Genomic DNA, 144,179 nt, shown 5'->3' with positions numbered 1-144,179 from the left:
CAACAGCCATTATGGAAAAGAATACATAGATTCCTCAAAAAAATGAAAAATAAAACTACCATTTGACCCAACAATCCCACTACTGGGTATATATCCAAAGGAAATTAAATTAGTAAATTAAAAAGATATCTGCAATACCACGTTCATTACATATTATTCACAATAGCCAATATATGTGAACAACCTATGTGCTCATCAGCAGATGAATGAATAAAGAAAATATGATATATAAACAGTCATATGCTGCATTTCAGTGAATGATGGACCACTTATACATTGGTGGTTCCATAAGATTATAATGGAGCTCAAAAGTTTCTATCACTTGGACACACTGTAATTTTGGCTCAAACTGTACAAAAGCACTTCATGTAACCAAAACGTTTGTACCCCCGTAATATTCTGAAATAAAAAAAAATTTCTATCACCTAGTGATGTTGTAGCACATGTTTGTGGTGATGCTGATGTAAACAAACCTACTTTACTTCCAGTCATATAAAAGTATAGCACATAAAATTATGTACAGTACATAATCTCCATCATAATAATAAATGACTGTTACTGGTTGATGTATTTACTACAATTTTTTTTTTTTTTGAGACAGAGTCTCGCTTTGTTGCCCAGGCTAGAGTGAGTGCCATGGTGTCAGCCTAGCTCACAGCAACCTCAAACTCCTGGGCTCAAGCAATCCTCCTGCCTCAGCCTCCCGAGTAGCTGGGACTACAGGCATGCGCCACCATGCCCGGCTAATTTTTTCTATATATATTAGTTGGCCAATTAATTTGTTTCTATTTATAGTAGAGACGGGGTCTCGCTCTTGCTCAGGGTGGTTTCGAACTCCTGACCTTGAGCAATCCGCCCGCCTCGGCCTCCCAGAGTGCTAGGATTACAGGCGTGAGCCACCGCGCCCGGCCTTACAATTTTTATTATTATTTTAGAGTGTACTCCTTTTACTTATTAAAAAAGTTAACTACTAAACAACCTCAGGCATCCCCTTCAGGAGGTATTCCAGAAGAAAGCATTGTGATCATAGAAGATTACAGCTTCGTGAGCATTATTGCCCCTGAAGATCTTCCAGTAGGACAAGATGTGGAGGTGGAAGACAGTGATATTGATAATTCTAAGTCTGTGTAGGCCTAGACTAATGTGTGTGTTTGTCTTATTTTTAACTAAAAAGGTTTAGAAATTAAAAAAATCTAAAATTTTCAAAATAGAAAAAAGCTTATAGAATAAGGATATGAAGAAAGAAAATATTTTTGTATAGCTGTACAATGTGTTTGTGTTTTAAGCTAAGTGTTATTACAAAAGAGTCCAAAAGGTTTTTAAAATTTTAAATCTATAAAGTAAAACTTTCAGTAATCTAAGTTTAATTTGTTACTGAAGAAAGAAAATTTTTTTAATTTAGTGTAGCCTGAGTATACAGTGTTTATAACATCTATGGTAATGTACAGTAATGTCCTAAACCTTCACATTCACCCACCACTCACTGACTCACTCAGAGCAACTTCTAGTCCTGCAAGGTCCACTCATGCTAAGTGCCTGATACAGGTGTACCATTTTTTATAATTATTTATACTGTATATTTACTGTACCTTTTCTATATTTAAATACACAAATACTTAACATTGTTTTAGAGTTGCCTACAGTATTCGAGTACAGTAACATGCTGTACAGGTTGGCAGCCTAGGATCAAAGCTAGAACATATAGCCTAGGTGTATAGTAGGCTATATTATCTAGGTTTGTGTAACTATACTTTATGACATTCATATAATAACAAAATTGCCTAATGATGCATTTCTCAGAATGTATCCCTGCCATTACTGCACATGACTATACCTACAATGGAATGTTATTCAACCGTAAAACTAAGAAAATCTTGGCCAGGCGCGGTGGCTCACGCCTGTAACCCTAGCACTCTGGGAGGCCAAGGCAGGTGAATCACTCAAGGTCAGGAGTTCCAAACCAGCCTGAGCAAGAGCGAGACCCCGTCTCCACCAAAAATAGAAAGAAAGTAAGTGGACAACTAAAAATATATAGAAAAAATTAGCCGGGCATGGTGGCACGTGCCTGTAGTCCCAGCTACTCGGGAGGCTGAGGCAGAAGGATCACTTGAGCCCAGGAGTTTGAGGTTGCTGTGAGCTAGGCTGACGCCATGGCATTCTAGCCCAGGCAACACAGTGAGACTCTGTCTCAAAAAAAAAAAAAAAAGAAAGAAAAAAGAAAAGAAAGAAAAAAAGAAAAAAATGAAATGAAATGAAAAGAAGAGAAGAGAAAAGAAAAGAAAATCCTGCCATTTGTGACAAAATGGATGAAACTGGAGGGCATTATGTTAAGTGAAATAAGCCAGACAGATAATGACAAATACTGTATGGTATCACTTATATGTGCAATCCTAAAAAAAAAAAAAAAAAAAAAAAAAAAAAAAAAAAAAAAAAAACAGATAAACTCATAGAAACAGAGATAAAGAAATCCTGAGGATCTAATATACAGCTTGGTGACTATAGTTAATAATACTGTATCATACTCTTGAAATTTGCTGAGAGTAGATGTTAAGTTTTCTCACCAAAAAAGGTAACTGTGTGAGGTGATTTATGTGTTAATTAACTTGATTGTGGCAATGTTTTGCAATATATACATATATCAAATTATTGTATCATACACTATATATACAATTTTATTTGTCAATTGTAACTCAATAAGGCTGAAAAAATTGCAAAACTAAAAAATTAGGATCACATACAGTAAGATTTTCTTTCATGAACTGCCGTTAAAGAGTATGGGGTGAAATCAGGTAAGACACCACAACCTAAGGCTTTGGAGAGGGGATATTTGGTACTTATTGTTAATGAGTACAAAGTTTCTGTTTGATATGATGACAAGTTTCTGGAAATGAGTAGTGGTGACAACACTGTGAATGATTTTAATGTTATTAAACTGTACACTTAAAATAGTTAAAATGGTAGGTTTTATATATGTATATTTTATCACAAAAAAGACCCACTCCTCCCAAAAAGTGAAAGGATAGGTAAAGATATTCCATGCAAATAGTAACAAAATGCAAATAGTAGCAAAAACAGAGGTGAAATGCCTAAAATAATATCAGACAGAATGGACTTCAAGTCAAAAATTGTAACAAGCAACGAAGGAGGACATTATATATTAATTGAAGGAATAGATAGTTCTACAATAATAGTTAAAACTTCAATACCCCACTTTCAATAATGAATAAAACATCTAGAAAGAACAGCAAGAAAATAGAAGACTTGAGCAACACTATAAACCAACCAGACCAAACAGATATATACAGAATGCTCTACCTCAAGTGCACATGTAGCATTCTCCAGGATAGACAAATGTTGGCCACAAAACAGGTCTTAATAAATCTCCAAATATTGAAATCATACAAAGTTCTTTTATCCAACACTTTGAAATACAAATCAATAGCAGAAGGCAAACTGGAAAAACTCACAAATATGTGGGAATTAAACAACACACTCTTAAATAATCAAAGGGTAAAAGAAGAAATCACAAGGTAAATTAGAAAACATCTTGAAACAAAAGAAAATGAAAATACAACCCACCAAAAATTATGGGATGCTGCAAAAGCAGGACTAAGAGAGAATCTTATAGTGGTGAATGATTACATTAAAAGGGAAGAAAGAAATATCTCAAATAAACAACCTGACTTGGCTGGGCACAGTGGCTCACACCTGTAATCCTAGCACTCTGAGAGGCCTAGACGGGTGTATTGCTCGAGGTCAGGAGTTCGAAACCAGCCTGAGCGAGACCCCGTCTCTACTAAAAATAGAAAGAAATTAATTTACCAACTAAAATATATATATACAAAAAATTAGCCAGGCATGGTGGTGCACACCTGTAGTCCCACCTACTCGGGAGGCTGAGGCAGGAGGATTGCTTGAGCCTAGGAGTTTGAGGTTGCTATGAGCTAGGCTGACACCACGGCACTCACTCTAGCCTGGGCAACAAAGTGAGACACTGCCCCGCCCAAAAAAAAAAACAAAAACAAAAACAAAAAAACCTGACTTTACAACTCAAGGAACTAGAAAAAGAAAAACAAAACAAGTGCTAAGTCAGCAGAAGGAAGAAAATAATAAATATTAGAAAAGAGATAAATAAAATACAGAACAGAAAAATGATAGAAAAAAATCAACAAAACTAAGGGTTGTTTTTTTCTTAAATATCAATAAACTAGACAAACCCTTACCTAGATTAACTAAGTAAAAAGAGAGAAAATTCAAATAACTAAAATCAGAATTGTTAACATGTCTATACTACCCAAAGTGATCTACAGATTCAATGCAATCTCTATTAAAATACCAACATCATTTTTCACAGATATAGCAAAAATAATTCTATGCTTCATATGGAACCAGAGAAGACTCAGTATAGCAAAAGCAATCTTAAGCAAAAAGAACAAATTGGGAGGCATCAATTTACCAGACTTCAAACTATACTACAAGGCTATAGTAACTAAAAGAGCATGGTACTAGAACAGTCATTTTGAAAAACTGTCTGACAGTTCTACAAAAAGTTAAACATAAAGGTACTGTATCATGCAGCAATTTTATTCTTAGGTATTCAAAAGTATTCAAAATATATGTCCAGAAAAAACTTGAATATTTATAGCAGCACTATTTACTAATGTTCACCAACTGATTAATGGATAAACAAAATGTGTTACATTCATACAAGAGAATATTTTTCAGCCATAAAATGGAATGGGGTACTGATACTACAAATGAATGAACCATGAAAGCATTTTGTTATATGAAAGAAACCAGACACAAAAGGCCACACATTGTGTGATTACATTTATATGAAATACCCAGAATAGGAAAACTACTAGAGATAGAAAGCACATTAGTGGTTTCCAGGGCCAGAGGGGAGGAGAACTTGGGAGTAACTCCTTAATGGGTACAGTGCTACCTTTGGGTGTGATGAAGAATTTCTGGAACATGTTAATGATGAGGGTTGCACAACATTATGAATGTACTTAATGCTACTGAATTGCACAATCTTAACTGGATAAAATGGTAACTTATGTTATGTATTGCCTCAATTAAAACAAAGAAATTAGAGAAAGGAATCAGAGGATTTCATGAAAAATTGATGAGGGATCTGGAATATAAGACAATGAAAATATCCTGAATTCTCAGACAGCCAATGGTGCCTCTCAGTGTCTCTGAATGGGAAGAGTATGATATGCACTGTTTTGTGCGTAAACAAATACCAACATGGTCAACAATTTGATGCTGGATCTGGTGTGCTGGGCATCAAGGGCTTCACCTGGGGCAAAGTGTACTGGGAAGTGAAAATTGATAGAATTTGGTGGAGAGCAGATTAAAAATAAGAAGCAATAAAATACAGGGGTGGAGCCAGAGGTGTGTTTGGCAGTAGCTATCTTGGTGAATTCACAGGCATCACAGATTTGGTATAGTTCCCCTGGATGTAGAAATGACAATGAAGAGTTTTAGGAGGAATGGTTTCAGGAAAATGGAACATGGCCAAAATTCTGCCTGGTAAGAGTTGCCAAGAGAGCCAGTGATGAGAAAAAAATTCTGAACTTCACCCCTGAGGAGAGATCCTGGTCCCTGCAGCTGTCTTCAGTTGGGGTCTATATAGGTATTAACACTGAGCTTTCAAGATCCTGTCCTACTGTCCAAGGCAAATTGGAGTTGCTTTGGATTATGATGGAGGGAAGGTAACCTTTACCAATACTATAACTCAAGAATTTATCTATGCATTTATGAATTCTCAGCTTCCTTCACAGAGAAATTTTTTCCTTTCCTGTGGCTTAATTGCATGAGATCCAGACTTACACTGAGTCCCTAAGAAGAGATCTCATGAACACAGCCCTAGATTTTCTCATTTATCCCTTATTCCTCTATATCATTCCCAACTTTCTATCTCAGCTAGACTGTCCTGCTAGGTTTCTAAATCCTCTTAGCTGATTGGAGCAGTATGGTGGAGTCAGAAGTCTCTGGTCCTCTCTGTTTTATCTCTAAAATGGGAATGATACTACTTGATCTGCTTCATCTACAATGGAAGAATTGAAATGTCTGTATTTATTAAAATGTATGCTATTGGGGATAAAAAGAAGGAGAAATTAACAATCTGAACCTAAATTCCTGTGGAAGTTCAAGGATCTAGACTAGCGACCAAAAAAAAAAAAAAAAAAAAAAAAACTTGAGAAAAAGGAACAAAGGTGGAAAACTCAAAATTCCTACTATCAAAACTTACTACAAAGTTACAGTCAACAATACAATGTGGTATTACCCTAAGTATAGATATACAGCTAAATAGAATTGAGAGTCCAGAAGTAACTCTCACATTTATGGTCAGTTGGTTTCCAACAAGACCATTCTGTTGGGAAAGGATAAATCTTTTCAATAAGTGTTGCTGGGACAATTGGATATCCATGTGCAAAAGAATGAAGTTGGACCTCACACTATATACCAAAAATAACTCAAAATGGATCAAAGAACTAAATGTAAGAGCTAAAACTATATGATGTTTAGAAAAAACGTAGGCTTAAATATTCATGATCTTGGATTTTGCAATGGAGTCTTAGATATGACACCAAAAGTATAAGCAACATAATAAAAAAATAGGTAAATTGCACTTCATCAAAATTTCAAAGATTTGTGTTTCAAAGAACACCATTAACAAAGTGAAAAGACAAACTATAGAAATATATTTGAAATATTTGCAAATCATATATCTGTTGGGAGACTTATATCTAGAATATATAAAAGATTCTTACAACTTGATAAAAAGACAAATAACCCAATGAAAAATGGGCAAAGAATCTAAAACATTTCTCAAAAAAAAAAAAATTGCCAATAAGTATATGAAAAGCTATTTAACATCATTATCTATAATGGAAATGCAAGTCAAAACCACAAGATGATCCCACTTTATACCCACTAGGATGGCCATAATCAAAAATGCAGTCAGTAACATGTATCTGTAAGGATTATGAGTAATTAGAATCCCCATACAACATTGATAGGTATGTAAAATAGTGCAGCCACTTTGGAAAAAATCTGACTATTCCAAAAAAAAAATTAAACATAAAGTTACTATAAGACCCAGCAACTCCAAACCTAACTTCAAAAGCTTGGATATATGCCCAAGTGAAATATAAATATTTTTTTCACACAAAAATTGAATACAAATGTTCATAGCAGCACTATTTATAATAGCCATAGAGTGAAAATAATGTGTTATGTCCATACCATGGAATAGTATTCAAGAATTAATAGAAGTGTAGTACTGATACAAGCTACAACATGACTGAGCCTTGAAAACATTATGCTAAGTGGAAAAATAAAACTAGTCACAAAAGACCACATACTATATGACTCCACATATAGAAATGTCCAGAATAGGCAAATCTATACAAGCAAAATGTAAATTCGTGATTGCCTCACGCTGGCAGTGTTTGGGGTTAACAGAGAGTGACTGGTAATGGGTACAGCATTTTCTTTTTGGACCTATGATAATGTTCTAAAATCAATTGTGGTAATCATAGTAGTACAATCCTGTAAATATAGTAAAAGTCACTTAAATGTACATTTGAAATAAGTGAATTGTATAGTATATGAATCCTCAATAGAGCTGTTATACAATAAATTGAAGGAAAAATAAGACATTCTCGGTTAAACAAAAACTAAGAAAATTCATTTCCAGTAAACCTGCTCCACAAGAAATACAAAAGGGAGTCCTTCGGGCTGAAATCAAAGGACACTAGACATTAACTGGAATCCATATGAAGATATGAAAAATGCAGGTAAAGGTAAATGCATAGGTACATATAAAGGAGAGTATAAATGTATTTGTTTGTTAGTATTCTTTCTCCTATCTGATCTAAAAGACAATGTGTAAAGCAACAATTAGAAATTAGAAATCAATAACAAGAACATCTGTAAAATTCACAAATATGTGAAAATTTAAAAACACACTCCTAAATAACCAATGAGTCAAACAAAAAATAATCACAGGGAAAATTATAAAATAAATGCTTTGAAATGGATGAAAACAATGGATAAAGGTATAATTTGTATGACTATACCTGGCTAACTAATATGCATTTGTTAGTTAAACTTTTTTATTTTGAGATAATCATACATTCACATGAAGCTGTAAGAAACAATACAGATGAAAGACTGTTGAAGGACTTTCAACTCTTAAAGGACATTTGGGATGATTGCAATTTTTGACTATTACAAATAAAGCTACCATAAACATTTTTTGTACAGGTCTTGGTGTGAACATTAGTTTTAGTTTCTCTGGGATAAATGCCCAGAGAGCAAAGGGAGGAGGAAGAAATAGAGTATGCAGGAGCAAAGATTTGTATACTATTATTAAAAAATTGGATACCAAAAATTAAGTTGGCATTAATCTGAACTAGATTGTTATAAATTAGAAAGTTCATTATAATCCTCAGGGAAACCACTAGGAAAATAACTCAAAAATATAATAAATGACAAAATAATTGATTACAACACTGGAAGACATTTATTTAACACAAAAGGGGCAGTAATATAAGAATAAAAGAACAGGCCGGGTGCGGTGGCTCATGCCTGTAATCCTAGCACTCTGGGAGGCCAAGGCAGGCGGATCACTTGAGGTCAGGAGTTCGAAACCAGCCTGAGCAAGAGCGAGACCCCATCTCTACTATAAATAGAAAGAAATTAATTGGCCAACTAATATATATAGAAAAAATTAGCCAGGCATGGTGGCACGTGCCTGTAGTCCCAGCTACATGGGAGGCTGAGGCAGTAGGATCACTTGAGCCCAGGAGATTGAGGTTGCTGTGAGCTAGGCTGATGCTACGGCACTCACTCTAGCCTGGGCAACAAAGTGAGACTCTGTCTCAAAAAAATAAATTAAATAAATAAATAAATAAAAAGAATAAAAATATAAAGAGAGAACAAATAGCAGGTACAAATCTTACCTTATCAGTTATTACATTAAGTGTACCTGGATTAAATGCTCCAATTAAAAGACATAATAGAATTTTTAAATGATCCAATTATATTATTTCTACAAGACAAACATATTATATTCAAAGACACAAATAGATTAAAAGTAAAGGGTGGGAAAACTGGATAGCCACCTGTAGAAGGCTAAAACAGGACCCACACCTTTCACCTCTCACAAAAACCAACTCACGCTGGATAACAGACTTAAACCTAAGATATGAAACTATTAGAACTCTAGAGGAAAAAGTTGGAAACAGTCTCCTAGACATTGGCCTGGGCAAAGAGTTTATGAAGAAGTCCCCAAAGGCAATCACAGCAGCAACAAAAATAAATAAATGGGACATGATCAAACTACAAAGCTTCTGCACAGCCAAAGAAATAGTCATTAAAGTAAACAGACAACCTACAGAATGGGAGAAAATTTTTGCATCCTATGCATCTGATAAGGGACTGATAACTAGAATATACTTAGAACTCACGAAAATTAGGAAGAAAAAATCAAATATCCCCATTAAAAAGTGGGCAAAGGACTTGAACAGAAATTTTTCTAAAGAAGACAGAAGAATGGCCAACAAACATATGAAGAAATGCTCAACATCTCTAATCATCAGGGAAATGCAAATCAAAACCACAATGAGATATCACTTAACCCCAGTGAGAATGGCCTTTATCAAAAAATCTCCAAACAATAAATGCTGGCGTGGTTGCGGAGAGGAACACTCCTACACTGCTGGCGGGACTGCAAACTAGTTCAACCTCTGTGGAAAGCAATATGGAGATACCTTAAAGTGATACAAGTGAATCTACTATTTGATCCAGCAATCCCATTGCTGGGCATCTACCCAAATGATCCAGTGACACTCTACAAAAAAGACACCTGCACTCGAATGTTTATAGCAGCACAATTCATAATTGCAAGGCTGTGGAAACAGCCCAAGTGCCCATCAATTCAAGAATGGATTAATAAAATGTGGTATATGTATACCATGGAGTACTATTCAGCTCTAAGAAACAATGGTGATATAGCACATCTTATATTTTCCTGGTTAGAGCTGGAACCCATACTACTAAGTGAAGTATCCCAAGAATGGAAAAACAAGCACCAGATATATTCTCCAGCAAACTGGTATTAACTGAGTAGCACCTAAGTGGACACATAGGTGCTACAGTAATAGGGTATTGGGCAGGTGGGAGGGGGGAGGGGTGCGGGTATATACATACATAATGAGTGAGATGTGCACCATCTGGGGGATGGTCATGATGGAGACTCAGACTTTTGGGGGGATGGGGGGAAATGGGCATTTATTGAAACCTTAAAATCTGTACCCCCATAATATGCCAAAAGAAAAAAAAAAAAAGTAAAGGGTGGAAAACAACATGCCAGAAGTAGCCAGAAAAGAGCTGGAGTGGCTGTATTAATATCAGATAAAATAGACTTAGGAGAAAAATGATTATTAGAGACAAAAAAGAGTATCTTATGATGATTGAAGGCTCAATCCATCAAGAATATATAATAATTAGAAATACATATGCACTTATGGCCAGGTACAGTGGCTCATGCCTGTAATCCTAGCTCTCTGGGAGGCTGAGGCGGGTGGATTGTTTGAGCTCAGGAGTTTGAAACCAACCTGAGCAAGAGCGAGACCCCGTCTCTACTATAAATAGAAATAAATTAATTGGCCAACTAATATATATAGAAAAAATTAGTCGAGCATGGTGGTGCATGCCTGTAGTCCCAGCTACTCGGGAGGCTGAGGCAGGAGGATTGCTTGAGCCCAGGAGTTTGAGGTTGCTGTGAGCTAGGTTGATGCCACAGCACTCAAGCCCAGGCAACAGAGTGAGACTCTCTCTCAAAAAAAAAAAAAGAAAAAAAAGAAAAGAAAAGAAAAAAAGAAATATATATGCACTAAAAAACAGAGCCCCAAAATACATACAGCAAAAACTGTCAGCATATAACTAAGAAATAGACAATTCAACAATAATAGTTGGAGACTTCAATGCTCCATTGTTTAATGGGTACAGGGTTTGCTTTGAGAATGATGAAATATTTTGGAATTAGATAGAGGTAATTGTAAATGTACTAAACGCCACTGAATTGCACACTTTAAAATGGTTAATTTTATGTTATATGAATTTTATCTCAATTTAAAAAAATGAACTTCAGCGAAAGTCTCACAGGTTATATAAATATCAACCCAAAATAGGTTGCAAATTTAAATATAAAACTAAAAAAAAATAGAAGAAAATTTGCAGGATCTAGGACTAGGCAGAGAATTCTTAGACTTAACATCACAAGTATGATCTATAAAGAAAAAGTCAATAAATGGGACCTTATCAAATTTAAAAACTTTTACTCCATGAAAGTCTCTATTATTAAGAGGATGAAAAACAAGCTACCGAGTGGGAGAAATTATTTGCAAACCACATAGTAGGCAAAGGACTAGTATCTAGAATATATAAAGAACTCTCAAGACTCCAGAGTAAAATAAATAAATAAATAATTCAAAATAAGGCAAAAGACATAAATGGACATTTCACTGAAAAGAAAATACAGGTGGCAAATAAACATGAAAAGATGTTTACCATCATTAGCCATTTGAGAAATTCAAACTAGGACCATAATGAGATATCACTACACATCTATCAGAATGACTAAAATACTACATTTGAACACCATAGTTTTAATCAGTACCAATTTGATGTCGAGTACACGTGGAGCCCATTTTCCAGATCTTGTGTCACCTCACTTTGGATAATGGGCTTAAGCTTGATCCAGGATAGTATAAGCAGTGCTAGCTCACTGTCATTTCTTAGAATTGAGTAATATTCCATTGTGAACATATACCAAATTTTAATTATCCAGTCATGAATTGACGAACACTTGGGATGTTTCCATGTCCTTGCAATAGTGAATTGTGCTGCCATAAACATTCGGGTGCAGGTGTCTTTATAAAAGAATGTCTTATGCTCTTTTGGGTAGATGCCTAACAATGCTATTGCAGGGTCAAATGGTATTTTTATTTCTAGTTGTTTGAGGTGTCTCCAAATTCTTTTCCACAAAGATTGCACTAATTTGCAGTCCCACCAGCAGCCTAAGAGTGTTCCTATCTCTCCACATCCTCGCCAGCATTTGTTGTTGTGGGATTTTTTGATACAGGCCATTCTCACTGGGGTAAGATGGTATCTCATTGTGGTTTTGATTTGCATTTCTCTAATGATTAGAGATGTTGAGCATTTTTTTATATGTTTGCAGGCCATTATTCTGTCTTATTTGGAGAAGTTTCTGTTCATTTCCATTGCCCATTTCTTGATGGGGTTGGTTGATTTTGTATTGTTAATTCTTTTGAGTTCTAGATAGATTATTGTTATTAGACCTTTATCGGAAGTGTAGAGAGCAAATATTTTCTCCCATTCTTGGGTTGTCTATTAGGTAGTGTTCACCAGGGAATCAGGGGTGGTGGGGTAGACCCACATCTTAGGAATGCGGTGAGCATTGTGGAGGGGAAGAGCTTACCTCTAACCCTTCCTAGGGAGAGGCAAAGATATAAAATGTAACTAAAATGTCAAAAACTAAAAAAAAACATTTATCGGGTGTCGGGCAGGTGGGAGCAGGGAGGAGGGGATGGGTGTATACTTACATAATGGGTGTGATGCGCACCACATGGAGGATGAACACACTTGAAGCTCTGACTCAGCAGGGAAGGAGTGGCAAGGGCAATATATGTAACCTTAACAACATTTGTATCCCCATAACATGATGAAATAAAAATAAATTTAAAAATAAAATAATAAAAAATATATATCTCCTTTTCTAGTCAGTAAATACCAATAAATCTTAATTTATAATAAAAAAGAATGACTAAAATAAAAATTAGTGATAAAACCAAATGCTGGTAAGGATGCAGAGATACTGTATCACTCATATATTGTTGGTGGAAATGTAAAATGGTACACTTGCTCTGGAAAACACTTTGGAAGTTTCTTAAAACAATCAATATAAAATTACTACTATATAATTCAAAAATTGCTCTGGGCATTTATCCCAGAGAAACTAAAATTAATGTTCACACCAAGACCTGTACAAAAAAATGTTTATGGTAGCTTTATTTATAATAGCCAAAACTTGCAATCATCCCAAATGTCCTTTAAGAGTTGAAAGTCCTTTAATAGTCCTTCATCTGTATTGGCTCTTACAGCTTCATGTGAATCTATAATTATTTCAAAATAAAAAGTTTAATTAACAAATACATATGAGTTATCCAGGTGAGGAGGTTCAGAGAAAGAGCAGAGTAGGAAAGAATGTGTATGGTGGATTGATTGCAGTAATGGTTCCCATAGTTCATGTCCCTTTCTATCCATATTCTCTGTAATGTCACTTTGTAGCTTCTCCCATCAAGAAGTGGCATCTACTTCCCCACTTCTTAAGTGTAGGCTGGTCTTGTAAATTGCTTTTTCTAATAGAACACTGCAGAACTGAAGTTACACCAGTTCTAAGCCTAGGCTTCTATTCACTGTTTTGGACCCTTGCAAATAATATGTGAAAAAATCCAGGTTAGCATGCTGGAAGATGAAGGAAACACAGCTCAGTTGTTTCCCATCACTATGGTTGCCAGCTAGCCTACTGCCAAACTGTGAATGAAGCTATCCTTGACCAGTAGCCCCAGCTGATCTGCCAGTTGACCACAGGTGCTTGAACCACCCTTACTTAGATCATGTGGGCCTGTCCCAGGCTGGAAGAACTGATCAGATGACCTACAGACTCAAAAGCTAAATAAAATCTGACTGAGTCATTAAAAAAAATTACACACTAAATATTTCCATTTATATAACATTGTCAAACTGACAAAATTGTAAATATGGAAAACAGATTAGTGGTCCCCAGAAGTGAAAAATGGTAGAAGAGAGGGAGATATGCATAACTATGAAGGGGTAGCATGAGGGATATCTTTATGAAGATGAATAGTTCTATATTTTGATTGTGGTAGTAATTATATCAACCTACATATGTAATAAAATGGCATAAAAATATACACATATCCTATCAAAATAAATTTTCTATGTTTGATAGTATGCTATAATTATGTAAAATATAACCATTTGGGCAAACTAGATAAAGGGAACATGGTACTTCCACACTATTTTTATAATTTCCTGTAATTCTATAATTTATTTTTAAATAAAAAGTTTTAAAAATGATCAATTCATGCAACAATTCAGATGAATCTAAAATACATTTTACTAAGTGAAAGAGGCCAGATCAAAAAGGACCTATAATATACAGCAATAGAAAATTGGAAATTTTAATTTTTTAAAGGATGATATATTATAGCAAAAAAACTAGTTATAAATCTAACAATATGTGTGTAGGGTATGCTAAAAACTACAAAACACTGATGAAAGTAATCAGAGATATAAGTAAATGGAGAAATATAACATTTATGGGTTATAAGACTCAATGTTGTTAAAATGTCAATTCTCCCCAATTTCATTTATACTTTCAACATAATCCCAATAAAAACTTCAGCAGGATTCCTTTGTATCTATCCTCAAGCCAATTCTAAAATTTATGCAGAAAGACAACAAAACAGAACAGCTAAAACAATTTTGAATCAAAACAATGAAGTTAGAGAATTCACACTATCTGATATCAAGATTTACTATAAAGTATAGTAATCAAGACAGCATGGCATTGGTGAAAGGACAAATACATAGAACAATGAAACAGAATAGAGTCCAGAAATAGATCCATGTGAATATAGTCAATAGATTTTTGAGAAAAGTGAGAGGACAATTCAACAGAGAAAAGATAGTTTTTCTTTAAGGGTGCTGGAAAAATTAGGATTGCAAAATTGACATATTACCTAAATCCAGTGAGAATGGCTTTTTATCAAAAAGTTTCAAAACAACAGATGCTGGCATGGATGTGGAGAGAAGGAACAGTTATACATTGTTGGTGGGACTGCAAACTAGTTCAACCTCTATGAAAAGTAGTACAGAGATACCTCAAAGAACTAAAAGTAGACCTACCATTTGATCCAGCAATCCCACTATTATTTACCCAAAGAAAAGAAATTAATTGGCCAACTAAAAATATATAGAAAAAATTAGCCGGGCATGGTGACACATGCCTGTATTCCCAGCTACTCGGGAGGCTGAGGCAGTAGGATCACTTGAGCCCAGGAGTTTGAGGTTGCTGTGAGCTAGGCTGATGCCACAGCACTCCAGCCCGGGCAACAGAGTGAGACTCAAAAAAAAGAAATGATATAATGTAACACTAATTGTACACAGATTCTTCCCAAAATAGAAGAGGAGGAAACACTTCCCAACCCATTCTATGAGGCTAGCATTATCCTGATACCAAAGATAAATACATTAAACAGAACACAACTTCAGACTAATATCCTTTATGAACATAGATGCAAAAATTCCAACCAAAAATTTATCAAATTTCATCTGTGGTAGGCTGAATAATGTCTGTCACCCTCAAAGATATATATGTCCTAATATGTAGAACATTTGAATATGTTACTTTACGTGGTTAAAGGGACTTTCCAGATGCGATTAACTTAAGGATTTTGAGATGTGGAGATTATCCTTGATTATTCTAGTGCACCCAGTGTAATCACAAGAGTCCTCATAAGTGGGAGGGAGAAGGATCAGAGTCAGAGAGAGAAGATGTTAAGGATGGAAGCAGAGGTTAGACAAGAGAGGATACTATGCTGCTGTTCTGAAGATGAAGAAAGGACCCATGATCCCAGGAATCTAAGAAGCCTCTGGAAGCTGGACAGGGCAAGGAAATGGATTCTTCCCTACAGTCTCTGGAAAGCATGTAGCCCTTTGATTTTTGATTTTGGCCTAGTAAAATGAGTTGGGACATCAGACCTCCAGAACTGTAAGATGATAGATATATGTTGTTTTAAGCCACTAAGTCCATGGTAATTTGTTACAGAAGCAATAGGAAACTAATACAGCATCCGACAATATATTAAAAGGATAATACAACATGACAAAGTATGATTTATCACAGGAATGCAGGGCTGGTTTAAAATTAGAAAAATCAATCAGTGTAATTCACTAAAACAAACTACATAAAAACAAACTATAGAAGAAAAACCACCAGGGGAGCGTGCTTTATAAAAGAAAAAAGAAGAAAGAAAAACCATGTGGTAATTTCAACAGATGCATAAAAACATTTGAGAAAATCCAACATCCTTTCCTTTGGCACCTCATACTAGTAAAGATCAATTTAAACAAATATATAGCTAACATATTTAATGGTCAAAGACAATATATTTTCTCTATAAGGTCATGAACAAAACAGGGATGCCTGTGCACACCACCCTTACTTCAACATAGGACTGGAAGTCCCAGCCACTACATTAAAGAAAAGTAAATATAGGCATAAAGATTAAAAATGAAGAAGTAAAACCATCTTTATTCACAGAAGACATGATTGTCTATGTAGTAAGTCCAATGAAATCGACAAAAGCTACTAGAACTAAGTGAGTTTAGCAAGGTTATAGCACATATTGCTAAAACAATTGGGTAACCATTTTTTTTAAAAAAGAACATGCATAAAAAACTTTGAGAAACAAGATATTCATATAATTTCACAGTATTTCCCAACATACATTTTAATATTCGCAAATGAAAGACAGTTTGGAGACATCTCCTTAACGAAAGGATTGAAGGTGACATCAACAATGGAACAAAGTAGGCCGGGTGCAGTGGCTCACACCTGTAATCCTAGCACTCTGGGAGGCCGAGGCAGGAGGATCATTGCAGGTCAGGAGTTCGAGACTAGCCTGAGCAAGAGCAAGACCCCATCTCTACTAAAGACAGAAAGAAATTAATTGGCCAACTAAAAATATATAGAAAAAATTAGCCGGGCATGGTGGCACATGCCTGTAGTCCCAGCTACTCGGGAGGCTGAGGCAGGAGGATTGCTTTGAGCCCAGGAGTTTGAGGTTGCTGTGAGCTAGGCTGATGCCACAGCACTCTAGCCCAGATAACAGAGCCAGACTCTGTCTCCAAAAATAAAAAAAAAATAATGGAACAAAGTAGTGTCACATAACTTCTGATATATTAAGGATAAGACATCACATATATGTATTCCTACAAAATATGCATGACCTGAATGTAATCATGAGAATATATCAGACAAACTAAATTTGAGAGACATTCTAAAGGACCAGTGACAATATTCTTCGAAATTATCAATAAAGGCAAAGAAAGATTAAAGGACTTGTCCAGATGAAAGGAGAATTGAAATCTTGAAGCAGGTGGGGGAGATGTGTTGGTGCACATTTTGGGGATTGTTGTCAAAATTTAAACATAGACTCTGTATTAGAAAATAGTATTATATTAGTGTGAAATTTCCTACATTTGATTATTGTACATGGATGTTCTTTTTAGAAAATACATACTGAAATACTGAATTTTTTAGGGGCAAATGGGTATGATGTCAGCAACTTACTCTTAAATGGATCATAAAAATATGCCCTTCAAATATATATATACACATATGTGCATATATACATATATACACATACACACATATACAAGAGATTGCCAGAGTGAGAAAGTATCAAAATGTTATTAATTGGTGAATTGGGTTAAAGAGTAACCTGGAGATTTTCTGTAGTACCCTTAAAACACTTCTGTAAGTTTGAAATTGTTTCAAATTAAAAATTAAAAAAATAGACCCCGGCTCGTTCTTCAGGCAGAGACAAGCCCTCGCGCGGCCCTGAAAAGCAGCGTTAACGTTGGCCTCTCCGGGGAAAGCGGACGGGAGCTATTGGGAGCGTTTAATAAACCATCACGGACTTTTTTAGGGGGAGAAGAGGTCCGGTCCAGTGGGCTTGTCCCCTTTGTCGCTCTCCGCAGAATAAGCGGGGCTGCAGCTCTGCTTCAGAGCGCGGGACGCAGCAGTCCCGGGCCTGAGGCTCTGAGTCTTTCCCGGCATCCTGGCGGATGCCCCTGGCTCTCCCATTCTGGCTGCCGTCGCACACAACGGCTGGCCCGTTCACGGGCTCCCTTACAGCAGAGCACGCCGTCCTTTGACCGCCGTTTGGGTTCCTGTTACTGCAGTGCTGTTCTGATTCACAGAGAGGTGGGGCCCTTCCTGAGCCATCTTAGGCCCACAGTGTTTATATGTCTCTGCCCAGAAAAGTGCCCTTTTTCTTATTTGTTATTTCATGTTTCCTAGCCACGTTCATGTGCATCATTCCTCCAAATTCCTTGGTCATTGATTTTATATTTATCTGGGTTCCATTAATTCAGCCTTTTGGGGGTATATTCTGCACCTCACTCTCCATGAGAGGCCCATCGGGATTTAATCCTACTCAGTTCTGCTGGGACAAGGACAAAGACAGCTGAGTTGTTGCTCTCTCCTTTGTCACTTCCGGAATCAGGAGGTGTTGAGAGGGTGCACACTCCAACTTTTAGGACAGCCCCAGCCACCACCTCCACCCCCAATCGCACAGCTGAGATCTCCACCTAAATTCAGCCTATCCAATCTTCACACCTGCACTCTGGATCTGGTCTTTCCAAGAACTATTTTGGCCAGAATGTGATAGACATCCACAAAGATGCTACTGTAAAGAAAGAAAAATCTCCATCATGAGATCCTTGGGCCAGGATTTCTGAAGAAATGCTGAGGCCTCTGTAGGCCCCTTGTAATTTTGGGTTCAGTGGCCAAGAGAAACCCCACAGGACACTCTACCAGCTGGACTTCCCTTTCTTTTCCCTCACCCCCAAACCCCCAAAGCCTTCAGGAGTCACTTTTGATAATGGTTTATTAAAAATATTAGCGTAAGGCCAGGCGCGGTGGGTCACTGCTGTAATCCTAGCACTCTGGGAGGCTGAGGTGGGTGGATCACTCAAGGTCAGGAGTTTGAGACCAGCCTGGGCAAGAGCGAGACCCTGTCTCTACTAAAACAATACAAAGAAATTATCTGGACAACTAAAAATAGAGAGAAAAAAAATTAGCCAGGCATGGTGGCGCATGCCCTACTTGGGACGCTGAGGCAGTAGGATCGCTTGAGCCCAGGAGTTTGAGGCTGCCGTGAGCTAGGCTGATGCCACAGCACTCTAGCCCAGGCAACAAAGCCAGACTCTGTCTCAAAAAAAAAAAAATTAAAAAAATAACATGGATCTATACCTTGTACCACATACAAAAATTAACTTAAAATAGACCATAGACCAAATGTAAAATCTAAAACTATAAAACTTCTAAAATGAAACATAGGAGAAAACCTTTGTGATGTCATGTTAGGCAAAGATTGCTCAAATGTGACACCAAAAGCATGATCTATAAAAGAACAAACTAATAAATTGTATTTCATCAAAATTTAAAACTTCTTCTCCTCAAAATACACTGTTTAGAATTCAGGGGTCCTCAAACTTTTTAAACAGGGACAGTTCACTGTCCCTCAGACCATTGGAGGGCCAGACTATAGTTTAAAAAAACTATGAACAAATTCCTATGCACATTGCACATATTTCATTTTGAAGTAAAAAAACAAACGGGCAAAAACACCCGCATGTGGCCCGCAGGCTGTAGTTTGAGGATGCCTGGTTTAGATCAACAAATGGTACTGAGAAAATTGGATATCCACATGCAAAAGAATGAAGCTGGATCTTTACCTTACCACATCTAAAAATTAATTTCAAATAGATCAAAAATCTAAACATAAGAGCATGCCCAACCCAGTGGCTCACACCTATAATCCTAGCACTTTGGGAGGTTGAGGTGGGAAGATTGCTTGAGGCCAGGAGCTTGAGACAAGCCTGGGCAACATAGCCAGACCCCATGTCTACAAATTTTTTTTTTAATTAGTAGGTGTGGTAGTGCATGCTTGTAGACTTGGCTACTCAGGAGACTAAGGTGGGAGGATCACTTCAGCCCAGGAGTTTGAGGTTACAGTGAGCTATGATGATGCCACTGCACTCTAGTGTAATATAAAAATTTTAAAAACCTAAAGATATAAAATAAGCCTACTTACTATATCATTTTATGTGATATTCATGCTAAAGCAATCTAAAGGGACAGAAAACAGATCAGTTGTTGCCAGGACCTGAAGGTTGGGAGATAGAGGTTGACTACAATGGGGCCCAGGAAGTTTTGGGAGATGATGTGACTATACCATGATTGTGTTGGTAGTTCACGCCTAGATATGCTTGTTCAAACTCACAGAACTTAAACTGTAAAGGGTGAACTTCGCTGTATGTAAATTATACTTTAATTTTTTGAAAAAACAAGGGGAAAAAATTCAAGAAATAGCTTTAAGAAAAAAAAACTTGAGATGGGCTGTAGGTAGAAAATCTGGAGTCCCAAATTCTTTTTTTTTTTATTTTTTGTTATTCCAGCATATTATGTGGGTATAAATTTTAAGGTTGTGTATAATGTCCTTGCTCCCCCTTCCCCCATAAGTCTGAGCTTCAAGCATGACCATCCCCCAGACGGTGCACATCTCACTCATTATGTATGTATATACCTGCCCCCCTCCCACCTGCCCAATACCCAATAAATGTAATTCCTATGTGTCCACTTAGGTACTGATCAGTTAATACCAATTTGCTGGTGAGTATATGTGGTGCTTGTTTTTCCATTCTTGGGATACTTCACTTAGTAGTATGGGTTCCAGCTCTATCCAGGAGAATACAAGATGTGCTATATCACCGTTGTTTCTTAGAGCTGAATAGTATAGAGTCCCAAATTCTTAACTTGGCATGACTACTTCAGTTCTTGTTTGATTTGGGCCAAATTATGTCCTCATGCTGTTTCTTACTCATCTAGATACTTCTATTTCTAGTGCTTACTTACCAGCACTTCTTAGGAGTTGTGGAAAATACAGATGCTCCTTGACTTACAACGACATTGAAAATTATAATGGGTTGTATCAGGAGGTGGCCCCATCATGTCTGGGAAAGTACTGAATACATATCCCTTTCCCACCAAAAATTCTACATCAAACCATCAGAAGTTGGCAACCATCTCTATTTTAAATGCTAAATTATGAAACACCATGCAATTGTAAAATGGCCTTAGCTGTCCTGTATCCAATTTTTCATTGTAATACTATTATCTACCAGGAGAGTTTAATGAGATAGTGCGAAGTAAGCTGGACCCCATCCAAGGGGACGCTGAGAGTATAACTTTAGCAAGACACTACTAGTTTTTTAAACCAAAAAAAGAGAAAATCCATTTAAAGGACTTTACAACAGAAACTGGTACACAGTAGGTGCTTAATCAATGTTCTTTTTGATTTTTAAGGAGGCAGTACAATGCCAAGGAAAAGGCCTGCATAGGGTTTTAATCACACTTGGGTTCTAATCCTGGCACCACCACTTAATGTCCTCTTGGGTCTATCCTGTCAACTTTCTGAGCCTGTTTACTTTCCTGATAGGGAGACTAATCCCTTGCTGGCAGAGCTGTATGAAGGATTAATGGAAGTAACAGGCTTCCAGGGCTTAGTGCAGTTTGTGTTCAACCAATACACAACTCTTTCCTTTGGCAGCCTCTGAATGCAAGAGTGGTTTGTACTTCCCTGCCCAGCCTGCAGCCAGTGGCTCTCCAGTCCCAGTCATGTGATTCCGCTCTTAGCATGTGGATAGGTAAATTAGGAGATGCCAGCTTGAGAGGCAGAGGCAAGGACAAGGCTAAGATGCTGCTGTGGGCCCAAGAATGGTATGGCAGTTTAGAGTAGGTGGCAGACTGAAGTAATGCAACGCCCACCCACTTCAAATGTGTCAACTCAGGTAGACTGCTGGGAACTGAAATCATGTGCATAACCCCCCCCCAAAAAAAAAAAAACCCTGATAAGGTGAGAAGACTGTTTTAGTTGCAATTATCTACCCAGTCCCTTTCTGAGGGCCACTGGCACTGCTTGGGCCCACTGTCCTTGTGTGATGGGGAAGGATCACCCAGAGAAGTTAGCTAGTTATACTTTAATGGGGTGGCTTCCAGACACTGGGAAAGCAGTTGGTTGATGCACCCTCAAATACACCAGCTCTCTTGAGGACACAGTCTGTGAATAAATGGTGGCAGAACCTTCTTGAATCACGGAATTCAAATGCTGGTGCTAGATAAGACATGGGCACACAAGGGCAGGGCCCAGCCAGACTACTTCAGTTAAAGGAATTCCTCTAATTCACAATCTGCTTAGAAATGCCCCAAGACAGGACTTGCCCCTGAAGCACCCAGCCTCCCCTCCAACAGGTGCCTTGCTTTCTCTTCATGCTAATGAGATAGTGCTTACTACATACACTTCAACACCAGCCAGGCTTGTTTGTTCCCTTCTTCCCTCTACCCTATCCCCAGACCCTTCCAGAGTCATGGAAGGCCCATCATTATTCCCTCTGCTCCCACTGCCACCCAGATGAGGACCTGTGGACTAAGAAGGAAGATGTGTCGCTCAAAGCCCATTGCAGGAATGCCTTGTACTAAACTCTCTTGTGTAGTGAGTGGTAAAGAAATCATCAACTTCCTAGGGACCCCGAGGTCACACATTCAGCTATTCAAGTTTTGTGGAAGGTCAGCCCTCACACCAGCCCAATCTACAGGGTGGACCCTGGAATTGAGGGTGGAAGATAAATTCTTAGCATCTGGCTTCTGCTGATATTTCTTTTATTTCTTCTATTAAACACAGTAGGAGTTAAATAAAGGGTATTGGGTATGGCAGCTCCATCCCCTTAGGATTCTTTTTACTGGAGAGAGTGGAGAGAACAGTGGGGGGAAAGGGATACATGTTGGAGGAAGGATTATTTAATATGCAGGTGTTTCAGGGAGAACCAAACTATTTAATCGATATTCCCCCATGCTACCGGAACTGGTGCTTGGAGGAGGGAGTGAGATGAATCCATCAGTCACCATCACTGTCATCAACATTGCCAGAGAGGTCAAGGACAGACATCATGGAATCAGACAGCTTGCTGGCGATTTTATCTGCAGATGAAGAAATATAGGCAATCTCTTGGTGGCTGGTTTGCCAACATGCAGCCTGCTGAAGTTGGCCTACATCTACCTTGTTCTGCATCAAGCTCCCAAACTGGCTCACTTAACCCCCTAAACACCAAACAAAACAACTGGGGAGCTGTTGGAAACCACTGCTCAACCTCACAGGTAGATCCATTTGTCTACCTGTGAAATGATCACCCCAACATAGCCTCTATCTTGAAGTTTCAGACTTACTGGACTCCAAGTTATTTTTGTCCCTTCCTAATACCAAAAAAGTAATTTTCTTTTACTGTGTTGAACTTAGCACTTTGCCATTACCCTCAAAATAAAGCTCTCACAGCAAAGGAACAGCATGGCAATAAGGGCTTTGAGCCTGAATGCTCCCCACGCATACCTCCCATCCTCTAGACACACCCTGGTGCTCCTCAGGATGCCCATCAGAGTTTACCTCCTCCAGGAAGCCTTCTCTGATCACCCCTACCCAACCACCATCCCCAGGCTGGGTTAAGTTCCCTCACTGTGCTTGCTGGGTCTTCAGCATGATCACTCTGTGCTGCTGAGATCTGTTTTCTTATCTCCTCCCCACTCCGTAATAAGACTAGGAGTTCAAATGCAATTCATCTGGATTCCCAGGATTTAGTGTGAACCCTGGTTATGGAAAACAATCTACCTCAAAGAATAGGGCTGATAGTGCCGATCAATCCTAGGTTTGCATTTTGGCTCCATCGGTTACTAGTTGTCTTACATTAAATGTGTCACTTAATGTCTCTAGGCTTCAGTTTCCTCACTTATCAAATAAGGATAAGACTTTTGCAATGAGTTAGTCAAGGTAAGTAATAGCATGGAGATCTGAATGGGTCAGCTACACAATGGACCATGGATAAAATGAAGGGAAGTTCTTTTGTGTATTGACATGGAAATATCCCTAAGATATACTGAATGGGAAAATGATGGGGCAAAACTGTGTGTCCAGTAGACTGGCATTTGTGTACAAAAAGAGAACAGAGAATATAGATATTTGCTCATGTTATCTATCTCAGGAAAGGGAGACAAGAAATTAATTAACTGGCTGCCTGTGGAGGAAGGCCTGGGTGACTAAGGGATGGGAGAGAGATTTTACTATATGCCTTTTTTATACCTTTTAGGTTTTGAATATATTACTTATTGATAAAGTAAAAAATAGATATAGCCTAAAAGCTACCTACACATAGAAAGTACCTGATAAATAATTAAATGGTGTCTATTTGATATATAGACTAGGCCAGTGGTTCTCCAAGTGAGGAACCTGTTAGAAATACAAATTCTCAGGCCCCACAGATGACCTACTCAATTAGAAACTCTAGGGGAGGGGGGCTCAGAAATCTGTGTTTGTTTTTTTTGAAATCTGTGTTTTAACAGACTCTGCAGGTTGATACAAGCTAAAGTTTAAGAACCACTGAGCTACCAGTTGAGCCTCCTAACCCATCCCTGCTCCCTAATCCTATCCTGGAGCTAGACACACAGAGACATTCATTCAGGAGCCCCAAATCAAGGCCCCAGGAAGGACCCTTTAGAGATATGGGTGGTCAGGTGCGCCCACCTGAACGCTTCTGCATCTTCTTCTTATTCTTCAGGGCAGCTGTCAGAGCCTGGCCTTGCTGCAAGGGGTCTGTCTCCATGATCTTCTGCAGCACTGGCCGGCAGTCCACTGAGCAGACATCCACCATGCCGTTGTTCTTGGGGCGGTGGTCCACATTTCGTTTAGCCCACCCCACCTGCTGACGGTTTGGTTTGGTGCAATACCCAGTGAGATCTCCAATCTAGAGAGAGAGAGAGAGAGAGAGAGAGAGAGAGAGAGAGAGAGGATAATGGTAAGGTCTTGAACCCCAGAGTACCTACCTACAGAGGAGGTAGGGACAGGCTTGGATAAGCACAGGGAGCCTGGAGCCATGCGGAACTAAGCTCCAATTCTGGCTCCACCATATACCAGCAGGTGCTAAGTTAACCTCTCGGCCTCAGTTTGCTCATCTGTCAAATGGGGGGGGGGCGGATAATAGGTTAGCTTACATGGCTTAACAAGAATAAAATGAAAAGGTAGAGTTACTTGATAAATGACAATTGGTATCACATGATTCATTACTTATGTAATCCTTTGAAGTCTTTTTCAATTTACAAATATTTTCTGACATCTATTTTGTGCCCAGCTCTGTATGTGGCAATGCTAGGGACAGAGATATGAGCCAGACTCCATTATACCTTCAGGGAGCAACCAGGCTAAAGAGGATACAACCACCTATACAAGTCAGAGCAGAGTACAATAACTGCCCACTGGAGATAGGAAGGATAAGTGACTGAAAGGTCAGACGCAACTACTGATGTGGAGGGTCATTCCCAACTGAACACTGGAAAAACACAGCATACTCAGGCACCAAAAAGGTATCTGTTTGGCAGGAGTTTTGAAAGGTCAATGTGGATAGTAAAAGCTTATTGACAGAAAGCTTATTATTATTTTTTTTGAGACAGAGTCTCACTGTGTTGCCCAGGCTACAGTGATGTCAGCCTAGCTAACAGCAACCTCAGACTCCTGGGCTCAAGCGATCCTTCTGTCTCAGCCTCCCGAGTAGCTGGGACTACAGGCATACGCCACCATGCCCGGCTAATTTTTTCTACATATTTTTATGTTGGCCAATTTAATTTCATTCTATTTTTAGTAGAGATGGGATGGGGTCCTGCTCTTGCTCAGGCTGGTTTCGAACTCCTGACCTTGAGCGATCCACCCACCTCGGCCTCCCAGAGTGCTAGGATTACAGGCGTGAGCCACCGTGCCCAGCCAACAGAAGGCTTATTATGTGCCAGGTACCAGTGTAAGCATACACACACATGCATACATATATATAGGTACATAAGTATTAACTCATTTAATCCTTGTAACAACACTGTGACAAACAAGGCACCTAAGGTTACATAGCTAGTAAGCAGGAAATTAGAAGCCAAGCAGTCTGGCTCCAGAGCCCATGACCACCCACTGTCCTATATCCTATAGTAGGGAAAAGGCAAGATGGGGCAGGTCTGAGCAAAGCTACCATACTGTACCACTCTGGGGTTGGAGCAGGGGACACCATTCACAATATAGTATACCTAAATGGTGTTTCTCAGAGTTGTGCAATGGGTGGCCTGAGTCTCGAAATTGTAGTACAGAGCAGCCAACTACTGCAAGTTCCTGGGAAAAAATGCTATGTTCTGGGGCTTGTGGGTTCAGTGAGAAATATTATTGGAAGGTAGGCTTAAACATACAACTTTATGCTGATTTTCCTTTAAGCAACAGGGGAACCTCTGAAACTATGTGAGGATGGGAATAGTATGATTCCTGCCACTACTAGAGTTCAGTGCTCATCTTCTCTTACAGACTGACTACAGGCTACAGTTTCCTCGCTGGACTCCTTACCTCCACATTAGAAAGCCCCTCTCTTTCTAATCTGAGTGTTACCCCAGCTACCAGAGTCATGTTCTAATATACAAACCTGACCATGTAGCTTCCCTGCTTAAGAAACCCTTCTAGATTGTTATGTAGTCATGAAAAATACAGGATAGCTCTTGAATTATGTGAATCTGCAAGATGAACGTATAAATGAAATAAGCCAAGTGCAGATCAATATGAATAGTATGCTATTATTTGAATTAAAAGTTATTTATATCTGCTTACATGTATATATTTGTGTATATAAATAGGGCATATCTCTAAAAGGACATTCAAAAATCTGCTAAATAGTGACCACCTCCAAGGGGACAGGATAGATGGGAAATAGAAGAGAGAGACTTATTTTCATTGTATACCCTTTAACCCTTTGCACTCGGATGTCGAGTGTGATTCAACACGGTTAGCAAAAATTATAGAGATTAAAATTACTTTTTGAATTTATCAATAATTTGAAATACTAAAAAATCCAAATAAATAAGTTTGTATGAAAGAAACTCCAGTTTTTTATTCTACTGCTGCACTTTGTAAAATCTGGGGTATTTAAAAAAATAAATCCCGAGTAGAATAAAGGAATCAAGAAAAAAGCAAGCGAGTGCAAAGGGTTAATATCTTTTGAATTTTATTCCATGTGTACAAATTATCCAGTTAAAAAATGCAAATAAAAAGAAAAAATACTAAATAAATAAAATGGGGGGGGAACCCTTGGCTCAGAAAACATAACCAACTTTCAGTGTTTTCCTGTTACCTATGATTAAAAGTCAAATTCAGTGCCTTCTGTGATGTGACTCCAGACTCATCTTTCCCTGCCTCTGACCCCCCACTACAGCCACCACACACCACCAGCAATTTCCCCAACACACCACACTCTCACTCTTCTGTGCCTTGGCATTAACATGGGCTCAGTCCCTGCCCACTCGCTGCTGGCCCCCTGGCCCAGAGAACTCCTCAGCCTTCAATGTGTGGCTCAAAACAAGAATTTCCTGACCCGCAAGTAATAAAGGTTAGGGCCTTCAGAGCCATGCTGTCCCAACCTCCACCTCCACCTCTACCCCCACCCCTACCCCATGAGTCTCCCATCACAGTGTAGATGTCTGTGTCTGAAACTCACTAAAATGTGAACTCCTGAAGGGCAGATATGGGGGCGCTGGCATAAGAGGCTGAAGAAGCCTTCAAGAGTCATATCATACCCTGCAGGTTTTGAATAGCAAGCCTCGAGCATATGGAATTGAGCTTGTAGGTGCTAGGAGCCATGAAAGGAATTTAGGGAGGGAAGGTGACATGGTCATATTAGGCCATTAGAAACCACACAATATATGTCCAGGTGACTGATGACTTAAAACTTTATGGGAATGGTAAGGATGAAAAGAAGTTGACAGCTTCTCAAGAGATTTAGGAGGGAGAAGCCACAGGACTTGGTGACTGACAATGGGATCCTGGATACTAGTTAGGGGGATGGACGAGTCGTTTGCAACTTTAGCAACTGAGTGGCTAGATAGTGAAACCCGCCCTGTGGGCTAGAACCAGGGCTGGGGAAGCTGCTTGAGAAAGGGTGCCTCCTCCTTGGACTTGTCATTGCTTGGCAAAGGATATACCAGGTCAGGAATCCAGGAGCCAATAGGGAGGGAGTGAACCACCCACATCTGACCACATGGGAGCCAGGCAGAATGGAATGACCACTTCCCAGAGCCCTGGGTAGAAAGGGTTGCCATGAAGAAAAGGGACAGTTACCTTATACACGGTGGTTTTATTTTCAATGGCATCTGCTATTTTCATCATCGGAGAATGGAGCAACTTGATCTCCATTTCAAGTGGGTCCATGTCACCCAACAGCTCATCAGATTCTCCAGTGGCCAAGCCTGTAACACAACCAAAACCACTGTTAGGGCCCTAGCTCCACCCTATTGTCAACCCCCTGGTCAGGCCTCAGTGGAAAGGACTCCTCTTGCTGCCCAGAGGAGTCAAGAGGGGGAAGTTTTTTGATCCTGCTGAGAGGCCACAGGACAAAGGATTAAAAGCATATGTTTTGAGTAGGACATTCAGATGCCTGCTGGGAGCTGGCCTCAGAGCCTGTTTCCTCATCTGGAAAATGTGGATGCCACAACCCCTATTCATACGGGGCTACTGTGAGACACGGCAGAGGACATCTATAATGCTCTCACATGAAATGCTGCTCTGTAAATGGCAGCCACTGGGATTTGCTCCCCAGGATTAGGACTCTCTTCTCTTTCTGGCCCCTTGCCTGGAGCTGGCCTCCACTACAACTCGCATACATGCCCATTACCCTGGACCTCACTACCCTACAACTTTGCCCCCATCCCTCTCCCTGGGCCTTCTAAACCCTATTTACCCTTCTCAATCTAGCACTAGAGCCAACTCCTCCAGAAAATCCTCATCACTAACCTCTCTCCAACCCTATGCAATTTCCTGGACCTCAATCTTCTGCCAAGATGCATTTTCAGTGATGGAGCACCTCTTGCCCTCACATCCTGCCAGGATCAAGCATCATCATAAGAATGTAAGCTCAAATCCCTCTCAAATGCCCACTTGATAGAAGAGGAAACTAAAGTTCAGAAATAGGACTAACTTGCCAAAAGCCACATGGGGAATAAACTAGGAAGCAGGCAAGTCTTCTTGTCCTCATGTGTAAGCCAAGGACACTAAAAGACCCAGAGTAGAAAAACTAGGGCCCTCAAGAAAAACAGAGAACCTAGAAAGCAGATAGTCATGGCTTTCTCAACCACTCAAGAGTGTCTACAGACAGGTCCAGAGAGCACTGGGCATCTTTGTTAAGCAGGGGAGAGAAGGAAGCAGAAGCCATACAACCAGGGCCACAGAGGGTAGTATCTGAAGGAAACAAACATGCTCAGGAGTTTCTGAAAGTCATACCTCTGTAGCCAAGCAAATACTCATCTTAATAACAGCTAACACTTACTGAACATTTATTTACTATATGCTAGATACAGTTGTTCTAAGTGTCTTTTACATATTAAACAAATCCTCACAACTACCTTATAGGATGGGTGTTACTATCCCTGTTTTACAGATGACATCACTAAGACAGGGAGAAGTGAAGTAACTTGTTCAGCATCACACAACTAAAAGAAAACAAAGTTTGGACTTAAATCCAGGAAGTCTCTAGTTTTGACCCCCTAGTTTCTTTAAGCTGGAAGAGTCTCAGACAACAAGGCAGGAGAGCTGGTTCAAAGGTCACCTCAGCCTACATCCTTTTGGTAAATTAACACCTTTCTGTGACTTGGATACCTCACTCAGCAATGAGAGGAAAGAAAGAAAATCTAGGAATGGACCTGAAATGGCTATGAAAAAGCTTAGGGCAACATTAAAGAAACAGTTTTTGAGAGTAACATCTCAGGACCTGGAATGGAGCCCCACATTTCCAGAGCACTTCAGTGGGGGTACTAGGTACTTGGCCAGTTTCTTTTGTATCTACCAAAAGCTCACAACCACCACCACCCTATAGCCCAGATTAGAATTCTCCACCTTGCAGGAAAAGAAATTAAGCTTAGAGCTGGTTAAACAACTTGCCCAAGCCAGGTGCGATGCCTGTACTACATGCCTATAGTCCCAGCTACTTGGGAGGCTGAGGCAGGAGGGTCACTTGAGCCCAGGAGTTTGAGGTTGCTGTGAGCTAGGCTGACACCACGGCACTCTACCCAGGGCAACAGAGCAAGACTGTCTCAGAAAAAAAAAAAAAAACTTGCCCAAAGCCCTAGAAGGGCCAGGGGAGGAGGAGGTCAAATGTGGGATACGCTGTCAGATCTATGTGGCTCCATTAGTGCAAGACCAAGCACACCAACCCTCTCACACTTACATTCCATGGTGTCTTCATTGGCCTGCTCGGTATCCTCAATGTCAAAGACCTCAGTCATTTCCTTAACAATCTCAGCACTGAGATGGGCAGGCAGAGTGTGGGTTGGTGGTGGTGGTGTGTAGAAGCTGATCTTCCCACTGCATTAGGAGGTAAGAGAGATTGGTGGTGATGTCATTGAGAGAACAGATGACCAAAGAGAGGATGAGTTCACAAGCCAGAAACAGTGAGGGACAACAAGAAAACCCAGACGGTGGCTTCTGAACAATAACGAGTTGCTGGATAATCACTGAGCATAAAGTCCCAAGTAGGAAATGACCTAGAGTCTTGGCCATCCCCTGCCCTGGGACCCAGGAAATCAGGCTGTCCCGCCGACTGCAATGAACATAGATGAGCTCCCTTACAGAGCTGGGCTTCCAGCGGGTCTCACCCCTTACCCCTAGCTGCCACCTCACCTCACCCAGTCAGCCAGGACAGTTTTGGCTGCCTGCTCCTGACTGTATATGCCTCCCTTCTTCTTCTTCCCCAAGCGTTGGGCCACTGCAATCAGAAAGTGCTCGGTGGTCTGGAAACCAGAGACGCCGTAATAGTTGGAAATCTGGTGAAGGGAGAAAGAAGAGAAGTCATGAGGAAGAATGAAGAGCCCTTGGAGTGGAGTAGGGCATCAGCCAGGGCCCTGCTGCATACCTCCTCCAGGTTGCAGCGCTGCAGGATGGTCTCCACTGGGGTTACAGGGTCTGCCAGCTTCTGTACATGGACACAGTTGCGCAGGATGGTGCCTACCTCTGAGTTGGGGCCTGGGACAATGCCTGGAGCATCCAGAAGCCTGATGAACTTGTCCAGGTAGACCTCCTGCATGAATCTGGGGTGGGAAAGAAGGCCTGGATGAGTTTGGCATCCCCAATCACAAAGTTGGGCTGGAGGAGGGGTGTAAAGAAGTGAGGGGAGGGTATATTAGAGATGAAAGTAGAGAGATGTAGGGCTGTGGGTGGGGGCTCTGGGGCCCTACAGATCTGGGGCTGATTATAATCTTGCCACTGCCACTGGGGACTAAGATACAGGACCTTGGGCAAGCTTCTGACTCTCCAAGCCTTAGTTGCTTCATCTAGTGAAGGAGCTATTCATTAGTAGCCCAATCTCATGTGGTTGTTAGAAGGCTTCAAGGAGCTAATGGGAAGCACCCAGCTGAGCACCTGGCCCACACCTAGGGTGTGCCAGGTACATGAGGGCTATCAGTGAGATTCTTGTGCCTGGGGGAAGAATCAGAGGATGGTCCGAGATAAAGTAAGGGACGGGGGCCTTCGGGCATGAGAGTTAGGGGGAATGGTAGGGCCAAGGAGTTGTGGAGTGGGGGAGCAGGCAGGTGCTTACTTGGTGACCCCAGGAACAGCTCCCACACTGCACGCACGGCTGCGCTTCAGGCTATTGATCAGGCTGCTCTTCCCAACATTGGGAAGGCCTACAAAGTAGTAGCAGATGGCTCAGGGCAGAAAAGGCCCTCAGGAACATTCAGGCCAGCCTATTTGAGGGAGGCCCAGGCAGGGGCAGTGACCAGGCCACAGGGAAGCCAAAAACAGAGCCTGGCCCCTGCCTTCCCACCCCACACCCTGACCAAGCCCCTAATGGGTCCTTCTACCTTTCTCCTCCATTTGTGAGCATGCTAGGTAGACGATGTCCCTCTCTCTAGATGTGATACCTTCCCACCCACGACCAGCCTAGAAGAAGTGCTCAACACAAGGCCTTGGTGACATGACCCAACAGAAGGTAGACATCAGAAAGTGTCTATGAAACAGAGAACCATCTGTCCTGGTGTGTAATTCCCCTGGAGGGAAGTGGGGCTCTCCTCCAGATGCTGGTCTCTCTGTGCAGCTGTCTGCCTGCAGTGTGTGTTTTTCTGTTTGGGCATCTGTGAGCCATTCTCGGTCTGTGGATGTCTTTGTGTATTTCACCCTCACTGGGTCTCATTCTCACCATTAGCTTTCTGCACGTCCTCAAATTTACATGTGTGTACTACTCTCTCAATGTATATGCCTGGGTGTACACTTTGTGCTTCAAGGTTCCGTTCACTTTTCTTGGTCACTCTCATTCCAAATATAACTGCTTTTTCCTTTGTCCCTCTCCCACTCAGTCTATTTCTCTATCACATTTTTGTTTCCCTGGGTATCTCTGTGCATGCTTGTATCTAAGCACCTCTTTCTCTGCCATTTTCTCTCTCATTTTCTGGCCATCATCCTTTTATCGGATTCTCCCTATCCCACCAATTCTGCCTCTCTTTGGAATTCCCTCTATGCCAACTCCTGCCAATCTCATTCTGTCCACATTCCTTCTGTGAACTCATCCCTGTGTATCCCCCTCTGTATATGTTTCATTGTCTCGCTAACCTGTCTCTATCCTCTCTATGCACACACATATATCTGTCTCCTCACAGACAAGTCTGTATATTTGTGCCTGTGACTGTAGATACATGATTATGTCTGACAGTTGTAGTGTACCTGGGCACGTGTGTCTCCTATGGCTGTGTGTGCATTGTAGGAGCAGCACTGAGGTATGTGGGGCAAAGGCTTGGTCTGCATACATTTTGCCTTGGGTTTTTGTCTCTAAATGTGCCTCTGCCTCCAGGTCTATAGTGTGGACCCGTATATGTACTTATATCTGTGTATATGTTCCTCTGTATCTGCAATCTTGTTCCAGTCTGTTTCTATGTCTCTCTTTCTGAATCAGTCTCCATTCTTGTGAGTCTCTCCCATTCTTTCTTTGGGTATGCATGTCTGCCTCTCCACATACGTGGGGTGTCTCTATTCTTCTTATATCTCCATCTGCAGATCTCTGTATATGAGCCTGTCTGTGTCCCTTTTGGCATTTCTTTCTGATTGTATCTCCCTCTTTGTGCATGCCTCTATCATTTAAATGTCTCCTCTTTCCATTCCCCACCAGCCCTGCCACTGGCTTCCTAGTTCTTTTTTTATGTTCTTCTGTATCCATTCAGGTATGCCTACCTACACCTTCTCAGTGACCAGCTCTCCAATGTCTTTCTCTCTTGGCTTCACTTTCTATCCCTGATGCTCTGTCTCTGCCTCTCTCAATTTCCCTACTTCCATCCCACTATCCCTCCCCCTCAGTAATCTGGGTACCAGAAAGGCCCAGACTTGAGCCTTAGCTCTCCCTTGTCTTGCATAGGGATGAGCTCCACAAGTCCCTTTTCCCTTCTCTAGGCCTCACTGTTCTCATCTGTAAAGCAGGGATGGTCACCCTTTCTCCCACAGCTGACAGGATAAGATGGTGCCAGCTCCAAGCCTGGTGGTCCATGATTCTAATACTTAGTATCACAGTGGTGATTCTGAATATGCCTTCCCACACTTACCAATCCAAACTGCAAATCACAAACTGCTTTCTTAACTAGCCCCTGCTTCTCCAAAAAGGCAACGCAAAGTTCCCAGCATCCTTTCGCCCAATGAAGTCCCAACCCAAGGAAGGAGCCTGGGCCCCATGACTGCTTGCCAGGCCTTACCCACAACACCCACACGGATATGGGTGTGCACTTCACCAAGACGGCAATAGTTCCCCAGAACCCTCATGAGATTTTCAGCTCCAAAGCAGGCTTTGCTTTTCAGCAGTGACTCAGATGCCTGATCCACTGGCACACTGCAACGATTCTGGAAAATAAGGGACATTACAGAAGAGGCATCAGGTGGGAGATGTGATGTGAGCCTAGATTTCCAATTTTCAGGGCCTCCATATGATCACTGAGATCCTCAGCCTGAAACGGAAAGCTGCTCACATAGGTCCTGAACACCTGCCACTTCGCTGCTGCCCCCTCCGCTATCTTTGGGTCTCCAGCCTTCTCTGTCCCTGGCTACCTCTGCCTCAACACATATATCTTGCCTCGCTTAACAAGGGCAGGATAGTGTCCTAGCTCTAGATGGGCCAAATTTGAGTTCTAGCTCTACCACTCACAGGCCTATGCCTGGCAAAGCCCGTTTCCCTTCTCTGAGTCTTAGCGCCCTCCCTGCCTATGCACGGATGAGATGGTGGCTGGCCCACAGCCTACCTTCCCTTGATTCCTCACACAGGACAAGGCCACCCCAGCTTTCATTTCTTTACTTCTGATGCCACCTTCTCTGCCCAGAATGCCCTCTCTCCTCTTTCTCTTCCCTAACTTACATGCCATAACATTGTTTCTAATATCACAAAATTGGAATTAGCCTAAATAGCCATCAATAAGAAACAGGTTAAAAGGTATATTTGCCAAATGAGGTGGCTCATGCCTATAATTGTAACAATTTGGGAGGCTGATGTGGGAGGATCGCTTGAGGGCAACAGTTCAAGACCAGCCTGAGCAAGAGCTAGATCCTGTCTGTACACAAAATTGAAAAATAAGCCGGGTGTGGTGGCGAGCATCTACAGTCCCAGACACTCAAGATGCTGAGGTGGGAGGATCACTTGAGCCCAGGAATGTGAGGTTACAGTGTGAGCTATGATGAGGGCGCTGCACTCTAACCTAGGCAACCCTGTCTCAAAAAAAAAAAAAAAATGGTATACCCTTAAAGTGGAAAACAAATAAAATACAGCGGTTAGAAAAGAATGCTTATCACATTTTTACCATCAAAAAGCCAAAAACTTTGTAAATGAGATATCATGTTTCTCAAAGATTCAAAAGTTTAATGCTAGCAAGTAGTTGGCAAGGGTGTAGGGAAAGAGGCCCTCTCACAAATTCATCTATCCCACAGGTGGGAGGATAAATTGGTACAGCTTTAAGAGTAATTTGTCAGTGTCTAGAAAAACATAAAACGCATACAAAATCTATGACCCACCCACTCCACCTCTCAGTACCTCGCCTACACAAACACTTACCCACATGACAAGGAGACATGTGTGAGGGCATTTGTGAAAGCCTGGGTTATAACAATAAAAAAAAAAACCTGGAAACTAATATGATTCATCATCAAAAAGGTACATCTCTATACAAAGATCTCCCAGAGGGGGGAAAAAAAGCAAGTTGCAGAATGACCCACATAATACCTCCAAATAGTATTTCCTCTTACACACATCTAAGTATATACAAAGCACAGAATAAAGTCTGAAAGGATATACACCAAACTGACAATGGTGGTTACTCTGGATAAGGACAAGACAAAGTGGAATTAGGGAGACTGGTGAAAGGCTATTTAAGCTTTATGTGATTTGATTTTATTTCTACTTTATTTTTTAATAAGGTTAACACCTGGTACAAAACTGAAAAACAAGACCTCCAGCACCCAATTTCTCTCTGCAACAGCCACCGATGTTTCTATAATACCTTCATGTTCTACAATGGAAATGTATTTCTGTATTAATAATATAATTAGACTTTGGGAAAAAATGGCGGAGTAGAGGTAACTCTCCGGACAATCTGCCATTGGCTCGTCAGGCCTGGCTCCATCAAGGATCTACTGAGAAGTCTAGCAGCGGAGGGGAGTTACAGCCACTGGGGTGCAGGGCACCCAGGGCAGACTGGGGATATATGGCCTCCCCTAAGCCCACATCTCTCTTGTCCAAAGTGGTAGGCTCCACCCCTGGAGGGGGGAGGAGACAAGAAAACCCACATTCCCCAAAAGCTACCCCAGTAGGGGGAACCTTCCAAGTGTGGCGGAAGAGCTCCCCCCAGTGGTTGATAAAGAAACTACAAAAAGTAGATGACTGAGCTCTAACAATTGACCCAGATGGGGAGGACCCAACGCAATTCAGAAAATCAAGCCAAAAATACTCCCCCTAGGAGATTCACCAGCTCTCAAGAAATGGAGCCTAAACAAACCCAAAACACTAAAATGACAGAAGAATTCCAAAATTGGATTGTTAAAAAGCTCAATCAAATGCAAGAAAAAATGGATAACCAACACAAAGAAACTAAAAAGAAGATATAAGAATTGGAAGAAAGATTAACTAAGGAGATCGATATCTTGAAGAAGAATCAATCAGACATCCTCGATATAAGGAATTTATTCAGAGAAATTCAAAACACAGTGGAAAGCCTCAAAAATAGGGTGGACCAAACAGATGAAAGAATCTCAGAGCTGGAAGACAACTCACTCAAATCAAATAAGTTAATCACAGAGCTAGAGCAGAAAAATAAGAGACACGAGCAAAGCTTACAAGAATTGTGGGATTATACGAAGAAATATAACCTGGGAGTCCACTGGATTCCGGAGAAGGAGGAAGAAAAAACCCAAGGGTTAGATAAGCTTTTTGAAGAAATAATTGAGGAAAACTTCTCAGGTCTAACCAGTAACCTAGAATTAGAAATATAAAAGGCCAAAAGGACTCCTGGGAGATACAATGCAAACAGGAAAACACCACGCCATGTAGTCGTCCGATTGACCAAAATATCAACAAAAGAGACCCTCCTACAAGCAGTGAGACGCAAGAAGGAAATCATGTATAAAGGAAAACGGATACGAATAACTCCAGATTTCTCAACTGAAACAATACAAGCAAGGAGGGAAAGGGACCCACTCTTACTCTTTTAGAACAAAATAACGCCGAGCCTAGAATCTTGTACCCTGCAAAACTAAGCTTCATATATGAAGGAGAAATAAAGACATTCTCAGTTAAGCAAAGTCTCAGAGAATTTACCAAGACAAGACCAGCCCTACAATAAGTACTCAAAACAGTGTTACTAATGGAACACCATAATATAAACTCGCAAATATAAAAACAACCAAAACCCAAATATTAAAGGCCAGAGATTACAATGGCTCAAGAGAGAAATCAAATCAACAACATCCAACCCAACAGAATGAACAGTAATCTAACTTACCTATCAGTTCTCTCAATAAATGTGAATGGCTTAAACGCTCCATTCAAGAGACATAGGCTGGCTGAATGGATAAGAAAATACAGGCCAAGTATATGCTGTCTTCAGGAAACACATCTAACCTGCAAGGATGCATATGGACTAAAAGTAAAAGGGTGGAGATCAGTATTCCAGGCAAGTGGAAGCCAAAAGAAGGCTGGCGTGGCAGTTCTAATTTCAGACGATTTAGTTTTTAAACTAACAAAAGTAGTGAAAGACAAAGATAATCATTATATACTGGTGAAGGGCAGAGTTCAACTAGAAGAGATAACAATTTTAAATATATATGCAACCAACTTAGGTGCACCCAGATTCATAAAGCAAACCTTACTGGATCTAAGCAAATGGATTAATAGCAACTCCATAATCACCGGAGATTTCAACACCCCACTGACAGCACAAGACAGATCCTCCAAACAGAAAATGAATAAAGAAATAATGGACTTAAAGAAAACTCTAGAACAATTGGGTCTGACTGACATTTACAGGACATTCTACCCAAAATCCACTGAATATACGTTCTTCTCATCAGCTCACAGGACATTCTCTAAGATTGATCATAACCTAAGACACAAAGTAAACCTCAAGAAATTTAAAAAAATAGAAATCATACCATGTACCTTCTCAGATCACAGTGGAATAAAAGTAGAAATCAACCCTAACAGAAACTCACACTTCTGCACAAAAACGTGGAAATTAAACAACCTGCCAATAAATGATTACTTCATAAATGAAGAAATCAAAATGGAAATTAAAAAAATTCTATGAACAAAATGACAATGGACAGACAAGTTATCAAATCCTCTGGAACACAGCTAAACCAGTTCTGAGAGGAAAGTTTATTTCCATAAATGCTTATAACCAAAAGTGAAAACGATGACAAATAGACAATCTAATGAAACGACTCAAAGAGCTGGAAAAAGAAGAACAGACCAACCCCAAACTCAGCAGAAGAAATGAAATAAACAAGATCAAATCAGAACTAAATGAAATTGAAAATGGAAGCTATTCAGGAGATTAATAAAACAAACAAATTGGTTTTTTGAAAAAATAAACAAAATTGACACGCCATTGGCTAAGCTAACCAAAAACAGAAAAGAGAAATCTCTAATAAGCTCCAACAGGAACAAAAAAGGAGATATCACAACTGATCCCAAGGAAATACAACACATAATTTATGAATACTACAAAAATCTTTATGCACACAAACTGGAAAATGTGGAGGAAATGGACAAATTTATAGAAACACACAACCTCCCTAGACTCAATCAGGAAGAAATGGATTCCCTGAACAGACCAATCTCAAGAGCTGAAATAGAAACAGCACTTAAAAATCTCCCTAAAAAGAAAAGTCCCTTCCAGTAGAAGAGGAAAGTTAAAAAAAAACTATAAAACAATAAAAAGAAAAGTCCCGGTCCAGATGCTTTCACACCCGAATTTTACCACAATTACAAAAAGAACTAGTACGTATCTTGCAGAAACTATTCCACAACATGGAGAAGAACAGAAACCGCCCTGACACCTTTTATGAAGCGAATATTACTCTGATACCAAAACCAGGAAAGGATGCAACAAAAAAACTACAGACCAATATCCCTAATAAATACAGATGCAAAAATTTTCAACAAAATCCTAGCTAAACGAATCCAGACGCTTATCAAAAAAATAATCCCTCAAGACCAAGTGGGCTTCATCCCAGGGATGCAGAAGTTTCAACATACATAAATCTATAAATGCAATTCACCACATAAACAGAAGCAAAATCAAAGACCACATGATTCTTTCAATAGATGCAGAAAAACCTTTTTACAAAATTCAATACCCTTTCATGATACAAACACTTAAGAAAATAGGCATAGAAGGAACATATCTAAATCTGATACAAGCCATATATGACAGACCCATAGCCAATATCATAACGAATGGGGAAAAATTGAAAGCATTCCCACTTAGAACTGGAACCAGACAAGGCTGCCCACTATCTCCACTTCTATTCAACATAGTGTTGGAAGTCCTGGCTACAGCAATCAGACAGGAAAGTGGAATTAAAGGTATCCAAATAGGGGCAGAGAGATTACACTTTCACTGTTTGCTGATGATATGATATTATATTTAGAAAAACCCAAAGATTCAACGAAGAAACTCCTGGAGCTGATAAATAAATTTAGTAAACTCTCAGGATACAAAATCAATACACAGAAATCAGAGGCATTCATATACGCCAACAACATCAAATTGAGAACCAAATCAAAGACTCAATTCCCTTTACAATAGCAAAAAAGAAATTAAAGTACCTAGGAATATACTTAACCAAGGACGTAAAAGACCTCTACAGGGAGAACTATGAAACACTGAGGAAGGAAATAGCAGAGGATGGAAACAGACGGAAATCCATACCATGCTCGTAGATCGGCAAACTCAACATCATTAAAATGTCTATACTACCCAAACTGATCTACAGATTCAATGCAATACCTATTAAAATCCCATCAGCATTCTTCACAGATATAGAAATAATAATTTTACGCTTCATATGAAATCAAAGAAGACCCCGAATATCAAAAGCAATCCCAGGCAACAAAAACAAAATGGGAGGTATCAATATGCCAGATATCAAACTATACTACAAAGCTGTAGTAATTAAATTAATATGGTATTGGCACAAAAATAGGAATATTGACCAGTGGAACAGATGTGAGAATCCTGATATAAAACCATCCTCATATAGCCATCTAATCTTTGACAAAGTAGACAAAAACATACGCTGGGGAAAAGAATCCCTTTTCAATAAATGATGCTGGGAAAACTGGATAGCCACTTGTAGAAGGCTAAAGCAGGACCCACACCTTTCACCTCTCACAAAAATCAATTCACACTGGATAACAGACTTAAACCAAAGGTATGAAACTATTAGAATTCTAGAGGAAAATGTTGGAAACACTCTCTTAGACATAGGCCTAGGCAAAGAGTTTATGAAGAAGTCCCCAAAGGCAATCACAGCAGCAACAAAAATAAATAAATGGGTCATGATGAAACTAAAAAGCTTCTGCACAGCCAAAGAAACAGTCATGAAAGTAAACAGACAACCTACAGAATGGCAGAAAATTTTTGCATCCTACACATCTGATAAGGGGCTGATAACTACAATATACTTAGAACTCACGAAAATCAGCAAGAAAAATGAAATAGCCCTATTAAAAAGTGGGCAAAGGACGTGAACAGAAACTTTTCTAAAGAAGACAGAAGAATGGCCAAGAAACATATGAAAAAATGCTCAACACCTCTAATCATCAGGGAAATGCAAATCAAAACCACAATTAGATATCACTTAATTCCAGTGAGAATGGGCTTTATCAAAAAGTCCCCAAACAATAAATGCTGGCATGGATGCAGAGAGAGAGGAACACTCCTACACTGCTGGTAGGACTGCAAACTAGTTCAACCTCTGTGGAAAGCAATATGGAGATACCTTAAAGTGACACAAGCGGATCTACCATTTGATCCAGCAATCCCATTACTGGGCATCTACCCAAAAGATCCAATGACACTCTACAAAAAAGACACCTGTACCTGAATGTTTGTAGCAGCACAATTCATAATCGCAAGGCTGTGGAAACAGCCCAAGTGCCCATCAATCCAAGAATGGATTAATAAAATGTGGTATATGTATACCATGGAGTACTATTCAGCTCTAAGAAACAACAGTGATATAGCACATCTTATATTTTCCTGGTTAGAGCTGGAACCCATACTACTAAGTGAAGTATCCCAAGAATGGAAAAACAAGCACCACATATACTCACCAGCAAACTGGTATTAACTGAGCAGCGCCTAAATGGACACATAGGAACTACAGTAATTGGGTATTGGGCAGGGGGCAGGGGGCAGGGGGGAGGGGGGAGGGGTGTGGGTATATACATACATAATGAGTCAGATGTGCACCATCTGGGGGATGGTCGCGCTGGAAACTCAGACTTGTGGGGGGAGGGGGGAAAGGGCATTTTTTGAAACCTTAAAATTTGTACCCCCATCATATGCCGAAATAAAAAAAAATGCTTATAAAATAAATAAATAAATAATATAATTAGGCCTGGCACGGTGGCTCACGCCTGTCATCCTAGCACTCTGGGAGGCCGAGGCCGGTGGATTGCTGGAGGTCAGGAGTTCGAATAATATAATTAGGAAGCAGTGTGATTTGTTTAAAAGAGAAAAACGAATGGAGTTATATATGTTTTTAAGTTAACAAGTAGTTAAATGTATTTTTGAAATTTCCTGTAGACAATATCGATTATCCTGACAGCTGGAAAAAAGAAAAATACTTCCTGAAGAGTGATAATATAGGAAGGAGTTAAGTGAAAGTAATATTTACTGGGTTAATTTACTTAGTGAAGAAGTCACCCAGTAAAGCAAAAAGCTCATAGTTGAAGGCCTAGTTCAATTATTAAAGGGCTGGAGGTCCTGGTCCAAGTTATGACCCCTAACCTTGGCCCTAAGCTACCTGGAAACAGGGTAGCTGCCCCTGGCCCCAGGCTTACCAGGTTTTTGACTTGATGCTGGGTGCTGGCCTTGAAAGCCACGGTTGGCAGCTCATTCTGAAGGTAATCCAGCCACTTCTCCACAACCTCCTTGGGGACCAGGTCTGAGGAAAACAGGACCAGATGGGGCTAGTAAGGAGAACATATCTCCATGGCTCACTCCAAAGACATATCCACCCACACCCAAGCTTAGGCCCATCTCCCACCAACAGGTCTCTCTGCTGGCCCCTGTCAGTCCCTGTCCAGGCCCCAAGTTGGAATTAGAAAGGACAGTCTGATCTATGGGGCCAGTTGGCCCTCTCAGAGGGGACCTCTGTTCCCTCGGGGGAAATGGGCAAACTGGCTGTTTGGTCCCCCACCTTCCAAGATAGAGTGGCCGGGGCACCTGGATCATTCAAAGTTGGGCCAAATGTCAAGAATAACCCTGACAAAAATGGCTACTATGTGTAAAGTACTAACCATGTAACAAGCACTTTATCATTAATTCTCACAACAAATCTATAAGACTGGGACACTCGTGGGCCATTTCACAGCTAGAGAAATGGGAGTCCTCAGAGGTGACATGACCTGTGCAGTATCTCAGAGAAAACAGCACAAGTGGGATGAGACCCAGACCTAAGTGACTTCTGAGATCCATGTGCTCTTCTGCACCAATCTCTGGTTTCCAGTGTGGGGGAGAAGGGAGCTTTCCAGGATTGTCCAGTCACAGAGAAAGCTCAAAATGGCAAGAATGAGGGACTAAAAGGCAAATAGGCTCAAACTCCACTCCCAATGTGCTGCACTGTGTGTGTGTGTGTGTGTGTGTGTGTGTGTGTGTGTGTGTTCAGACAACATTCCTGGCCTTGAAAATTGAAACAAGAATTTCTACCTGGCATGATTATTATAAATACCAGTGAGTTACTGGGTCTCAGTGTCTGGTCCAAGTTAGACTTTCAAGAATGCCTGGTTCCTTCCTTGTCTTATCCAATCCCACTCAACACCCACCAATCTTGTTCAAGACTAGGACCAGCTTCTTGTTGCCCTCTGCCCGCAGGACAGTCTCCTCCATTTGGAAGCAGCGGCAGCCCAATGGGTCTCTGGCATCCAGGACTTCCAGAATCACATCAGAGTATTCGACCACCTGCAGGGCAGAAGACAGGGGGATGAAGGCAGGCAAAGGATTGGGTAGTTACACAAGCCTGTGAAAGAAAACGTCTCCATCTCATTCAAGAAAACAGAAATGAAGATGAAATGGGACTGGATTGGGACCCTCCCCAAAGGGCCTTAAAAAATGGATCCCTCTACCTTACGGAATTCCTTGTAATAAGCCTTCCTTGTGGCCTCATCATCCAGCTGAGGAAACATATTTAATTCCTGCAAAACTTCCTCCTAAAGGACAAAAAAAGAAAATGGTCTGGAAGAGGGGTGGGGAGGAGAGAGGGAAAGAGCCAGGGCTTTGGAAACCATAAGGGACTTGGGAAGCCAAGTGAATCTCAGCCCACGTAGCTCTGACCAACCAACAAAGCCAGGAACTGGAAGAACGGGACAGATCCACATGGTGCATGGTGTGCCTATGTACACAAATGTGTTTCAGCACCAGCTGGAGGCCTAAGTGTGCACATGGGTATGGAAGGGAGGAATGGAAGAGGGAGGTGTGAGAAAAACAGTCTGCCGGGGACATGGAATGAGGCAGGCAAAATATGCACTGCATAAAAGAAAAGGAAGTGTGAGTCAGCAAGTGTGTATTCTGCATGAGACAAGAACATCTGCCAGAAATGCAGCAAGAAGCCCTAGAAGGAAGATGACACCCCCTTACATTTTCTCCTCTGTGTCTCAATCATCTCCTCATATTCTCACTCTCTTGCCCCGAACCATGTCCCCTAGTCACACCTCTCTCAGCCCCTGACCCCACTGCCAGCCCCACTCTCTGGGTTCAAGCTTGGGAGAGAGGAGCTCTCCAGGGATGTCCAGTCACAAGTAAGGCTCAAAATGGCATTTTAGCTCCCATTCTCCCTCCCTCCATTCCCCCATTTTCTATCATTTCTGTACTGGTTCCCTTCTTCCCCTCCAACAACCTTACATTTTTCCTCTTTCTCTGCCAAAGAATAGTACAAGTTGCCTTTGTGCAAACCCACAGCAGTCCTACCCAGGGGCAGGAGGTGCTCTCTTACCTTGCGCTCAAACTCCTCCTGGCGTCTCAGGACATCCTGACAGTAACTCTCCATGGTCCTGCGTCTTTGTCTCTCCTGTTCCCGGGCAGCTTGCTGCTTCTCCCTCATCTCCTCAACCTAATAAGTGAACAAACACTAGGACTGTAGCTGACTGGGTCTGCAGTCTAAGGGAGGGACGGGTGACAGAGAGAGGAAACAGTGTGACATGGCAGAGGTGGGAGGAGTAGGGGGACAGGAAGGAGACAGATATTACAGCAGGAGATGAGGATTTGAGAGAAAGAAAAAGAGACACATGAAGGGAGGGAAAGAGTGGCAGAGAAAAATAAAAATAGGGTGTGTGAAGCAGAAAAAGAATGCATTCTAGACAGAACTACTTAAGACCAGAGGGGGAAAGACACCAAGGTCCTGGGATGTTTCATCACTTAAAGAGCAGGAAGACAAAAGAACAGAAAGGGGCTGCAAAAGACTGGCCAAAGAGGAAGGAGAGTGAGGTCAAAGACAACCAGGAGAGTGAGATGATGAGAATGTCAAAGTTAGAGTGCTTCAAGGAAAGCACTCAAATGGTCTCAAATGCTGAGCATTCCACTAAGATAAGGGAAGAAAACCATCCGTGAATGTGATGGCATGGAAGGCACTGGCAAGGCCAGCAGGGGTAGTTTCAGTGGAGCACTGTGAGCGTAAGCCAGATAGCAATGGGCTGGGTGGTAAGGGGAAGGTGAACAAATGGAGACGCTAAATCCACTATCAGTGTAACATCCGTCTTTTCCTTCTTCCACAAATAGCTCCAACAACCCTAACAACTCTGGTCTCTGCCCTTCCATGCAACACTTCTACAGACCTGGCATTCAAGCCAGGCCCTTTCTCTCCCCCAAGGTAAAGTCCTTACCCTCTTCTTCTTTAATTCAGCCTCTCGATTAGGGTGATCATTGGAATGAACAAACTGAGAAGCCATGGGCACTTTGGAAGGCGCTTTCTTCCCATTTTGCTTTGCAGGCTAGTCACCACACAAGCGAGAAAAAATAAAACAGAGATAATGAACCCATGGAAATTATCCCCCCACCCCAAGGAAGAGGGGACAGAGATTAAAGCTGATCAAAGAAGTGTAGCTGTGTAGTTGCTGGGAGGAGTGGGCAAAAAGGGCTCTGTCATCAGAGATCTTTCATCTGGTAGGGAAGAGACCCCCTCCCTTAGCCAGGTAGAAACTGACTGAAGAACTTGGTGTGGAGGGGGATGCAGCTGGGAATGTTTCCCAAGGCCCAGGGAAAAGCTTTCCAGATAAGGAGCTCTCAAAATGTGGTCCCCAGACCAGTAGCACCTGGGAACTTGCTAGAAATACAAATTATAGGATGCTGTGCCAGACCTACTGAATCAGAAACACTGGGGTTGGGCCTAGCATCTTGTGTTCTCACTAGCTCTCAGGGCTGGTTAAAGTTTCAGAGCTTTGTTCACACTAAAATGTGAGCACCTAAGCCTTCTCTAGACCATACCTTTTTCTCACTGCTGTATTCCAAGCCTCACTTACCCACACCTTTCCCAGTAGGACCAGAAGACCCAAGAGCTAGGGCCAAAGGTGATGTTTTGGCTTCCCTCCCTCCTCCCCATAAGAAACAAGGACTTGGGAATCAGAAAGACTCAAGTCCCAGCTGCATTACCTTGAACCTAGGAACTTTCACTGAGAAAGTTTCCTCATCTAAAAAATGGAGATGATAATCTCTACCAAGGTAAATGAAGCACAAAGCAACATATGGTTTGTGGCGGGAACTTCATAAACGCTGCTGATTCTCTACTGCAGCCACTCAGAAAAAGGGCAGGAAAGCTAGATGCACTGATTCCAATGTGATATTCTGTCCAGAGTCGTCCAGTATCTACTGGGTTTTGTGGGCCTCTCTCAGGGCAGGTAACGTGTTCCCAGTAGCATATCTTACCTGAGGGTAGGGCCAACTTACCTTCTTGCAGCCTTTGGAACCTTTACCTGGCTTTTTATTTTCTACAAAAGAAAAAAATTAAATAAAAGAGCCATCATCCACCACCCCCACATTTGTTGACAACTTAATCAAGGCCAGGTCACACTGGGAACTTAGGAAGCCTGAGACACCATGTCTGTCTATATCCAGCACAAGACAGAGATACAGATGGCAACAATAGTGTCAGAGGAAGTACTGGATAGAATATATCAAACATTATTTCAATGCAAACTGACACAATTCTGAAGGAAGTTCTGTAAAGAGAGTGACCTGAATGTGTGCTTGTAACTCCTCTCCCCTACCCAGCCCCAACTTCCTGTTGGGGGCAACTCAATTATTTCGGTACCAGGCTGAGGTGAGAGAGCTAACAGCATGGGAAGGTAATCTGAGGGGTCCAAGCCAGCTAAGCCTGGGCAAATGCCGAGATGTGGGGAAATAACTATCCCTTCCTGCTGATCCTGCTCAGACCATTGCCTCCAAAGGGTCTTTACCTACTCTAAACTGCTGTCTCCCTTGGACACAAGAAGGAGAGAGCTGCCACTTCTTCAATCATGCCTTAACAAGGCCCAGGAACTTAAGAGGCCTTTCAATGAGAAGTTCCATCTGTCATCTTCTGCACAGCTAGGCTATTGAGGAAGAATGGCTTCCTTTAATTCTCACCACCTTCAAGGGGGTAAAGGAGTTCCCCAAGAGGGAGGAGGTTCTGGAAGGCCAGAGTATATAAAAACAAATATTTCAGCAACTTAAGATTACCATGCAGACAACAGGCTCCACAATCACATCAGGTGGCTCCCACTGAAGCAGAGTTAACATGGGGAAAATAAGTTAAATACTAGTACAAATTCTTAAGGAGATTCAAGAAGATACTTCAAAAAAATACCCAAAACTTAACAGTGAATTATTATAAGTTCAAAAGCCAGACACGGTGGTATACACCTGTAGCCCCAGCTATGCAGGAGGCTAAAACAGGAGGATCACTTGAGCCCAGGAGTTGAACCAGTCTGGACAATATAATACCACGTCTCTTCAATAGATGTAGTGAAAAACAGAACAGAAGCTAGAATACCAAGGGAGAGAGCTTACTTAAGACAGAACAAAAATCCAAAGAAATGGAAATGATAAGTGAAAATATAAAATAAAACATGGAGAATGGACCCAGGAGAGCTAATATCCAAATAACAGAAATTCCTGAAAGAAAAAAAAGGCACAAAGAGAAGCAATAATTTTCTTAAATAACAATACAAGTTCTTTAAGCTAAAGATAGGTCTGAGGTTTCAGACTAGAAAGGCACAGAGGAGCATCAAGATTAACAACCAAAAACACATACCCTGGGCATGTCCTAATGAAATTTCTGAACTCCAAAGATAAAGAGACAAAAATTCCAAACAGGAGCTATCAACAAATGACAAAGAAGTAGACAGCCTTCTCAAATCTACAACTCTAAAAACTTAAGACAGGACCAGGCGCGGTGGCTCACGCCTATGATCCTAGCACTCTGGGAGGCTGAGGCGGGAGGATCACTCAAGGTCAGGAGTTTGAAACCAGCCTGAGCAAGAGCTAGACCCCGTATCTACTAATGATAGAAAGAAATTGATTGGCCAACTAAAAATATATAGAGAAAAATTTAGCCAGACATGGTGGTGCATGCCTGTAGTCCCAGCTACTCAGGAGACTGAGGCAGAAGGATCACTTGAGCTCAGGAGTTGGAGGTTGCTGTGAGCTAGGCTGATGCCATGGCACTCTAGCCCAGGCAACAAAGTGAGACTCTGTCTCAAAAAAAAACTTAAGACATCCCTGTTGACTGATAGCATTAAAAAGAAAAAAAATAAAAAAAAAAAAAAAAAAAAAAACTTAAGACAGAAGAAAAAATATTACAAATGTCTGAGAAAAGGGACTGTGTTCCAAGCCAAACTCTTCTACCCGACTAATAGATCACTCTAAAGTGAAAGTAAGAGAAAAACATTTTCAGATGTATAAAGATTACCACCTGTGTTTCCTATCTGGTAAAACTACTGGCAAAAATAAAAATTCATTTAGGATAAAGATCTCAAGCTAAAGGAAACAAACAGTGGTGGGCAGGGAATCTATTAAAAATGTATCCAGCGGGCGGGCGTGGTAGTTCATGCCGGTAAATCCTAACACTCTGGGAGGCTGAGGTGGGCGGATCACTTGAGGTCAGGAGTTCAAGATAAGCCTGAACACAAGCAAGACCACATCTCTATATAAAAATAAATAAATAAAAATAGAGGATCACTTGAGGTCAGGAGTTCAAGATGAGCCTGAACATGAGCAAGACCACATCTCTATATAAAAATAAATAAATAAAAATAAAACTTACCATTAATTCTAAAAAGAAAGCTGTTATGTGGCTAAGAACTGTAAGACATATTAAAAAAAAGATTCTTGGCTGGGCGAGGTGGCTCACGCCTGTAATCCTAGCACTCTGGGAGGCCAAGGTGGGAGGATCGCTCAAGGTGAGAAGTTCCAAACCAGCCTGAGCAAGAGTGAGACCCTGTCTCCACTAAAAATAGAATGAAATTAAATTGGCCAACATAAAAATATGTAGAAAAAATTAGCCGGGCATGGTGGCACATGCCTGTAGTCCCAGCTACTCGGGAGGCTGAGGCAGGAGGATCCCTTGAGACCAGAAGTTTGAAGTTGCCATGAGCTATGCTGATGCCACGGCACTCTAGCCCGGGCAACAGACTGAGAGTCTGTCTAAAAAAAAAAAAAAAAAAAAAAGGATTCTTAAAATCCAAGAGGCATATCATAAGGAAATAGCTCAAAACTAAAACATCAAATTACTTCAACAAAATCCAAGAATCAATCAATGTGGGTTGGAAAAGCAAAAGCATGAAAGCATGCTAAAAAGTTTTGCTTTGGAAGGGTAGGATACAAATAGTCATTATTTAACTTCGGTAAAGTGATAGAGAAAAATAAGGAAATAAGAGGAAACAAACAATAAATTAAGATGATAGAAATCTGATCAGACATATTAGATCCCATAACAAACAAATGCAAATGGGTTGAATTTCTCTGGTAAAAAAAAAAAAAAAAACAGACCCCAAGTCTCCTTTTCTTCCAAAGTATTTGTGTTGCAACAAAAAAGAATGTGAGGTTTGGAATGAACCAGGTCTGGCCATTTTACTCAACCATTTCCATCTGCTTACCTTCCCTGGAAACTGAGCGCCTGCACTGGATACAGGCACACAATGAAAGAAAATACATCACTTAGAGAGGAAAATCATCTGCTTCAGAAGGTAGAAGGGAAAGGGGAAGGAGAAAACAGGAAGAGGGGAGGGGTTGCAGTCAGTCCAACCCTCATAGCACCACAGCACTCAGGAGCCTCTGCTAGTCATTTTTCAACAGCTTCAGAATGAAAACAGCTACTATTTTATAGCCAGCAGACCGAGGTTCTTATTCTGGCTCAACAACTACCTAGCTATGACCCTGAAGGATTTTTTTTTAAATCTCTGAGCCACAATGTCTGCATCCACCAAGAATATCTATGCCTAAAACCACCAATTCTCTTAGGCGTTGATCAGTGACTCAGGTGGGGCAAGGGCAATATATGTAACCTAAACATTAGTACCCCCATATTATGCTGAAATTAAAAAAAAGGAAAGGGTCGGTGGCTCACGCCTGTAATCCTAGCTCTCTGGGAGGCCGAGGCGGGCGGATTGCTCGAGGTCAAGAGTTCGAAACCAGCCTTAGCAAGAGCGAGACCCCGTCTCTACTATAAATGGAAAGAAATTAATTGGCCAACTAAAAATATATACAAAAAAATTAGCCAGGCATGGTGGTGCATGCCTGTAGTCCCAGCTACTTGGGAGGCTGAGGCAGGAGGATCCCTTGAGCCCAGGAGTTTGAGGTTGCTGTGAGCTAGGCTGATGCCACGGCACTCACTCTAGCCTGGGCAACAAAGTGAGACTCTGTCTCAAAAAAAAAAAAAAAAAAAGGAAAGAAAAAAATAAAGAGTATGAGCAAGAAAAATGCCCCACCAATTCTCAATCAATACTCAAAGGCAGATCTCTCCATTCATTCATCACTCATCTCCTACACTCCCAACCCTAGATGTCCCTGTATACCCACTATTGCAATGACAGCATCCCCCTACCCTCTGTCTGCCCTTGCATCAAACTTCCCACGATGCCCTCTGAAACTGCCAGTTGGGTGATCAAGCACTCACATAATTCTTCAGCCCCTCCCTGGAATCAACTCCCCAACCTCCTGCCTTGAGACTTGGCTTTCCCAAGGACAATGCTTCATTTGAAGGCCTCTCAAAAGGCACATGGTTGTCCTGGGGACAGTAGGTAGAGAAGGTGTCCTCTGGATTCACCACTGCCAAACTCATACTATTTCTTCCTCTCGTTAAAAAGGGAAAAAATAGGATTAAAAAACTCCTGCTCTTTTTGAGGCACCCACCATGCTGCCATGCCTGTCATCTATGAGTCACTATTCCTCATTTATTGAAGCATCTGGCTCATAGCTTTACTTTCGATCCAACTCCTGCCACCACCAACCTGAGTGACTTTGTAGATCACTGGGCAACTCGGATTCCAACACCCCAGGTTTCCCACTGCCTTGACATCCTCACTTCCAGGGATCTCCACTCCATCTCAGCCACCCATCTACACACTCCTATAGTTACACCTACAGGATTATCACCTGTAACTGCTTGGGCTTCTGAAAGCAGGCTCAGACACCGCTCTGTCCTATCTTCAAGCTCATTTGTCCAACCTTCTAGAGACTTGAACCCTCTATTTGGTTCCTTATTCATCAGCCACACCCCATCCCTCTCCATCCAAGTAACATTCCACAGTCTGTCATTACAATTATGTTCTTGCACAAAGCCACAATTCCCTTGCCTGCTCCCCCACTGCCCTAGTAGGACACCTTTGCCAGTGTTTGTTAACCAACTGACTAACAGGTAGGCAGGTAGGTAGGCAGCAGCTTCCATACATCTGTGCTACCAACACTGGTGGTTATAAACCTTTTAACTGATAAAACACTCCCCCTTTAAATAACCACTCAAAAATGTACAAGGCTGGGCGTGGTGGCTCCTGCCTGTAATCCTAGCACTCCAGGAGGCTGGGGCGGGAAGATCGCTCGAGGTCAGGAGTTCAAGACCAGCCTGAGCAAAAGTGAGACCCCATCTCTACTAAAAATAGAAAGAAATTAGCTGCACAACTAAAAATCTATATAGAAAAATATTAGCCGGGCATGGTGGCACATGCCTGTAGTCCCAGCTACTCAAGAGGCTGAGACAGAAGGATTGCTTGAGCCCAGGAGTTTGAGGTTGCTGTGAGCTAGGTTGACGTCACGGCACTCACTCTAGCCCAGGCAACAGAGTGAGACTCTGTCTCAAAAAAAAAAAAAAAAAATGTACAACAGTTAAAACTGGCCAGGCATGGTGGCACATGCCTGTAGTCCCGGCTACTTGGGAAGCTGAGGCAGAAGGATCACTTGAGCCTAGGAGGTTGAGTCCAGCCTGGGTTACAGAGTGAGACCTTGTATCTTAAAAAAAAAAAAAAAATTGTGTTTGAATACTCTTTGAAAGACTCCTTGACAACCTTTCCAAACATTATCATTAACATTTGGGTCCAAGGTATCCCCAGCCCAGAGGACAGAGAGCTGCACCACACAGTACCTCTCCCCATCTTCCTCAGCAATCAATCCCAGTTAGTCTGATCATTATTGATTTTTTTTTTTTTTGAGACAGAGTCTCACTCTGTTGCCCAGGCTAGAGTGCCGTGGCGTCAGCCTAGCTCACAGCAACCTCAAATTCCTGGGCTCAAGTGATCCTTCTGCCTCAGCCTCCCAAGTAGCTGGGATTACAGGCATGCACCCCCATGCCCGGCTAATTTTTTCTATGTATTTTTTTTCTTTATTTTTCTTTACTTTTATCTTTTTTTATTTTCTTCTTTTTTCCTGAAAAAATGCTGACTGATATATGTATTTTTAGTTGGCCAATTAATTTCTTCCTATTTTTAGTAGAGACCAGATCTCGCTCTTGCTCAGGCTGGTTTAACTCCTGACCTTGAGTGATCCACCCGCCTCAGCCTCCCAGAGTGCTAGGATTACAGGCATGAAAGTGCTAGGATTACAGGCATGAGCCACCATGCCCGGCCCTGATCATTATTTAGTTGCAATTTACCAGTGAATGTCTTTGTTTTGTGTGCACATATAATGTTTTTCTATTTAATTTTCACCATTTCTCCCACAAATGTAGATGCATACGATTATTCTTTATTTTTAACAGGTAACAGTCATATGGCTCCAAAATAAAAAGATATATTTTGAGAGGTCTCCTTGCCACACTCATCCCTATCCATTACAGTCCCCTCACCACCACAAGAAACCACTTTATTAGTTTACCAGGCATCATTTAGTTTATTTTGCAAATACCAATACATATTCTTATTTCCCCCATTTTCTCCCATAAAAGATAACATACTGGCACGGCGCCAGTTATCTCTCTATAACAGAGAAAGTGTTATAGAGTTGAAATCTGAAAAACAAGCAAGAGCTATACAGTTCAAGAATGAGGGGGAGGGGAGAGAAAGAGTCCTGAAGGTAGAAAGAACAGCAACTTGTCCACGTGGTCTGTTTCGCATTTAAGAAAAAGCCAAACCTCAAGAAAGGTCAGACAAAAATTTGGTGGGAGGACATTGTATGCATCCTAGGGGGGCTAAACTCCAAAGTGAAATGAAGAAGCAAAATTTTCAAGCCAATACTTAGAATACTTACAGAGTGCTTATCATGTGTGAGGCACTGGTCTAAGAATTTTACCTCTGCTAACTCATTAAATCCTCACAAAAAGCTATTAGGTAGATACTATTGATCTAACTACCTGTTTTGTAGATAAGAAGACTGGAGTTAAGTAACTTGCCCAAAGCCACACAGCTAGTAAATAGGAGAGCTGAGATTCAAACCCAGTCTGGCCCCAGTGTCCATACTCTTAACCACTGGGACAATTTATGGTATTAACTTAAAGGTATAACTTATAAAGAAAAATATTAGTACACGTTAGGGTTACAAGCAGTGTGATATGGTGTTTACTGGTATTTATCTCAGATCCAGTCATTGTAACCTTGCTGAGCCTCAGTTTCCTCATCTTTAAAATGGGAATAGGGGATAAGGAGAGCATTACCTTACAGGGAAGTCAGGAGGACAGTAATGATATCACATGTAAAAGACCACACTAAGTGATCTGGAACATACTGAGCAAATTTTAAAACTTGCTATGAAATACTATGAATATTCATTAAAAGCACAGGATTAGGAGGAGTGGTAAAGGAAACTCACTGTGTCTAAGTTTCATCATGATGACCAACTTGAAAGCAGTTAAGTTCAAATCTGCCTGCTTTCTTCCTGTCAGAATGAGAGAAGCAATTTGAAGACAGAGCTGGGAACCACAATGCCACCAGCCCCCAAAAGTAAAAGAACATGATGAGGAAGCCCTAACAATTAGGGAAACTGGGAGAAGGGGCTTTATGAAGCTAGGACCTGGTATGGCTTAGGCCACACAGGGAAGGCAGTGTCCCACTACCTAAAGGGAGAGATAGGTCTAAACCTCTCTTCCTGGGTGGAGTCAGTGCTTCAATACATTAGACGGGGTCCCTGGTCCTTAATCCTCCACCCTGTAGTGTTACGTAAGGTTCTAGTGCTAAATTCCTCCACACAGAGGGGAGAGGGGCATACAAGGTTGGTCTGTTTCTACGTGAGGTGATAATAGTGTCTCTTTTCTAGATGAGATACAGGGGATTCTGTAGCTCATCTACCCTGGGGAAAAGGTGCCCAAGAACAGAGCTTCTTACCTAGATTGTCTACGTAGACTGAGGTGAGTGCAAAATCTTATGGGAGAGGGGAAAAATCTGTGCCTATTATGTGCCTGAGTCTGTACCTCGGCAATTCGGGGCACAAATGGGGCTTACTATCTGTCCTATTCTGGGGTACAGAGCAACTAAGGAAGCACACACAGCAGCTGTGTCATCTCTGCTGCATAGAAGAGAAGCACAGGTCTATATATCTCTAAATTCTGGGGAGGGAAGAGGAAAGGTCCTGGGTCTATTTACCCTGGAGAGGGCTAACTCTGCTATGAGGTAACATTAGTGTCACAGTAACAAAAAGAGAAACTGTGTAACTTTTAATGAGTGGGGTCTGCACCTCACCTGCAGTGAGCTATTCTAGACCTTTCCATGGTAGGTAGACTGAGACAGTTTGTGTATCTTTTATGTGGGTTGAAGTCAGCAGCAAGCTAAAATTGAAGGAAGGGAACAGGGCCTCTGGTCCTCTGCATGGGTGGGGAGTAGAGGGGGTAGGCAATGCAGCTATATATTCAACAGAGCAGCCCTTACACTTGGTGCGGGGGGAGGGGTGTCTGTGATTTTTCCCTGGGTGGAAACAGATCTGAGCTCTTCTACTTTGGGTAAGGGGGGAGCCCATATACACTGCACTGCACTGCAGGGTGATGAGTGATGTCACTGCCTCGCAACATTACAGGGAGGGAAATCTGCATCTCTGCTCCTATGGAGTCTCTCCCTTGCTACATTTGTTGATTCTAAATCTTTGTGGGGGAATGATCTGTGTCTACCTCAAAAGGGTGGGGACAAATCTGAGCTCCTCTACCCCAGGGGCCCCTCAAGGGCCTGTATCTTTGTAGATTAGGGTCTGTCCCAGTTTGCTGCCAGGCGCTTTGGGGGTTGGGCCTTTACAAATTCGGTAAAACACAGTCTTTACAGAGATAGGGATTGGGTCTGATTCTCCACAATGGGGACTCACTCTAGCCTAGGAGGAAGGGAAAATTGGCTTGGTTCTCCATAGGCTGAAGCCTGTGCCTCCAACCATTTAGGGGAGGGGTGATCTATGGTCTCTGCAGGAGTGGGGGCGGGGCTTCCGTCAATTACTCTGCAGGAGTTAAGAAATAGGGAGGTCTCTAGGTCTCTACACGAAGGGGAGGAGGTTTCCTCCCTCTACATATTAAATGTTTCTGAGCTCCTCTATACTGGTGTTAAGGGGAACATATCAAAGCCTCTGTCCTGGGGGGGTTAGTGCCTCGAGGATATCGTGGTGATTTAAGCCGGGAGAAGTCTGCGGCACTCAGCTATGGAGGGGGATATGTTCCTATACGGTTGATCCCCCTGTCTACATCGGGGGAATGTGGAATAGAGCCTAACTATCCTGAAGGGCGGAGGGCGATCGACGCTTGTCCACACAAGTGAGGCCTGTGCCTCTCAACACAGTGTCGAGAGTCTACATCGTTCTAGGTGGAGCAAAGCTGTGCCCTTCTACCCCAGGAGAATGCAGTTCGATGCGTCTCCAAGTGCGGAGCGATCTCTGCCCCTCTTCTGGGCCCTCCTACCCTGGAAGGGAGCCGGCTGTCTAGGTCTGTATTCCAGGCTGGCAGGCATGTCTGGCTTCACCTGCAATAAACGATCCTAACCTCCCAGTGGGTTAGGTGAGCGCTCGCCGTAAGAAAAGAGGAGAGCAGTCTCTTACCTGCTCTTACTTCCGGCGAGGATCTGAGGAGAGAGGGTAGGACAACTCCGCAGGCCCAGGAGATGCGTTCGCGCCGCTAGGCTCCCACTTCCGGAACGCAGACTTGTGGCCCACAGTTCCGTCCGCCGTGCCTCCCCCGCAGGGGCGGGGCTTCGGATTGACTGCTGGCGCCCGCCGGTCCCTTCCTCGCGACCACGCTAGCCCCGCCTCCTAGTGGCGGGTAGGTAAGGAAATAGCGGAGGAGGGAGAGGGGAGGTGGGGAAGAGGTATGGAGAAGTGGCAGTTGTACAGATCTGGCCGTGTAACCTACTTGCAAGCGAAGGTCTTCTCTGCGGACCTGTCTGGAATTAAGTATGCGTGTTCCCAAGTTTACTGACCAGGCAATCAGCGTAACTGCATTAGACAAGAGTAAGGCTGGTGTCTTTGTCTGCCTGGAAGATGGCGACTGGTGCAGTGTGAGAAAATGGCCGCCTGTGTCACATGTCTGCCTGAGCATTCCCCATCTGAAGTGAGGAGTTGGTTAGCTGTTCCCAAGAACCTTCTGGGCTCCTAGGGCCCTAGAAAAGCCTTGAGCACTCGCAGCACGTTTTGCAGAAGCTCAAATCCATGGCCAGGTCCAATGCGAACTGGAGCAGGAGCCAGAAAAACTGGAAATCTCTCCCACCCGTTTGCCCTCTTCTCCTTCTCTCTACTTTCCTCAGTTCCAGAACAGCATTTGCAGAAGGGAATGCATTTGTATCTGTCAGTGGAAAAAGACTCAAACTCTGTAATATATATATATAGAGAGAGAGACAGATCTCACTCTGTTGCCCAGGCTAGAGTACCATGGCATCATGCCTAGCTCACAGCAACCTCAAACTCCTGGGCTCAAGCAATCCTCCTGCCTCAGCCTGCCCAGTAGCTGGGACTACAGGCATGTGCCAGCCATGCCTGGCTATTTTTTTCTATATACTTTTAGTTGGCCAATTAATTTCTTTCTATTTTTAGTAGAGACGGGGTCTCACTCTTGCTCAGGCTGGTTTCGAACTCCTGACCTTGAACTATCCTCCTGCCTCAGGCCTCCTAGAGTGTTAGGATTACAGGAGTGAGCTACCACGCCCATACCTGTACCATAGTTTGAAGAGGTTTATTCTGACCGGAGTACTTGCCACTGTGGCCCAGAGAGCCACGCCCAAGAAGCCTTGAGGAAACGGTCTCACCATGATTAGATTACAGTTTAGTTTTATACATTTCAGGGAGACAGAAATTACACATAAAGTCATAAATCAATACATGGAAGGCGTACATTGGTTCGGCCCAAAAAGGGAGGATATCTTGAAACAGCAGAATAAAGATTGTTTGATTTGTGATTGGTTAAAGAAATGAAACTTTGTCTAAAGGCTTGGAATGTTTTAAGATGAGGAAATCTGTTAATGAGAAACAAGCCACCATCTATAACCCAGACACAAATGATCTATTAAGTAAATTGATGACCTGCAGGTGTGATTTAAGATTTGTCTTGCATAGCCTTAGACCTGTTAGTGAGTTATAAAAGTATTTCCAAGAAGGAAGGGGGCATGATGAGGCAGGTCTGACCTCCCTTCTGATGGCCAGCAACTCAGCTTTAGAATATTTCTGGAGTCCCCTTGGCCAAGATGGGGGTCCATTCAGTCAGATAGGGGGCTTAAGATTTTATTTTAATTCACGTGTCTCTGGAGTGGGGACAGGTAAGGATTTCCTCGGACACCATATCCAGGAACTCCTGACCTAGGTGAAGAATGATGTCTCCCTCTAAAAACAGTAAATATTAGCCAGAAGGTATCATCTTCCTGATCTTTTAATTCCAGCCCCTCCTTTTCCTCAAGCCTAAATACTGTGGTGGGGCACAGAGTAGGTGGGGGTCTACCTATAGGGTATATTCCCCCACCTCAAGCACATCCAGGCTGATAAGCGATTCCTTCTGCCTACTTACTCCTTACATACACAGGACTCACCACCCCTACATCCAAGGAGAGCTGCTAACCTCTCATCCTAGAGACTCACAAAATTTCTCTGGACCCCAAACTAGCCCTGGGCAGCTTCGCCTTTCCCCCATATTTAAAATTTTTTCCTGTTTCTCTAAGACCTAACTTTTGTCACTTGTATGAAAACTTCCCTTACTTTCCTAGATCAGTTAGAAACCCAGAGCACCTTTATACAGCTAACCTAGCACTTACCACTTAATACTGTAGTTATTTATGTGGCTGTATCCACAGGAGGGTGAACTCTCTGAGAGCAGGGGCCATTTAACTCCAAGCACTCAACAAGACCTAGCAAAAGACTGGTACAAGGCAGACTTCAGCAAATGTTAAATGGGTGAGTTTACAGGCCTGCACCACAAATCAATGGGAAATGGACAGTTTAGTAGATAGCGTTGGGAAATTTGGCTCACCATAAGGAGAAATATAAAGCTGGATCACTGCTTATTCCACATAAGAGGGTGGACTGTGGATGTAAAACGTAAAATTATGAAGTTCGTATAAAAATATGAATGAGAGAATATCTTTGTGATCTATGATAGGAGGGACTTTTTGTATTTCTAAATATTATGGGGGTACAAATGTTTTTGGTTACATGGATTGCTTTTGTAATGCTTGAGTCAAAGTTTAAAGTGTTCCCATCACCCAAATCGTGTTCATTGTACACGTTAAGTAGGTTATTGCCCATCCTCACCTCCCCCTGTCCCTGCTTGATTTTCATTGCATTTATTTCCCTGCATACATTTGTGCAGTTCTACCCAAATTATTGCAAAAGGCATTGTCATCCTTCTTCATGGGTGAGTAGTATTCCATGATATACATTTACCACATTTTTGTTAATCCACTCATGAATTGATGGGCATTTGTGTTGATTCCACATCTTTACAATTGTGAATTGTGCTGCCATAGTCATTCAAGTACAGGTGTCATTTTGATAAAATGACTTCTTTTCCTTTGGGTAAACACCCAGCAGTGGGATTGCAGGATCAAATGGTAGATTGACTTTTAGTTCTTAGAGGAATCTCCATACTGTTTTCCATAGAGGTTGGTACTAATTTGCAGCCCCACCAACAGAGGATAAAAACTCCTTTCTCTCTGCATCCATTACAGCATCTTTTGGTTTGGACCTTTTTAATAAAAGCCATTCTGACTGGGTAAGGTGATATCTCATTATGGTTTTAATTTGCATTTCCCTGATGATTAGTGATGTTAAGCATTTTTTTGCATATATTTGTTGGCCATTTGTCTATCTTTTGAGAAGCTTCTTTTCATGTCTTTTGCCCACTTTTTAATGGGGTTGTTTTATTTTTTTCCTTACTGATTTGCTTGAGTTCTTTGTAGATTCTGGTTATTAGCCCTTTATCGGATGTGTTTGTGAATATTTTCTCCTAGTCTGTAGGTTGTCTATTTTCTCTGTTGATTATTTCTTTGGCTGTGCAAAAATGTTCTGTTAATAATTTAATGAAGTCCCATTTATTTATTTTTGTTGTTGTGATTGTCATGGGGTCGTCTTCATAAAGTCTTTGCCTAGGCCAATACCTAGAAGAGTTTTTCAAACATTTTTCTTCTAGAGTTCTTATGGTTTTAGTCCTTACATGTAAGTCCTTTATCCAACTTGATTTAATTTTTGTGAGTGGTGAGAATATGGATTCTGTTTCATCTGGGTGTGGCCATCCAATTTTTCCAGCATCAATTATTTTTTTAACTTTTTTTTTTTTTTTTTTTTTTTTTGGAGACAAGGTCTCACTTCTGTCGCCCAGGCTAGAATGCTGTGGCTCCAGCCTAGCTCACAGCAACCTCAAACTCCTGGGCTCAAGTGATCCTCCTGCTTCAGCCTCCCAAGTAGCTGGGAATACAGCCATGCGCCACCATGCCCGGCTAATTTTTTCTATATATATTTTTAGTTGGCCAATTAATTTCTTTCTGTTTTTAGTAGAGACGGGGTCTCGCTCTTGCACAGGCTGGTCTCTAACTTCTGACCTTGAGCAATCCACCCGCCTTGGCCTCCCAGAGTGCTAGGATTACAGGTGTGAGCCGCCCCCGCCTCCAGCACCAATTATTGAATAGGGATTCTTTTCCCCAGTGTATATTGTTGTCTGTTTTGTCAAAGATCTGAGTTTTCTCTTCTATTCCATTGGTCTGTGTCTCTGTTTTCGTGCCAATATCATGCTATTTTGATTACTATAGCCGTGTAGTGTAGTTTGAAGTCTGGTAATATGATGCCTCCAGATTTGTTCCTTTTGCTTAAGATTGCTTTGGCTATTCAGGCTCTTTTCTGGTTCCAAATGAAGTGTAGAATTATTTTTTTCTAGATCTGTGAAATATGACATTGGTATTTTGACGGAGATTACACTGAATTTGTAAATCACTTGGAGTAGTGTGGACATTTTACAATGTTGATTCTACCAATCCATGAGTATGATATGTCTTTCCATTTGTTCGTATCATCTGCGATTTCTTTCCTCAGTGTTCCATAGTTCTCTTTGTAGAGATCTTTTACCTCCTTGGTTAAGTATATTCCTAGGTATTTTATTTTCTTTACAGCAATTGTGAATGGTATTGAGTCTTTGATTTGACTCTCGGCTTGACTGTTATTGGTGTATAGGAATGCTACTGATTTGTGTACATTGATTTTGTAACCTGAGAGTTTGCTGTATTTACTTATCAATTCCAGGAGTCACTTGGTGGAATCTTTGGGATTTTCTAGATATAAGATCATATCATTTGCAAAAAGTGATAGTTTGACCTCCTCTTTCCTGATTTGGATACACTTAATTTCTTTCTCTTGCCTAATTGCTTTAGCTAGGACTTCCTGCACTATATTGAATAGAAGTGGTGACAGTGGGCATCTTTGTCTTGTTCCAGTTCTTAGCAGGAATGCTGTCAACTTTTCCCATTCAGTATAATGCTGGCTGTGGATTTGTCACATATGGCTTTTATATTGTTAAGATATGTTCCTTCTATGCCTAGTTTGTTGAGGGTTTTTATCGTAAAAGGGTGCTGAATTTTGTTGAATGCTCTTTCTGCATCTGTTGAGATGATCATATGATCTTTGTTTTTGCTTCTGTTTATGTGGTAAATCACATTTATTGATTTATGTATATTGAACCATCTTTGCATCCCTGGCATGAAGCCCACTTGGTCATGGTTGATTATTATTATTTTTTTTGATGTACTATTGAATTCTGTTCACTGGTACTATTGCATTCTGTTCACAAATGTTCATTATAAAACTGTTCATAATAAAGAAAAAATGTGAACAATCTAAAATTGCACCAGCAGAGGAGTGAATAAATAAATTACAGTGTAGCCATGGAACACAATAATATACAACAGTGATAAAGAAAGTTGTTACCAGGCCCAGTGGCTCAGGCCTGTAATCCTAGCACTTTAGGAGGCCAAGGCTTGAGGATTGCTTGAGGCCAGGAGTTCAAGACCAGCCTGAGCAACATAGCAAGACTTTGTCTCTGCAAACATTTTTTGAAGTTATTCAGATATGGTGGCACATACCTGTAGTCCCAGCTACTACTCAGGAGGCCAAGGTGGGAGGATCGCTTGAGCCCAGGAGTTTGAAGTTGCAGTGAGCTATAATGACACCACTGCACTCTAGCCTGAGGAACAGAGTGAGACCCTGTCTGAAAAAAAGAAACAAAGTTGCATGCATCAACTGGGATAAATTTTAAAAATATGCTGAGATAAAATACAAGTTGGAGAAGGATATATGAAGTATAAGTCCATTTACATAGTTTTAAAATCTAGTAAACAATATACTTTATTGTTTATAGATTATATAGACATATAAACAATGAGAAATACCAAATACAGCATGGTGATCACCTCTGGAGAAGAAAACAAAAGAACAGAATGGGAGAGAGATACACGTGGGGACTTCAACTGTTTGTCTAATATTTTACTTTCTAAGCTGGGTAGTTGATACATGGCTGTGTGTTATATTATTCTCTATACTGATTTGTACACCTGAAATATTTCATAATTTTTTTAAAAGGCTACAAGCATCTACAACAAAATGTTAATAATAGTTAAATCTAGGCTGAGCGCGGTGGCTCACGCCTGTAATCCTAGCACTCTGGGAGGCGAGGCGGGAGGATTGCCTGAGCTCAGGAGTTCAAGACCAACCTGAGCAAGAGCGAGACCCTGTCTCTACAATAAATAGAAATAAATTAGCCAAACAACTAAAAATAGAAAAAATTAGCCGGGCATGATGGTGCATGCCTATAGTCCCAGCTACCCGAGAGGCTGAGGCAGAAGGATCGCTTGAGCCCAGGAGTTTTAGGTTGCTGTGAGCTAGGCTGATGCCACAGCACTCTAGCCCAGGCAAGAGAGTGAGACTCTGTCTCAAAAAAAAATAATAATAATAGTTAAATCTAGATCCGTGGTTTTCTAACATTTGCCAACATCAAAATCATTGGGAGGGCTTGTTAAAACACCAATTACTGGGCCCCATGCCTAGTTTTGATTCAGTAAGTATGGTATAGAGCCCAGGAATTGGCATTTCTAACAAGTCAAAGTGCGATTGTCCGTGAATTTAATTTTCTTCCTTGTGCTTTTCTGTGTTTTCCATATATTCAATGTATTACTTTAGTGAGAGGTTTTTGTTATTTTTTAAATTGCTTTTGTCTGTATTTCCCACTTTCATTTCCCTGCTGTAGGCAGCCATTCTAAGGTATTTTATGCATAACTTTTTGTTTATATGCGTTCTTATAAAATACACATTATTATTTTATGTGCATTTCTCCCAAACTTTTATTTTTTAATTTTTCAAAATTCAGAACAGTTGAAAGAATGATATAATGAAAGCCCATACACCCTTAATATTTTTCCAAATATTCTCCTACCTAATCACAATACCATTTTTTTCCCAGTTGGTGAGCTAGATTTCCCACCATCAAATACTAAACAGTTCCTCCTTTTCCTACTGATTTGCTATGCCACCTTTATCATATATAATGGTGTACACACACATAGGTCTATTTCTGTTCTTGTACTAATACCACCTGAGTTTTAATATTTTATAATGTATCTTAATATCTGAGGGGCTTTTCTTCCTCTTTAGTTTTAAGGTTGTCTAAAAGGTATACCGCCACCTAAATTTTATTAATAAAATGAATCTAGCAAGATCTTCAGAATTTCAATTGGGATTTTGATTGGGATCACACTGAATTTATAGATTAATTTCAGGGAGTTGACATGATGTAATAATGACTCATTCCATCCAAGAACCTCAGTAAGGGGTGGAGAACCTGAGGTCTCAAGGCCACGTGTGGCCCTCCAGATCCCCAAGTGCGGCCCCTCAACCAAATCCAAACTTCACACAAATCCTTTATGAAAAGGACCTGTTCTGTAAAATTTGGATTCAGTCAAAAGGCCACACTCAAGAATACAAAAGGCCACATGTGGCCCCAAGGCCACTGGTTCCCCACCCCTACATGGTTTGTTACTATTGTGAATATTTTATTTTTACTTATTTTCTCATCGATAATACACATACATTTTGCATATCAAAACTATTTTAAAAATTATGCTTTAGGATATCTTACCTACCCTTGTCCACCTGGTCGCCCCACACACCCCTGCCACAGGTATCAGTTTTGTCAGTTTATTTTTGTCTTCTGCCAGTATTTCTTTATGCAAATACAAACAAATATAAACATATACCCTATTCCACCTCCCCCTCTTATACAAAAGGTGCCATACTATATATACTGTTATACATATTGCTTTTTTACTTAATATACATCCTAGAGGTCTTTCCATATCAGAGCATTAGAGAGTTTCTAGTACATAGAAAGCCACTGTATGAAAGCACATAGAGTGTGCTCAAAGTGTTACTTTATGTGGATGTACATTATGTGGATATTTATTTAATGACTGAAATCCCCTATTGAAGGAGGCTTTGGGTGTTTTTAGTCTTTAGTATTACAAACAGTGCCACATTGAATAGATATTTCATACATACGCAGACATTTCTGTGGGATAGATTTCAAGATTACATTTGTAATTTTGGTAGATATTGTCAAAATTGCCCTTTGTACATGTTGTACCATTTTGCACTTCTACCAGCCACACATGAGTGTATCTGTTTCACCACAGCCTCACAAGCAACAAAGTGTATTGTTAGACTTGGATTTTTGACGTTATACGTAAGAAATGGTATCTGATGTGGTTTTAATTTATATTCTACCTATGTCTTTTTCTATGAATTATCTTTTTTTTTTTTTTTTTTTTGAGACAGAGTCTCGCTTTGTTGCCCAGGCTAGAGTGAGTGCCGTGGCGTCAGCCTAGCTCACAGCAACCTCAAACTCCTAGGCTCGAGTGATCCTTCTGCCTCAGCCTCCCGGGTAGCTGGGACTACAGGCATGCGCCACTATGCCCGGCTAATTTTTTTGTATATATTTTTAGTTGGCCAATTAATTTCTTTCTATTTATAGTAGAGACGGGGTCTCACTCTTGCTCAGGCTGGTTTTGAACTCCTGACTTTGAGCAATCCGCCCGCCTCGGCCTCCCAAGAGCTAGGATTACAGGCGTGAGCCACAGCGCCCGGCCTGAATTATCTTTTTATATCCTCTGTCCCTTTTTATGTTGTGTTTTTGGCCTTGCCTTAATTTCTAGAATCTTCATATGTAATTAGAAAGATTAGACCTTTGTCAGTGATATCAGTTACCACTATTTTTTCCCAGTTTGTCATTCTTTATTTGCTAATGGATTTTTTCCAAGCAAATTTTATATTTATGTAAACAAATTTTTCTATGTTATCTTTTATGGATTCTAGATTTTGAGTCATAGTTTTTATGATAGATTGCATTAATGACTCAGTTTTTCATATCTCTCTATCCACACCCTTTGTAGTACCCTCGCACACCGACTGAGTTTGGCCATGTGACTTGCTTTAACCAACAGGATAGTAGCAAACTTGATATAAGCAGAGACATGAACAAGCCCTCACATATTCTGCTTCCTCTCTTGGACCTCTGCCACAGCTCTGAGAACATACCCAGGCTTGCCTGCTGGAGGGATGTGAGAGATATGTAGAAATGAGCTTAGTGGTCCCAGCCAACACATCCTATAGTAGCCAACCTCCAGCCAAGCCACCAAGTGCAGACACATGAGCTAGCCTAGTTGAGATCAACAGAGCCAGGTCCAAGGCCAGGCATGGTGGCTCACGCCTGTAATCCTAGCACTCTGGGAGGCCGAGGCCGAAGGCTTGCTCAAGGTCAGGAGTTCAAAACCATCCTGAGCAAGAGTAAGACCCCATCTCTACTAAAAATAGAAAGGAAATTAATCAACCAACTAAAAATATATAGAAAAAATTAGCTGGGCACAGTGGCACATACCTGTAGTCCCAGCTACTTGGGAGGCTGAGGCAGAAGGATTGCTTGAGCAAGAGTTGGAGGTTGCTGTGAACGAGGCTGATGCCACAGCACTCTAGCCCAGGCAACAGAGATGAGACTCTGTCTCAAAAAAAAAAAAAAAAAAAAAAAAAAAAAAAAACAGAGCCTAGTCCAGATCATAGAACCTCCCAGCTGACCCCCAGACTCTAAGTTTTGATACATAAATATTCATTTTGGCTGCTTATTGTGGCAGAAGTCCACCATCATTGTTCTTCCTTTTCAAACATATCCTGGCTATGCCGGCTTGTTATTTTTCCATATGAACTTTAGAATCAGCTTGTCTAGTTTCAGAAAAAGAAAAAAGTGGTATTTTTAATGGGTTTGTACTATTAATATATTTATAAATTAATTTGACATCTTTATGATTTTGAGTCTTCCTATCTAAGAACATGGCAGGCTTTGTTCCGTCTGTTCCTTAGGGTGTTATAAATGCTTCTCATAAGGTTTTGGATATTTCCTGTTAAGGTTGTTTGTAGGTATTTAATCCCTTTTGTTGCTATAATAAATGGAGCCTTCTAACTGAATGATTTTCTTTTTTTTTTTTTTTTTTTTTGTTGTCCAGGCTAGAGTGAGTGCCGTGGCGTCAGCCTAGCTCACAGCAACCTCAAACTCCTGGGCTCAAGCGATCCTCCTGCCTCAGCCTCCCGAGTAGCTGGGACTACAGGCATGCGCCACCATGCCCGGCTAATTTTTTTTATATATATATATCAGTTGGCCAATTAATTTGTTTCTATTTTAAAGTAGAGACGGGGTCTCGCTCTTGCTCAGGCTGGTTTTGAACTCCTGACCTTGAGCAATCCGCCCGCCTCAGCCTCCCAGAGAGCTAGGATTACAGGCGTGAGCCACCGCGCCCGGCTGATTTTCTTTTTTTTAATCTAACTTTACTGAATCATGAGTGATTTCTATATATTTATTTTACATCCTGCTACCAAATTAAATTCTCATGTTTGTGGTAGTTTTTCTATTGCTTTATTTGGGTTTTCTGACTATACAATCTTATCTATAAATAGTGATAGCTTTACCTCCTCCATCCCAATTGTATGCTGCTAATTTATTCCTCTTTTCTATTATAATTATAATAATTGCTACACCCAATACAATATTAACTTGTAGTGGAGAGAATAGATAACCCTTACCTAGTTTCTGATTTTAGCATATAGATGTTGCTAGTGTTTCCTAGTTAAGTAAAATGCTAGATTTGGGGATCTCTTTCTCGGGGGTGTGGGGGGAGAGAGAAAGAAAATATATCAAGGAAGAAACCATATGTTCCTCTTTTATTGAATGTTTTCATAAAGAATGGGTGTTGAACTTTGTCAAACAACTCTTTGGCATCTCTGGATATGATATGATTTTTCTACTTAAATTTAATAATATGTTAGATTGTACTTAATGGATTTGATCATATTGAATAATTCTTTCATTCCTGGAATAAATCCTACACAGTCATGAATTTCGTTTGTTCATATTTTATTTAGAATGTTGCATTGATATTCATAAGTTTATATGGCTTTCTTCTTGAGAAATTTTTGTCAGATCTTGATATCAGTGTTATACTCACTTCATAAAAATATTTTGAGAATGTTCCTTCTTTGGGTTCAGGAAAATAAAGTTAGCATTATAATTATCTGTTTTTTAGTGTTAATAGACTTCCCCTTGTGAAAGGATCTTGGTCTGGTACTTAACTTTCTCTATTTCTTCCATGGAAATTGGTCTATATGGACTTTTCTCTTTTAGGGTCAGTTTTGGTAAATTCTATTTTTCTGGGACATTATCATTTTCTTCTACGTCTTTAAAATTATTTGCATAGAGTTGTGTAAAAAAGTCTTTTATGATGTTTAAAATGTCCTCTTTATGGTTTATGTCCAAGTTTTCATTTCTTATTTTGCTTTCTCCTTTTCTTCTTGATTGTATTATCTAATAGCTTATATATTTCTTTTTTACAGAATCAGCTCATTTATTTATTTGTCTTATTGTTATCTAGATATTTTCTAGCTCCTTTATTTCAACTTTTACCTTTGTTAATTCATTCCCTCTAGTCTCTTTGAATTTATTTTTTCTTTTTATAACTTTTTAAATCTGATGCTTATTTCTTTAATTTTTTCCTTGTTTTTAATATAATTATTTTAGGGCTATGAACTTTCCTCTGACCACTGCTTTAGCTATATCTATAGATTTTGATATGTAGTATTTTCATTACCATTATTGTCTAGAAATTCAACAATTTTGGTTTGAGTGTCCCCTTTTACCCAAGAGTTGAGAGTTTGTACATATTTAAACGGAAGATCCATTTTACATTGATTTCTAGTTTTATCCAGTTGTGATCAGAAAACATGATTTGTATTAGTTTTACATTTTGGAATTTATTGAGATTTTCTTCTTGGCCTAATACTAACTTTGTTGTTTAGATTTTCTGTATTCTTACTGGGGTTTTTGTTCTTTTGCTATGCCCTAGAATGAGAAAGATAAGTTAAAATTTTCCTGTTTTTAGTTTGTTTCAATCGTTTATCTCTTTCTCCTTGTATCTCTTATCATTCATTTCAGCTTTGTGAAGGTTGCTAGGTTGGCTGGGTTCCATGGCTCACACCCATAATCCCAGCACTTTGGGAGGCTAAAGCAGGAAGATCACTTGAGGTTAGGAGTTTGAGACCAGCCTAGATAACATAGTGAGACCCTATCTCTACAAAAAAAAAAAATTATCTAGGCATGATGGTACACACCTGTAGTCCTAGCTATTCAGGAGGCTAAGGTGGGAAGATCACTTGAAACTAGGAGTTGAAGGTTGCAGTGAGCTATGATTACACAACTATGCTCTAGCCTGGATGATAGAGCAAGACACTGTCTCAAAAAAAAAAGAAGTTTATATGTTATTTGATACAAAAATATTCATAACTTTATATCTTCATTATTAATTATATCTTTATATCTTCTTTGTCTCAATTAATGCTTTTTGTAATAAACATTTTATTTTAGAATAATTTTAGGTTTTCAGAGAAACTGTAAAGTTAGTATAAGGTTTTCATATACCCTTCCCCTAGTTGCCCCTCATGTTAACATCTTATATGACTACATTTGTCCAAACTAAGAGATTAACATTGGTATATTGCTATTAACTAAACTCTAGACTTTATTCAGATTTCACAAGTTTTTCCACTAATATCCTAGGCTTCAATTCAGGATACCACATTATATTTAATCATCATGACTCTTCCAATTTGTGATAGTTCCTCAGTCTTTCCTTTTTTTATGACTTTGACAGTCAATTAATGCTTTTTGTTCCAAGTTCCTAACTTGTCTGATATTAAGATTGCAACTCTTGCTTTCTTTAATTGTGTTTGACTGTGTTTGCTCTTTCTTGTATTTTTAACCTTTCTGAATCAATTTATTTTAGTTGATTATCTTGAATTCAGCAGTTGGGTTTTGTTCAGTGATCCATTGGGAAAACATTTTTCTTTAAACACATGAACTAAGACCATTTCTATTTATGGATATGAAAGATATTTGATGTTATTATTGTCATATTATTTTAAGTTTTATTTTCTTTTTATCTATATGTTTATATATTAAACGCATTTCACTATGTAGTCTATTTGTTTTTGTAGCTATCCTGATATTTAGAAAAATTTATATTATATTTTGATCTGGTGAATAATTTTAGGTGTCTTATTTTTATTACTTTTTTCCAGTTGTTTATTGCTAAAGTAAAGAAATGCTATTGATTTTTATAAGTTGATTTTGTATCTGGCAACCTTGCTGAACTCTTTTAAATTCTAATGGTATATCTGTTGAATCTTTTTTTTTTTTTTTTTTTTTTTTGAGACAAGGTGTGGTGTTGCTCTTTCACCCAAGCTAGAGTACAGTGGTATCATCATAGCTGACTGCAACCTCAAACTCCTGGGCTCAAGTGATTCTCCTGCCTCAGCTTCCCATGTAGCTGGTACTATAAGCATGAGCCACTGCACCTGGCCTGTTGAATCTTTTTAATCTCTTCTCTTCCAGTCTTTACATCTCTCATTTCTTTTTCTCCCTTTATAGTATTGATCAAGACTTCCAGTTCTGTGTGAGAGTATCTAGTGAGAGTATCTAGTCTTAATCTCAGTTTTAAAGGAAATTTATCTTAAGTTTCCCCATTTAGTAGAAAGTATGCTGTAAGTTTTAGGTATGTAATCTTCACCAAGATAAGAAATTTGCCTTCTATTCTTAGTTTGCTAAGATTTTTAATCGTAAGTAGGTGTGTAACATGCATTTTCTGCACTGAGATAATCATATGATTACTCTCCTTGAGTCAATTAATGTGGTGAATTATATTAATAGATTTTTCTGAGATTGAACTAACTCCTTGCATTCTTGGAATAAACTCCATTTGATCATGATGTTTTTTTTTAATTTTTTTCAAAAAGTGTATGATCTAAATAATGTATTTTAATACATTGTTGGATTGTATTAGCTAATATTTTATTTAAGATTTGTACATCTATATTTATAAGTGAATTGAACCTAAAATTTTCTGTTCTTGTATTATCCTTATCAGGTTTTAGAATCAAGATTTCAAGATCATACTAGACTAATAAAATGAGCCAGGCAGCTTTCTCTCCTTTTCTGATTTTTGGAATAACTTGTGTAAGAAGAAAATCAACTGTTCCTTGAGAGCCTGGCATAATACACCTGTAAAACCATCTGGGTCTGAATTTTGGGGGAAGAGAGGTCCTTGACTACCATTTCAACTTCATTAATACTTAGTGATCTATTCAAGTTGTCTACTTCTTCCTAAACCTTTTTTGTCATTTTATACTTCTCTAGGAAAAAATCTTATCCAGATATTCAGATTATTCCTGTCCAGTTCCTAATGGTCAGGTTTCTGACTTGAGTGTCTCACAGTGCCTTCACTGAGAGGGGGCTGCCAGAGGAGAAGCATACCTGTCATTTGGGAGCCAGAGGGAGTTTGGCTACTTTTGCACTTCCAGCAAAGCAATGGCTATGTGGAATTCTCTATGGCTTTGGATATTTGTGACTGTATATGATTGTACACACTTCTATGAATGTGTATGTTTATATGTGATGTTCTTCTGTGCTTCTATTTCTAAGAAAATGTAAGACTGAAAGAGAACAGTCTTTCAAAGGGCAATTGGCTAAATTATTCTTTGTGTAGCTATTCTGTATCTGTTATCACAGGTCCCTGAGCAGAGAAAGGGTAATTCTGTGTGTCTCTCAACGTCCCTGTGTACGTCTGCATCTCTGCCAGAGGGTGATTCACTCTATGTGCTTTTCCATGTCTCTGAGAATCTGCATCTGTGAAAGTCCATGTTCTGTGTGTATCTGTCTTGCATGTGTCTGGGTCTCTAAGGGAGGGGATTCTGTATGCATCCCTGTGTTTCACTGTAGAAGCATATGCATAGAATACACATGCTACGTGGCAAGTTCAGACTCTCCAAGTCTGGAAGAAACATTACAACAGGAAATGCTCTGGATTCCAGCTTCCGGATGGAATTTCACTCAGAAAAATACCCCTTCCTGGTCCTCCCAATAAATGCAGCATTCTTTGTCTTTCTTCAAGAGACTGAGTTGAGGGGGTTTATGCTAACCTTGGCCTCAGAAGCCACATCTTTCAGGAAGATTTGGCAGAGCCATGAAATTCCACACCCTGCCACTCACCTCTTGCCAGGCCTACTTCTTCCTCTTGAACCCTTTTATAGCTCCACATTATCTACCAGATCAATTCTAATCTAAATTGCCCAGAGAGACCAGAGGAAGACACAGGGAAATTGGGACAAAGAAACAGCATAAGATTTGTTTTAAGTAAATAGATAAATAAAGGTAGATATGGGGACACAGAGATAATGACAAAGAGACAGAGACCAAGAAATACAGTTTCAAATGTGGGAGCAGACAGTCAAAAATGAAATAAAGGAATAGAAGGATGTACAGAGAGATGAATTGAGTGGGGTGAAGAAAGAGGGACTGGCTAAAATAAGACAGGAATGTAGGGAGAGATATAGAAAGATGGGGGACAGAGACAGAGATTGGGATCAGAGAAGCAGCTATATTCAAAATGAGAGCAGAGAGACACACACACAAATAAGTAAATAACAGAGCCAGGTAGATAGGGAGGGAGTACCTAGCATTAGACAGACAAAGATGGAAACAGATGGTGATGACAAGGAAGAGGAAAATGTTGATGATGTTGAAACTAATATTTTTGAGTATTTGTTCTGTCTGAGGCATTGTTCTAAGAGCTATACATGTGTTAACTCATTTAATCCTCACAGTAACACTATGCAGTGTAGGTGCTGTTATCAGCCCTATTTTATAGATGAGGACACTGAGGCACAGCAAGTCAATGGCACATCTGGGATTAGAATCCAAACAGTTTAGCACCAGAGACCATACTTTTGACTAATCTGTCAGTGACACAGAGGTAGAGACAGAGGGACAAGGAGCTGGGGACAAGATAGCAAACAGATGAAACACCTAGGGACAGAGAGATGGGGACATGAGAATGACCCAACAAGAGAGATGGTGACAGAGAAACATAGATGGGTGATAAAGTGATGAGGAGAGAGAATCAGGAAGAAGGGGACAAGAAGACTAACATACAGGGGTGTGTGTGTGAAAGAGAGAAAGACAGAAATAGAGACAAAGAATGTAAATATCAAGGGAAAAAAGACAAGATATGAGAGATTAGAATAGAAAGTTGAGAATAGAGAAAGATGGGAGTTGGGGAGGAACAGAGATAGATGAATGTAGCAACACAAATAGAAAGATGATGCCTGGGAGATAGCCAGAGATAAGACATAGGGAAGGAGTGATGGGGACAGAAGAGAGGCCAAAGAGCCAAGGGGAATTGAAAGGTAAACATAAAAGACAAATTCTGGAACACGTAGAAATTTAGAAACAGATGAGGGAAAGCAATGTGGTCATATGTATAAGGACAGAGACACGGACCACGATGAGGACCATGAGTTAGACGGGGACAGGATGGAGACAAGGCAGCCCCAAACATAACTAACATAGAGACAGTGAGGAAGCAAAAGCAAGAAGGGGAGAAAGTTTGAGAAAGAGGATAAGAGAGATAGGAAAAAGAAACAGCCAGACAGATGTAAACAGAAAGAGAAGAGAAAGCAAAATAGGGACAGAGATAGGGGATGTCAGAGGTGGTGACAGTGATGGTGAACTGGGAAGAGAGACAAAAACAAGAAAGAAATAGAGACAAAAGGATGAAGTCATTTTGATCCAACAATCATTCACAATTCTCTTGGATATATCAGCACCAGCACTGGGCTGTATGAGGCCCACTAGGCTATGAGCTCAGGAAGGCAGGGGCCGATGTTTGTTATTCATTACTGTATCCTACACCCATAAAACAGTCACATGGAGGGCTCCCATTTATTAAACGTTAGGTATCAGAGACTGCATGCATTTGTGTGGATTATGTCATCGAAGCCTCATAACTCTCATGTAGAAGGTATTATTATCATCTGCAGTTCACAGATAGTGGAACTGAGGCTCTGAGCAATGACTAACTTGCCTGTCACACAGAGGAGCTAGGAGTGAAGTTCTGGCCTGCACCAGTGGTGAGAATATGTCATGAACCAAGGACTAAGATAAATATTATTCCATGCAACCGAGGTACAAAAGTCAAATTCTAGTCTGCCTGCCTCCAAGGCCTACGTGTTTGACTAACATGGCCATATGGCTTCAATGAAGGCTTGCTGACAGACTAATGGAGGACTACTGAGCCTCTAGGGTAAGTGTGTCCCGACTCCTTATTCTTTGGCGCTCCCTCCATCTAGTAGAGGGGATAGACCTAGCTAGCTCATAGACACTGAGGAATATCCTGTGAGTGGCAGAAATAAAACCCTGTGGGAGAAACCCAGCCTGGGAAAATCAGAGAAGGCTTCCTAGAGGAGGAGGTGGTTCAAAGAGGCCAGAGGCAGATTTACATAGAAGTCAATGAAGCTTAAGATTCAAGGCCCCTCCTTTGCACAGGTCCCTTCCAAGGCCCTGGTTAATAAACAGTGAAAATTCAAAGAGTACTGAAGATTTGTCATTCAAGAAAATTGAAATGCCCTGAAATCTTACAGCTCATATACAAAAGAAACTAGACAGAGGTTTCTCCTTGACTATAGTTCTAAAAATATGTAAGATATTATTGTGAAGCTGAAACTTTGCTAAACTGTCAATAGTAAAAAGCAAATTTCTATCAAGCATGCTATTAAGAAAGACTGACTGATATTTCTATTCTCTCTATAGAAAATGACCTTACCTCATGCTTCAATGACAAAATAGAAGCCATCAGATGTGGAGAATTATTACCAGGACTTTCACTTTCCCACCATTGAATCTCTACAGCTACCTGTATCTTCATTAGTCCTTTTCTCATTTTTTCCTGTTGCAATTAGAAAACCAGGGTGGGTGGGTTCTCCTCCTCTCTGAGGCCCAATGCTCCAAATCCCAACACTTACCCGTCCCTTCTTTTGTGTTATTCCCTTTCTCTCCCTCTCTACTAGATCAGCAGCAAACATAGTCCAGTACCTCCCATCTTAAAAAAAAATCATCCCTTGACTTTCCTCCTACCTATCTCTCTGGGCTGTTGCCCTTCACAGGCAAGTTTCTCAAGGAAACTGCCCTGCTTCAGTGGAGTGGAGGGAAATGTTCTCTTCCCTATGACCTCATCTAGGGTCCTGTAATAATCTACACTCCCTCTACGTGGTGGCTCATACCTGTAACCATAGCACTCTGGGAAGCCAAGGCAAGGTGGGAGGATCGCTTGAGGTCAGGAGTTCAAGACCAGCCTGAGAAAGAGCGAGACCCTGTCTCTACTAAAAATAGAAATTAGCTGGACAACTAAAAATATATAGAAAAAATTAGCTGGGCACGGTAGCGCATGCCTATAGTCACAGCTACTCAGGAGGCTGAGGCAGGAGGATCGCTTGAGCCCAGGAGTTTGAGGTTGCTGTGAGCTAGGCTGATGCCACGGCACTCTAGCCCAGGCAACAGAGTGAGACTCTGTCTCAAAAAAAAAAAAATACACGCCCTCCAGCACTCTAGCCAATTAGTCCTGTTTTTTAAAATTAATGTATTTGTTTTACATGATATATGTTATAAATTTTAGAATATACATAGCTGTATAGTTTGAATAAATAATAAAACAAATACCTGTGTATTCTATCACCCAGCTTCAATAAGATATCATTTACTAATGACAAAACTCCCTATGTAACTCTCCCCATGACACCACCTTCTCCTTCTTGAGAGGTAACCGCTGTCTTGAATTTTTCATTTTTCATTCCTTTTCTATATGGTTTTACAACATATAAATGCATCCACATACTGTTTAATTTTGCATGTTTTTCAGATTTGTATAAACATACACTTCCATGACTTTTTTGAATCCAGTATTAGGTTTCCTGAGTCTCATCCATGTTGATCCAGGTAGCTACAGCTCATTCATTTTTTTTATTTCCTTATAGTATTCCACTCTGTAAATCGGTCTCAATGTATTTATCTCATGCTCTTGTTTCAGTTTCTTGCTGTTACAAACAGGCTTTTGTGAACATTCTTGTAGTGTCTCCCACTACATATGTGTACGGGTTGCTCTAGGGAGCAATTCACAAACTTTTTGGTCTCAGGACCCCTTTACATTCTTAAAAAGCATTGCAGACCCCAAGGAGCTTTGGTTTATGTGGGTTATATCAACTGATATTTGCCATATTTGAAGTTAAAACTGAAAAAGTTTATATTAATTTTAAAATAACAATAATAAACCCATTACATTTAACATAAATAACATATTTTTATGAAAAATAACTATATTTTCCAAAACAAAAAGAATTTAGTGAGAAGAGTGGCATTGTTTTACATTTTTGTAAGTCTCTTTACTGTATGGCTTAATAGAAGACAGCTGGATTCTCATATCTGCTTCTACATTCAATCTGTTGTGATATCATGACATGTAGCCTCTAGAAAACTCCACTCTACATTCTTGAGAGAATAAGAGTAAAAAAAAAAAAACAAATAAAATCATACTAGTAGTATGGTTTTGCTCCTTCCTACTACACTCCACCCCAGACACACAGACTGCCCAGAGAGAACCACTGCTCTGGGACATAAACCTAGAACTGCTGGATCATTGAGTGCGTGCATTGTTCAGCTTTACTAGAAAATGCCCAACTTTTCCTAGAGTGATTATATTGATTTACCTTCTATCAGTGGTGTATCCATTCACTGTTCATTCATTCTGATATTCCACTCCACTACTCCTCCAAAACTACTCCTATGAATGTCACCAACAACATCTATGTTGCAATATCCAATGGACCCTTTTCAATATCATCTTACTTGGCTTCTCAACATTCTTGAAACATCCCTAGCACACTCCTAGTTATGTCCCTACTTCTTTAACTCTTTCTCAGTCTCTTTGCCAACTCCCACCCCTTTACCCACCTGTAAAGTTGGAGTTCCTCAGAGCTCAGTCATGAATCCTCTTCCTTTCTTTTTTTTTTTTTTTTTTTTTTTTTTATTTTTCTCCAGCTCATGGCCTGTTAGGACCTTTCTTAATCTTTGCTCTGTTTCAGGCTGATTTTTTTCTATTCTTGTGACTTTTAATGCCATCTCTATGCTGACAACTCTCATTTATTTTTGAATCACAGACCTCTCCCCTGGGATGTATATACCACTATCTACTTGACTTCTCCACTTGGATGTGTGGAGGGCATGCCCAGGTTAACGTATCTAAAACCGAACTCTTGATCTTCCGCTGGAAATCTGTTTTTCTTTCTGTCTTCCTCATCTCAACGAGTGACTGGCCCCACCATCACCAGATCCCTTGGAGTTACCCTTGATTCCTCCCTTTCCTTCCTTCTTCCAAGCCTCCACACCAAGGGCTCTCAATTCTAAATATCTCTCAAATGTTTGCCTTTCTCCATCTCCACCTTAGTCAACTCACCATCATTTCTGACTGCAGTAGGTTCCTAATCTTGTCCAGCTCTAATCCAATCCACAGCAAAGTCATCTTTTTAAAATGTTAAATATACCTTGTCAACCCCAAGCTTAAAATCTTTCAATGTGTATCTCAGCATTTTTTGGATGTGAAGACTCTCCAAAAAAAGATACTGTTTCCTCATGATCCAGTTTACATGTGGTACAAACTTAAAAGTTTTATGAAACATACCCTTCCTACATGATCCTATGATACACTCTGATATCTTCTACTCTTCTCAAATTGATTTCACTACCTTCTCCTATTTGACTCACATTTAAAAGCACTGCTTTAATCTTTTCATTGCTTGTAGAATAGAATCCATTCTCCTTACCTTGGTCTAGAAAGCCCTACATAATCTGGCCCCTGCCTACCTCTTTGACCTCATATCCCACCCATCTTGCCCTCTGTGCACTATTCAGTCCCACTGGCCTTCCTATAGCTTGTAAATATACCATTTCCCTTTCTCCTCAGGGCTTTCCCACTTGCTGTGTCCTCTGCCTGGAACACTTTTGCCTCCACTCATCAGCTGACTCCCACTCCTTCGCAGTTCAGCTTAAATGTCAGGCCTTGCTTGACCCCTCAGGCTAAATCACCCCCACCTTGTTATTCTCTTTTCCTATCCCCCTGTTCTGTCCTTTTACAGCCATATCATAATTTGTAATTATGTGTGTTTATGTGTTGTAATTATGTGTTTATTTATTTCACATCCTCTCCAGTACCAGACCGCAAACTCTGAGGGCAGAGTTTGTCCGCAACTGTCTTGTTTATGTCTGTCTTATTCACTATAGCATAGCTAGTGCCTCATAGTGTGTTCTTAAAACACACTCATTGATTGAGCTGAGATCTGAAGAATAAATGAATTGTAATTGGGGAGATGTGAAAAGAGTTTCACACAGAGGTAACAGCATCTGCAAAAACTCCAAAACTAGAGAGACTAAGGAACAGTCTAAGAATTTCAACACGGAGTCTGGAAAGGTTGACACAGGGCCAGATCTTGAAGAGCCCACCTTAGCCTTCCCTATTAAGGAAGGTAGGTTTACTTTTGAGCTAGTGGAGACTCATCAAAGGGTTCTAAACATGGGAGTGGTATGATTTGATTTACCTTTTCAAAAGATATACACTGCACTGCCTGTAGTGTAGAAAACAGATTCTAGACAACAAGACTAACAGGGAGACTGTAAGAGTTTTGCAGTTTAGAAATGGTGCTAGCAGGCCTAAACTAGGGTAGTGGAAGCCGAAATGCAGCACTACATAAATAGACTTGGAAGCTAGTCAGGAGGTAAAAATGTTGGGACTTGGTGGTTGCGTGTGGAGGGTGGATAAAGGAGAGAAGAATCGGGTGTAGCTCAGGCTTCTGCTTTGACTAGGGTCATTCACTAAGGTAAGGCACAAAGGAGGACAAACAGATTGTGAGGAGGATGCCTTGAGTGAGGGAGAAGTTGAGGTTTGGGGTATTTCTGGGATATTCAGGTAGAGTTGTCTAGTAACCAGTTGAACGCATGGGTCTAGAGAAATACCTGGTCTTGAGGTATCAATTTGAGAGTAATCAGCAAAGAGATGATAACTGAAGTCATGGGAGCAAATGACATAATGGAAGGAAAATATATAGAGAGAAGACAAGAGAATTCAGGCCAAAGTCTTAAAGAGAACCATCATTGAGGGTTGGACAAAGAAGAACCTGGAAAATAAAAGAGAATTACCAAGGATGAAGGAGAAAAACAAGGAGAGTGCAGTGTCATGGAAGTGGTTTAAGGAGGAGGGAGCAGTCACTAGTGCCAGATGCTACCAACAAGCCAAGTAGGATAACCTCTGAAAAGTTTCTATTGGTTTTAGTGACAAAGGCCATGGCAGGCCTTGATAAGAGAGCAGTTTCAAGTAAGTAGTGGAGGCAGATTGTAGTGGGTGGAAAAATAAGTGGGAGGTGGGAAAATAAAGACAGTTGAGTGTAGGCAACTCTTTTGAGAAGTTTGTAGAAAAGAGAAGAGAGAGGGAGGTGGTTGGAAAGGGAGAATTCTTGGTTAATTGTTTGTTTTTAGATGGAAGAGACCTGTGTATGTTTAGATGCTGATGGGAAGGAGCAAAGATGAATTCCTAGGCTTGGTGGCAAGAAGTCAAGAGCTTCCTTTTTCATGGCTTCTGTTTATTCTGTGAAGTAGGAGATAGCGTTATCTGCACAGGGTTACGGGGCAGACAGAGAAGTTGAGGGTTTGAGGGGAGGGGAGAGGGTTTGAAGTGACCACAGTGGAGGATGTGAGAAAGAACTAGGAGGGTTGTGGGTCAGCACTGAGGGCCTGGTGGAAGCTGGGAACCATGGGTTTATAGTAGCACAAATCTGTGAGGTTGAACAGTTTCCTTCAGCAGTGTTTACCTGCCTGGGCACCGGCATGGAAAAGGAGGACAGTTGGACTGATCTAAGGTTGAGATGTTGCCAGGCACATGGGATACACCAGGGAACTGGGGCTATTGGTAAGAGAGTGACAAGGGACCATGATGTCTGGTCTGAGCAGAGTGAAGAGTATCAGAGACAGGTCCTCTATAAGCCAAGCCCTGGGAAACTTTGGAACATGTGAAAAGGCTTCTGGAAAAGAGAAGAAACAGTGAGGGGAGGGCTGGGCACAGTGGCTCACGCCTGTAATCCTAGCACTCTGGGAGGCCGGTGTGGGGGGGGGGGTGTTCACTTGAGCTCAGGAGTTCAAGACCAGCCTGAGCAAGAGTGAGACCTCGTCTCTACTAAAAGTAGAAAAATTACCCAGGTGATGGGGGCCCACACCTGTAGTCCCAGCTACTCAGGAGGCTGAGGCAGAAGGATCACCTGAGCCTTGGAGTTTGAAGTTGCTGTGAGCTACAATGACGCCACTGCACTCTATCCCAGTCGACAGAGCAAGACTCTGTCTCAAAACAAAAGGTAGGGGGCAATGAAGTGAGAAAGACCTGAGATGGGATGGAAGGGCAGATTTGGTGGATTGAGCCCAGATATTTGACGGTGTGGGATCAAGGAGAAATGGGGAAGGCAGGCTGAGGGGAATTTTTATGGGGCAGAAGGAAGGCCTAGAGGGCGGTCGCAGCGAGAAGTAACGCGGGACCCTGCGAGGGGGCGTGGTCAAGCGCTAATCCCGGGCGAAGAGGCGGGGCCCGGGTAGCTGGGTCCCAGCGCCACTGTGGCTGCGGCTGTCTCAGCCATGGCTCCCGCCTGCCCATCCCCCTTCCTAGGGCTCCTTCCCGCCTGCCGCCGCGGAGACGCAAGCTGAGGCTGGCAAGGACAGTGGAGCCTGGCCCTGGCCGATCCCCTGTCCCCGCGGCTGGAGCATCGTCTGGAAGGACTGGCTGAAGGCGAGCTCCGCAGTCCAGCCGCGCGACACTCACGCGCGCCCCCAGCCACCGCCGTCCTCTCCTTCCTATCCTCCCCTCCTTCCCCTCTCCTCTCCCTCCCCTCTCCTCTCCTCCGCCCCCAGTCTCCGCGGCGGCTGGAGGAAGAACCCTTTCCGACCAGCCAGGAGAGTCCAGATCGATTCCCATTCGGGGAGAAAGAAGAGACCCCAGCACTCGGATCCGACCAACCACTCGCCTCGGGGCCACGGAAGTGGCTCGCTGGTCAAAGGAGAGCCCGCGCCGAGCGTAGTCCCCAGACCCTCGGCCAACCCCAGCCACACAGACAGCGCTCTCCAGTGGGCCCCCGGCCCCGCCGAGCCCACTCCCGGAGCGGGGCCAGGGCCGGCGATGCCTGGCACGTCAGCGGCGGTGGCCGCGGCTGCTGCTGCTCCTGCCACCGCTGCCACGGCTGCTGGCCCGAGCCCGGGCCGGGGGCTCCAGTCTCCGCAGTGGGGTTGAGCCCGCAGCCCCGCCCCCCCCCCCCAGCCTGAGGCCGCTGCTCCGCCGGGCTCCGGGCCTCCTCCGCCCGCGCCTCCGCCCCAGGAGCTGGAGCCAAGCGGGGAGCCCGGGCCCCGCTCCCAGGCCGGGACAATGCATGGCCACCGAGCCCTGGGGGGCGCCGGGCCTTCCGAGCCCGAACACCCGGCCGCGAATCCCCCAGGCTCCGCTCCACCGGCCTGTGACAATTCAGACCCTGGAGTCTTGGAGCCTGGACTGCTGGTGCGCCAGGGTTCAGGCTCAGCTCTCGGCGGCTCCCTGAATTCCCAGTTTTGCGGACCCTCGGACGCCAACCTGGGCGCTGCTCCAGGCCCCCGGGTCTTGCCCTGTGGCCCCAGTCCACAGCACCATCGAACCCTGCGCTTCTCCTACCACCTGGAGGGATCACAGCCTAGGCCTGGTGAGTAATCAAGGGAGCATGGGAGCCCGGGCCACAGGCTTGGTACTGGGAGCGGGTTTTTGTTTTGGGGCCCTCTAAGCCCCACCTCGGGGCTGGCCCTCTCACCAGGGCCCTCCAGGTCACCTCATCCCCCACCCCCACCCCTTGGCCCTGCATCCAGTCTTTTCAACCACTATCCCTGTTTCCTCTCTCTGTCCCTTATGCCCCTCAACCTCTTTGACACCCTTCTCTTCTGTCTGCTGAGGCTAATGGGAGAGGGAGCACTCTAAGAAAAGGGGCCAGGGTTGCAAGGCAGCAACAGGGATTTGGTTAGGGGAACCAGGGATTTGTTGGGAAAATAGAAAAGAAGCAGTCTCTTGCATTTGCCAAGCACCTACATTGTGTCAGGCACTGGACTAGGTGCTTTACATAGGTTTTCATTTCAACTTGAGGAACCCTCTGTGAAGTAGATATTATTAGTCTCATTTTGTAGGGGAGGAAATTGAGACTCAGAGAAATTAAGTAACTTGCCCAAAGTCACACAGCCAGTATGGAGCCAGGATTCAAAACCATATGTATTTGTGTCCAAAGTCTGTGGTGTTTCCACTTCCCCAAACTGAGGCTGGAGACCATAAAAGTAATGCCAAGCCTTCTGCTTATGTGATTTTCTCTTGTACTATTCAGCAGCTTTGGAGTGTGAGTGGAAAAAAGAAGGATGGTGGATTGATCCAAGGTTGGGGTTTTGCCAGGTGTGTGGTGGGAGGACAAGGAAGGAGGGAGTAGAAGGTGCTGATGAGAGAGAAAGGTGGAAGAGGCGGACCACAGGCCTTTGGAGTCAGGCTGGAGGAGAGTGCTGGGGGTAGGAAGACAGCAGAAGTGTCAGCAAGGCAGAAGCCAGTTGTAGCAGTGCTAGAGAGGTGCAGGACCACGAAGTTGTTTTGTGAGGAAAAATTAGGATGGTTTCTTGGGTTTGAAGAGGCAGGGAGCAGCTCTAGGTCAGGCTGGGGCCACAGCACTACCTGGGAAGGCCTTTGCACTATACAGACCAGAGTAGCCCAGCAGGGCCTCCCCCATCTGGGGACATTCTCATGTGGGCCTGCACCCAGGAGCCACGGAAAAAGAGAAGTGCATGTCTGCCCTGCCTTCCACTGGGAATGAAGGAGTTGTTGAACCTCTGGGGGCTCCCAGGGCTCACATTGCAGGGTCCACAGGTCTTTGAGACTGTGGCCCAGCACCAGGTAGCAGTAGTGAGGCATAAAGCCTGGGCAGGATGTGCCCCTTGCTGCTGTCATGACCTTGGGCTAGTCATGGAACCTCTTGAGAGATTTCAGAGGGCTTCCTTGGTATGGGCTGGAGATAGCCAGCTGAAAACAGGGCCTTAATGCCCTGCCCTACATGTTGCTTCTCCTGGCTTTCCAAACTCACCTTGACAGATACTGTGTGAAGCAGGCGACTCACTCCTTTACTGAAGGACCTTCTTTCAGATCCCAAAACACACCACAAGCACTCCCACCCCAGGACCTTTGCATTTGCTTTTCACTCTGCCTGGTAGGTCTTCCCTAGCCTTCCACCTGGCTTGCTTCTCATCTTTCAGGTCTCAGCTCAAATGTCACCTCCTCCAAAAGACCTTCCCTGACCACTTTATTTGTTTATTTATTTATTTGAGACAGAGTCTCACTTTGTTGCCCAGGCTAGAGTGAGTGCCGTGGCATCAGCCTAGCTCACAGCAACCTCAAACTCCTGGGCTCAAGTGATCCTACTGCCTCAGCCTCCTCAGTAGCTGGGACTACAGGCATGCGCCACCATGCCCAGCTAATTTTTTTGTATATATATTTTTAGTTGGTCAATTAGTTTCTTTCTATTTTTTTAGTAGAGGCAGGATCTCACTCAGGTTGGTTTCGAACTCCTGACCTTGAGCAATCCGCCCGCCTTAGCCTACCAGAGTGCTAGGATTACAGGCGTGAGCCACCGCGTCGGCCACCCTGACCACTTTAGATAGGGCTATTTGTGAGTCTACATTGCAGCTGCCAGTGTGCTTCCGTCCTGGCACTTAGTACAGTCTCAACTATCTTATTGTTTATGTCTGCTTGTTTAGTGCCTGTCTTCCTTCACTAGAATGTGAGCTCCATGAGGGCAAGGGGATTATATTTGTTTTGCTCACTATTGTATCCCTAGTGACTAGCACAGTGCCTAGCACACAGAAGGTGCTCAATAAATCTTTGTTGAATAAATGCCTGATCAGATACTAAAGGAGTACAAAGTAGGCCCTCAGTAACTATTGCCTTAGAGAAGGACACTGGATTCCTGCCCTCCAGATACTTTTGGTCTAAGAGTCAGTAGTGGGTAGTGTCTCAACCCCTCTGGCCTCTCTGATCAGTATATAGTAATGATTCTGAGCATGCCTTTCCAATCCACCAATGCTTTCAAATTTAAAATCATAATACTCTTCCAAACACTCCCCTCCTCCCCAAAAAAGAAACACAAAGTTCCCAGGATCCTTTTCCTCAATGAAGTCCCTGCCTCTATAATTGTATGGTGAGTGTCTTTTTTTTTTTAGAAAAATCAAGATGAGGATTGGGAATAAGAAGGATGTCAGGGAAGGACCTGGTCTCCCATCCAACCAACCATTCCTAACTCACTTACTATGTGACCCTGGGTGAGTGACTTCCCTTCTCTGGATCTCAGTTTCCTGAGAAAGGAAAGTGAGTGCCATGAGGAGTGTGTGAGATACTGGTTGTAAAGCCTGCAGCATAGTATAAATCCTCAGAAAGCAGGAGTTTTTAAAAGTGAAATTAAATTTAAAAATAAGAAGAGAGAAAAACCTTCTGAAGAAGAGGCGGAGGAATTACTCAAGCCCTGACAAGGCGGGTGCTGGGCCATGTGATTCACAGCAGCATGGGTTGTTAAAGGTCCGCCCCCCACACACACACTGCCCAGCTAGCCCAGGGGTAGGCACAAGTGACTTGCTTCTCTCTCCAGGGGACTTGCCTATAATTGGCCCTAAGAGAGCAGGGTTGGCAGTTGTAGGGTGTGTGTGTAAGAGAGAGGGGGGTGGTGGTTTCTGAGCTTCAATTAAAGGGTTGAAACATTTTAGTCCACATGTTAAGATTTCCATGTGCCTGCTGGCTTCCTCCCTCAGACTGCTGAGGCCTTTATTGAATCACCATCCTTAGGGCCCAGTACCCATCTTGGGGGTGGGGGAGAGGCTTTTGAAATAATAATTATATCTTATCCATGTAAAGAGCTTTGAATTGCTTCAAAGTGCTTTCTCTTAGTTATCTTGATGCCTGGTGATAGGAGGGACAATTATTATGCCCATTTTCCAGGTTGATTAAACCTAAGGCTTCATTGGGTCACTGGGACAACCCAGTGAGATGCCAGAGAGGGCTTCGAGAAAGTCAGAAAGGGGTTCCCAAGTATAGGTTTGCTTATAGGGATTTGGGGAGACACCTACCCTGTTCCTCAGGATTGAGGCCTAGAATGTCCTTCCAGATGCTAGGGGTTGCTGGGCAGGGGGGCGGGGGTGCCTGACCTGAGCTCAGTCAAAGGAGTTGCACCTGATGTTAGAGCTATTTTTGTGAGTAGTGGGGAAAACTAAGCCAGTGGAGGGGCAGCAGGAGGGACTGGCTCCTTCAGATTTGGAGCCTGGGTCATCTTCAGGGACTCAGGAGGGACTGGCTCCTTCAGATTTGGAGCCTGGGTCATCTTCAGGGACTCCAAGAGTTACAATTGGAGATGGAAAAGTCCCTAGACATTGTATGGTTCTGGGTTTCTGAAACAGTGAGCATCAGAATCCCTTGCTGACCTTAAAAAAAAAATGTGATTCCCAAACTCCACCTCAGAGCTCCAGAATCCTGGGGTTGGAACCCAGGAATCTATTTTTAAAAGCTCCTAAAGTGATTCTGATACACAGCCTATAGTGGGAACCACAGGTCAAGCCCATTTTCCAGATGGGGCAGTAGAGGCTCAGAGAGGCAGTGACTTTTGTTTGTTTGTTTTTTTATTTCAGCATATTATGGGGGTACAAATGTTTAGGTTACATATATTGCCCTTGCCCCACCCAAGTCAGAGCTTCAAGGATGTCCATCCCCCAGACAGTGCGCACCATTACCATTAGGTGTGTATATGCCCATCTCCTCCTCCCCCTCCCATCTTCCTAATACCTGATGAATGTTACTACTATATGTGCACTTAAGTGTTGATCAGTTAATACCAATTTGCTGGTGAGTACATGTGGTGCTTGTTTTTCCATTCTTGAGATACTTCACTTAGTAGAATGGGATCCAGCTCTATCCAGGAAAATACAAGAGGTGCTATATCATCATTGTTTCTTAAAGCTGAGTAGTACTCCATGGTATACATATACCACATTTCATTAATCCACTCATGTATTGATGGGCACTTGGGTTGTTTCCACAACTTTGCAATTGTGAATTGTGCTACTATAAACATTCGCGTGCAGGTGTCCTTTTCATAAAGTGACTTTTGATCTTCTGGGTAGATGCCCAGTAGTGGAATTGCTGGATCAAATGGTAGATCTACTTGTATCGCTTTAAGGTATCTCCATATTGCTTTCCATAAAGGTTGAACTAGTTTACAGTCCCACCAGCAGTGTAGAAGTGTTCCTATCTCTCTGCATCCATACCAACATCTATTGTTTTGGGACTTTTTGATAAAGGCCATTCTTACTGGAGATAAGTGATATCTCATTGCAGTTTTGATTTGCATTTCCCTGATGATTAGAGATGTTGAGCATTTTTTCATATGTTTGTTGGCCATTATTCTGTCTTCTTTTGAAAAATTTCTGTTCATATCCTTTGCCCAGTTTTTGATGGGGTTGTTTGATTTTTTTCTGGCTGATTTTCCTGACTTCTAAACAGACTCTAGTTATCAGCCCTTTATCGGATGTGTAGCTTGCGAAAATTTTCTCCCATTCTGTAGGTTGTCTGTTTGCTCTCTTGACAGTTTCTTTGGCTGTGCAGAAGCTTTTTAATTTTGTCAGGTCCCATTTATTTATTTTTGTTGCTGCTGTGATTGCCTTTGGGGTCTTATTCATAAATTCTTTGCCTAGGCAAATGTCTAGAAGTGTATTTCCAGCGTTTTCCTCTAGAATTCTCATAGTTTGACAGCTAAGGTTCAAGTCTGTTACCCAGCGTGAGTTGATTTTTGTGAGAGGTGAAAAGTGTGGGTCTTGTTTCAGTCTTCTACATGTGGCTATCCAGTGGAAAGCAGTTTTTAAAGCATATTTGCATGAAGCTGAGACCCATTTTATGTACACCCAGGGTAACTGGCTATTGCAGAGAACTGAGGGAGTGATCCTGAGAAGCAAATCAAACATCAGTAAATTTGTGTGGCTCCCTCAATATTATCCCTATTGAAGGCAGCCTGGGGGGGGGCATAGGGGGGTTTTCTCAAGGAAAGAAAAGGGGGCTTTGGGCAGGAGGCAGTGGTGGGCTCTGCTGGGAATTTTTGGAGTGCGGTAGTTTGAGATTCCAGGGAGTGTCTGGAAAAAGACCCAGATTTGGTTCCTAGTCAGCTGGGGCATTCCAAACAAACACAACAAATGTAAAGACTCTGGGTATCCAGGAAAAGGACTGCCCCAGACAGGACTAAAAGAATTGAAGTCTCCAAGTTGCAGATGGTTGGCATCCCCACTCCTTGGCCCTTTCAGGGGCCTATGTCCCTGGGGAGGGCCCAGCTGGGGCTGCCTGCTCCCTCAAGGGTGAGTGGCAGCTAACAATGTCCCAGACAGTCATGGCTTTCTGGGGACCAGTTAGCTAAAATGCCTTAGGCAGAAGTGGAGCTGGCCAGACACTGGCTGGGTTGGGCTAGGACCTGTCTGGAATGAGGGCAGGAAGCATAGTCTGCCATTGGTTAGCCCTGCTGCAGAATTAAGTTCCCTCATCTGGAGAGAGAGCAAACATCTTTGGAGCAGTGAGTCTAGCCTCTTGGGGCTCCAGTGCCCAGCTCTTTGAACCTGGAAGGCATCACATCTCCAAAAGGTGCCTCAAGACACAAGGCTGGAGACAAAGCTGCAGGGCAGTAGCTGAAGGAGCCCCAGCACTGCTGACTCTGCCTTGGTTCACTGTCCCTCCAGGCCTCCCTTCCCCTCTCAGGGTCTTAGTTTCCCCATTTGTAACACCTCCTCGTATTTGCCTGGCATATAATATGGCATCAATAATACTTGGTGATAGAGTAAGGGAGAGTGAAAGAGGGGAGGAAGGAGGGCATTTCTTTATTTAACATGTGTCTGCTGAGTGACTACCATGTGCTAAGCCCTGTGCTAGGTACTGGGTGGGCAACAAGACAGGCACAATCACTGTCCTCATGGAGCTCATACCTAACAGGAAAGACACACTACAAGTAATTCCAAGCACAGATGCTACAGGAACACATGGTGGCGGGGAGGGTGGCAGGCAGGCAAAAGAGGACACTTGAGTTGAGACTTGAAGGATAAATAGGAGTCCATAAGTAGGAAGAAGCAGAAAAGCAGTTCAGGCCATGGTAACAACATGTGCCAAAGCTCCAGGCGGAAGAGAGCACTTTCGAGGAACAGACAAGAGGCCATTGTGGCTGGAGAGTGGGGGCAGGGAAGTATTCAAGAGCTAGGCCTTCCTTGTCCTTATGCTCAGAAGTTTGGAGTTCACCCTGAAGGCCAGAGGAGCCCCCTTCACAAAGCTAAAGTAATGGAAGGGGGCTGTGTTTTCTGAAAGCTTGCTGTGGTGTGGAGAGTGCCTTGTGGAGGGCCCTGAGGATGGGAGGGAAACCAGTTAGGAGGCTGGGGAGGGGGAAGTATATGGATTCTGGAATGACTGAGGAGTCAAGTTTACAGGACTTGGGGCCTGGCTGGAATTTTGGTTGAGGGAAAGGAAGGAGTCATGGAGAAAGCCCAGCCTCAGACTTGGACAACTGGGTGGATGAAGGTGCCCTTGCTGGGGTGGAGAAAGCCAGGAGAGGAGCAGAGGAACACACCCCTTCCCAGGGGCTGGGGAAGGGGTGTGTTCAGGATGCACTGAGTCTGCAGAGCCTGAAAAGAGACATTTAGGTGACACCAACCAACAGGCATAAAATGTACCTGTCTGGTACACTCTCCTGCCCCAAAGTGAGGGCAGGAGAGTGAGGGGCACAGGTGTGTGGCTGAGGCTGAGAGGGATCAGCAGGCCCTTCTGGTACCAACAGCTTTTAACCCTCTGTGGCTTTGCTCTTGGCCCCTGCAGCGAAAGGGTTAAGGCACAGAGGGAAGAGGCGCCTGTGGAAAGTGGGAAAGTCGGAACTGGCAGGGCTGGCCCCTGAGAGCTGCAGCTGGCCTTCACTGTCACCTTCCCTGAACCCCCTCTAGCTTTTTCCCAGTTCCTGTAGGCCGGGCCTCCCTACCTAATGCTTTCCAGGTGTGGATGCGGCCCCTCCCCCACCTGGGGTGATGGGGCAGGGGCAGGGAAGGCTGGGTCTCCTTCCCTGTGCATCTCTTAGGGAGCAGCTCCCAATCTCCCTGACTACTTCTCTCTCTGAAGAATTCCCTTGGGGGGGTCTCCCTTTGGGCCCCATGTCTCTAGCAGGGGCTGGTGGTGGGAAGAGCCCCCAGCCCCAGGTCTGCCACTTTCTAAAGTTTCATGTCAGCTTGGGCAAGTCACTTCATGCCATGTTCAACAAATGGCCTTGGCCTGCCCTCTTTGTCCCTGCCCCTTTACCTCTCTGGGCCTATATCCCTCAGTGACTCCTATGCCCTCTGTGGACCTCTTTGTCTCTATTTCCCTTCTGACTTATCCCTCCTCTTTTTGTCTTCCTTTATATCTGTCTCTAGGTCTCTGTAGTTTTTCTGTCTTCTCCCTCCTTGTCCCAGTGTCTTTCTCTTATTATCTGCCCTTTTTTCCCCGTAAGCCCTCTGTCTCCAACTTTCAAATTTGACCAGGCCTCTGGTGGATGGGAAGAGAGATGGGTGGGTGTTTGGGTCCCTGAGGTCAAGGCAGGGGTAGGATGGACCATCCCCCTAGCAGCTTTGCCTCACAGGGAGGGGAATCTCAGCCAGAGTGGCAGCCCCAACACTGGGTAATTACTGCCCCCAGTGCTCCCAGCTGCAGCTCCACTCCCTTCCCTTTCCCCAGCTCCTGGGGAGGGGAGCTGCCCCCCTCTATCCTTCTCTGGCCTCTGGTCCAGAGAAGCAGGGAGGAGGTAGCCAGTCCCTCACAGTAATCAAGCCACTGGAAGAGGGATAGGCCACTGATGCTCTCATGTGGCTTTAAGGTTTGTGTGTGTATGCATGTTCATGTGCCCACTGCCTGGCTGTCTTTGTCCCCATGGGTCTGTTTTGTGTGTGTCTTAATGTTCTTGTTTCTGTTTGGCTGTGTGTATGTTTGCACGTTTCTTTGGGTTTGTATGTGTTGTATATCACCTTGGCTCTATCTGAGCCTGTGGGAGGTTCCAGATGTTTCTGTGTGCGGTTCTGTAGATCGTGTGTGTGTCTGTCTCTTTCCGTGCCTGTCTCTGTATGCCCCCTGTAGGTCTGTACCTTGATGGTGGTATTAGTGGTGTATGTGGGGAGGTGCCTGCCTGCCTGAATCTTTTGGCCTTTCCTATGCCTTCTTCCTGCTCTGGACCCTTCTTGTAAACCTGGGATTCTCTGCCCTTCAAACATACACTTAACCCATACCCCCATCCCCAGCATCCACACTTTTACTTTTCTTCCCTTGTCTGCAGGATGGTTCCCAGTCCATCTATACCTGTAAAAACACCCCATCCTGGATGGCTCAACTAAAAACCACTTCCTTTAGAAAGTCTTCTCCCCTCCCCCCTCCAAATGTGATTTCTTTCCCAACTCAGCAAACATTCACTGAAGATGTGCTCTGTGACTCTGGATACATACACACTTGGGACCCAGTACTAGCTCAATCACTTCTAGCTGTTTATCCTCAGGCAAATTATTTTGATTCTCTGTGCCTCCAGTTTCCTCATCTGTAAAATGGGGCTAATAGCTCAGAGGGTTCTTAGGAGGATGCCGTATGGGAAAGCATCAACATAGCACTTGGCCCAGACTAGTGTTCAACAAACAGTTGAATCCCCATACCTTATATTCTCTGCTAAAAGGTGAACAGCTTGAGTTCCAGAGATTTTTCATTGTTCTTATAATCCTTTGCTCTCTAGACATCCTGCACAGGGAAGAAGGTGAACTAGGCCAGAAAGAGCAAAAGGCAGATTCCAATTCAGGGAATTCCTGATAAGTATTGCGTGAGCCAGCCCCCTGAGACTGCTCAGACCCAGAGGAGACTAGGCCCTTCTAGAGGCTGGCAGAGGGGACCTCCAAGGCTGCTGCCCAGGGGCTACAGCATGTCAAATAGGGCAAGAGGTAAACAGAAGAGGTGGAAGGGGGCCTTAAGGACCATCTAACTCAGATATTGCAACGTGGTGGCCCACAAGTTGAATTTGACTCACAAGTTTCATTTGGCCTGCTCACAGTTTTTAAAATTAGGGGATTTCACATAAAAATCTGGAGTTCTAGATCCTCTTGAAATATTAGAAGATCTGACAATACAGGGCTCCATTACTACAAGGTGACAACTGGATGCAGGAGAGGAGTTTCTGTCCCTAGTTTAGATGAGGCATATGCTCTCCAGTTTACCTCAGTCCCCACCATTCCCTATTGCCTTATACTGTCCCATTCTACACAGAGTTCCTCACTTTACACAAGAGTCCCCACATTATAGAAACATCCTTCACTTTACAGAAGGGGCCTCACTTTATAAAACAGAGCTTCTCCATATAACAGTTAAGTCTTCTATTTTGTCAAAGAGTCCTTCATTTATAGACAGGTCATCCACTTTACAAAAGGGTCTTTATAAAACTCTCCGTACTTTACAAAATGTTCCTCCACTTTGAAGAAGGCACTTCCATTTTGCAGAAACTTCTCTTTACAGAAAGGACCTTTTAATGAGAGACTCCATTTCACATAAAGTTTCTACATTTTGCAGGATGGAATACTCTTTAGGAAGTTCCTTACTTGCCAGAATGGCTCCCACTTTCCAAAAGTGTCTTCATTCTACAGAAGGTGCCTCCATTTTTCTGCAGAGTCCTTATGTTCAGAAGACTAGTTGACTTCAGGAAAGGAACCTCCAAACTACCCACAGGGTTCCTGTAAACACCTCCTTCTGCATATTTCACACTTGACAGAGCCTTATATTTTAACTATCAGAGAACATCTGCCAGACCAAGCAAGGTGCAGTATGGCCTTGAACGTGGAGTGGGTCAATTGGGCCAAAGCTCACATTCTAAGGGCAGGTGGGAAGAGGTGGGGCAGTTATGCCTTTATCCCTTGCTTTTTTCCTCAAGCTGAGGGACTCCTCTTCCCACCACAGGGCTGGCTTCCCAAAAGAAACTTTCCTTTCTACTGTTGTTCTTTCTTCTCTACTCCCTCTGTTCCCTTTTCCCACCCCACCCCACCCCCAGGAATTCAGCTGTCCCTGGGGCCTACCCTCAGCCAGGAAAGGCAGAGATTTGAGGGCTGTAGGGAGAAGTTTGCATGGCTGTCAGGAGGCCTGAATGCTAGGGCTGGCTTCTGCCCACCCTGGCATCTCACTGATTCCTCACAATGAGCAGCACACACATATTCTCCCCATTTTGTAAATGGGGAAATTGGGGTCCAGAGCTATGAAGCCACTTGCCCCAGGACACCAGGGAGTTAATGGCCAAGGACTAGTCTGGGGCCCTAATAGCAGTCTTGAGATTAAGCCAAGGCTATAGCTGGGAGAAGGGAGATGGGTTGCTAACGGCCAGGGAAGGGGAAACACTGGCAGCTGAAATTCTCAGAAAGAGGTAAGGGAGAAGCAGGGTGCAGTTCCAGTGGAATGGACAAAAGGAGAAGTCTTTGTCCTCAAACCCAGCTAGAGACTGGACCCGCTTTGCCAGTAAACCCTAAGGCATGTGCTCAGGGCACCTGCCAAGCAGAGGCACGCAGCAACCAGAAACAGTTTTTGGAATGATTTTGCTATTTCAACAACAATACGTTGTCGTGGGAAAATTCAAACCCCAGCTACACTTCTTGACACTTATTTTACAGTTTTGTGTGGTTTGAATTTTGAATTGAATTTGAATGGGGGAGACAGGGCACCACTGTCTTTTCACGACCCAGACACCATTAATAGGAATTCCACCCTGATCTGCAGACTGTCCTGGTGAGTGGGGTTGGGTTTTGTGCCCATCTCTGGCTGAGTTTGTGTTCTCAGTGTACCAACAGCTTTACGTTGAGTCACAGCCTGCAGCTGGTGGGTTTATATATCTGTGTGTATAGTTTTGTGTGTTTGTGGATATGTAATTCTGTTGGTTTTCAAGTTTAACCCATATTGCTCTGTGTATGTTGGGGGACACTGTGCTCTTGCCCTTCGTTGTCCGTAGACTCCTCCAAACTAGGGAGCTTCTCTTATTATCCTGTTTTACACACACACAAACAAACTCAGTTAGATGCAGAGGCTTGCCCAGGGCTACACAGCTAGTAAATGGTAGTGCTGGGATTTACACTGGGGTCTGTGTGACTCTTAAACTACCTATTCCTAATACAGGTGCTACAACACCTTAATCCGTGCAGTCCAGTGATCTTGATGACACCATCCTTGTTTGGAATAGTCAAGTATCATATTTTTAAAATTATTGACTTTTTTAATAAAGAAGACTAGATTCAAGGTTATCCCTAAAATAACATCACTGTCATGAGCATTCAGGGGCCCATTGCAGAAGATATTTGGTAGAGCCACCAGCCTGAGTGAGGCTTAAGCAGACAAGAATCTGGCGGAACCCTGGCTCCCAGGTACTGCTGCCTTGGAGGCCTGGCTCTGCCATGTTCACTCTGAAGCTGTCCCTGGCTAGGGTTGGCAGAGTTAGCCCCAAAAATGTATAATTAGATTTGAATTTCAGATATATTAATACATATACAAATCATTTTTAGCATAGCCTAATAGATTTTTATATAAGTATGCATGAGACATGCTTATGCTAAAAATCATTGTTTATCTGCAATTCCAATGTAACTGGTATCCTACATTTTGTCTGGTCACCCTGTCCCTCCTGTCCCTAACCTTTCCCTTCCCTCAGCTTCCCCAGTCTTGACAGGCTGACCCCCTTGCATTTTCTGAGCCACCATTTAGCTATTCCTGATCCAGATTCTTTTGTCTTTGAGATCGGGAGCTCCTGAGGTAAGGGTCAAGATTGCCCTTCCAGCCTGCTGAAGGCCTGGAGGAGTGAGGGTGGAGTGGGGAGGGTATACACTTCACCCCCACAGCAGAGCTGGGACAGTGATCCAGCACTCCTGGGGTACAAGGATATGCTTTCTTTAGGGGACAAGAGATATCCGAGTGGCAGGGGTGGTTGTGTGTGTGTGCAATTTTGCCAAGCTCTGTGGTTCTCTCTAGGTCTTTGAGGACTGGGTACATTTTCACAAAGTAATATAGCATTTGGTGTGTGACCTCATGTGTGTGAGAGGCTCCTTTGTGGTCTCTGTACTAACCGGCATTGGGGACTCTGGTAAACCCAGTCATGGAGAGAGCAGTGCTGGTGGAGGACCTTGTCATGTGTGGAGGTGTGGATGTGAGTATGTGTGTGAGACGGAATGTTATGGATTATCAACCGTAAGAAAAAGGGCTGAAGAAAACCAGTGATGGCAATGGGGCGGGGGAAGCTCTGTGGTTTCTAGGAAGAGGGAGGGGGTCCTATCCTGGGAGCTCCCCAAGGGCAGGGATGGGATCCTCCAGCAGAGTCTACCAGGCTCAGAAATATTGGGGAAGCAAACTATTCCAAAGAAAGCCAGAGAGTTCTGCAGGGTCCATGAGGAGCCACAGAAGCCTAGCTGAGAAGTTCCTACTTTCCAGTGGGCAGTGGGGAGTTACAGAAGGTTCTTGTGCAAGTTAAGTAACATGATCTGAGCTAGACTATAAGAAGGTTTGTTCTTCCAGCCACCTGGAGAGAGCAAGATGTGGGGTCAAGGAGGAGACAGGGAAATGTAGGCAGAGAGACATAGAAGGAGGAGTACTGAAACAGAAGGAGGGGTGTTGAAGCATTTCCCTCTTAGTGAAATCTAGCCTGGTTCTTGGCCAGGCCTGGGCTCCTGAACTGGAATCTTGTCGATCTCCCTGTGGGAAGGGCTGGAGGTGTCCCTCTCACTAACCACACTGCATTTTGTGACTTTCTGAAGCATTGGGACCTACCCCGACCCCTCCTAGTTCCCCTCTTTTCCAGCTTCTCCTTGGAGAGTAGGGTAAGAAAAGAATCCTCCAGGACCAGTCTGCCTGAAAGTCTGCCATTGACTTGCTGTGCAACCTTGGGCAAGTCACTGTCCCTTCTCTGTCTTCATCTTCTCACTAGAATCTGGGCTGACAGTCCCTGCCCCTCTCACCTGGGACTCCAGGGTGTCCCAGAATCTTTGAATTTCATTCAACCTCCTATTCTGCAGAGAATGGAGAGGCAGGCCCATTTGTGGGCTCCCTGGTGATATGGGTGAGGAGGAAGCAGAGGGTGGGCCAGGACAGGACCATGGAGAGTGGTATGGTCACCCCACCCAGAGGACCAGCAGTAGAGCAGAGGGAGAGAAACCCCAGCCAGGGGCCCTGCTGCCCTGCTACAGATGGGGGGGGGGCTTACCCAGGGAGACCCGCCTGCTTAGAGGTGTGGAGACCAAGCTAGGTGGGCTTCTCTGGGTGGGAGAAGGCAGACGAGGGGCACTGGCAACCCTGGGACCTATGTGTATACCTGAGGAGAGGGAGTCTCTGCGTGGTGGGTTGCCTGGCTTTACTCACTGTATCTCTGGCCCTGTCAGCTACTCTGTCTCTCCCTTTCTCTGGCCATGTGTCTCTGCCTGTGCCACCCTGCAGGTGATTCATCCTCCTCAACCCCATGCCCAAGGGGAGGGCAAGGCAGGACCAGGCCTGGATGTGCTGAGCAGGGCAGGGTAAGCAGACCAGCTGAGCGGAGAGGAGCACCTCCTCCGCCCTGGCCGTCCTGGCCAGGCCCCGCCTTCTCAGGTGGGAAAGGAAGTGAGGAACAGGACCCAAAGCAAGGTACGGGGTTGGGGATGGGTGCTCAGCCTTGGGCCTAGGGCACCATGTTCCCTCAGGGCTGGGGAATGACCCTGGCCTCAGTCCCCCAAGTCCTACCTGGCTCAGATGTAGCCAGGGTGGGGTCAGGGTCTAAGGAAGCTGTTGGAGCCCTGTCACTTGGGCTACTTCTTTCTGTAGCACTGGGAGACCTAAAATCCCCTACGACTCTTTCTGCCTGTGTGACCCTGTAAAGGATGATGTGGATGTCTTTGTGTGTGTCACAGCTGTATGTTTTTGTAGCAGAGGCCACATGTGATCCTGTGACTGTTTCCAGACATCCTGAAAGTACGGCCCACGGGCCACATGCGTGTATTTTTGCTGGTTTGTTTTTTTACTTCAAAATAAGATATGTGCAGTGTGCATAGGAATTTGTTCATAGTTTTTTTAAAACTAGAGTCCAGCCCTCCAACAGTCTGAGGGACAGTGAACTGGCCCCCTGTTTAAAAAGTTTGAGGACCCCTGGTTTAGACCAAGAGGAGGCAAGTGTTCCATGAGTGTATCCCAGAGCCCATGGCTAAGACCCAGGGACACCATGGACATGTTTGTTTCATTAGTATAACACAGTAAATTACAGTCATCCCTTGGTGCCCACAAAGGATTGGTTCCAGAACCCCCTGAGGATACCCAAATCACAGACACTCAAGTTCCTTATATAAAACAGTGTAGCATTTGCATTTAACTAGACACATCCTTCTAAATACTTTAAATCATCACTAGACTACTTATAATACCTAATACATGTATTAGTAAATGCTATGCAAATGTTATATAAATAGTTATTATACTGCATTTTTTATTGTTGTATTATTTTTTTATTTCAACATATTATGGGGGTACAAATGTTTAGGTTACATATATTGCCCTTGCCCCACCCAAGTCTGAACTTCAAGCATGTCCATACCCCAGACAGTGCGCACCACACCCATGAGGTGTGTATATACCCATCCCCTCTTACCCCCTCCCATCTGCCCGACACCTGATGAATGTTACTACTATATGTGCACTTAAGTGTTGATCAGTTAATACCAGTTTGCTGGTGAGTACATGTGGTGCTTGTTTTTCCATTCTTGGGATACTTCACTTAGTAGAATGGGCCCCAGCTCTATCCAGGAGAACACAAGAGGTGTGAGATCACCATTGTTTTTTTGTTTTGTTTTGTTTTGTTTTGTTAAGGATTTTTTTTTATTTCAGCATATTATGGGGGTACAGATTTTAAGGTTTCAATAAATGCCCATTCCCCCCTTCCCCCACAAGTCTGAGTCTCCAGCATGACCATCCCCCAGATGGTGGACATCTCACTCATTATATATATATATATATACCCGCCCCCTGCCCAATACCCTATTACTGCAGTACCTATGTGACCACTTAGGTGCTGTTCAGTTAAGACCAATTTGTTGGTGAGTATATGTGGTGCTTGTTTTTCTATTCTTGGGAAACTTCACTTAATAGTACGGGTTCCAGCTCTAACCAGGAAAATATAAGATGTGCTATATCACCATTGTTTCTTAGAGCTGAATAGTACTCCATGGTATACATATACCACATTTTATTAATCCATTCTTGGATTGATGGGCACTTGGGCTGTTTCCACAGCCTTGCAATTATGAATTGTGCTCCTATAAACATTCGAGTGTAGGTGTCTTTTTTGTAGAGTGTCATTGGATCTTTTGGGTAGATGCCCAGCAATGGGATTGCTGGATCAAATGGTAGATTCACTTGTATCGCTTTAAGGTATCTCCATATTACTTTCCACAGAGGTTGAACTAATTTGCAGTCCCACAAGCAGTGTAGGAGTATAGAATTTTTTGATTTCCATCTTGATTTCTTCATTTATGAAATAATCATTTAGTAGGAGGTTGTTTAATTTCCACGTTTTTGTGTAGAAATGTGTATTTCTGTTAGGGTTGATTTCTACTTTTATTCCACTGTGATCTGAGAAGGTACATGGTATGATTTCTATTTTTTTAAATTTCTTGAGATTTACTTTGTGTCCTAGGATATGGTCAATCTTAGAGAATGTCCCGTGAGCTGATGAGAAGAACGTATATTCAGTGGATTTTGGGTAGAATGTCCTGTAGATGTCAGTCAGACCCAATTGTTCTAGAGTTTTCTTTAAGTCCATTATTTCTTTATTAATTTTCTGTTTGGAGGATCTGTCTTGTGCCGTCAGTGGGGTGTTGAAATCTCCGGTGATTATGGAGTTGCTATTAATCCATTTGCTTAGATCCAGTAAGGTTTGCTTTATGTAACTGGGTGCACCTAAGTTGGATGCATACATATTTAAAATTGTTATCTCTTCTTGTTGAACTGTGCCCTTCACCATTATATAATGACCCTCTTTGTCCTTCACTACTTTTGTTGTTTTAAAAACTAAATCGCCTGAAATTAGAACTGCCACGCCAGACTTCTTTTGGCTTCCACTTGCCTGGAATACTGATCTCCACCCCTTTACATTTAGTCTATATGCATCCTTGCAGGTTAGATGTGTTTCCTGAAGACAGCATATACTTGGCCTGTATTTTCTTATCCATTCAGCCAGCCTATATCTCTTGAGTGGAGAGTTTAAGCCATTCACATTTATTGAGAGAACTGATAGGTAAGGTAGATTACTGTTCATTGTGTTGGGTTGGATGTTGTTGCTTTGATTTCTCTCTTGAGCCATTGTATTATCTGGTCTTTAATCTTTGGGTTTTGGTTGTTTTTATATTCGTGAGTTTTTATTATGGTGTTCTGTGCATAACACTGTTTTCAGTACTTCTTGTAGGGCTGGTCTTGTCTTGGTGAATTCTCTGAGACTTTGCTTGTCTGAGAATGTCTTTATTTCTTCCTCATATATGAAGCTTAGTTTTGCAGGGAATAAGATTCTAGGGTGGGCATTGTTTTGTTTCAGAAGAGTGAGAATGGGGCCCCAGTCTCTCCTTGCTTGTAAAGTCTCATTAGAGAAGTCTGGTGTTATTCGAATTGGCTTTCCCTTGTATGTTACTTGCTTCTTTCGTCTTACAGCTCTTAGAAGGGCCTCTTTAGTTGATATTTTGGTCAGTCTGATGACTGCATGTCGTGACGTCTTCCTGTTTGCATTGAATCTCCCAGGGGTCCTCTGAGCTTCTTAAACTTGTATATCGAGATTTTGAGCAAGGCCTGGGAAATTTTACTCTATTATATCTTCAAATAGCTTGTCCAACCCTTGGGTGTTGTCCTCTTCCCCTTCTGGTAACCCTGTGACCCTCACATTAGGTTTCTTCACATAATCCCACAGCTCTTGTAGGCTTTGCTCTTTTCTCTTGTTTCTCTGCTCTATTTCTGTGACTGATTTATTTAATTGGAGGGTGTTATCTTCAAGCTCTGAGATTCTTTCTTCTGTTTGATCTACCCTGTTCTTGAGACTTTCCACTGTATTTTGTAGTTCCTTGAATTGATTCTTCATTTCCAGGAGTTCGGTTACACTTTTCTTCATTGTGTCTATTTCTTTTTCCATATCCTGGAGGCTTTTTGTGGTTTCTTTGTGTTGGTTATTGAGTTGTTGTTGCAGCTGGGTGAGTGTTTTTATGATCCACATACGAAATTCCTCTTCTGTCATATTGGTTGCCTGATTTTGGTTGGTGTCCGTTTCTAGGGGGCTGTTGCTTCTCTTTGGGGAAGAGTTTTCCGTTTGGTTCTTCATATTTCCTGAGTTCTTTCGCTGATTTCTTCCCATGTTGATCAGTTGTTGTTTCTTTCCTTTAGATTATTGTTTGGGTATTCACACACCTTGTTTAGATTCTGAGGTGTTACGTGGTGTCTGTGGGTGAGATTGGACCACTCCCTGTATATTGAGTCAGTGGGTGCCGTGGAAAGGCTGTGCAAGATGCCGTCCCTGTCAGTAGGTGGCGTTTGCTTGGAGGAACAGGCTATACTGTTGATTTTGTGTCCTGTTATCTGCTCTTATTCTGGGTGGAGCTGGGTTGGGTAAGCCTGCCCTCAGGCAGTTAGCAGGGGTCAAAGTTCTGTCCTCTGCTTCCAGGAAAAGCTGTCAGGGCGGGGCTGGAATGGTCCCGCTCAGCCAGAAAGTCTGGGTGTGGGGGTGGGGCTGTCTGAGACCCACAGTCTGGAGCGGGCCTAGCTTCTTTCCACCCTCCCCAACTCCGAAGCTACTCCTGGGCCTCTGCCAGCAGGCCAGACCACACACCACCAGGCCTCCCCGGATTGTGATGCCGGCGGGGAGGTTCCCTGCGCAGGAACGCCACCTGGGCTGGGCTCACGGCCTCCCTTTGGGGAGAGGGTTGCCCTCTTGGACACTGATCTGCCCCTGGAGGCACACACACCTCAGCAGGCTGTTCACAAATATCCCTTCTGTGCCCCGGGCAATGGTAGACCTCGGTGCACGGGATCTGGTCTGCAGGTCCGACCTCTGGGTCCCAGAGTTCAAACTGTATCCCCACCAGGGAGAGGAGTTCCGGTCCCAATTCACCCACAGGGAGCCCAAGCTGTGTCTGTGTCTCTCAGCGTCTGAGTCTGCACCGTTCTCCTGGAACACCGTGCCAGCAGCACCTGGGAGGGCTGGTGGCTAGGGAGCTCACAGTCTGAGTTCCCCTGAGTCAGCTGTAGGGTCCCAAAAGGGAAGGTCCCGTTCCCTGGAGGTGCCTGTGGCTGGTGGCTGTATTGTCTCTCTGGGCAGCTTCCGGTAGGGTCGGCAATATGGCGCCTGCCGCGCGGCTCGGGTCTGTGCACACGGAGGTGCCCCGAGGGATTTGGGTTTCTGGTGCCGTGTCCTTTACAGGCTCACTGCTAGCTGGCGGCGGCCATCTCTGGGCTGGTGTTCGCAGGTCTCTCCACCTGCTGGGGACCCCACCAGTAGTCCCTAATGTAGGGGAGGGGAAAGGTGATTTATCCACCTACCCTTCCCGCTGGTCTCCGGGCTGCTCCGGCGGTCTCAGCTTCCAGTTCTCCTCCGTAGCCTCCTCCCGTGGAGTCTCCCGGGGTCTCAGGTACCTCTCCTTCCGGCCCTCATCTGCTGTATGCTTGCCTTCTTGCTTCTTTTTTCTAATTTCTGCTAGAATCTGTCTTTTCTGCAGAGACACTCTTTCTGGCGGTGTTTCTCGTCCGCCATCTTGATTCTCCTGCCTTTTGTTTTGTTTTTAAGACAAGAGTCTCACTCTGTTGCCTGGGCTACAGTTTCATGATGGTGTCAGCCTAGCTCACAGCAACCTCAGACTCCTGGGCTCAAGCGATACTCCTGCCTCAGCCTCCCGAGTAGCTGGGACTATAGGCATGCACCACCATGCCCAGCTATTTTTTTTATACATATACTTTTAGTTGCCCAGCTAATTTCTTTCTATTTTTTTAGTAGAGATGGGGTATCGCTCTTGCTCAGGCTGGTCTTGAACTCCTGAGCTCCAACGATCCGCCTGCCTTGGTCTCCCAGAGTGCTAGGTTTATAGGCATGGGCCACCACGCCCAGCCCTCCATTGTTTTTTGTGGCTTAATAGAACTCCATGGTATACATACACCACATTTTATTAATGCACTAATATATTGATGGGCACTTGGGTTGTTTCCACATCTTTGCAAGTATGAATTGTGCTGCTATAAGTGTTCCATTGCAGGTGTCTTTTTTATAGAATGTCTTTTGTTCCTTTGGGTAGATGCCCAGTAATGGGCATTGCTGGATCAAATGGTAGATCTACTTGTATCTCTTTGAGGTATTTCCATATTGCTTTCCACAGAGATTGCACTAGTTTGCAGTCCCACCAGCAATGTAGGAGTGTTTCTATCTGTCCACATCCACACCAACATTTATTGTTTTGGGACTTTTTTGATAAAGGTCATTCTCACTGGAGATAAGTGATATCTCATTGTGGTTTTGATTTGCATCTCCCTGATGATTAGAGATGTTGACCATTTTTTCATGTTTGTTGGCCATTAGTCTATCTTCTTTTTAAAAGTTTCTGTTCAGGTCCTGTGCCCACCTTTTTATATGGTTGTTTGAATTTTTTTTTGCTGATTTTCCTGAGTTCTATATAGATTCTAGTTATCAGTCCTTTATCGGATGTGTAACATGCAAATATTGTCTCCTATTCTGTAGGTTGTCTGTTTGCTCTAATGATAGTTTCCTTGGCTGTGCAGAAGCTTTTTAATTTGATCAGGTCCCATTTATTTATTTTTGTTGTTGCTGTGATTGCTTGGGGATCTTATTCATAAATTCTTTGTCTAGGCCAATGTCTATAAAAGTTTTTCCAACATTTTCTTCTAGAATCCTTATAGTTTCACACTTTAGGTTTAAGTCTTGTTGTATTACTTTTTATAGGTTTTTTTTCCCGAATATTTTCAACCAACTAACCTGAGGACATAGAACCAACGGATATGGAGGGCCAACTATATGCCATGTATCTGTGATTGTCCATCTGTGTTTCTGAGTATGTGGTGGCATGTGATTTTATGCTCTTTTGCTATTGCGTAAGGTTGTGTCTGACATGGTATAATTGACCCTGTGTGGCTGTAGTCTTTATGTGTAACCATATTTGCAGGTGTGTGTGAAAGCACATTATGGTGTGTATGACACTCCATGGCCCTGCAGTTGTGACACACAGTATAAATGATACTGTGACTCAGTGGAACCATGTTTGAGGAGTGTATAACTCGATATATGATGATATGTGTTTGGGCAATTGTGTGAAGCTGTGTGAGATGGTATAATTGCCATTGTGTGTCTTTGTGACTGTGCATGACTATGTTTGTAGGTATGTGTGATACTATGAGGCTACATGATTACATGTGAGGTTGTGACCATGGGTCTTTGTGACTATGTAACCAGGCTTTCAGGAGTGTGATGGCAGGTGAATGGATGGTTGAATTTGTGTAGCCGCAGTTGTGTGAAACAGTGTAAATAACACCATGTGTTTTTGTGACTGAATGGGCCCGTTTGTGACTGGGGCCCATTTGTGACTGGTCATTTACGTATGATACAGGGTAACAGACCCTTTGTGGCTATGAGTGAGAGACCATTGTCTGTGGCATAACTTAACTGACAGCATGTGCTGGTGGTACCTCTGGGAGCTCTTGACTGCTGCACACTCTCTTGTCCTCACACCTGTTTGCCTGCATCTCTCCTGTCACAGGATGGATGTATGGCTCTCAGCCTAGAATCCAAGGCTTTTCCCTCTCTTCTCTGGCGCCACCTACTTCTCTATCATCTGAGGCACTCCCATAGCCCCCTGCCCAGCCCAGCCCTACACTCCATCTCTTGGAACATGTCATCCCTTGGGAGATCCTCATTGCCTCCCAGACTGAATCTTCTCTCATAAGCACGACCCATCATCTCCTCCAGGGCCAAACACAGAGGTGACTTTAGGGGATATACAGTGAGGGAGGAGGGACAGTACTACTGTCCCAATTTGCTACTTGTTGTTTTAAAATTGCTCCTGTGACCTGAACTCTGGATTCTGGGTATGTGTGGATTTGGAAGTAGAGGAGGATAGTACAGATTAGTAAGAAGCTGGGATTTTAAGAAGCAAAACTTTTGCTCATGAAATACAATTTTATCACTTTTAAGTACACTCAGCTGTATAAAATTTTGGACAAGAAAGTCCAGATATTCTCAGGGTCTTAAAAAAGGGTGAAGTATGGTTTATGCTCACCATACCATTGGGGCTGTATAAACGATGGCTGCAAACATTTACACTCCCTGGTAATAATGCCTGCTAACATACATGGAACCAATGCACTCATCACAAAGAACTCTTATCTGTTGGTAAAAACAGCCAGCCCCAGCCCTGGGCCTGGCTCTCCATCTGAGGGCTGGGGTAGGGGCTTTCCAGAAAAGCAATGAGGCCAGGAAAGGGACTCGTGGAAACCCAACAGCCTAAATACCTGCTAAGACAGGCAAGTCCCTGGTCCCCTGTGGGGTAACGTTGGTCACTTCACACTCAGTTTCTCCCTTCTGCAGGGCTGTACCAGGGAAGCCGGATCCTGGTTAAAAGTTTATCCCTTGACCCTGGCCAGAGCCTTGAGCCTCATCCAGAAGGTCCCCAACGGCTTCGTTCAGACCCAGGCCCCCGCACAGAAACCCCCAGCCAACGTCCTTCGCCACTGAAGCGGGTACCAGGCCCAAAGCCACAGGGTAAGTAGTTCCAGAAAGGAGGAGGGGAGAAGTTGGCCAGTGGCAGAGGAGAGGGCTTGTCAGAAGGACGGAAAGGCACCATAGTCTCAAGGGCAGTGCTACCTACTCAGCTGGCGGAGCTGTGGCGTCGGGCTAATACGTGCCTACTGGGATCTCCCCTCAGTCCTGCTGTGTGCCTACCTCAGGTGAAAGTGCAGACTGGGGTTTGTGGAGGGGGTTGTGGCCTGGCCATGACAACCACCTCCAAACCCAACTGAGTAAGGTCTCTCTTCCCTCTTCCCTATCTGTCTCTCCAGTCCCCCCGAAACCCAGCTACCTTCAGATGCCCCGGATGCCGCCCCCACCTGAGCCTATCCCCCCTCCACCATCACGTCCATTACCTGCAGACCCCCGAGTGGCCAAGGGCCTGGCCCCCAGGGTTGAGGCCAGCCCGAGTTGTGCAGCAGTATCTTCACTGATTGAGAAGTTTGAAAGGTGAGTCTGGTCCCTGGACAACCCTGTGAGGAGAAAGGGGAACCTGGGACAAGAAGGGATAGTCATAGGAGAGGCTTGTCAGTCAAGCTCATACCCTGCCTCCATGTGTGTCTGCCACCCACCTCAGAGAGCCTGTGATTGTCGCCTCGGATAGGCCAGCCTCTGGCCCCAGCCCAGGTCCCCCAGAGCCAGCCATGTTGCCACAGCCACCCCTGCAGCCACCAGTGCCCCAGCTCCCTGAGGGTGAGGCCTCCCGCTGCCTGTTTCTGCTGGCTCCTGGGCCTCGGGACGGTGAGAAGGTACCCAACCGCGACAGCGGCATTGACAGCATCAGCTCGCCATCCAACAGTGAGGAGACCTGCTTCGTCAGTGATGACGGGCCCCCCAGCCACAGCCTCTGCCCTGGGCCCCCTGCCCTGGCCAATGTTCCTGTTGCTTTGGCCGACCCCCACCGGCCTGGTTCCCAGGAGGTTGACAGTGACTTGGAGGAGGAGGACGACGAGGAGGAGGATGAGGAGAAGGACAGAGAGATCCCAGTGCCCCCAATGGAGAGACAGGAGTCTATGGAGGTACTTGACCCATCTTCACCAAGAGGCAGGACCACGTGTAGAAACCCAGAGCCTGGCTTTTATGCTTGGTTCTTCCCCTAGTTCAGTATTTATCAAAATAGGACATTGTTTCCATTTTGGATGTTTATCTTCCATGGACCCTTGGTACTAAATACCAGTAGCAAACCCCTGTCCCTGTCCCTAGTCACTATGACTACCTGAATGACTATGCACAGTTCCAAATGCCCACTAGGAAGGTTGTTCTACCCTCATCAGATAGCCATGAGCTGGACCTCAGTTTTTCCATCTGGAAGATGGGCATCCTAGTTGGGAATGTTTAAAGCCTATTCCATTTGGAAAATCCCATGACTCAGTAGCTGTGTGACATTGGGCAAGTCTCTTCTCTCTCCACTCCCCCACCACAAGCCTCAGTTTCTTTATTTGTAAGTTGGAAAGTCTCTCCCATCCAAAGAGACTTCCCAACAGTTAGAGGAGGGGCACAAGAGCTAGAGCCCCATGGGAACCTGAGGCTGTGGAAATAAAGGCTCTGGGCAGCAGGGACCCCTTTTCTGTACCCTGGCAGCCTACCATTTCTTCAAAAAGCATCCTTGCACCTGAATTAGGTCTCAGCCAGAATATCTGTTCCACCAGGACCAAGCTCAAGTGTGGGGGCTGAAGCTAGGGACTACTGGGATGGCACGTACTCGGCAAATATGGTCTAATAAATAGGAAATGGAGTCAACAGGCAATGAGTTTCATGTATTTTTATATTTTTGTGTCTTTCTCACACCCCAGGTACTCAGCAAGACCTTGCTGATAATGAACTGAATGGGTGAATAAATAACTAACATTTATAGACTACTTAATCTTCAGTCTTCTATGTTATGTTTATATTAAATCATTTAGACTGGGCATGGTGGCTCACACCTGTAATCCTAGCACTTTGGGAAGCCAAAGCAGGAGGATCAGTTGAGGCCAGGAGTTCAAGACCGGCCTGGGCAACATAGTGAGAACTCATCTCTGCAAAAGAAAAAACAATGAAAAAAAAGATTATCTGAGCATGATGCATGCACCTGTAGTCCCTGCTGCTCTAGAGGCTGAGGCTGGAGGATCACTTGAGACACGGAGTTCGAGGTTACAGTGAGCTATGATCACACCACTGCACTCCAGCATGGGTGACAGAGCTAGACCCTGTCTCAAAAAAAAAATCATTTAATTGTCTCCATTACAAATGGATTTACATTTTATTATTATCTGTATTTATAGATGAGGAGTCCTAAAGACAGAGCAAACAATACAGATAAGCTAGTGAGTGGCAGAGCTAGGATTTGAACCCAGGAAGTCTGGCTTCCTAGCCCACATGCTTAACCACTACACTATGCTGAATGAATAGAGAGAACAAATGAATGGGTGAATGAGTGGCTGGCTGAATGAGGGAGTGCATGTCATCAGAATTAAGGAGTGGGCTTTATGATAGACTGGGGAGTCAGGGGTAAAGCTGAGGGGCTCATGGGTCTAGAGATGGGGGTCAGGGTTATCGTAGGCTGGCATTAAGCTTAGAGTAGCATGTGAGCTGTTCTAAGAATTCTGGGGACTTTGGTAGGGGTTAGGGTAGAGGATAATGGCTCAGGGGATTACCTCTTTTCCTTTACAGTTGACCGTGCAGCAGAAGGTGTTTCACATTGCCAATGAGCTCCTGCAAACTGAGAAGGCCTATGTTTCCAGGCTCCATCTCCTGGATCAGGTGAGTGGCCCTTCAGGAGTCCCAGGGCCCCAGGTGAGTCCTAAGGAAGAAGTGATAGGTCCTGAGCTCAACCCCACCATTGTCCCTACCATCATGGCCAGAAATCTAGAAGTGGTAAGACCCCTCTCTGACCTTGAAGTCAACTTGCCTCTGAGGCCAACTCTGATTATGACCCCAAGCTTGATGCTCATACTAACCCTCACTCTCTTAAACCTGGGCCTGGACTGTGCCTCTGAAACTAATACTGACTCTGACCCAGATTCTGAATTTACCCCTGGCTGTGAGACTCATTCTAACCCGGCCCTATTCATGATCCCAAATCCACTAGAATCACTGAGAGTAGAGATTTTTGTCTGCTTTGTTCACTGCTCTATCCTAGCCTCTAGGACAGTGCCTGGCACACAGTAGGCACTCAAAAATATTTTTTAACTGAATGGATCTAATTCTAACTTTCTCTCTGACCCAAATCTAATTCCAACCTTGACCCTGATCCTGACTTCTCATTGTTCCAATGCCTAACTCCAGGTCCTAACCTTGACAATCTGAATTGCAACCCCATATATAACCCTAACTCCATTCCCTCTCTCCTCAGTCTCCAGACCAACACTGATCCCAAAGCTCCACAAAACTGCCCACAAACACTGCCCTGACCCACAAGCTGCCCCTTCCCCAGCCAAGTCCCAGACCCAGCTAGACTGAGCACTCCTGCCCTGCCCCACAGGTGTTCTGTGCCCGGCTGCTGGAAGAGGCTCGGAACCGCAGTTCCTTCCCCGCCGACGTTGTCCATGGCATCTTCTCTAACATCTGCTCCATCTATTGCTTCCACCAGCAGTTCCTGCTGCCTGAGCTAGAGAAGCGCATGGAGGAATGGTGAGGGGCCCAGACCTAGGCTGCATGCACCCCTGTCCTTGTGCCTTCCAAGCCCAAACCCAGAGGTGTACACAAGAGTTCATCCCTGCCTGCCCCCTCCTTTTACTGACTTTCACAGAAAGAATCAGGTCCAAACTCCGCCTCTAGGCCCTCCCAGTCTAATGTGGAACACAGACCAGGACTCAGAAAATTATAACAGAATAGCATAGCCCTCAAGAGTGTAAGGTTAGCAGCCAAATTGGCTGGGTTCAAATTCTGGCTCTGCCACTTGCTAGCTTTGAACAGGTTTCTTAAGTTGCTGTACCTCAGTTTCCTTATCTATAAAATGGGGATAACAATAACAGCCTACTTTGTAAGATTGTTTTAAGGATGAAATGAGTTAATACACATAAAGAGCTTAGTACTCAGCATATAATAAGGGCTCAATGAATGTGAGATGTTATTATTTTTATCAGTGCTGTGATAAAACTGGGAATGGGAGGCTGTGGGGACCCAGACAAGTGGATCAAGCCTAGCGTGGGGATTAGAGTAGGATTCAGGGAGGAAGTGGTACCTGAGTCCTGAAGTAGAAGGTCAGTGCTTATAGGCAGCCTCCCAGCCTCCAGGCTCTCTTCTTCCAATCCTACATCACCCACCAAAATGGTCTTTCTAAACAACAGTCAGACCATGTTACCCCTGCTTAAACTTATCTCCATGTTCCCAATACCTATAGGATAAAGTGTGTCCTCCTCACCAGACTGTGACCACAGAGGGCTGGCCTGAAGCCTGGTTCCTATATCTCCCTACCAGCCTGTGACCCTAGGGGGTCAGGACCAGGTCTGGTTTGTTTTTCTCCCATAACACACTGTGACCAATGAGGAGTGTGACCAGGCCTAGTCACTTTGCCTCCCCTACCAGACAGTGACCCTCTCAGGGCTCAACTGGATGTGCATGACTCATTTCTGTGTCCCAAGCGTCACCCAGCACAGCCTGGGCACAGAGTCAATAATCAGTTCATGAAGTGGTCCTTGCAGTAAGGTCAGAGCAGATATTCTAAGACACATCAGTTCTGGTGCTCAAGCAGGGCACCAGAGTTGGGGCAGGTGGCATTCCAGAACATGGTCTCAAGTCAATCTGAGCCTCTTAGCCTATAAAGCCTAATTGGCCCATAATGTAAGCAGCATTTCGTAGGGAGCAGACTACCTGAGAAGTGGGTTTCCAGGACTGAGATGAGCACAGTCTGCCTGGGGTTGGAGACCTATAGGAGAGGATTCTAGAGCACAATAATCAGTAGGACCACATCAGCTCCTGCTTCCACGCCAGGGACCGCTACCCACGCATTGGGGACATCCTGCAGAAGCTGGCACCCTTCCTCAAGATGTATGGCGAGTATGTGAAGAATTTTGACCGGGCTGTGGAACTGGTCAACACCTGGACAGAGCGCTCCACCCAGTTTAAAGTCATCATCCATGAGGTGCAGGTAAGTGACAAAGCTGGATGGAGCAGCCTGGGGGAGGAGAGGTCTTCAGGGACTTGGGGGAAATCTGCAGCCAGACCGCTGCCCCTCTGCTTCTTCTGTCACAGAAGGAGGAAGCCTGTGGCAACCTGACGTTGCAGCACCACATGCTGGAGCCTGTGCAGCGCATCCCCCGCTATGAGCTACTTCTCAAGGACTATCTGTTAAAGCTGCCCCATGGCTCCCCGGACAGCAAGGATGCCCAAAGTGAGTGTATGCACCTAGGTCCTGCTCTGCTCCCCCATGTGGATAGCCCTAGGCCAGACCTCTTAGGCAGGACCCCAAGACTTCATTCAAAGATGGCCTTCCATGGCTACATGATTGAGATTCCAGAGTAGGATCTCCAAACCATGAGGCCCATATTGAGGCTCTGAAGTGAGACCCTAGGATGAACCTCCAGTTTGAGATCCCTATTCTGAGTACCCAGACAGAACATGCAGAAGTCCCTCAGTCTGAACTTCCCAACTAGAACCCCAGAATTGGAGGGGCATGCCCAGAATGATCCCTTTAAGAAGCCATCCACTTCTTAGGCCAAGACCCCAAGGCTGACCCCCAGACTCATCCCTGAATGGAGTTGTACCAAGTGCAGAATGAAACTGAGCCTGGATCCCCCAGGGACTACGCCATCAGGTTGCATGCCCAGACTGACCCCACTCAGGCCAAGCTCTCTTCACTGAATCTCTATGGCTGAGCTCCCCAGAAAGAACCCTGTCTCATCAAACTCCTGATTTTCTATCCTCCAGATTTAGAGCTTCATTCCATGTCCACCAGCTACCACCCAGAATAAACTTCCCAAAGGAACGTCTAAGTCTTATCAAAGCCCCACAGATTCCCCTCTCCAAAACTGAGCACCTCAGACTGGACACTATACTTTCTACTTCTCAGATTTGGATTTCTAGGTTGAGATGCCTCCTCCCTAGACTGAGTTCCTTACACATTGAACCACTAGAAAAGTCTCATTCTGGTGTCAGCCCCACACAATAGAGTCATACCCCAAATAGAGCTCCCCAGAGTGTACCCTACTTTCTCTCTTCCTTAGGCTGTTACTTCCATTCATTCATTCATTCATTAACTTAGCAGCTACTTACTGAGCACTTCAGTGATTTGTACATTTCTCTAGGCACTGGTGATATGGAGGTGAACAGAACAAAGTCCTTGATCTCAGGTAGCATATATTCTAGTTGGGGAGAGAGACAATAAACAAAAGTAATAAATATACAGGAGAATATTAGATATATGCTAAGTGTAATTCAGATAATTAGAAGAGAACGATGTGACAGTGACTGGGGTGCCTACTTTAGATTGGGTGGCCTCTCTGCATAGAAGACATTTGAGTCAAAACCTGAATAGCAAGAAGAAGGTAGCCATGTGCCAACTGGGATGGAACACGTTCCAGGCAGAGGCAGCAGCAGGTACAGAGTCCCCAAGGTGGGAGGGAGATTGAAGTAGGTGGGGTGGTAGGCAGCTTGCATATCTCTGAACCAATAAGAGGGCCAGTGTGACCCAAACATGTCAAGTGAGGATAGAAGTGGGGTTGGAGAGAGGAATAGGACTTTGAAGGCCAAGATAAGGAGATGGATTTTATTCTGAGTGTGGTGGATAGCCATAGGAAGGTTTTGATCTGGATTACTTAGGAAGCAAGAGAGAACCAAGAAATCAGTTAGAAGGCCCTTGCAATAATCTAAGTGTGAAAAGTTGGCTTGGATGAGGATAGGAGTGGTAGAAGTGATGAGAAATGGTTGAATTCAGGATATATTCTATTCAAAAGTAGCACTGAAAGAACCAGGATAGAGTGGATGCAGGGCTTGGGAGAGTCAAGAATGATTTGCAGGTTTTTGACTATGGTGATGGTTCTTGAGATGAGCTCAGGAGTTTGATTTTGGACATGTTCAAAGTTAGCTGCCAGTTAGGCAGTTAGATGAGTCTAGAATTTCAAGGAAAGATTTGGAGGTCATTGGCATATAGATAGTATTCAAAGCGATGGGGTTGGCCAAGATCACCAGAGGGAGTGAGTGTAAATGAAAGAGAAAAGGGGTCCAAGGACAAAGCTCAGGGAGGTGGGATTAACAAAGGAGACTTAGAAGGAGCAGCCCTAAAGATGGGAGGAAAACCAGGAAAGTGTGTGGTCCTGGAAGCCACAACAATGGGGAGCAGGCCAACCATGGTGGCTTGTGCCTATAATCCCAGCACTTTATTTATTTATTTATTTTTTTTCTTAAACTATCATTCTTTGCTGAATTTCCCAGCACTTTATGAGGCCAAGGCAGAAGGGTCCCTTGAGGCTGGGAGTTGGAGACCAGCCTGGGCAACATGGCAAGACCCCATCTCTATAAAAAATCAAAAAAAAAAAAAAATTAGCCAGGTGTGGTGGTATGTACCTGTAGTCCTAGCTACTCGGGAGGTTGAGGTAGGAGGATAACTTGAGCCCAGGAATTCAAAGTTACAGTGAGCTATGATATGATTGTGCCACTGCACTCCACTCTGGGCAACAGAGCAAGACCACATCTCTTAAAAAGAATGGAGAGCAGACATTTGTGTCCACTGCTGTGTCCTCTTCTCAAACTGAGCCCCCTCCACCCCACCAGATGGGGCATGTTGCTTCCAAGCCTGGACCTCTAGAAAGAACTAGACCCCTAGAAAGTTTTGCTAGCTGAGTTCTATAGATGAATATCTGCAGACTAAATAAGTACCTCATTTCTCCCCCAAATAAAATAAGAGCACCCACTGAGATGCCAGGATTAGCCACATAACCTAAACTTCTAGAAAGAACCTTCCAGACTGATTCCCTGGGATGAGCCCTGACATCTTCAACCTGAGCTCTCAGATTAAGCCCTGTCTGAGGTACCAATTATAGATGCCCAGATAGGCCTCCAGAATGTTCTCCTCACCCTGAGCTCTGAGAGTGGCTTCTTAGTCAGAGTCCTCATCCTGAGGTCCCAGAGTGAGATTCCCCCAAAAGAGCTTCCCAGTCTGATCTCCTTGGTCATGATTCTATAGATGGGTATTGCCAAACTGATTAATCCCCCCATTTAGTATCCCTCAGACTGAAACCTCACTGAGCCCGCAGACTGGATTCCCAGAGTTCCCCAGTGTGAACCTAAAGGAAACCCTGAGATTCAGTAGCCCAGACTAAGCTCCAGACAGATTCCAGACTGTGTTCTCCCTAGCCCAAGTCCCCAGACTGGAAAACCCTATTTTTGAGAGTCCCTTTCTGAGCCCCCAGACTAATACCCTAGATTGTCCCTCAAATTAAGCCACCCAGGCTAAGCGCCTAGTCTGATCTTCCCAGTCTCAATTTCCAGACTGACTTCCCCAAGACTAAACCCCGTATTTTCTATCTCTCAGACTTGGATTCACAGATTGATATTCTCAGGCTGAGTTCAGCAGACTAAGGTTTTCAGACTAGGCTTTTTACTGAGACCCAAGAAGGGCCACTCACTGCCATACTGAGTCTGCACATGTTATACCTGTCTGACTAGGGTCCCCAGAAGGATCCTCCCATCTCATTTCTCCACTCAGACCCCCACATTGAGCTCCCAGGACACAGTTCTGCAGTTTTAATTCCCCAAATGAGCTCCCTGGACTGGACACCCAAAGTGAGTTGCCAATGTGAACTCCCTAGAGTGGGCTCCAGAGAGAGGCCCTTTTGTTAACTCTGTGTCCTTGGTCAAGTTGCCCAGCCTCTCAGCCTCAGTTTCCTCACATGTAGAATGGGGGTGATAACCCTAAACCTACCACATAGAGTTGTTTTGCAGATAAATGAGATAATCCAAGTAAAAGTTTTAGCACAGTGCATGGCACATGGGAAAGGCTCAATAATTGTCAGCTGTTTGTTTGTTTGTTTGTTTGTTTGTTTGTTTGGTTTTGTTTTTTGAGACAGAGTCTCGCTTTGTTGCCTAGGCTAGAGTGAGTGCCGTGGCATCAGCCTAGCTCACAGCAACCTCAAACTCCTGGGCTCAAGCAATCCTGCTGCCTCAGCCTCCCGAGTAGCTGGGACTACAGGCGTGCGCCACCATGCCCAGCTGATTTTTTCTATATATATCAGTTGGCCAATTAATTTCTTTCTATTTATAGTAGAGACAGGGTCTCGCTCTTGCTCAGGTTGGTTTTGAACTCCTGACCTTGAGCGATCCGCCCGCCTCGGCCTCCCAGAGTACTAGGATTACAGGCGTAAGCCACCGTGCCCGGCCTGTCAGCTGTTTTTATTATAGAATGCCCTGGCTAACGCCCTCCATACTGAATCCCCTTAAAATCAGCCCCCAGATTGAGCCTACCAAATTTAGCTTCCTGTTTTGTACCAACCCTATCTGAGCCCCTAGAATGAACATCAGAGCTTGAGCTTGGCTGATTGAGCTCCCCCAGCGGAGCCTCCCAGACTGAGCGCCCATATATTGAGTCCAAAGATGGAACTCCCAGAAAGAACTTCCCAGTCTGGTTTTCTGAGCTGCTCAGAATGAAAATCTTTGAATGAGAGCTAGCCTGAGGTGTGCCCACTAAGCTTCCCAGCCTAAGATCCTAAGCTGGGCTCCCTGTTTTTTATGCTTCAGACTAAAATCCCAGGCTGAGCCCCACAAAGTAGCTCCAGGTCTGAGCCCCACTGAATCATATCTCTGGTTCCCCAGACTGACTTGCCCACTTTCTACCTCCCAGACTGAACTTTCCAAACCAGGTTAGCTGGAACTCCTGGCCTCAACTGCCTACACTGAGCCTAAGACTGAACTCCAAACCAAGATCCCAGACTGCTAAGTCCAGAACAGGCCCAACTAAAGCTTCCAGACCAAGCCTCTACATCAAACTCCCCAAACTGCACTCCCTATCCTAAACCCCCAAGTGAAATCCTGGACTGACATCCCCATACTGAACCCCTACACAGAGCCTGCAGACACTGGACTCCTGGAAATGCCAGTCTATACTCCATATAAGACATCTCCAGACGGAACTCCTTATAGCAAAGCCTCTAGTCTGAGCCCAGTGATGTACACAGGCCTGAGCTTGGGTGCCTACAGCTTCCAGCTAGGCTGCCCCCTACACTGGGGTGAGGGAAATACAGAATGTATAGGAGAAAAGGCAGTTGGGAAATCAGTCCTAGCCCTGATGCCAACTCTGCTGCCTCCCACCTAAACAACCTAGGGTGGCTGCCTTCTCTCTGAGTCTTAGTTCAGGGAGGTACACGTGGAGGAAGCTGGAGTGTTCAGCAGGAGCCAAATCACCAAGGGCTTTAAATGCCAAGCTGAAGGTCTAGGTCAGGGGTCCTCAAACTTTTTAAACAAGGAGCCAGTTCACTGTCCCTCAGACCATTGGAGAGTGTGCACTGTGGGCCCGGGACGAGTTGGCTGCTAAGCAGGAGAGGCAGTGGTGGCAAAAATACCCGGAGGGCCAGATAAATGTGCTGGGTGGCCATATGTGGTCCGCGGGCCGTAGTTTGAGGACGCCTGGTCTAGGTCTTTATCCTGTAGGCACAGGGAATCCATGGACAGATTTGAACAGACAAGTGACAGTAAGCTATGTGAGAAAGCTCCTACTGGCAGCCTGGGTGGAAGAGGGGTTGGAGTTTAGAGCCTGGCACCAGAAAGGCTTGTGGAGGTCTGAGCTGGGACAGGGGCCACAGGTCTTCCAGAGTACCAACACTTGGTCATGGAAAGAGAGGCTCCTAGGAAAACAAGACTTGGTTTGCCAACTGTATGGACCCTCTTCAGAAGCACCTGTGCTCCTCCCGTACAGGTGCATCTTCTGAATGGAGAAATCAGAACTTACAGAGTGGGATGTAGTGAAGCTGCGGCTAGGCCTTAGACATGAGTGGGATTTGTTAATGTGTGAAGATAATGTAGATGGTGGCTCTCACCTGTAATCTCAGAACTTTGGGAGGCCAAGGTGGGAGGATCACTTGAGGCCAGGAGTTCAAGACCAGGTTGGGCAACACAGGAAGACCCTGTCTCTGAAAAAAAAAAAAAAATTAGTCTAGCATGGTGGCATGCACCTGTAGTCCTAGTTACTTGCTTCCTGAGGCAGGAAGATCACTTGAGCTCAGCAGTTCAAGGCTACAGTGAGCTGTGGTTGTGCCACTGCACTCCAGCCTGGGTGGCGGAGTGAGACCCTGTCTCTTAAAAAAAAGAGGGGGCTCATTTCAGCTTTTTTTTTCTGATGATATCTGGTCACTATAGGAAATGTAGAAATTACAGAAAAGATGAAAGAAGTAGAGGGGGAAAAATCACCTGTGATCTGAGCACCCAAAAAACAATCATGATCAACATTTTGAAATATATTCTTTCTGATGTTTTGTAAACATGTATATTTGCAAAAATGAGATCATTCTGTATATATAAGTTTGTATCTCCTTCTTTTCTTAAAATACCTTGAGCATTTCCCAGATTATTAAAAACCCTATATAAGTATCACTTGTAAAGGTTGTTTAATATTCCATTATATGAAGGCACCATAATTTATTTAATTGAACCCCTGTAGTTGGACATTTTTGTTTCCAGTTTGGCATTGTTGTCAACACCACCACAATGAAAGTGTATTTGTGCATAGAATGTGTATTTGTTTAGCATAGATACCTATAATCAGAATTATTGAGACAAAGAATAGGATCATCTCTTTGTTTCTTCGTGTAGCTTTTTTCTGATTATAAAAGTAATACATGTTCTTTGTCAAAACTATGGAAAATACAGAAAAATCTAAAGACAATAAAAACCACCCATAGTCCCACCATCCAGAGACAACTTGTTAAACATGGGTATGTGTCATTCCAGTTACATATGTAGCTTTTACTGTTGTTACTGATAGTAATAATGATTGTGGCAAGCTTGTATTTTATTGGCTGCCAGGTATTCCTTTGTACTGTGATTCTGTTATTGTGATGTTGAGACAGTTTCTCATCTTAAATGATGTTGCTATGGAAATCTTTGAGGCTAGTGCTTTCTGGGCTGGGGAGGGTGTGGTCAGGCCAGGAGGAGGTATTCACGGAGGAGAGAAGCCCCATAGGAGCCTCCTCTCTGTTAGTTTCCCATCTGACCTCCCCTCTCTCTACCTGTAGAGTCTCTGGAGCTGATAGCCACAGCAGCAGAGCACTCTAATGCTGCCATCCGCAAAATGGTGAGTTGCCCTTCTAGCCCCTGCCCTTCCTTGGCCACCCACCCGTGGTGTCTCTGTCCTGGGGTCAGAGGAGCTTGCAATTTGTGGGCATCTGAGGGGAGGCTGGCAACCCTGCCTTTTGTTCCCTGTCTTCTGCCAGGAGCGAATGCACAAGCTGCTGAAGGTATATGAACTGCTAGGGGGTGAGGAGGACATTGTGAGCCCCACCAAAGAGCTCATAAAAGAAGGCCACATCCTTAAGCTGTCAGCAAAGAATGGGACCACTCAAGACCGATACCTCATACTAGTAAGTGCCGTGCATGGGGTTGTGAGTGCACCATGCCACCCCTCCACACACACACATATAGACCTGATGCTCACTCAAGATTATACTTCCCACTAGCCATTCTCTCCTCTGGTAACTCATTTTATTTTCACTACCTACACTAGGAATTATTTTTCTCTATAGATGAGGTAACTAAGTCTTACAGGGAAGTGACTTGCCCAAGGCCACTCACTAGGAAATTTCTTCCATGCCTAGGCTTTTTGTGACCCCCTGTGCCCAATCAGGGTTATCTTCTCCATCTTCTACCTTGAGTCCTCAGCAGTAAAGCTTCAGGAGTCCCATCGGGGTAGGGAGCTAGGCCACATCCCCATTAGGTCCTCTGCACATACATCCCCAACTTTTTCCTTCCTAGTTCAACGACCGCCTCCTTTACTGCGTGCCCAGGCTGCGGCTCCTTGGCCAGAAGTTTAGTGTGCGGGCACGCATTGATGTAGATGGCATGGAGGTGAGCACCTGGAGGCGGAAAGTGGGAACCTGGAGTGGGGCATTGTTGTTGGGAGAAACAAAGGCATGCTAGTTTTGACCCCACATCTGTGTGTGCATGTGTACAGAGGTCTAGAGCCCTGTGGAGCTCAGAAGGCCTCACGTGCCCATTTCCCCCTCCATTCAGCTAAAGGAGAGCTCCAACCTCAATCTGCCTCGGACCTTCCTGGTGTCAGGAAAGCAGCGCTCCCTGGAGCTCCAGGCCAGGTACTTGCCCTTGCCAGTGCCTCTCCAGGCCCCTCTTTTCTTCAGATATGCTGAGGCATTCCAGGCCCAGAGATTGTTCCAGAGAAAGGGTGGGCACCTTTCCCCAAAGATGCAAGCTTGCCCTTCAGCAATGGGGGTGATCCCTGAGGGTTAGACATCACTGGACCCAGGGTGAGTACTTCATGATGTGGGGAGAGGTAGCACTCCTGCCAGGAGGGCCTTTTGGAAAATGAATAAGGTCTCCCTGATTAAAACAAGAATTTCTTCTGATGGGTTTTGTTAGAGGAGAGGGAAGAGTAGGATACTAATCCTAACATGAATAACACTATCAATAGTTTATTGTAGATTCATAGATTTAAGAGAAATATCAATCAAATGCAATGCTTGGTGGTCCATGATAGGAGCCTAGTTTGGGAAAAACAGCCCTAAAACACATTTGTGGGACAATAGGGAAAATTTAAATATGAACTGATCATTGGATATTGAGGAATTATTGCTAACTTTCTTAGGTATAATAATGGTATGGTAGTTATATAGGAGAATGGCCTTTCAGTGACACATGCTAAGGATTTATTATCCTGTCTGTTAATTACTTTAAAATGGTTCATCACCCAAAAAATACATATGTATACAGACACATACATCTGTATACACGTACATATGCACATATACAGTGTGCTGCTTAATGATGTTTTGGTCAATGACAAACTGCATATACAGTGGTGGTCCCACTGTAAAAATACAGTGTATTTTTACTGTACCATTTCTATGTTTAGATACACAAATATTTACCATTGTGTTACAGTTGCCTATAGTATTCAGTACAGTAACATGCTGTATAGGTTTGTAGCCAAGAAGCGATAAGCTACACCATATAGCCTAGGTGTGTGTGGTAGGCTATACTATCTAGGTTTGTAAGTATACTCTATGACATTCTTGCAACAAATATGCCTAATGACACATTTCTCAGAACTCTTAATCATCAAGTGATACATGACTGTGTATACATATACATGAATATAGCAAAATATAGAAGATTTTGTATCTATATAGTAGATATATAGATATTTATTATACTTGTGCTATCCTATCTATTTTTCTGTATGCCTAAAAATTTTGGTCAGGCGCAGTGGCTCACGCCTATAATCCTAGCACTCTGGGAGACTGAGGTGGGAGGATTGCTCAAGGTCAGGAGTCCGAAACCAGCCTGAGCAAGAGCAAGACCCTGTCTCTACTATAAATAGAAAGAAATTAATTGGCCAACTAAAAACATATATGTAAAAAATCAGCTGGGCATGGTGGCGCATGCCTGTAGTCCTAGCTACTAGGGAGGCTGAGACAGTAGGATCACTTGAGCCCAGGAGTTTGAGGTTGCTGTGAACTAGGCTGACACCACGGCACTCTAGCCCAGGCAACAGAGTAAGACTTAGTCTAAAAAGAAATTAGCTGGCCAACTAAAAAAAAATATATATATATAAAAAAATGAGCCGGGCATGGTGGCATATGCCTGTAGTCCCAGCTACTCAGGAGACTGAGGCAGAAGGATTGCTTGAGCCCAGAAGTTTGAGGTTGCTGTGAGCTAGGCTAATGCCATAGCACTCTAGCCTAGGGCAACAGAGTGAGGCTCAGTCTCAAAAAAAAAAAAAAAAATTAAAATAGGCCAGGCATGGTGGCCCATGCCTGTAATCCTAGCACTCTGGGAGGCTGAGGCAAGAGGATCATTTGAGCTCAAGAGTTTGAGACCAGCCTGAGCAAGAGGAAGACCTCATCTCTACTAAAAAAATAGAAAGAAATTAGCTGGACAACTAAAAATATATAGAGAAAAAATTAGCCAGGCATGGTGGCACAGGCCTGTAGTCCCAGCTATTCGGGAGGGTGAGGCAGGCGGATCGTTTGAGCTCAGGAGTTCAAGACCAGCCTGAGTAGCCTAGAGGACCCAGGTTAAAAATAAATAAATAAAAAAATAAATAAATAAAAAAAAAAAAAAAAAAAAAAAGACCAGCCTGAGCAAGAGTGAGACCCCGGCTCTACTAAAAATAGAAAAAATTAGCCAGGCATGGTGGCACATGCCTATAGTCCCAGCTACTTGGGAGGCTGAGGCGGAAGGATTGCTTGAGCCCAGGAGTTTGAGGTTGCTGTGAGCTAGGCTGACGCCACTGCACTCTAGCCCGGGCAACAGAGTGAGACTCCGTCTCAAAAAAAAAAAAACAAAAAACAAAAAAACTGCCCTTCTTTTTCAAACTTGACATCCCAACAATACAAAATTATTGATGTGGTTTCTTACATGTTCCATAGTCTTTCTCACACATTTCACCCTTACCCTTCTACCTGAGGCCTAGCACCTCCTTGAGAAAACCTTCCTTCAAAGTCCCCACCCAAACTTCAGGCTAGGGCATGTCCCCTCCTCTAGGCTCCTCAGCCCTATTTGCAGGGCACTGATCCATCCCCTGGCATTGTCCCCTTCTATCTCCTCCGCTAGACCATGAGCTCCCTGAGGGCAGGGTCCTCTCTAGGGCCAAAGTTCCTAGCACAGCGTCTGGGAACATATTAGTAATTGTTGAATAAATAAACAGGTTAAGTGACTTGCCCAAGGTCACACAAGTAATAAATGAAGAAGCAGAGGGTCAAACCCAGGTCTGTCTGAGTCCAAAATACCTGCTCTTTACCACTCCAATTGCTTTTTGTTGGTCTACCTAACCCAACATCTTTTTTTTTCTTCCCAAGGACTGAGGAGGAGAAGAAAGACTGGGTCCAGGTAACATCCAAGAAGGTTTTGTGGTAGGGGGCTGTTAGAGTATTAACAGGTCTCTGAGGGGTTGGGAGACTTTCCCCAAGACACATCTGACCAGAATGGGCCTGGACACCTGCCTTCTAACAAACTTTACCATCCCCATATTACAGATAAGCAAGCTAAAGGGTACAGAGGTTAAGCAGAAACTCACAAACTCTTCTTTTAGATATCTGGTTACTCAGAGGGTGTAATACCAGTGAGTCAAGCCCTGTATAGTTTTAAACCCAGACAATGGTCAGGAAGTCCACCTGAGGTTTTTCAGCCACTGCTCCCCATCCCCCATTTTACAATTTTAACACTATGACCTAGATTTGGGGAGGGATTTGCTCAAAGTCATCCGCCTAACAGGGACAGAGCTGGGCCTAGAACCCAACTTTTCTGACTTCAGGCTAGGACACAGGAAAGAGAGATGAGAGTAGAAGTGGGTGGTTTGTGGGCTGATCTGACCTCATTTCTTATACCTCCTCCTCAGGCCATCAACTCCACCCTCCTGAAGCATGAACAAACGCTGGAGACCTTCAAACTATTGAACTCAACAAACAGGGAAGATGAAGACACTCCCCCCAACTCTCCAGTAAGAGTCCCCATTCTTTCCCCCTGCACTGGGACCCCTTCCAGGTCTCCAAGTCCTCACCTGACCTTGAGATGATCCTCTCCCATTCCCAGAGGGTAAAGATCAGAGAGGCAGTGCATGACCTCAGAAGCAGTCTTCTATTGGTAGGGTCACAATCACTGGGGAAACCAAGGCCCAGAAAGAAGTGACTCACCTTCAGTAGCACAGTGAGGTAGGAGCAAAACCAAGACTCAAGGCAGGTCTTCTGAAAGTGTCTGCTGCCACCCACCCTCCCGCCACAATGATCCAAGCCTAGGGGCAAGGGCTGGCTGGACAGGGAGGGAAAGTAGCTGTCTCTGACCTGGGACCTGACTCTCCCACCAGAACGTGGATCTTGGGAAGCGGGCACCTACACCCATCCGGGAAAAGGAAGTAACCATGTGCATGCGCTGCCAGGAGCCCTTCAATTCCATCACCAAACGCAGGCACCACTGCAAGGCCTGCGGGCATGTGAGTGTTGGGGGGCAGGGGCAGAGCTAGGGAGGAAACAGGCTGGCAGCCGGAAGGCCCACTTGTGAGTGGGTACCCTCCAAGTCGGGGGAGGCCACAAGTCTGCTGTGGGAGTTGGTACACTGAAGGGGGAGGCCTGCTGGAATCAGGCTGCTCTTGCCTACTTGCCACCCCAGGTGGTTTGTGGGAAGTGCTCTGAGTTCCGGGCCCGCCTCGTCTATGACAACAACCGCTCCAACCGTGTGTGCACTGACTGCTATGTGGCCTTGCACGGGGTGCCCGGAAGCAGTGCAGCCTGCAGCCAGCATACGCCCCAGCGCCGGAGGTCCATCCTGGAGGTAAGAGCCAGGCCCCTGACTAACTTTCTCACAGTGACCAAATGGGCTCCAACCAGTTACCCAGTGTGAGTGGGGAGGCCTGGCCCTCTGAAACAGGAGGGTGCTATGTGCACCCACTGATCAAGTAACCCAGGCTTGAGTAAATTGAATACCAAAGTGAATGAAAGACAGTAATTTTTATTGGCATGCTTTAGACATTTAATTCTCATAGTAACTATTCTGTCCATGCCATTATTATCCTTATTTTACAAATGAGGAAACTGAGGCCCAGAGAGGTTATTTGCCCAAGATACACAAATGAGTGGCAGAGCTAAAATTTTTAAAATTAACAAACTGCCTTTTCTTATTACAAAGTAGCATAAGTAGGACAATATGAAGAAAAAAAATAATAAAATACCATATTTCTTATACCCAGAAGTTACCACTGTTAACACATATCCTTCCTATCTTTCCAGGCATGCGTACATACACACATTTTTAAACAAATTGAGTCATTTATTTTAACACTTAAGAGCACTTACTCTGTGCCAGGAACTATTCTAAATGCTTTGCATATATTAATTCATTTAATCCTCACAATAGCTCTTGGTGTTCTCCCTCCAAGTCAATACATTTTCATCTCAAGCTGAGATTCTGAGCCAGACTGTGTTAACCAACAACCCCACCACCACCACACCCACAATGCTAGCTGCTCCTTGCTGAGTGTAGGGAAATAGATGTGTGATGAAATGAAAAAAGGTGAGCTGTAAATGCATGAATGACTTGAGAAAAAAATGGACTGACTGAAGAAAGAACACCTGACTGGCATTTAGATGCCACCACTGAGATCTGTACACCCTTTCCTACTGGCTTTTAGAGGCAGTAGCCATGGCCTGACTCAGGCAGACAAGCCTGGCTTTCAATCTCAACTCTAGCTGACTTACTGGGTGACACTGGGCAAATCTGCCACCTGAGCTTCAGGGTCTTCATGAGACATGGGAATAGCAGTCCCTACACTGAAGGGGGTGTTAATGCCAAGAGGAGCCAGACTAGGCCTTATGTCAACATTGATTCCACCTCCACCTCCTTCACCCCATGTCTCTGGCCACAGAAACAGGCCTCAGTGGCTGCGGAGAACAGCGTCATCTGCAGTTTCCTGCACTACATGGAGAAGGGTGGGAAAGGATGGCACAAGGCATGGTTTGTGGTCCCGGAGAATGAACCCTTGGTGCTGTACATCTATGGAGCCCCTCAGGTGTGCATCCTACTCCTTTGAGTCCTTTCAGCCACCTGGAAAAAGCCAGGCTTCCCCCACTTCCTTGACCTCTCCTTGGCCTTGGGGGAATAGGGTGAGCCTAGCTCAACCTAGGGAGAAATCAGAAGCCCCACCCTTGGGAGGCAAAGACCGGCCAGAGACAAGGAGTGATTGTGGGCCAAGGTATGTAGGGAAAACTGGGGGTGAGATGGTGGGGGAGCTGGCTTCCTGGAAGAAGCAGAAGTGGAGATGGGACACTGCTAGGTCCAATTTGGAATGGGGAAGAATATGCAGATGGGGCAATAGTGCAAAGGCCTGAAAACATTATTCGGTACGCTAAAGAGAATAGCTCAGCTGGTGTGGGGATTGTAGGAAACAACAAGTATTTGAACCAGCCTACACTTTAGCCCTAGTTCAGACATTTTCCTGTTGATAACAGTAGAGTCACAGAAGGTTCTTGAGCAGGGGTAGAAAAAGAGGGGACCAGATGCAAAACTAGTTAGAAGTTGGGGTAAGGGGAAGGTCCAGCCCCAGGGTGACCCCGGCTTTGTCCCTCTTCCCCAGGATGTGAAAGCCCAGCGCAGCCTGCCCCTCATTGGCTTTGAGGTGGGGCCTCCTGAGGCAGGGGAGCGGCCTGACAGAAGGCATGTCTTCAAGATCACCCAGAGCCACCTCAGCTGGTACTTCAGCCCTGAAACAGAGGAGCTACAGCGACGCTGGATGGCTGTGCTTGGCCGGGCAGGCCGTGGGGACACGTTCTGCCCAGGGCCCACACTGTCTGAGGACAGAGAGATGGAAGAGGCACCAGTGGCAGCTTCAGGAGCCACTGCTGAACCTCCTGAAACCCCCCAGACCCGAGATAAGACCTAGAGCATTGGGGAGCCCCCATCCCACCCTCTAGCTGCCCATGTCCAATTGGGGGCTCCAGCCCCTTCCCTCCCAGCTCAGTCGATACTTGAACTTCCCATCACGGGCACTTTCAATCCCGAATGCTGGGTCTTGGGTTTTTTAATTCATCTTTTCACAAAACGTGGGCTTTAAAAAAAAATATTCCCACAGCAATGTTAATTTTTTCTTAATCCCTATACCCAGGGAGGGTGGGAGCTGTTATTAGTCCCACCTGAATTAGGCCATTCCCCATTCCCTCACCCCCAATTCCCCAACACCCTACAGATCCGGCCTCTACCCAATTCCTTCTAAAGCATCAGAGGCAGGAAACTGGGATTCAAGTGCCAGCTCTGCCACTGACCTGGGGGCCAGGACCCACCCCTGCCACCTCAGCCACTGTTTTCACATGTATGACTCCCCTCGGGGTGATAACTAGACCCTTCCTGCCTCTCCCATGGCTTACAGCTTCTACCCAGCCCCAAGGCTACCCAGTATTTTATCGTCCAGACCCATGGCAGGGCCACCGGGCAGGACAGGGGAATGGGGGGAGGACAATGGATACTCTTTGTTTTGTTTTGGTTTTTTAAGAAAAATACAGTTTATTTCTGGCTTACAGTAACTTTCAGAGCCCTGCTGTGCTCTGTTCATGCATCTGTTTGTCCAAAGTACCAGGCTACTAGGGTGAGCCCAGATACCACTCCCTTGCTGAACTCTGAAGCTCAGCTCCTAGAGGCTGATTCCAAGGTTATTCAAAGGTCAAGCCACAGATTAAGCAATAAGGTATTATTTATTAGGATCTCAAGCCTGATCCCTGGACCTAAATGGGATGGGATAAAGAGTGAGGAAAGAGGCTGGAGGAGACAGAAAACAAAGTCCAGCTCTCCCAAGCCCAGCACCTAACCATGGCCTTAGAATTGCTAAAGGAATGTAGGGCAGGAGGCTGGGCTGCAGGAAGGGAACACTTCTATGTGGTTCCATGTGTTGGCCAGGGGTACAGCACTGCCCCGTGTGTGTGTGTGTGTGTGTGTGTGTGTGTGTGGTGTGGTAGGATAAGGGAGAGGCTCCACAGCTACTTTCGTTCACATCTTTAACTATTTTCTCTTCCATTTGCATGTTCATCTCACCATTCCTGACCCAGCCAGCCCCCCAGCACTGAGTACTGGTTCTCCTGCTGGTCCTCTCCCTCCACAAATCCACCTGCCCACTGTCAACCAGCATCTAGCTCCTCCAGCCACACCCACACCCATCATCCCCCTCTTCACAATGACTACACCCAAGAGACACTGTGCTGGGAAACCTGTTCTCATCACCCAGATGGTAACTTAAGGCCCAGGGGCTGGACCAGGTCCCATCACCCCCAAAACCAAGGACCCTAGGGCTTTTCTTCCCTTGGAGAGAGCTGGATAGTGGAACAGGAAAGAGGATAAGGATGGGGTAACCAACCAGTCCAGAGGTCTCTAACCCTCCAAAAATCCCCTACAAAGCAAGTCTCAAAACTAGCAAATAAGGGCCCAAACCATTTCCAGAACCACTCATTTCTTTCTCCGGACAATGGTCCAGCCATCTTCCACTATATCTTCTTCCTTAATAGTCTGAGACTCTGGATCAGAGGGTTCAGGCTGGGAGCAGACTCCATCTGTAGCAGCCCCATCATTTGTAGCTGAGACCTGGAGGGGAAATATGAGAGCTAAATACACTGGCCAGTGGGGACTCTGGCTCTGCTCCCAGCTTTTCCAGGACTAGCTATGTGACTTTAAGAAAGTTCCTTGCCCTCTCTGGATAATACCACCACCACCCTCTGTGAATCTAGCTTGCTCTCCCAGAAAATTGAAAACACCTGTATCCCCCCCACACACACCCACGGGGCACCCACTTCACCTCCATCTCTTCCACACTGCCCCCATCATCTTCATCCTCATTAGTCTCTCTGGCTGTCTTAAGTGCAGTGGCTGTGACCCTGCACTTTCTCTGAGTGATGTGGGAAGCCATCTCCCTCAGAGAAGCCCCATCACCTCTCTTGAAGTGGTAGAACATGGTCTGCAGCTGCTGGCTCACCTACAAAGAAACATTCAATCAGCTTGGATTTTTGAGAGAATCTACTATGCAACCAGCCCATGTTTGCAGCAAGCGTGGGGCGTGGGTTGGAATTTTCCAGAAGAGAATAGGCATCTTTCCTCCCCAAGGAGTTCACCAATGAAGCAACCACATATAAAGGGCTCAGGTGAGGGCCTGAAGCATCGAAGGAGGGCCTAATAGCAGAGAAGGCACTAGAACTGGTCTTTGAAAAAGATATAAAATAGAAGGCAATCTTATCAGGACGAGCAATGTTAACCAGAGCAGGGATGAAAATGTACCTGGGCTGGCCTGACCTGACCTGCCCTGCCCTTGGGATGGGGGTGAGGAACAGGCCTGCCTGGGAATGGTATATGGAGAAAGACAGGGTTTGGAAAGACCTAGAAAGACTAGACTTGTTCCTCTATGCAACAGGGAGTCACAGAAGGGTCTTGTGCAGGACCCAAGAGAAGAATGGTTAGAGCCAAGAGTCTTAGCCCAAAACAGACAGTTGGGGAAAAGAAAGATTGTAAGCGGCCAGGCATGGTGGCTCACGGCTGTAATCCCAGCACTCTGTAAGGCCGACGCGGATGATCGCTTGAGCTCAGGAGTTCGAGATCAGCCTGAGCAAGAGAGAGACCCCATCTCTAAAAAAACACCACCACCACCACAAAGACTGCAGGCACGGAGAAGGCAGCTATGCCCACATTAAGCTTACCTGGGGCAGACTCCCATCCTCCACTACTGTATCAAATTCATTGGTCATTAGCTCCCCGAGGAAGTCCTCCACCTCATCTAGCTCCAAGTCAGCTGAGTAGAAAAGGACAGGTCCCTTTGGTCAAAGATCAGCCAACTGCATCACTCCTACCTACTACTCTTCAATACCTACTTGGTGGGTCTGCATCTGGTTGGTGGGTAAAGCCCCAAACTATGAGTCTTTTATTTGCTAGAGTGCTCTGCATTCTAGATTTTAACATGGGTTTGTTTTTGTTTTTTTTTTTAAAAAAAAAAAAAACACTAAATTTTAATACCTAATTTCCAATCTCTTGAATCCTACCAAGCCCTCTTCCCACAGCTCCCAGCCCCACACTCACCCTCTTTCATTCAGCCTATTCTAACTGGCCTCCCCTTTGTGTGACTTTTAGGAAGCTACTGATTCCTCTCTGAGCCTCAGTTTTCTTATCTGTAAAGTGGGGCAAATGGTGGCCTCCTCAAATGTCTGTTATGAGGAGTCATCCAACACAATGCCTGGTACAGGGGAGATACATAATCCATGTTAATTTCCCATCACTCAAGGGCTGAAGTTTTTGAAGTGTAGAGATCTTCACAACTGTGGCTCCACTAATACAGGAGGCCACAGACCAATGGGACAGGCAAGAAGAAATGGATGTAGTACTGATGAAACTGTCATGACCTTGACACCAACACACTACTGTCTAACTTTGGCTGAGCTCTCCTCTCTGGGCTTCAGTTATCTTATGGGCCCATGCTCTATTTTTTCTGAATTAGAGGGTAACTCAAGAAAACCTTCCACAAAGCTCCTCACCCTTCTTCCCTCTATATGCTCTCCCTGGGAGAGTTCATCCACCCCTTTGGCTTTCCCTACCACTCAAATCTAATATTCCCTAAATCTGTCTCCAATTCAGACTACTCTGTGCCTGGGTGTTTCACAGGTGCCTCAGACCCTCCATATCCAAAGCCAGACTTATGACCTTAACCTCCAAACTTGCTTCTCATCTTCCCGGATTCCTCTATTCCATGTAAGGCACCTAATCCACCTAGCAACTGAAACCAGAATCCTGCTTCTTGTCCACTCCCCTCTACAACCAAGCACTTTCCAAGGCCCCATCCACACCTTCTTTTCCATATCTATTGCCACTGTCCTACTTCAGGCCTCATCATTTTCTAGATAAAAACAGCCTTCTCATTAGTCTTTCTCTTTCCAGTCCATGCTCCAAAATGATTACTTCCTGAACTTTCCAGCCAGTAAATCCCATCCTATTACTCACCTTAGAACCTGCCCATGAATTTTTATCACCTACTGCAGTGTTTCATAGTTTGCCTTTGAGTAATATCTGTTCTGATGAGTTTTAAGGGAAGCTATCCATAGAAAGCTAACGGGAAGCAAAAGCAAACAGGTTTCTTTTAGTGGTTCTTATTCTTATCCAAGCATTTAATATGCTTATAAGTGTTGAAACTCAAGTGGGAGCTGAAGAAAAGAGCTTTTCTTATATAATTTGATTGGAGAAGCTTTTTCTTTACTGAACACCTAACAGGAGTAGTCTTCCATAGCATGCATTTTGGCAAACACTGGCCAAAATAATAAATCCAAAAGCACATGAGACCTTCCATGTCTTACCCTTTTGGGAGGACTCCTTATCCTCCATCTTCATTCTCTACCACTCCTCCACACCACCACCATGTGCACACACCCTTACTCTAATACTGAGCTCCCTGCTACTTTCCAAATATAACACATTACCTCCTCATACTGCAGAATTTGAGTGTTGCTCTCTCTGCCTCCCCCACCTAGTGAACTCCTTCTCATCCCTTAAGACCCAGCCCAATCACCACCTCCCCTGAGAAGCCTTTTCCCCTGTCTCATGTTACCCCATGCACCCTGAGCTCCTCTTTATGAGAACACTTATCACCCAGTGTTATTAACTGTCTATTTATTTGATTGGATCCCTGACTATATAGTAAACTTTCTCAAGAGAAATGACTCTGCCTAATGTCATCTCCAAGGCTAGAAAATGAAGAATTTTGTAAAAACCATACTATGCACAGACCCTATGTCAGGCTCCTTTTTCTTGTATAACCCTCAAGACAAGCTTAAAAATGTAGATCTTTGCTGTCCAAACAGCTACATGTGGTTACAGAACATTTGAAATGAGGCTAAGGCCAAACTGAGATGTGCTAAAACTGTAAAATACCAGATTTTAAAAAACAATACTAAAAAAGGTGTAAACTATCTCAATGTTTTATACTGATTACATGTTGAAATATTTCGGATATATTAAGCTTGTTAACATACATTGTTAATTTCACTGCTTCATTTTACCTTAACAAAGTCGTTGTTAAAAATTGCAACTCGCATATTTCTATCGGACAGCGCTGGAGTGAATACTTTTATACCCATTTTAAGAGATAGGAAATTTAGTTTCCGGGGAGCTAAATTACCTTGATCTGCGTGATACCATACGTCAGTAACACAACCCGTTAGGCATTGGAACCCAGGATTCTGCCTCCGAAGCCTTTATTCGTTCCACCTCGCCTTCAGGTACCAACCTACAATTGCCCAAGAGGAAATGCAGGCTCTCCAGAATGGGGGTCCTCTTCGCCACACCCCTACACAGAGGGGTCACAGGGCCGCACATGCACTCACCATTGCGGATGAAGTAATCCTCCACTGCACCCCCCAGCCATTCAGCCTTCTCCAGACTGTGCACGCCCCCGAAGCCATTCTCCACAGCGATCTGGGAACACAGGCCCAAACCCACCATGTCAACGTGGGAGCTGGCCTGGGGTGGCCAGTGGCTTCTCCGCTTATGCCGCCCAGCCAAGCCTCAGGCGCCTGGCCCAGCCAATTCCTATTCTGCCCCGGGCCATAATCTCCATCCTGCCGTGGCCCCACTGACCTGCAACGCCGGCCAGGCCTCCAGCACCGCACGAACCCCAGCCCGGAAAAGAGCTCGCGCATCATCCCCAGCACCCGCCATCATCCAGCCCTGTGCATGTGACGCCCAGGTGGCCCAATCGCTGTGCAGCTTGGCCCAGGCAGAATGAGCCGGAAGCCGAGCTTAAGAACACAGATTCTCTTTTTCCGCGGACCTGGCAGCGAGACTAGAGCAATAGAAAAGTGTATCAGAGCGATCGATGACACCGCCGCAGTTACTCTCTTAAAGGACACCAAACATGGGGGATATGTGGGCCCATGGGTTCCGGGTCCGTGGGTACTTCGCAGGAAAGATATGGGGAACTTATTGCAGATACAGATTCCAGGACCTGAGGCAGAGGACTCAGTGAGCATAGCCTAAAAAATCTAAATTTTATTTATTTATTTATTTTTTATTTTTTTGAGACAGTCTTGCTCTGTTCCCCAGGCTAGAGTGCCATGGCGTCAGCCTAGTCACAGCAGCCTCAAACTCCTGGGCTCAAGCCGTACTCCTGCCTCACCCTCCCAAGTAGCTGGGACTACAGGCATGTGCCACCATGCCCAGGTAATTTTTTCTATATATTTTTAGTTGTACAACTAATTTCTTCTTATTTTTAGTAGAGATGGGGTCTTGCTCTTGCTCAGGCTGGTCTTGAACTCCTGACCTTGAGCGATCCTCTGGCCTCGGCCTCCTGGAGTGCTAGGATTACAGGCGTGAGCCACTGTGCTGGGCCAAAAATCTAAATTTTTTAAAAAAGCATCCTAACTTCTATAGAACACTGCAACCAACAGCAACGGAATACAGTAGGCCCTCTCTGTGTGGGGGTTATACATCCGTGGATTCAGCCAACCTCAGACAGAAAAATTTGGGGAATTTACATATGTACTGAACATGTACAAACTTTTTCTTGTCATTATTCCCTAGTATAACAACTATTTACATAGCATTCACACTGTTTTAGGTATTATTAATATAAGTAATCTAGAGATGATCTAAAGTATACAGGAGGATGTACTTAGGTTATATGCAAGTATATGCATTTTATTTTATAGACAAGGTCTTGCTCTGTTGCCCAAGCTAGAGTGCAGTGGCATGATCATAACTCACGGTTGCCTTGAATTACTGGGCTCAAGCAATCCTCCCACCTCAGCCTCTCCAGGAGATGGGATTACAGGTGCCAGCCACCACACCCAGCAACTATGAAATTTTAGATCAGTGACTTGAGCAGAGAGAGATCCTGGAACCAATCCCCCATAAGTGCCCAGGGACAACTGTACACATTTTTCTGAAGTGCACAGGAACATTCTCCAGGACAGATCATATATTAGGCCATAAAGCAGGCCTCAATAGATAATAATAGGATTGAAATAATGCAAAATATGTTCTCCAACCACAATGGAGTAAAATTAGAAATCATTAACAAAAATAAACGTGTGAAATTCACAAAAATGTGGAAAATAACACACTCCTAAATAACAAATGGGTTAAAGAAAAAATCACAAAGGAAATTAGAAAATACTTTGAAATGAATGAAAACAAAAATATAGTGTAACAATTTATGAGATACACCTAAACCAACACTTAGAGGGAAATTTTTAGTTGTAGAAGTACATATTTAAAAGAAGAAAGATCTCAAATTAATAATCTAAGCTTCCACACTAGGAAACTAGAAAAGCAACCCAAAAGCAAGCATAAGAAGGGAAATCATAGGCCAGGCATGATGGCTCATACCTGTAATCCTAGCATTCTGGGAGGCCGAGGCAGGAGGATTGCTTGAGCTCAGGAGTTCGAGACCAGCTTGAGCAAGAGCGAGACCCTGTCTCTACTATAAATAGAAAGAAATTAGCCAAACAACTAAAAAAAAAAAGAAGGGAAATAATAAAGATTAGAGCAGAAATAAATGAAATAGAGAAAGAAAAACAATAGAGAAAATCAGTGAAACCAAAAGTCGGTTATATGAAAAGATCAGAAAAATTTACAAACCTTTAGCTAAATTAACTAAGGAAAAAACAAAAAGAAAGATGACTCAAATTATTGAAATTATGAATGAAAGAGGGGACATCACAACTGACCAGTCAAAAAAAGACCATATATTGGATGATACAATTTGTATGAAATGTAATAGGCAAAGCTATAGAAATAGAAAATACATGAATGGTTGCCCAGGTCTTGGATGGAGGGAGAATAAAGTGTCACCCCTAATGGGTTCAGGGTTACTTTGGGTGGTGATGAAAATGTTCTAAAATTAGATGATGGGCTAAATTGTGTCCACCACTCCCAGATTCATATTTAGAAGTCCTAACCCACAGTACCTCAGAATGTGACTATATTAGGAGATAGGGCCTTTAAAGAGGTAATTAAGGTAAAATGAGGTCATATAAGTGGGCCCTAATCCATTATGATTGATGTCCTTATAAAGAAGAGATTGAAGGATATGGCCCATGTCTGTAGTCGCAGCTACTCAGAGGGTTGAGGCAGGAGTATCCCTTGAGCCCAGGAGTTTGAGTCCATCCTGGGAAACATAGCGAGACTATCTCTAAAAAAACAAACAAGAAACTAAGAAGAGGAGGAGATTAGGATGAAGACAAAGAGGGACACAAGACACGTGTATGCACAGAGACAACCATGTCTACACACAGCAAAAAGGCTAAGGAGAAAATCAGAAGAAAGCAAACCTGCTGACACTTTGGTCTCAGACCTCTAGCCTCCAGAACTGTGAGAAACTTAATTGTCATTGTTTAAGCCATCCAGTCTGTAGTATTTCGTTACGGCAGCCCTAGTAAACTAACACAGTTTACTCTGTAAATATACTCAAAACCATTGAACTGTACCCTTTAAATGGGTGAAACTTATTGTATGTAAATAATAGCTCAATAAATATTTCTGTTTTTAGAAAAGTAATGTAGATGATTCCCTCACACAGCAAAGGTTGCAAACTTTGTGCTAAACCATGTTAACAAACAGTTCTGACACTTCTATACCTGTCCCTGTGCTGAAATACTGGTTCATGAAATTTGGTAAGATGCTCAAGTACTTCAAAGTCTGGTACAGAAGACTATCCCAAGATTATAGAGTGTGATCAGTGCCCAGGTTGAAACTATCTTTTGAAGGACCTGAATCAGATACAATTTTGCAAGCTCTCTTTAAGAAAAATAGTACAAAATTAGATACAAAAGTATTTCTTTAAAATTATAAAAGAAATCACAAATTTTACAAATTAAAAATTTTTTAAAACTGACAAATGTGGCCCAGTGTGGTGGCTCACACCTGTAATCCTAGCACTCTGGATAGGAGGCCAAAATGGGAGGCTCGCTTGAGGTCAGGAGTTCAAGACAAGCCTGAGCAAGAGCAAGATCTCATCTCTACTAAAAATAGAAAAAATTAGCTGGGCGTAGTGATGGATGCTTGTAGTCTCAGCTACTTGGAAGGCTGACGCAGGAGGATAGCTTGAACCCAGGAGTTTGAGGTTGCTGTGAGCTAGGCTGACGCCATGGCACTCTAACCTGGTGACAGAGTAAGACACTGCCCCCCCCCCAAAAAAAAAAACCTGACAAATGCCACAGACATCTTAAAAACCAGAAAAAGTAAAATATTTTTATTTGCTACCTCTTTATTAATTTTGTCTACATGTTTTCAGATATAAACTCTTTGATATCCTCTGTATATGACAATCATAATACTTTCTAGACAGAATACAAAAAACTTGATTTCTTTTTTTAAAGAGTTCAACTTTTTACTGAACATGTTATAAAAGAGATTTAGTCAAAAAGACCAAAGCCCATTCCATCATCAGACTTCTCAGATTCTTCTTTCTTTGTTTCTACTTTCTTCTCCTGAGCTGGGGCAGCAGCAGCAGAGGGGGCGGGTCCTCCAGCCCCTACACTGCAGATGAGGCTCCCTGTGTTGACATTGGCCAGAGCCTTTGCAAACAAGCCAGGCCAAAATGGTTCAACATTTACACCAGCTGCTTTAATTAGGGCATTGATCTTATCCTCCGGGACAATCACCTCATCTTCAAGCAGAATGAAGGCCAAGTAGATGCAGGCAAGCTCAGAGACAGAGGCCATGGCGCCGGTGAATACTGGGCTAGTCGCAGAGGAAGTGAAGGCCTCACCTCCACGTGACCTTAGCTTTCTCAGAAGGACCAAGCACCTTGACGGCAGCCGAGGAAAAGGGAAAGAACTGATTTCAATTCGATTCAGTTGATCAAATTTTTGAATTATCTAGTTTCTTTTACATGTAAGCTGTAAGATTTCAGGGTATTTTACCTTTACTTGTGCAGTGACAAAGCTTAAACACTCTTTAAATTGATCATGCTCAATGATCAGAGACCTAGAAGTAGCCTGTGTAAGCATGGGGTCCTGAGGTTTAAGGTTTATTATTTCTATGATAATTCTACCTCTGTGTAATGCTAAAGAAGAAAGGAGCACAGGAGCCCATGAAGTCCAGCAGTGGGTCCCTGACTCAGCCAGCCTTGAGGACTGTGGCAGCCTCTTGGAGGAGATGGTGCCTGAGGTGATTGATAAAGTTTGAGTGGAATTTTGCTGGGTGATGAGGAGTTTGTGTGTTGGGGTGGGGGAGTGTTACTAAAAGGAGCAAAGAGCCTTCTGTGCGGAGGAAACAATGTGTGAAAATCCACAGAGGCAGGAAGCAACAGGGTAATGTGATGATAAATACAAGCATTCCCAGACTGAGAACCTCAGGGGCATATGCCCCTCCAGAGCTCCAAAGACTTATTTTCATAAACTCAGCAATCTAGGCTGAGTTCAAAGGGCTCAAAGCAAAGGTACTGAGAACCTCCGTTCAAGATCCCAGGATCTGAGGCCTCAAACATACATGGATAGAGTAGGCCTGTTAGATATTCCCACCCATGGAGTCCCCCTCTGGGCTCTAAACAAACCAAGGCCTATGAATGAACACAAATTTGGCCTTGAGACTGAAGTCCAAGGCTGAGGATCCTAAGTTACAGGCTTCTTCACCCTTTCTGTGCCTTGAACACTCATCTGGCAATCTGGTGAAGCCAATATATCCTTTCCCAAAATAATGTTTTTAAATGCATAAAATAAAATACAGATTTACAAAGGAAATCAAGTATATTTAAAATACAATTATCAAAAATATTACAAAATCACCATTCCAAGTTGCATATTCATTTTCCAATTTAAAAATTACAATAAAAAATATCAGAAACAAATATATGTGGGGTTTTTTTGTTGTTGTTTTTTTGTTGCTGTTGATGTTGTTTTGAGACAGTCTCACTCTGTTGCCCGAGCTAGAGTGCCCTGGCGTCAGCCTAGCTCACAGCAACCTCAAACTCCTGGGTTCAAGCAATCCTTCTGCCTCAGCCTCCTGAGTAGCTGGGACTATAGGCATGTGCCACCATGCCCGGCTAATTTTTTCTATATGTTTTTAGTTGTTCAATTAATTTCTTTCTATTTTTAGTAGAGATGAGGTCTCACTCTTGCTCAGGCTGATTTCAAACTCCTGGCCTTGAGCAATCCTCCAGCCTTAGCCTCCCAGAGTGCTAGGATTACAGGTGTGAGCCACTGCGCCCGGCCTAATATATATGTTAATGCAGTAAAAACTATGATCTGCTAGCAGGTTAAATGACTACTGTGATTTTGAAGTAATGATAATTATAAACAATATTTTAAGAGATCTGCTGTAAAGAAAAACTCTGTGTATTGGTGACAAAGTCGTAGAAACTCTTAATACTACTGTGATTGGTTGTCACATTCATTATTGAAAGAAATGCTCAATTTCATTAGAGATTATTGAAAATAAAATCTATTTTTTTTCACATCCAAATACACAGGACACCCCAGATTCTATGCATGATACTTTGTAAGTCCATGTATTCCAGTTTAAGTATCCTGATCTAGCACAAACATTTCAGGCTACATTGAGTCTTCAGATGGCCATATCAAAGTGTTCAAGACTGAACTCCCAAAGCCTAAGCCCAAACTCAACCCCCAGCATGACACCTCAGACTGAGTTTTAAGACTGAAATGTAGATTGAACCACCACATTGAACTTCTGGTGTCTAAGTGCAAGGGGTGGTTCCAGATAGAAGATTTCAGACTAGGGCCTAGCCTGGGATCCCAAGACAGAGCCCCCCACCCCCAGAGAACCTCAGGTAAGTTCATCACATCAAGATTCCCCAGGCTTGATATCAGGCTAAAATATCACAGACTGAGCTCCCACTACCTGAGCCTTCCAAAGCAGACCAGACTCAACCACTCAGATTGAGCTCTGCAACTGGCACTCACTGAGTGAGAGGCTCAGTCATATCTCAGACCAAATATCAGGCTCCCATATTGAATCCTATCCTGACCAAACCACCAGAATGAGTGTATCAAGAGTGAACTGTCCAAAGCCAACAAGAGATGTGGGATTATGTGAAGAAACCTAATGTGAGGGTCATAGGGTTGCCAGAAGGGGAAGAAGACAACACTCAAGGGTTGGACAAGCTATTTGAAGATATAATAGAGGAAAATTTCCCAGTCCTCACTAAAAATCTTGATATACAAGTTCAAGAAGCTCAGAGGACCCCTGGGAGATTCAATGCAAACAGGAAGACGTCACGACTGGAAGTCTTCAGACTGACCAAAATACCAACTAAAGAGGCCCTTCTAAGAGCTGTAAGACGAAAGAAGCAAGTAACATAGAAAGGAAAGCCAATTCAAATAACACCAGACTTCTCTAATGAGACTTTACAAGCAAGGAGAGACTGGGGCTCCATTCTCACTCTTCTAAAACAGAACAATGCCCAGCCTAGAATCTTATTCCCTGCAAAACTAAGTTTTGTATATAAAGGAGAAATCAAGACATTCTCAGATAAGCAAAGACTGAGGGAATTCACCAAGACAAGACAATACCTTCAAGAAGTATCCAAAACAGTGTTACCCACAGATCAGCACAATAAACACTAACGAATGTAAATCTACTCAAAGATAAAGATTAAAGCCCAGACACTACAATGGCTCAAGAGAGAAAACAAAGCAACAAAGTTCAACCCAACATAATGAACAGAGAAATCTGTCCCACCTATCAGTTATCTCAATAAATGTGAATGGCTTGAACTCCCCACTCAAGAGACATAGGGTGTCCGAATGGATAAAAAAACACAAGCCAAGTATCTGCTGCCTTCAGGAAACACATCTAACCTGCAAGGATCCAATTAGACTAAAGGTAAAGGGGTGGAGAATGATATTTCAAGCAAACGGAAGCCAAAAGAAAGCTGGCATGGTGGTGCTGATTACAGATAACTTAGTTTTTAAATCAACAAAAGTAATAAAAGACAAAGAAGGTCACTATATAATGGTGAAGGGTACAGTTCAACAACAAGACATAACACTTCTAAATATATATGCACTCAACCTTGGTGCACCCAGATTCATAAATCAAACTCTACTTGATCTAAACAAATGGATAAACAACAACACCATAATAGTCGGAGACTATAATACCCCACTGACAGCACAGGACAGATCCTCCAAACAGAAAATCAACAAAGAAATAATGGACTTAAACAGAAGAGAGAGGAACACTCCTACACTGCTGGTGGGACTGCAAACTAGTTCAACCTCTGAGGAAAGCAATATGGAGATACCTCAAAGCGATACAAGTAGATCTACCATTTGATCCAGCAATTCCACTACTGGGCATCTATCCAAAAGATCAAAAGTCACTTTATGAAAAAGACACCTGCACTCGAATGTTTATAGCAGCACAATTCACAATTGCAAAGCTGTGGAAACAACCCAAGTTCCCATCAATTCATGAGTGGATTAATAAAATGTGGTATATGTATACCATGGAGTACTACTCAGCTTTAAGAAACAACGGTGATATAGCACCTCTTCTATACTCCTGGATAGAGCTGGAACCCATTCTACTAAGTGAAGTATCTCAAGAATGGAAAAACCAGCACCACATGTACTCACCAGCAAATGGGTATTAACAGATCAACACCTAAGTGGACATATAGGAGTAACATTTATCGGGTGTCGGGAGGGTGGGAGGGAGGAGGAGGGGATGGGTATATACAACCACAACAAGTAAGATGTGCAACATTTGGGGGATGGACACGCTTGAAGCTCTGACTCGAGGGGGGAGGGGGCCGTGGGCAATATAAGTAACCTTAACACTTGTACCCCTATAATACATTAAAATAAAAATAATAAATTAAATACCAAAAAAAAAAAAAGAGTGAACTGTCAACATCAAATCTCTCAAAGTTGGCTGGGCGCGGTGGCTCACGCCTGTAATCCTAGCACTCTGGGAGGCCAAAGCAGGCGGATCACTCAAGGTCAAGAGTTCAAAAGTAATCTGAGCGAGAGAGAGACCCTGTCTCTACTAAAAATAGAAAGAAATTAATTGGCCAACTAAAAATATATAGAAAAAATTAGCCGGGCATGGTGGTGCATGCATGTAGTCCCAGCTACTCAAGAGGCTGAGGCATTAGGTTCGTTTGAGCCCAGGAGTTCGAGGTTGCTGTGAGCTAGGCTGATGCCACAGCACTCTAGCCCAAGCAACAGAGTGACACTCTGTCTCAAAAAAAAAAAAAAAACTCTCATAATGAGCCTCTAGGTAGAGCTGTAGGACTGAGTCCCCAAACTTAGCTCCTTGAAGGAGTGTGGGGATGGATATCCTGCACGTGGGCCCAGGCTGAATTCCAAAAAGGATAAAGGATCCCTCACATACTGAGCCCACAGACTCATCCCCCTGCCCACTGAAAGTACAAACTGAGCCCATGTTCTTTTTTTTTTTTTTTCAAAACGTTGCAGGGTACAAATGGTTTGGTTATATATATTGCCTTTGTACCACCTAAGTCAGAGCTGCAAGTGTGTCCATCCCCTAGACAGTGCACACCACACCCATTAGGTGTGAATTTACTCATCCCCTCCTCCCCCTCCCACCTGTCTGACACCCAATGAATGTTACTTCCATATGTGCACATTAGTGTTAATCAATTAGCGCCAATTTGATGGTGAGTACATGTGGTGCTTGTTTTTCCATTCTTGTGATACTTCACTTGGAAGAATGGTGAGCCCATGTTCTGAAACAGACAGGTTCCCTCAGACTGAAAACCTAATGTCTGGGCCCCTAGATAACATGCCCCAAATTAACTCTAGAGAGAATCCCCAGAGAAAGCCACCAGTATGGGCCCATAGTAGCCATGAGACAGGATCTCACAGACCTTAAACTATAGGGAGTGATTGATCAAGGGCCCCAGCTGCTGTTCTGAAACCCATCCCATATTTGTGCAAAGGCAATACTTCCCCATGAGCTACTCCTAACCAATAACTGAGTGCAGTGGGGATACTTTAGAAACTTTGGCTCAAAAAATCCTGGACAGCCTAGCCAATCCTTCCTTGCATGGCAATCTAGAATACTTCCACTCAACCTTCCCTCCCTCCCTCCTTAGTTTGGGTCAGACCACACCACCTTCTGCCTTCCATGGCACCTTCCCCATTTTCTCACATGGGCATTTCTCCTAATAAAATCCTTGCACACTTAATCCCATCTTGGTGTCTGCTTCTCAGGACTAACACAAATTTCTGAGCATGAGACTGTGAAGTTAATAGCTTCACACTGAGCTGCCCATGTCTGAGCCTCTCAACTCTCATTTCCAGAATGAGCCTACAGATTGAGATCAGGAGCCTGAGTGCTCCAGATGAGCTTCCAGGTTCTCATCTCCAAACCAATACCCTAAGTCTAAGTCCTCAGATTTGTATGGAAGAGAGAGCAACCCAAGTAGAACAGGCTAGACCACCGGCATGAACTCCCATTTTCAAAATCTTAGGCTCATGTTTGAAGAAGTAGCCTCCAAGACTGAGCCCCCATTGTAACTGCCCCAGAATGAGCCCCCAGATTATCCATTCAACTGAACCCCCCTGAGGAAGCTCCCACACTGAATCCCAAGACTGAGCTCCCAGTGTTTAAGTTACCAAGACATATCCCAAAACTAAATCCCCAGATAGGCATCCAGAGAGAAAAGGCCCCTGACAACCTAGACTGAGGACACCAAACTGATCCCAAATATAATGGCTGAAAGTTAATCCCCAAAAATGTGTTGGTCCCCTTAAACTAAGCTTCCAAAATCTGCTCCCATTGCCAGAATGAAGCACCAGGATGGCAATACAGAGGCTCAGACATACACTGGACTGAGCCCCACATGAAACTCAAAAAATCAAGCTCTCAGACTGAACTCTTACAATGAAAATACTAGTATGATCCCCCAGTCTAATCACTCCCTGAATGAGACGCCTATAAACAAAATACCAAGAATGGGAATCTGTAGCCTGAATCAGTCAGACTCAGAATCACCGACTCAGAAAATGAGCTGAGTCCTTTAGCGTAAGCTTCTTGACCAAGATTCTCCAATTTGTGATCATGAAACTGATTTCCCCAGATTGAGCTTCTAATCTCTTGAATCCCAAATTCATACCCCCAGAATGAGTACCCAAAATAGTATCCACAGAATCAGGAGCCCAGACTGTGAATCCCAGACTGAGACACCTGTGTGGTAAGGCTGCTAGCTTCATATCCCAATATCCATTCTTCCTTTCTTCCTTTGGAACAGAACCCATGTTTTTAACTAGGTGGACATCAGTTCAACTAAAAGACTACGTTTCCTAGGCTCCCTTGCAGTTGGGTATGGCCATGTGATATAAGCTTTGGCCAATGAAATTTAAATGGAAGACAGAAGCAGTTTCTTGGGACTAATTTTACTAAGATAAATAGAGGTTTCTATGTTGTTTAAGCCATCATTATATGGCAGTCTTTCTTTTACATGCAATCACATCTCATGACAGCTGAGCCCTCTTGAGTGGGCTGATGTCTGAGCCATGATAACTCAGAACTCTAAATCCAAATCCCTATGCTGATCGCCCAATAGTGAGTGATACAGACAGAGCTCTTGACTGATTAATACAAGGAGATTGATCTTGGGGAGTAAGCTACCAATGCCTGAGCCCCTAGACAGACTACCATAAATCAGGTGGCCCAAACAGTTTCTAGACAAAACCACAAAATGATGTCCTCAGAACAAACACCCTGCCAGAGACCCCTAAAGAAGCTTCCCAGGCACAAGAGACTCCTTTTGCAGAATTAAGTTTCAGATCCTCATTCTAAAGCCATACTCAGACCTGCAAAATGAAACTCATATTGCCAACCTCAGAATGAAACCCTTGGATGGAGCACCAACCTATCACATCCAGGATGAGCCCTTTGTGTAAAGTAAGACAGGGTACCCCTAGCAGTAACAGCTTCCAAATTGAGTTCTACAGAGGAAAATTTCCTTGATCTGCCAAACCGAGGTCCCAAGACTGAGTCCTTCAGGCTAAAACTCCAGACTAACTTACCTGCAACAACAGCCCTAGCTGGTCCACTCAGATTGTTCAAATTGAACCCAAGAATGGGTTCCCAGAGTGAGGCTCCTAAAATGATTCCCCAGATTGAAATCTCTAGACTAAGCTCCCATATGGAAACTGAGATAACCAGTGACAGTAATGAAACTTATTTGAGCCATGTATTTCTAGAAAGCAGCTATGGGCAAAAAAAAAAAAAAAAAATCCCTTCATGTTTATGTGCTCTGAGAAAGGGCTAACCACAAAGCACCTCCCTGCTCACATGTATTAAAAGATAAGACTCACCTCCACTTTTCCTCAATGACTCAGATAAGACCTGTCTTTAACCTTCCTCATCACCCCATAAGACTTCTAGATTATCAACCCTTGCCTACTTGCCTCCATAAAACCCCAGTCCCCTTCCTTTTCTTTGAGATATTTCTCAATAGTGTATGGTCTCCCTACTACAAGAGCCTGAATAAAATCATCTCCTTAATTGTCCAGTTCATTTTATCTTTCACACGAGTCTCAACCCCCACACCCAGGTACACTATATTCAGATCCTCAGAAAAACTGCCTAATTCATTCACTCATTTGCCAAATATTGATCGAATACTGACTAAGTACCAAGCACAGTGCTAAGCACTGAAGAGCCAGCAAGACAGACAAAGGCTCTGCTTGCACAGGGCTTACATTTGAGTAAAGATAACAGAGGAGAGAGAGTGATCAGGGAAAGCACTTCTGAAGATGTAACATTTAAGGCATGCCCAGAAGGAGGAGATGGAGGGACAGAGGAAGAAGTTTCCAAGAAAAGGGAACAGAAAGCACAAAGGCCAGGGTGACAGTGCTTAGTAGGAGAGGGAAAGAGCTACAGGAGATGAGGTGAATGACAAAGGCAGGGACGTTATTAGTCATGATGAGAAGTTTAAATGTTATTTTAAATGTAATGGAAAATGTTTTATGCAGGAAAATGAAATTTTCTGATTTACATTTTTGAAAGACCACTTTGGCTACTGTATGGAGAAGGAGTTATAGAGGGGCAAAGGAAGAAGCAGGGAGACAAGAGATAATCGTAGTTTGGTGTAGGTTAGAGATAGTGTGGACAGAGAGATGTGGACAAATTCAAGATAAATTTTAAAGATAAAATCAATAGTATTCCATAATAAACTGAGTGTGGAGGAAGTGAAGGAAAGGGATGATTCTCAGCTTTCTATTAATAGTTCAATACCTGCTGGTTGTACTGAGATGGGGGAGGGTGGGAGGAGGAACAGACTTGGGGGGATTTCAAGATTTCTGTTTTAGACATGTTCAATTTGAGGTGCCTGTGAGATATTCAAATGGAGATGACAAGGGGGCAGTTGGGTCTACAAGCTCAGAGAACTTCGACATTTAGAGGTCAGCAATGGAGACTGAGAAGAAACATGTATTTTTCAAGGAGGGATTGGTTTGACTGTCAGATGCTACTGAAAGGATAAGTAGGATGAGCAAAAACAAAACAAATAAACTAACAGTTGTGAGGTCTTTGGTAACTTTGACAAGAGCAGGTTCCGTGGAGTAGTATGAAACTAGACTGGAGTTGGTTGAGGAGGGAATGGGAGGTGAAGTGGGGACAGAAATGTGTAACTTATATCTGGAGAAGTTTTTTGTGAAAGGAATAAGAAATAGGTAGACGGAAGAGCTCATGGAATTCAAGGGGGGGGCTCTTAAAGAGGCTAGATAACAGAGCAAGTGCATGCGCTGATGGGAATGGACCCAAAGAATAGAAACTGGTGATGCAGGAGAGATAGGAGTAACCAAAGGAGCAAAGTCTTTGAGTAGGGGAAAGGAGTTGAGAGAAGAAGTAGAGGGACCTGTCTTTGATATGAGGAGGGACAGTTCCTCTATGTGACAAGTCAGAAGAAGAAGAGGAAGTTGGGTGCAAAGAGGATTAGGTTTGATACTGAGATAAGGAAATTCCCATCCAAATGTGTCTATCTTCTGAATGAAGGGTGATGTGACGCCATCAACTGAATGTGAGGACAGAGGCTGCAATGAGCAAGGTTTGGGAGGAGAGGAGAAGGTATGAAATGGTTATCTCTGAGAGTGGGGAAGCGGTTATAGCAGTATTGCTGTGCTAGTAATGCCCATTTCAGGTCTGCAATCAATAATTTAGAGTGAAATCATTGACTTATATGGGTTTTTTTCTCTGATAACATTCAGCTGCTCTCATACGGATGTAGAGGAGGCAGGATATTAACTAACCGGAGTTGTGTTTGGCCAAGTCAGTATAAAGACGGGAGGGAGGAGCCATATTAGTTTTCTATGCTGTGTAACAAATTACCACAAATTTAGAGGCTTAAAATAGCACACATAGGCCAGGCACAGGGGCTCACGCCTGTAGTCCTAGCACTCTGGGAGCATAGGCGGGCAGATCTTTTGAGCTCCAGTGTTTGAGACCAGCCTAAGCAAGAGTGAGACCCCATCTCTACTAAAAATAGAAAGAAATTAATTGGCCAACTAAAAATATATATAGAAAAAAATTAGCCAGGCATGGTGATGCATGCCTGTAGTCCCAGGTACTCGGGAGGCTGAGGCAGAAAGATCGCTTGAGCCCAGGAGTTTGAGGTTGCTGTGAGCTAGGCTGATGCCACAGCACTCTAGCCTGGGCAAGAGAGTGAGCCTCTGCCTAAAAAAAAAAAAAAAAAAAAAGAAAGAAAGAAAAGAAAACAAAAGAAAAGAAAACAAAAGAAAAGAAAAGAGAAAAGAAAAGAAAAGAAAAGAAAAGAAAAGAAAAGAAAAGAAAAGAAAAGAAAAAGAAATAATCTTGAAGATGTAGGACTGAGGTCCTCATTTTCTTGCTAGCTTTCAGCCAGGGATGGCTCTCAACTGCTAATAGTGAGTACTTTGCCACATGGCCCTCTCACAACATGGCATCTTATTTCTTCAAAGCTGGTAAAAGAGTCTCTCTAACTCCAGTATACCAAGATGGGGTCTCAGGAAAGTGACATCCCATCACCTTTGCCATGTTCTGTTGGTTAGAAGCAAGTCACAGGTTCCACTTACACTCAAGGAGAGGAGATTACACAGAACATGAACACCAGGTGGTGGGGATTAATGGACTTAAATTTAGCATCTGTTGGCCACAAGGGCCAGAATAGTAGGGATGTTTGCAAAGGAGTCATTATAACAATGAATAATGAAATCTAAGATGGGTATATTAGTTTTCTATTGCTGCATAACAAATTACTACAAATTTAGAAGCTTAAAAAACACACTTATGAGCTCATATTTTCCATGGGTTAGAAGTCCAGGCACAGTTTAACTAGGTTCTCTGTTCAGCGACTTATAGGCTACAATCAAGATTTTGGCCAGGGCTGCAGTCTCATATGAGGTTTGGGTCCTCTTTCAAGCCCACATGGTTATTGGCAGAACTTAGTTCTTTGTGGTTACAGAATTAAGGCCCTCAGATCCTAGGGGCTGCCTGCCACATAGCCCTCTCCATAGGTAATACAAAACAGCATAGCAGCTTCTTTCTTCTTCAAGGCCAGCAGTTGAATTCCTTGAATGCTAGCAAAATGGAGCCATATCTATTTCTATATCTGTATCTATATCTATAGCATGTTATCTATATCATCTCTATATATTTAGCAATCTACCTATCTATCTGGCAGGTGAGGTGAGGAACATAATCAGGAAGTGAAATCTCATCAACTATGCCATTTTCTATTTATTAGAAGGAAGTCACAAGTCCCATCCTATTCAAAGGAAGGGGATTATATAGGACATCACATCAGGGGGGAAGAGATATTATGGGGACCATCAGAGAATTCTGCCTACCACACTGAGTAAAGAGATAGAAGTGAGGACATGAGGGCAGTGAGGGGCAATAAATCGGTGGTGGGGCCAAAGAATCAGAGGAGGAGATGAGGTTAAAGAATTCTTATGTGGGGGCCGGGTGCAGTGGCTCATGCCTGTAATCCTAGTACTCTGGGTAGCCAAGGCAGGAGGATTGTTTGAGCTCAGGAGTTCAAGACCAATCTGAGCAAGAGTGAGACCCTGTCTCTACTAAAAATAGAAAAAAATTAGCCAAGCATTGTGGTGCATACCTGTAGTCCCAGCTACTCAGGAGGCTGAGGCAGGAGGATTGTTTGAACCCAAGAGTTTGAGGTTGCTGTGAACTAGGCTGATGCCATGGCACTCTAGCGCCGGCGACAGAGTAAGACTCTGTCTCAAAAATAAATAAATAAATAAAGATAATTTTTACGTGGGACAGTTATAAGAATAAGTCAGCAAGAGGAGCAGGACATAATGATTAGAGAGTGGTATGTTTGAAGTTGAAATTTGGGGAGGAGGTTCCGTTTTTGTTTTTGTTTTTTAGTTTTGTTTTGTTTTTAGACAGAGTCTTATTCTGTGGCCCTGGGTAGAGTGCAGTGGCATCATCATAGCTCACTGCAACCTCCAACCCCTGGGCTCAAGTGATCCTCCTGCTTCAGCCTCCTAGAGTATTAGGATTACAGATATGAGCCACTGCACCCAGAGAAGCTTCAGTTTTTGTTTTTGTTTTATTCTGTTTTGTTTTTAAGACAAGGTCCTGCTCTATTGCCCAAGCTGGAGTGCAGTGGCACAGTCATAGCTCAATGCAGCCTTGAACTCCTGGGTTCAAGTGATCCTCCTGCCTCAGCCTCCTGAGTAGCGAGGACTAGAGGCCGGTGCCACCACCTCTGGCTGATTTTTTCTACTTTTTGTAGAGACAGGGTCATACTATGTTGCTCAGGCTGGTCTCAAACTCCTGGCCTCAAGTGATCATCCCACGTCTGCCACCCAAAATGCTGGGATTATAAGCATGAGCCACTGTCCCTGGAAAGGTCCAGTTTTTGATGAGAACAAGGGCTAGGCTGTGATCATGGAAGTAGGAGGCTAAGGGTGGCTGGAGGACAAGATTGGAGATGAGGAAGTCAGAGAACTGAGAGGCCACAATGGTAGATGGGCCATCTATGTCCAAGATATAGCCATCCAGGAGAGCCTTATGAACTGGGTCACCAAATGGAGCCCTGAAACTGAGATCCTAAGGTAGAGCTTCACAGATTTAACACCCCCCAAATTGGGCCTAGAAGCTCACATAGGCCTGAGTAAATTCCCAGGAAGAGGCTATGTCACTAGCTTATCAGAGTTCTTTTCCCTATGCAAGCTCCTGCTCTGAGTACCCACTTGGGTCTCCCGCCCTGAGTATCCACCTTGTTTTCCTCAGCCTCTTTTAAGCTAACAGCCTCTCATCCTGCATTGTCTCATCCTTATTCAGCTTCTGCTAACCCCTACTCCACATACCTACTCAGGGAGATGCAGCAGGTAAGACTACTACTAGCTCATATGGTGCCATTCTCTGAATTACTAAAAGGCACTCCGCTGGAAGGACAAATTAGAAAAAGTAGCATCTTCCTCCAGATAGACACAGCTCTACAAAGGGACAGCTGGCTTGTTGAATGGATTATAGGTTAGATTTCAGCCCAGACCCTACTCATCCTCTGGGTTGGGTACCCTTGTATAATGCGTAAACC

The 144,179-nt window shown here is 43.5% G+C and overlaps 3 protein-coding genes and 1 pseudogene across 8 annotated transcripts; 1 reads left to right on the top strand and 3 right to left on the bottom strand.

Annotated features, from left to right (window-relative positions):
- Positions 1-22,619: 22,619 nt before the first annotated feature.
- GNL3L (G protein nucleolar 3 like) lies at positions 22,620-55,589 on the bottom strand. 3 transcript variants are annotated; one of them, XM_075999388.1, is made up of 16 exons: positions 55,229-55,589; positions 53,036-53,101; positions 45,710-45,750; positions 44,650-44,757; positions 43,764-43,880; positions 42,898-42,981; positions 42,598-42,733; positions 41,614-41,717; positions 33,758-33,902; positions 31,621-31,708; positions 31,033-31,111; positions 30,705-30,847; positions 30,253-30,389; positions 28,152-28,279; positions 24,546-24,765; positions 22,620-22,954 (listed from the first exon to the last, which is right to left on the bottom strand). In XM_075999388.1, exons 2-16 carry the CDS (start codon positions 53,052-53,054, stop codon positions 22,872-22,874), a joined length of 1,632 nt encoding a protein of 543 aa, XP_075855503.1. In that variant the 5' UTR covers positions 53,055-53,101; positions 55,229-55,589; the 3' UTR covers positions 22,620-22,871. The 3 variants fall into 3 exon arrangements, with proteins under 3 accessions (XP_075855503.1, XP_012603284.1, XP_075855504.1); XM_012747830.2 differs by having other exon boundaries at positions 30,937-31,111; positions 55,229-55,566; XM_075999389.1 differs by lacking the exon at positions 44,650-44,757 and having other exon boundaries at positions 30,937-31,111; positions 55,229-55,569.
- Positions 55,590-78,752: 23,163 nt separating this feature from the next.
- FGD1 (FYVE, RhoGEF and PH domain containing 1) lies at positions 78,753-122,202 on the top strand. Of its 3 annotated transcripts, XM_012747825.3 has the most exons (19): positions 78,767-79,879; positions 93,706-93,891; positions 101,855-102,028; positions 102,325-102,502; positions 102,630-103,071; positions 104,705-104,794; positions 105,516-105,664; positions 106,967-107,123; positions 107,228-107,366; positions 114,196-114,254; positions 114,394-114,540; positions 114,932-115,024; positions 115,190-115,269; positions 117,994-118,024; positions 118,533-118,634; positions 118,998-119,123; positions 119,300-119,461; positions 120,552-120,695; positions 121,260-122,202. In XM_012747825.3, exons 1-19 carry the CDS (start codon positions 79,573-79,575, stop codon positions 121,563-121,565), a joined length of 3,072 nt encoding a protein of 1,023 aa, XP_012603279.1. In that variant the 5' UTR covers positions 78,767-79,572; the 3' UTR covers positions 121,566-122,202. The 3 variants fall into 3 exon arrangements, with proteins under 3 accessions (XP_012603280.2, XP_012603279.1, XP_012603282.1); XM_012747826.3 differs by lacking the exon at positions 93,706-93,891 and having other exon boundaries at positions 78,753-79,879; XM_012747828.3 differs by lacking the exons at positions 120,552-120,695; positions 121,260-122,202 and having other exon boundaries at positions 118,998-119,403.
- Positions 122,203-122,351: 149 nt separating this feature from the next.
- TSR2 (TSR2 ribosome maturation factor) lies at positions 122,352-127,398 on the bottom strand. 2 transcript variants are annotated; one of them, XM_012747829.3, is made up of 5 exons: positions 127,274-127,398; positions 127,021-127,111; positions 124,354-124,445; positions 123,462-123,638; positions 122,352-123,250 (listed from the first exon to the last, which is right to left on the bottom strand). In XM_012747829.3, exons 1-5 carry the CDS (start codon positions 127,355-127,357, stop codon positions 123,116-123,118), a joined length of 579 nt encoding a protein of 192 aa, XP_012603283.1. In that variant the 5' UTR covers positions 127,358-127,398; the 3' UTR covers positions 122,352-123,115. The 2 variants fall into 2 exon arrangements, with proteins under 2 accessions (XP_012603283.1, XP_020140448.1); XM_020284859.2 differs by lacking the exon at positions 127,021-127,111 and having other exon boundaries at positions 127,274-127,354.
- A 3,644-nt stretch (positions 127,399-131,042) lies between these two features.
- Positions 131,043-131,358, bottom strand: LOC142865919 (large ribosomal subunit protein P1 pseudogene; annotated as a pseudogene).
- Positions 131,359-144,179: the final 12,821 nt, after the last annotated feature.

Source organism: Microcebus murinus, chromosome X, assembly GCF_040939455.1.
Source record: "Microcebus murinus isolate Inina chromosome X, M.murinus_Inina_mat1.0, whole genome shotgun sequence".
Lineage (NCBI taxonomy): Eukaryota > Metazoa > Chordata > Mammalia > Primates > Cheirogaleidae > Microcebus > Microcebus murinus.
Note: the sequence above shows the minus strand (reverse complement) of the source record. Positions and strands in the feature narration are given on the sequence as shown.

Coding starts and splice junctions, on each gene's coding strand:
- GNL3L (XM_012747830.2), bottom strand. Junction 42,982..43,763: donor AGGAGGAGTTTGAGCGCAAG/GTAAGAGAGCAC, acceptor TTTGTCCTTTAG/GAGGAAGTTTTGCAGGAATT. Junction 31,709..33,757: donor TATCCGTGTGGGTGTTGTGG/GTAAGGCCTGGC, acceptor ACTACTTTGTAG/GCCTTCCCAATGTTGGGAAG.
- FGD1 (XM_012747825.3), top strand. CDS start 79,573: ATGCATGGCCACCGAGCCCTGGGGGGCGCCGGGCCTTCCGAGCCCGAA. Junction 102,029..102,324: donor ACCAGGCCCAAAGCCACAGG/GTAAGTAGTTCC, acceptor CTGTCTCTCCAG/TCCCCCCGAAACCCAGCTAC. Junction 115,270..117,993: donor TCCCTGGAGCTCCAGGCCAG/GTACTTGCCCTT, acceptor TTTCTTCCCAAG/GACTGAGGAGGAGAAGAAAG.
- TSR2 (XM_012747829.3), bottom strand. CDS start 127,357: ATGATGGCGGGTGCTGGGGATGATGCGCGAGCTCTTTTCCGGGCTGGG. Junction 127,112..127,273: donor AGGCCTGGCCGGCGTTGCAG/GTCAGTGGGGCC, acceptor CTGTGTTCCCAG/ATCGCTGTGGAGAATGGCTT. Junction 123,639..124,353: donor AGGATGGGAGTCTGCCCCAG/GTAAGCTTAATG, acceptor GTTTCTTTGTAG/GTGAGCCAGCAGCTGCAGAC.